Source organism: Gymnoscopelus microlampas, assembly GCF_963454915.1.
Source record: "Gymnoscopelus microlampas genome assembly, chromosome: 16".
NCBI lineage: Eukaryota > Metazoa > Chordata > Actinopteri > Myctophiformes > Myctophidae > Gymnoscopelus > Gymnoscopelus microlampas.
Genome location: NC_139953.1, coordinates 20,579,100 through 20,723,278, shown reverse-complemented (window position 1 = coordinate 20,723,278; position 144,179 = coordinate 20,579,100). Strand labels below are relative to the sequence as shown.

Here is a 144,179-nt window from a genome sequence, read left to right as displayed (position 1 = left end):
CCAACGATATCAGTGGCTAGTGTTGTCGTCGTTATAATGGTGGTGTGGACGCTGCAATCCAACATTTTTTCAAACAATATATTCATAGTTATCATAATAATTAACCACTTAAATCCTATTACTTCATTGTACGTCAAATAACAAAAGTAGTCAGTCTACAAGATTGTGGATAATCTATTTTATGCGCACCTATTATGAAATGCCCAAAATAAGCATACAAGAATTCATGTTGTTAATGCTCTTGGTGTGGATGACCTTTTGGTCCTGTGTTTTTATACATACTGTAATGTTTTGTAAAGAGAGAAAATAATGTGTGTGTGTGTGTGTGTGTGTGTGTGTTGCCACCTTGCAGAGTTGGTCATGGCAATGCAGAAGGTGTCGTCAAATGAGGTGAGTTCATAGGGCTTGAAGAACTCTGTATAGATGTCAACGCTCTCTTCATAGCGGTTCACTCTCTTCACACGTATCTTCTTCATATTTTCCTCACATGGGACTACACACGGACACGCGCACGCACGCACGCACGCACGCGCGCGCGCGCGCACGCACGCACGCACGCACACACACACACACACACACACACACACACACACACACACACACACACACACACACACACACACACACACACACACACACACACACACACACACACACACACACACACACACACACACACACACACACACACACACACACACACACACACACAATATGTTTAACCACTAGAGTCCTATTCAAAAATGTAAGTTAAATATTTTAAAAAGTACAAAAGATATGTGGACATTTTTTTTGTGTGGAGGTACGTCTGTGGCCTACTGGCACTGTGTACAATTACAAACGATTGTTTTGACACTTGAGTGTCCTTGACGCTGATCGGTCCAGCGATTTGAGAGACTTACCTTCGGTCACCCAGACAGACACACATACATGTAAATGGGTCAATGGTATCACAGTAATGCCAGGAAACAGTCATACATAACCACTGATTATCAGATTGAAAAGATACTGTACCTTCATCATAGGCCACAGGCAGGAAGGGTAGGATTGCTTCTGACCACCAAAAGGTATAGCTGGAGAGGGAAAAATGTCATGCAAATGAATGAATTAGCGCCTCAGACACATTTCCACTGAATGCAGAGTATTTAGGACACCTGAATACATAATGTTACGTAAACTTCATATGACAAATTGGCTCAGCTCTGAGCTGGATGACCTGCCTTGACAACTGAATGCAACAGCCTTTTATTCAATACAACCAATCTGAGTATACTGTATAAGGTTATGATTTGGTGTGCATGCAGGCTGTTGTACTTTGTGAGACCTTAAGAGAAAGCCCACAGTGTGTGACCATGGAATTGAACTCAATTTTCACCCACATAATGGCCGAGCCTCTTAAGCCCATTGTGGCCATATAAACTAGTAACATACAGGCAGTATTATATCAGTTATTATACAAGCTGGGTGGTGGTGATGGTCTATCTCTCACACACGTAACACATACGCAGAAATGACAGTGAACAAGGTCAAACCTTATAAAGTGTTATGAGAGCGAGTGATAGAGGGAGAATATCAAGAGTTGGCTGTAGAATTGATATGTGGCACAGCGTATTCCTCTTTCGTGTATCATCATCAGAGGTCCAGCTTAGTGTTGTGCAGCCATGCCCTTGTCTCAGGTCACTGCACGATTAGCAGCAGGCTATGCATTCATGTCATGCTGAATAAATGTGAGATTAGTTCCAGGCACACAGACAGATAGGCCCTCTTCTAGACGGCTCGCCTCGGAGAACCCATGCCGTAAAAAGGCCCTCAACTTGGGTCACAAAAACATAATAAGGGGGGGGACATCTTCCTGCCCACCATGCTCGACATGTCATTTAGATTACTGCATCCAATAGCCTGCTTGAAGTAACTCAAAACAAGGCTGGTTCTGGGTTGGCTCTGAGACAAGTATTGTAGACATGCATGCACATCTCACTTGTCTCAGCTTCAAAGAACAACTTAATTATACATTTCCATTAATGTCTTTATATTAACATAATTTATTCCTCAAATACTCATACATGTTCCACTCAAGGGACGAGACGTGGACTGATAGCTTTACCCCTACCTAAGTCCAATTCTATGCAGAAGGCTGTATTTTAGACTGTAAGTCGGTATAACGGTATAGCCTGTCAGGTTTGTGTGTGTGTGTGTGTGTGTGTGTGTGTGTGTGTGTGTGTGTGTGTGTGTGTGTGTGTGTGTGTGTGTGTGTGTGTGTACCAGCGTCTTTCTTGGGGCAGAGCCATGGAGCTCCTATGATGCAGATAAAAGTCGGTGGGCAGCTCCCACAGATGGGGCTTGGACTCTGAGGGCTGATAGACCTGGAGGAACAGGTTGATGGCATCCTGCCTGTCTGCGTCTGAAATACACAACATGGTTTCATGTAGAAATGCATTTCATGAGGAAAATGTCAATGCAGAGGAAACCTTTTTTCAGTTTTTTTTTTGTTGATTTGCGTGAGAAGGGCATTAACATGCAATCATATGACATCTGCTTTTCTGAAGGAAGCCGAACAAAAATAAGTGTTACTCTTATGTACCTGTACACAAGATGCAACAATAAAGCACAACCTTGAACCTTGAATCTGACATCGCTAGTTCCCACTGATGTTGCAAAGACTGATCCATTAAACTTATCGCAGCATACTGCCATTGATGACAATGTGATCATGAGAAGATCTTGAAAGTTCACCCTCACAACCTAGACCATCCCAAGTGTTAAAGTAGAAAAGAAAAGAGAATAATTCTAGTAGAATAGCATGAAGCAAAAACATTAAACACAGAAACACCTGAAAACAATGACAGTGTAACAATAGGTTTCACAGTGAGGCTGGGCTGTGGGAGGGCGCCGAGATCTTTATTCCTGTGTTTGTCTGTTTAATGAGTGGCACATGTTTACAAGCGTTGCCAGCCAGGTGCCAACTAATCCATCCCACAACTGTGTAGCCACGTGCAGTGCTCTAAGCAGACGTGTTGTATAATTAGACAGTAAATTGAGTCTCTCGCTTTAATTATCGCCTGCTTCCCCGCAATTTGTTAATAATGTATTCACTAAAACATGAGGTAAGGGTTGTGATGACCTCTGAAAACAACATACACGTGTCGCAACTATTGTATCAGTAAGAAAATAAATTATATTCCACAAGAACAGTATTACAAGTCGATTGCATATAATATTTGCACAAATACAGAAGATGTGCAGTAACTAATTAGGTATATTTTACGTAACGGGTCTCCAGCTGAACATGCAAGTTCAAATGTAATCACTGCTTTTCATCATATATGGCGGGCGGCCATAGCTGAATGGGTAGATAGGCTGCCTGTGAAACAGAAGGTCCCAGGTTCGAGCCCCGGCAATGTGTCGAGGTGTCCCTGAGCAAGACACTTAGCCTCTAACTGCTCTAACGCTGCACTGAAGTCTGACAAATTGGGCGGCAATCAGCTGGGTGAGGCTGAAAACTGAATTTCCCCGGCAGGATCACATAGGCCTAATCATTATTATTAATAGAGAGCAGCATGAAACACTGTTACAACAATAAACAAAGAATACAAAACAATACAAATATCACACATTACAAACAAGTGAAAGCAATAACCAGTTAAAATGCAAAGCAGGATCAATAACTAAAATGGTTACAATAAGTCAACAACTGTGGCAGTTGACAAATATAAAAGCAATCACATTTGCTAAGAGTGCAAATCTCTCTACCCTTTAAAATGACCATGTCTCTCAGGCGTTTTGTGAAGTTAATGTTATTTTGGAATCATGTGTTCACGTTAAATTAGCGCTGTATGAGACTTGAAGAGCACACACATCATACAATTACCTTTTAACAATGATAGGAATGACCAAACATTCAAGCACTAAACCCAGTGAACCAAACAGATCTGCCTTCAATAAGACATGGGCATTTACTAGCGCATAAAAACAAATGTACAGTACACCTGGAAAGCAAAATAATTAACACATTGAGTGCCAGGGGTTTTTCAAAACAGGGTACCTCCAGTGCCTGGATTTTTTTTACAATTTTTGGACCTTTTTCAAATAGTCACAAAATAGTTTCAGTGATCACCGTCCTCACGGTGATCCCCTCATTACACAAACAGGGGTCTCGTACAATCCGGGGAAAAACATTAAAAACATTTGGTAATCCGTTCCATAGTTGCAGCCAGTTGAAAATAGTCAAAAATACATACTAAAAAAGAAAAGTACACAGGAGCCGAAATACAGGCTTTTGAAGTCATAAGTTAACCAGGAAGTGGATTGGAGTCTAAATCTTCGAAAAATCATTTTTTTTTTCATATTTTTGCCCAAAAACGGTCATAACCGTTTTTGGCACACCTCGTTTGGATTATGAAAAACGGTCCGGACCGTTTTTGGCACTCAATGTGTTAACTATAATGAATGAAAATTGAGATTAGACTAATGGAAGCACAATATCAACAGAAAGAATGATCAGATTCCAAGCCGTAGCTACAATTACACAAGAAAGCAGAAGTCAAGTCCTTTTTTGAATTATTTCCCAATTAAAAATGCTATTCTTTAGAAGAAGAAAAAAGAAGGAAAAATAATCTCAAAAATACAACTGCAACTGAGTGTTCGAGTTCAAGTGGGACAGAGTTAACGAAAGGCAACTGCAATTGCTTAGAATTTAACCTGACAGTTTGGCTGAAAGGTGTTTCTGCAGTCTATTAGCTAAGCCAAGGGTTCCAAAACCTTTCAGGTTCTCCATCTCAGGTCCTAAAATCAAATCCTTGTTTCCCTCACTTGTGCCCTTTTGGGTCTCAGTTCCTCCCACGAGGTTGCATGGAGAAAACGAGGCGAGAGAAAAGGAAGAAATGTTGTTTTGAGAAGTGGGACATGAATTCTGCTCAAGCGTCTTATTAAGCGACATCCATTTCTGATAATAACAAGACAGCTGACAAGGCAAGCCCTTTGAGACTGTAACAGTGATTAAGGCATATTGCTGAGTTGAGTTGCTAATTGCCTGGTGCTGCTCAACCAGTCACTAACTAGATAACTACAGTCCCCTATTGACATAGGCTGCCTTTTAATAGAATGACTATCGTTCCAAGATGCGTGAATTCCAGTAAAGTGATTTTGCCAGCTATCCCCTAGCAATGACATTATTGCACTGAGCGCACGATGAGGAATTAATCTTACAACTCCAATCAGATGCCTAATCACAACAGCCCTAGGAGGCTGTGTGTATTATGAAAAACAGACATACAGGAGCGGGAGTGAGGGAACACAGAGAGACAGTCTCGCCGCATGAAGACCCGGTCTCACATGCGGGAGACCATCGAGAATGAGGCAGGCCTATCACCTTTTTTGCAACAATGTGTTTTATCACTACTCCTGTTCTTTCCTCTTCTCTACACCCCATGAACAACGTTTCTGCCATTCAGCAGAACCGAAAGCTGAACTGAATTCAGCTTACTGTACGTCTCCCTTGGACTTGGACAACCCCACAGAAAACTGGCACCTCTGATGGCCTCATGGAACCTTTGGCTAATCTTTCCCATAATTAGAGAGACAGGGTTTGTGATTGAGACCGTGTGAAATTCAAATGTGGGAACATTTGAATTTCACGCTGTCTCAATTACAAACCCTGTCCCTCTTTCCATCATTCATTGGGATCTATTGTCCCTCCCGGTCCAATTTCCCTGAAGAGCTGGATGCTCTTGTTACAGTAGCTCCTTCACAGGAGATGACACTCCTTCCACCTTTCTCTTTCTCCTACTCATAAAGCTGGTCATACAGCATATATTGTTCTCTAGAGCAATGGTTCTCAAACTTTTTCAACATGAACCCCAAATGAATATGTATTTGGCTAAGGACGCCCATCTGAAAATTACTTTGTGCCAGATATCCCCATACAAGATTTGTGTGGTTAAAATGTTTCTAATTATGTTTTTTTTTATTGTTGAAAATAGCAGATTCAAATAGCGGATGTATTTAGGGTTAAAGTGGTGAAACTGACTTTCAATGCTACATTAACTCAGTTTTCTGGGGGCCCCCTTGGAACACTTGGTGACAGGCTTTCATGAGGAGGTTCTGATCTGGACATACACATACTGTACATACATAGGTACATAGAGTATACATACAAATAAGGAGGAAAAACAACAACACACACATACAGCTCAACCTGGGATTTCAGGTGAGTTAATCAAACTAAATCTAGGTAGTGGCTAACCAGTTCATTTGAACTCAGTGGGAGGGAATCGGGGTGGTGGTGGTGGTGGGGGGGGGGTGGGGGGGGGGGTTGGCGAGGGGGTGAGGGATGCATTGGGGGCTTTTGTTATGCAAGAAAGGGAAGAAATAATACAGCAGATCATCTATTGCTCCGGAGACAAAGCTGCTATACTGTATACATAATTACAAATGCCCAAAGGTTTAAATCAGGATAATGATAATTTTCCAATTGAGCAACGCGCTTCCGTGGATGTACAGTACTTTATTTAGACAGGAGAATATAGAGACAGGAAGATGAAATTAGAGATAGACAGCCATGTGACAGCCACACATGGCTCAAGGTCGCGGTACAATGAGGTCCGCAACATGGCTTTCAAAAGAGGAAAATCATGCTGCCTCTAAAGACTCTGCTGCTCAACCCCACTCCCCCCTCCGACCTCCACTGGGGTGGGTCCACGCGGCCTAAAATGATGCAATAGCACGCCCCTCAGCGTTGTTGAGCCATTCAAAAATATTTGAGATGTGTTATGACGCTGATCGGCCTATTAGTTTGTAGGATTAACTGTGGACCATCACACACGCACTGCCTGGTGCAGATAATTAGGAATAAGATAGGTGATTACTATAATCAATCAAGCATCAACACATTCTAAATAATTGTTACTGGAAATGGGTTTCAAGATTATTATTTATTTTACTGAATATAATGTAGAAATGAGAGCTGGATTGAGGTCTAACCTGTTTGTTTATTATTACTAGTCCATACCCGTGGGGGGATATGCACACATGATCTGGCAACCCGGGAGGCAGTTCGTCCCATAGCTCGCGGGGCCATCCCACAGCTGGGGCCAGCCGTAACCATGGTGACTGTCTTTTACATACAAACGCTAATAACAGCTGACAGTTGGGGAAATCGAAAAACGGGCTTCGCTGTTCCGTGCACATGGTAATGGTCAATGGCTGTGTGCAAATTCAGATCAATTGCTCCTGCCACTGAGGAGAACCCGGGAAGAAGAGATTTTGGCCTCACCACCGACCACCGGGACAGAGCTTTGCAGAATTATAGGAGGATATTTTTTTCTCTGACATTTGTTCTGATGAAGATTAAAATGATTGAAAAGTCATGATTAAAGTGTAGTGATATCTGCTGCACCTGCCAAATGGCTAGACAGATTGTTTGTGTCAATAAAATACAGTAAGTCTGTATTTTGGCTTTGTGTGCAGGTTCTACTTGTCTCAAGGTTTTGTTATGAAATGTAACCATCAGGTTTTCACGTGTGCTTGCTCGAGTATGCATCCATGTTTGTGTTTTGGGTGTGTGTGTAGCATGCGTGACTGTGTGAGAGTGCGTGTGTCTATTTGTGCAAATGCTGAGTCTGCGTTTCTATGGTAACAGGGGATACACGGCCAGATTGAGTTTCACTGTGTGTGGGGTGAGTGTGAATAAATGTCTGCACTGAAGCGGGCTGTAATATGGATGAATTGGGGACAAAGGAAATTAAAGGTTATGAAGAAGAGCGAGGGTGAGCATGCTGAAAAGGATTAGCAAACTATGCTGTAATAACCACTGGTGGAGGGGTGAAATGTTCAGACGTGTGTGTGTGTGTGTGTGTGTGTGTGTGTGTGTGTGTGTGTGTGTGTGTGCGTTAAAAGGAAGGAAATAAAATCATGTTAGCAGTCAAGTAACAACGCATGCCTGGTTTTCAATGTATGCATGCGTATGCAAAAGGGTGTACTGTAGTCGGCCCAACAAAACAGGGTCTGTACAAGGAATGGGGCTCAATGGAGGTAGTGTTCAAAGTCCAGCTTGCATGTCTTCTTTCTTCCTGTGTGTGTGTGTGTGTGTGTGTGTGTGTGTGTGCGTGCGTGCGTGCGTGCGTGCCTGCGTGCGTGCGTGACAGGGTAAAACAAAATGTATACAGAAATCCTACCATGAAATGAACAAAACTCTGTCCATCCTCATTAGTTTTTCTCCTCAGTGGGTTGACTAATTGATCTACAGTTGCAGAAGGTTAAGTCAGGAATACATGCCGACCCGTTTGTGCAATACTCCTTTACTTGATATAGTCGTGGTACACGTTGTCTGACATGTTGGTGTGGAGTCCTGGGCTTATCTCACATTTTCTCACACGCCACCACACATACAAACGTGACACAAAGCTCAGGCAATCAGTGAAGCCGACAGGTTGGGTTGACCAATCAGGGAAGCCGGTGCCCACACGCCTCCCAAACACACACAATTCTGTGCGTCGTCCGCAGACCCGCGGACAGACAGATAGTCACTGTTACTGGCTGGGCACTGCACACCCCCAGGTTATATGGGACACACATGGCAAGTTTGAGGCTGTTCGGCTCGACGGCGCCCGAGTTTTTCCCGTGACTGACAGACATACACAGGTTTTGTAAATGAATAGATAGAGGATGTTGTGAAAATGGTATGATTATGTTTGCCTATATACAGTACCTATGCTGTTTGCAATCAACTCATGATGTCCACTGGTTGATTGCACTATGGTGCTTGATAAAAACGCAAGTGTGCATAGTCACAACTTCAGATTTTTAGTGTGTGTGTGTGTGCATACCAGAGAAAGCGTTGCTGTAATAGCGTGACAGTGTCTGCATGATGTCTTTGGAGTGCTGTGTCCAGGGGGCGATCTTTCGGTATGTCTTAACCCTGTGGACCAGCTGGGAGCCACCGTACTGCAGAGACAGAGTGTCTCCGTGATCCTCATACAGCTCCTCAAACAGCCTGGGAAACACAAACACACATTTTGAGAGGTACCATAATTAATTAATTGAGCGAACGTTTCAGTCCAGAAAACATCCATTATAAACCCTCCCTAATGGACCTTTAATCTGCATCTTTCCCAAGTTGAGGTGTAATTGAGTGCAATTCTTTACCTGACACAGTCAGTATCAAACTGGAGCTTGGGTTTGTCGATCATGCCCAATGCATAAAGCTGATAGGCCAGCGCACATTTCCCCACCATGAACTGGGCGGTGTTGGTCCGATCCAGGCAGTCAACACAGTTGGTCCGCAACACCCCAGTCTACAGATGCAGGAAATTATATATATTTTTAATCAAGCCAAAAGCTATTAAACCGCAAGCTATTCAAAAGAGCTTAAACAGTTCACAACAACCTTTTTCCATGTAGTTACCTCCCACAAGTAGCTGAATCACAAAACATGTACCATAAATTCCTGGCACAAAAGAGACATCTTTGGAAACAGCTTAGGCTGTTCCCAGCGGGAGATGTATTTATTTCAGAATGTAATTAGAGGATAATAGGAGATCACCATCAAGTTAAAAGCAAAACATTGTCCAAACAAAATTAGATTTCAGGATTTCCAAAGCAAAAGATAAAGATGGTAGTGTAGGGCAATGTAATTACCCTAGTTATGGAGTAATCAAATAAAATACATGCTACGTGTCATAATACATTTGAAACGCTTGAATCTTTTTTTCTTTTTTTAAAAAATATACACGGTAAACAGGTGTATATTAAAAGACGGATATATCCGCCTTTGGCAGTGAATGTGTTAAGGTCAAGGATATGATTTAGGCTGTCCTTACACAGTGGTATAACTTTGCACAGGTATGCATGGTGTTTGGCCCTTGCTTTTCGAGGCATCGGTGGTCCTGGGTTTGCTTATTTCTTTTCTAGATCCTTTGTTGTGTTAGTTTTAAGTTGTGTATGTGTTATATGTATATATATCTTGTTTTTGTTTTGTTTTTATTCGTGATGCATCTATGTATACTGGCAATATTGTATTGCTGTTGTGATATGATGAATAAAAACAATTGATAACAAAAAAAAGATTATAATGAATATGGGCTGTTCCATACACTTATTTTGTGGTTGTTAAGGCATACCATACCTGCACACGTCCACTTGATGTCATGTGACCACCTACATCTCCCCACCTGTAGATATCATCACAGAAAAAAATCAATCATCTTAAAAGCTGGAAAGATTGAAAATGTCTGTGCTTAACTCTTTTCCTGCTATTGACGAGATTTCTCGTTTTTCTCCGCATGGCTCAGCCAGCCGTCGACGAGAACATTTTTCAAAAAAATCTGCTTTTTTCTTTTTACATTTTTTGTTTATCACAAATGATTATAATTATAAGTATGCAGTATCATAACTACATCTTTGGTGTTTACAACACACCAAACCATTTGAAAATCGGATGAAAATTGAGCACGCTATGATTATTTCCATAGTACATGTACCATAGACATAATGTTATGAATGAGCGAGCTGACTGTCGCAAGATGGCCGCGGTTCAACTACGCTTGCGACGCCCCCTTGAGCCATCTAGCCTTTCTTAAATATATCTATGGAGTAGACAACCACATGCCTCCTCGATACACATGGAGTTACCAGCCACTTCTATTCACTCGAACAGCGAAGAGATTCACCAGGAGAGCGTAACTCCAGCTTAAGCTCTCACTAATTTCCCTACAGTAGTTCCCCTCCCCACTGAATAGGAGCCCGAACCAACCAGTAAACAAACAAAAAAAAAACGAATGCAAACTTCTAAACTATCATAATCTTGCAAGGAACTTTTACCGCCCAGTGAATGTGTCTGCCTTCTCTTTCTGTTTGCTTGATACCTTGCTATGAGTGGCTGAAAGCACTTCATTCCACTTCTCCCTATTCATCATGTCCTAAGGTGATCTGTAACGTCTCTAAACACATGCACTCTAGTCTGAAAAGTCTAGACAACTCGAGGGAAAGAAAGGTGGCAGAGTATAAAGACATTGGTCAACAGATGCTTAGCTATAAAGTAAATATAAACTATGGTAATGTGCACACACAGTGCAATGCTGTCCTGTGCTTTATTAGCCCTATGTGCACCGATGTGAAATTTCTGGCTGATGCCGATAACCGATATCAACATTGCTGGTCCATAACCAATATTTACTGTATATTTACTTATATTAATTGTACAAAAACAATTTGTTCAAGTTTTGTCCATTCTGATTCTTATGTAAACACTGCATTTGAAAAAGCAATGCCTCTTTATTTCAAATATAACAAATATTATAAAATAAAATATTGGCTAAACCAATTTTGATATCGGTTCGATACCGATATCATATTTTTAAGGCTGACATTGCCGATGCCGATATGATGATGCTGTTCACACAGGCAGCTACAAAGCTACAGTCAACCATACATTTTCAATGGAAGCCAGCAACATGAAGATACAGTACAAAGTGATGCTCAATGTTACAATCCAAGTTGAGTTGGATTCAACTGCAGCTACAAAACGGCCAAGTATTGTTAAACCATTTCCACTCACCTTCGCTATCCACACAATTCGTCATTGAAAAGGTTTTCTCCCATTTTCTCAGAAAACATATTATTTCCGCCCGCTAGTTCCATGTTCTTTTTAAACCCAGGCTTTATTTTCCTTTACAATTTTCTCGCTTGTCGGACACACGCTTGATGACGTCAACAAGCGTGTTGATCAACACTTCAACAGCAACTCGGTGACAGATACACGCTTTGTAGTTTCATATCTTTTGTAGTTGCAAGTGTGATGCTAATTCAAACAAACATTTCATAATGGTGCCAAGAGAGTGGGCACTGGGCAGAGTGTGTGTGGAGTGGGAGACAGTGTGCCTGCGTATACAGTACATGTAAGAAAACAAATGAGAATGAAAAAGTAGCTTGAAGAGAACAATGGAGATATCGGCTCATTGAAAGTCTTGAACCACATGATGCAAGGACACGATAATAATGAAATCTCTGGAACATTCTGTCTCACTGTTCTTGTGATGTGATAATTTGAGTAAAGGTTCAAGGTTGTAAATGCAACAGTACACAAATAAGGTGTATGTGGAACCCATACACCATTTCCAAATGTACTATAAGTGTGTGCATGTGCCTGTGTAAGTGAGAGAACACCCAGGCTAAATGTGTGCATTAAAGAGAGAATTTGGCAAGCTGCTGGCACAATATGAGGAGCACTACATATGCATTAGGACAGCTATTCTGTTATGTAATCATAATGGTAATGTTCAGTGTAAACGATTAAGACGGGAAGACATGGAGAGCTCCGTGCTCTTCATACATGGATGGCCATCTACTCAACCAGTTAGCAGGAAAATGTCCGTGGAGCAATTCCCCCCAACCTTCCATTATAATTATTTCCTGTGGGAAATTGTTGAAAGCACCGTCAATACATGTGTGAATGTGAATATGTATGACCATGAAAAGTGGATAATGTGCCACCCCCTCTGAAAGGGTTCAGAAACATGATGGGGTTGTCTGTTGCAGTGGTAAGACACACAGTTGTACAAAGGGGAACAGCAGAGTATGTAACTGTATGGCCCATTTGAACTGAGAGCAGCCTTGTCAAGAACCATTTCATACCCAACACAATATAGACCTCATACTGTATAATATTCAGTATGAGGTCGGTCTATATTGTGTTGGGTATGACACATACCCTACTGGTGGCCCTTAAGAAGATTTTGTTACTGCTCCTATAGATAGAAACTCACAAATCGCTACACATTCTCTCTGGAGACATACAGTATGATCAAGATGTATCAGTCAAAATGTACTGATTCCATTCCAATTGGCTGCGATTGGTTTCCAAAATTTACAGAAGGGGCGCGTTTTGCAAAAAAAATCCGCAAATCATGATCAAATCCCATCCAACCCAACTGCTTCCACTTCTGCCCATGGAGAGTGCCACAATCACGAAACAGTTGCATTATCAGTTGTACAAACTCTATTCCCCCCGCAGCTTATTCATGTTCTGACGACTGCACTCCACCACTGACACAGCCTTGGGTAGGCAAACCGGCCTGACAGAGAACTTTTCTAGTTAGCCTACAGTATGTATCTGTATGACAGCTAATCTCAGTCTGTTCTCTCGCTGAAGTCTCTCAATACCGCTGCAGTGTAGCATGCAGCTTTTTTGTGGGTACTTTTATAACACAATTATAACTGAACACGGGCAGGTAGCTACAATGAAAAGGTACTGTACTGCTGAAAAGTGAGTTTCTGAACTGGTTTTTGAGTGGAAAATCAAAACGCATTTGAGAAGTCAGCCAAATAGCATTATATTTTATTCTCTCATTACAACTATCTTATTATAGCCTGACTGTAAGTTGATCTTAAAAGTATTTTTTTTTATAGGGAATCTTCTTTATAAGAATCTAAATTCGTAAAGTGAAACTAACACATGAGAGAAGGTTAAAAACGAATGAAAGCAACATGCTCAAACATCCTTGTGCGTTCAAGCGTGCATAACTGGTTCAACTGGCATGAAGTCAAATTTTACCCAATCCGGCCCATTACCCAATATGTGTTATATATTGTGTTGTATATTACCCCTGCTGTGTATTGACCACACACAAATAGATGCAGAAATGTCTTGTGCCTTTTTGTGTGTGGGTGTGTTTGTGTGGATACCTGTTTATTGTTGGTGCAGCAAGTATATGTATTGATCACACATATTCAAAGGATATCATTTCATTTAATTCTGGTGTTGGTGGTTAGAGGAGGCTCACCTCTCATCTGGTCTCAGCGTATGACAGTAGAAGTCTGAACGGTTCACAAAGAAGCCTGTCCGCTTCACCACATTTTCAGCTATCATGCTAAGACGGTCCAGCACGTTGCACAACTTACTGAGAGAGAAAGAGAATGAGAAGGAGAACATATTAATTCCTGCATAATATTATGCAGGAATTCAAACATCCTCAAGACTCGATATATAACTGTGATAATGTTATACTTTATAGTCAACAGCCTACTTGAGGAAACACATACCATCTGAGGCTAATGGTATTAGACATAATAGACACCTGAATTTCCCCATGGGTATCAATAAAGGTTTATCCTATCCTATATTGAAATTAGGTAGGCCTAGGTCGACGGTGGACGCCACAAACGTAACATCTGGACTTGCAAGAGGCACCTCCGATCCGCACCAAACTCGGTACAAACACTGTTTAGGGGTCTGCCTTGAGAATAGTCCCACCAGGGGCCACATGTGGCCCTCCGGGGCCACAGGCTCACCAATGCTCCAATTCGCACCAAATTTGACACAAACACTGTTCAGGGGTCTGACATGAGAATAGTCACACCAGGGGTCACATTCAGAATGCACACGCACACACTACTCTAAAAGATGACATGTTCTTATCAAGAAGTAAAGAAAATAAGTAAAGATCTTTCTGTGTGTACCTTTTGGTGTAGCGGGCCATGTCCCAGGCAATGTAGTCGATGCAATGGGCTGGAGGGAGGAACTGGTTCAAGTTGATTACTGCGGGGTACAGCTCTTCACTCAGGATTTTCTCATGTTTCCTCTTCTCCCGTTTCTAAGGCCACAGAAGAAAACAAGAGACAACACCACAGAGGACTGTGAATAATCTGTGATGAAAATGTATGAAATCCACACACCAGTAAATGCTCCCGTTTGAAAAGACTAAAAGAGACTGAACAAGGAGTGTTCTGTGCAACTGAATATTCACCTGTATCCAAAGACACTGAAAGAGCCATAAAAAGCTGGTACATTAATGACACAGACCCTGTCAAAAAATGCTTTCCTGAGCCATGTGGGGCATAAGAGACCCATGATTGTGCAAAATTGTGCATTTTGTAGCGATCAGATGCTGCGTTCATGATTTTTGCAATTGTTTGGTAAAATAGACCCACTTAGAAAGCAATCATGGCCAATCGGAATGGAATATGAAAAATCTGAATGATTCATGTTCATCGAATGAGATAATGTGTACCAATTTGTAAGTTTTGGACAAAAACTGTGTATTGAAGAAAATTAAATAAAAAATACAATTTAAAAAATCCATGTCGATACTTTGATAAAAATAAATGAATAAAATTAAATAAATTATCAAAAGAACGTGATTCAAGATTATTTGATTAATTGAAATAATGTTTGGGATTCACCGTTTTCAGTTCAAAAGGCTACAAAGAGAGGGCATTGTCTCAAATTCTTCCTAATGTAAATACAAATAATCAAAGCCTACTGTACATAGCTTGCTGCTTATCAGAAATGTACATTCTAAAATAAAATGTAAAGATATTTTTGGAAATGACGAACAGATGACAGAGTCCTTTTTCGGCTTTCGGGAGGTGTAATTCCAGACAGTAGACTGTAGAATCTCCAAACCAGCATTTGGAGATTGTGGAATAGTTGTCTGGCTACGCGAGACTACATAAAATATAACCCGAAAACTACTGGCTGCATTCTCTGTGAAACTTCATAAACCCCAGAGGATGGCCTCAACTGATTTTGGTGACCCCATGACCTTTCATCCAGTGGCCAAACTTTCCTTGTGCACTTTCACGCAAGATTTCACACTCTCTTGTATTAGTAAAACCTTTGGAAAGCTTTGCCTCCGATAATGGATGGCTAGAGTGGGCCTTTCAGCAGTGGTGGCCACCTCTTGGTGCCAGTTAGCAGCCTCGGTAGGGCGGTAACTTAAAGCATTGAGGGAAGTGTAACCCCACACCTATGTTAGTGAGGTGCTTGCTAAGAACTGGATCAACAGCAAGAGCTTAAACGGAGTCGCTGCACACTCAAAGCTCCGATGCAAGAAGCCAATTTGTCATAGACTGACATAATGACAGCACCCTTAATGTGCACATGCACACACACATTCTTCATTTCATTACTTCTCCATCTCAAAGATGCACTGCCTTTTCATTCGCAAGAGATTGCGGAGAGCACACACAGGGTTTCGTAAGGGCATTTAGAGTAAATTCATTAAATAAATTGGACATCACATATTACAATGTATTCACAGTTAGATTTCATTCACATGCAAAGACACAATGAGTGGTGATTCATTTTGCACACCACTGTACAAATCACATTTCGAACAGACGCACAGCCGTCTGCACCAGCTGGCTGGTGCAGAAAAACCTTGACACATGCACGGCCATGTGCACGTTCACAATAATCGCTCTCTCTCTCCATCTTACATACACACATCAAACGTGCATAAGATACCATGGAAAGTCATTGTACAATCCCAGGTATGTCATCACGTCTCCCCCCCAACACAAATCACTCCCATGGAAAGGTGTGATTTTATGCCATTTTCATATCTCGCTCTCTCTTACTTTGGAATGGGAGAGACGTTGAATTACTGTATCATGGAGTCCAGTCCTCTTCCCCCTCCTTCCTAGTCCACTAATATCACATGGCTGGAACTTGTGCCGACCACTGTCGTCTGTGATTGGTCCCTCGTATTGAGGCTCATCTTGCGAATGACAACGTGAGCATGAAACCCAAGCCACACAGCGAGGGAGATCGTTGGATTGTGTGTGTGTGTACCGTATGTGGTGTGAGAGAGTAGGGTCTTGCACAGAGTACTTTAGGGACACTGGCTGAAATGAATGAATGGTTAATCCGGCGCACGCACGCAAGCGCACATGCACACGCGTGCGCGTGCGCACACACGCGCGCGTGCGCACACACACACACACACACCACACACACATGTGGAAATTGAAAGCAATATACTGTAGTTTTAGTATTTTTATGAAGATGTATTGTCAGTTCTGTTGGTTTATTACTCTCAATTGCCTTTGTTTTGATAGGACTCTGTATGGAAAGGAGTAATACCTAATAACATATCACATCAGAATATGTTGTATTTGTACAGCATGCTGATGAACAATATTTGAACACTTATTGTGTATCATTATCCATTCCCTTTAATCAAACATCATTTGCTTTCTGCCACACTGTTTACTTTAGTTTTGACTGAGAAATAAAATGTTAATAATTGTAATAGTAATAACCTAAATAATTATTGTCTCCACCAGGCCGAAGGCGTGGCCGAGACTATGTTTTCGCCCCTGTTCGTCCGTCCGTCCGTCTGTCTGTGTACAGCTAATCTCTAGCACCGTTGGCCCGATCGAAGTGAAACTGTTCACGCACACTCCCTGGAGGCCAGAGAAGATCCACTGTTCAAAAATGTTCACATCGGCCTGTTATAGCGCCACAGAGAGGCCAACTTTTTTTAAACCATTTTTTATATTACTCGATTACCCAAATCGGTACACATGTATTATCTCTATAGTCATGTGATCAAGACGGATCTGTCAGATTTTTCAGATTCCATCCTGATTGGCTTCCAAAGTTTGCAGGAGTGGCCCGTTTTGAACAAAATGCCTCAAATCATGAACGCAGTGCAGTGTCTGATTGCCGTGAAACTTTGCGACTAGGCCCAGGAAGAAATGCCACCCTACTGTACATTTTTTCATATCGGCCTCATGGCGGCGCCATAACAGGCAGATTTCTGTGAGCAGCTAATCTACAGCACCGTTGGACCAATAAAGCATTATGATTATTTATAAGCTCTTATAAATACAGTATGATTATAAAGGATTATGATCAGCATTACAATCCCTTATAAGTATGTGAATAATGCGTTATACACATGGGATGCATAGCAAGTGCTACCAAACTTTGAATGCACACTCCCTGGAGGCCAAGCAAGAACCTTTGCCCAAATCTTTCACATCGACCTGTTATAGCGCCACCAGGAGGCCGTTTTTTGTAAAAAGAAAATATTATATTACTCATAGAGATTTTGTCCAAACATCACACCAATCGTTACACATTATCTCTATAGTCATGTGATCAAGATGGATCTGTCCAATTTTTCATATTCCATCCTGATTGGCCAACATTAGTTTCCAAAGCTTGCAGGAGTGGCCCTCAAATCATGAATGCAGTGTCCAACTGCCGTGAAACATTGCCGGCCCACAATCAGCTACCTGCCCTGGCGGAGACCTGTGCTCTGAGGAGCACACATTTTTCTAGTATAACATTGTGTCTCAAGTCAATGTGGCAGTGCTTTGTGCACATGAACACCTGCTCACAGTGCAAAATGTTCATTTAACAACCCTATGTGCTCATTTTTCAATCTACACCAAATCTGTTGGCCCAAAATAACCAATCTACAAGCTCACAACGCAATGCGTTGTGAGCATGTAGATTGGTTATTTTCAGCTAATGTTCCCCCCAGAATAGGGATGCTGGGGTTCAAGTGGTTAACTTGTGTGCACAGACCTACAAGGGGGTGAGGTGATGAAATGGCTGTGTGTGTGTGTGTGCACGTGCATGCGTTTGTGCGCTGAGAGGGGTTGATGCTCAAGGTAGTATCTCACCAGCTGATAATAACCAAACACTGAGCAGTTGAATGTTGAGTGTCTCCACAGCAATATCTTACCTCCATTATCACTCAGTACCAAAGACAAATAGACAAATACAAACAATTCTATCTAATAATTGCTTGTTGAGCGATTTCACAGACCCAGCCCATTATGCCCACACGCATTACAACACGCATTACATTACTTGAGGAATGTGGCCATTCCTCAAGTACCTCCTCCAGCTATCTTCTAAATCTTTGTAATCTTCCATTATGTTGGTACTTCACATTAGTGTAGTTCCCAGAAAACCTATGGAGTCCCACAGTGGATATTGAGTGAAGATAGATTTTGAGATAGATATCGAGTCCCCTACGGCTAACGGTGTGAAATTTCACAGTATACTGTAGTAGGGTATCAACAAAACACCATGGTATACGGCAGGGGAAGGCAAGTGCCACCATTGCCACGTGGGAGGGTAATCAGTGGCACACACTGGCATAAGTGTCAGAGAGAGATTTTTTTGTGTGTTATTAATACATTTTGTTCCTCAAAATATTCAATTAATGTATGTCCCCAATTTGGATGCATCTGCATTCAGATTGCCTCCTGCTCGTAATCCTTCCTACTATTCATGCAGCCTGTCCCATTTAGTTTTGTGCAGTGTTGGGCAAGTTACTTTTAAAAAGTGACTAGTTACTTTACTAGTTACTAAATTATGTAACTAGCAACTAGTTACTTTACTAGTTACTAAATTATGTAACTAGCAACTAGTTACTTTACTTTACATTTTAAAAAAAGAAGACAAAAATCATAAAATAAAATAACAAAACATATTATTTCCTTCTTTTTTCTTTTTTTCCCCAAAAGAACCAGGGCAGGGGCCTCACACCTCCCCTCTACCCAGCCCAAGGCACCCCAATCCTTGGTACGGGGCTGGGTGGAGGGGACCCCAGTCGGCCCTCAACGCACCTGCAGGAACATTCCTAATTACACCAGTCGACCTCATGGTGGCGCTATAACAGCCCACTTTACGTTTTGGCCTTTAACTCTTGAACCGTAGGTCGTAGAATAAAAATATTTTTTTACCTAAATTTCTTGGGTCATGACGCAGCTCCCCATATAGGCCACGCCCATTTGCGTGGATAGATTTTCCGCCATTTCAGGATAGGATTACAGGATAGATTTTCCGCCATTTTGAATTTGTCAAAACACACTTTTAGCTCCTCCGAACAGAAAATTTCACAAAAGTAGGTACACATGATCTCTGGACCCTGCGATAAACATCTCCAAGCGGAATTTTGATAGTCCACACCGTTCATCCGTAAATGGCTTCCAAAGTTAGCGGGAGGGGCCTGTTTTACAAAAAAGGCCAAAAATCACAAATGAAACGTCCGGTCAATCCCAAATTTGAATCACATGTCAAGGGTGGTTTACTCAACGTTTACAAACATTATTTTGGGGGGATCAATCCTCTCAAAATGAAACGCAAGTGATCTCAGGAGTGACGTGACAATGTAATTGGCGCAGCCTCCGATGGTATTCCTCCCAGCGTATTCCTCGAGTCCCGGCGACTGCGACTCGCGTCGGCGCAACCACACTTTGCCATTTCCCAGAATTGCGAATATTCTATTTTTTAACTTCTTGTGGAAAACATGACACGTGTAAGTAATGATTGTCCATTATGGGACCTGAAAACATTTGCCTTTCTGTTGTCGCCTGTAAGCACTAAATGCAATCCACATCACACTGTACAATAAAGAATACAATACATCAAGATGAAAACATGTTTCTAACAGAGATCCTAACCCAGCAGGAACGACTGCCTTGTAGTGGGCAAAAAAAATGGATTTCAAAGAAAACAAACTGTAAGGGTACCACTCACGACTCCTGAAGGATTCATTTTCTTGTCACAGACAAATATGTCACAGACTAGTTCAAATTATAGGCCCTAAAGGTTACTACTGTTGGCAGTATCAACATTTACAATACGGCAAGGTTTAGGATTGGCTCTGAGTGCAATAAGGCAAGGTTTAGGATCGTCTCTGTGTGCATCTGTGCAATAAGGTAAGGTTTAGGACTGGCTCTGTGTGCTCTAACTCTGGTATAATGACTGTGGTTTCACTTCTGTTCATCTCTGTGTTTCAATTAAATATTTTTGTTTCAGCCGATGCAGGCTTTAGGCCTTGCAGCTGGGACATTCTTACTGCAGTTATGATTGTGCAATATCATACAACTACACACATTGAACATAAATGAAAGAGCCAACTACTCCACAACCACATAACTACCCTGATGCAGGGCAACCACTGACCAGATAAACACATACTTGTTTAGGAGTACAGCAAGTCCTGACAAAACTAGGGCAATGGATGGATGGGGAGAATTGTTTTGCAATGTTTCTAGACAGCTGTAATAGCTTATTGATTTGAGTCAAGGTGTGAATATGTGCAACTCTGTCACGGTGACCTGCCTACAAAGAACATAGGTAAAAGCCAAACACATGGAGTAAAGCAAAATAAAATCTCACAATTTAACATTTTTGGTGTTTTGCTCTCCCCCTTCATAAACAATTGCACAATATGTAGAATTATGATGTTTTGGAAAATGCAGATTGAGGCTTCTTTAACTTTTGCTTTTATCATCATATCAGAGACCATTACAGAATATTAAACACGTATTCTATTGCTAGTTTGACCACTTAAAATACTCTTAATCTTAAAATAACTAATAACCGAAAATATTTTCCGTGTGCGACATAATTCCATAGAAGACATGCTGACCATGTAAACAACTTTTCAATCTACTTATGCTCAACAAGCAGATGTGTATGTGCTAACTCAATTGATTATGGAAGGAATATTTCATCATCATAATAAATAATGCAGGACAAGGTCACCTGAGAACATATAAGCTGTCCTTGGCCGGAATAGAAGAAGCTTCACTGTAAATATATTTCCACGGCGTCAGTTGGTAGGAAAGGGTTATAAATGTCCTACCTTAACTGAGTGACAGCCAGGTAAAAATGGTTTGAGCATGAATGTTCTTAACTAGAATTATCCAAAAAATAAATGCTGCGCTCAAAGAAGCCTATTTTACTTTGAGCCATGGGCTTGGTATGATCTCCAAACTAAAGTTAAACTGCCCATCCTGATTTCACTTGGGGTCTTCAAAAGGATGGTAAAGGAGTTGCTTACTAATAGCTGCTCCTGCTCTGATGAATAATTTGAGGTAAATTGAATTGTGGCTCCATGGTCTATTAAGACTATTATTGTATTTACTTGATGTGTACAATGTGATGTTGTATACAGCTATGTTTTTTAATCCATTATGATTTTAGTGGTTACTGTAGTCAGTCTGTTTTGTTGTGTTTTGTCCTGTTCCTGCTAGTGCCAAAAGAGACTAAGAGAAATACATTGAGACTGACTCAATGTATTTTTACTGGCGAAATAAAAGTTTTTTTTCATCTTTTTTTTTCAACAGAATGGATGGAATACAATCTAAAAATGATTACAAATAGTACATTTTACCATTTTAATACATTTACAAATGTGCACCGAACGTGCACGTTTATGTGCATAAATTACCTCCAGGGTTAGGTGGGGTCGCGAGTCAATGGCCGCATTATTTTGGGGTCGCAGGCTGAAAGGTTTGGGAACCCATGATATACTGTATATGATGTCCACACAAAAAGGGTGAAGTAAGATTTGTTTAGGCAACTAGGCATGGCCACTACCTTGACAAGGTTGAGGATGATGATGGGAGAGCCAAAGCGCTGCAGCATCTGGTCAAAATGGAGAGCAGCTACATGGGCATATGGGTCTGCCTGGTCCACTGAAAGAGAGGGTCAAAGGTCACACTTTATTACTGAGCAGTATTTATTCATCACATTGCAGTTATTACTAGGGTTGTGTCATTTTGAAGCAAAATCATAAAATAAAGAGGTTATCAAAAGTTACCATGTTCAAGCAAAATGAAACCAAGCTTCTCGGCATGAGTTTATGGCAATGTAGAAAATCCTCCCTCTAAGTTTAACAAAATTAGCTTTCAATCTGCTCAGCTAGAAACTACTAATAATAATAGCTTACATTTATGTAGTGCCTTTCAAGAGACCCATTGACACTTGTGGCAATGGGTCTACCATGTCTAAAAACTTTAGACATGGCTGGGTGAAACATCTCCATCTCCTCTCCATTGATGAGCTTTTAAGCTGCAGCTTCACAACAGTCTGTGTTACTGTCGGCAACACAGCCTCGACCGCAAAGCAAGTGACGTTAAAAATGCTGGACCTTATGTCTTCTTTAAACAGTATTTTACAGTGTCGCTAAATGGGAAAAAACTTTTTGAGTCCATCTTTACACTGTAGATAGACTTGCACATCAGTATATGGGGCAGCAGTGGCTCAGGGGTAGAGTGGCCGGGTAGAGTGAACTGGAAAACCGCAAGGTTCCCAGTTCGATCCCGGGCTGGGGCGCTCCCTTAGAGTTAGTGTGGAAGTGTCCTTGAGCAAGACGCTGAACCCCTAATTGCTCCCGATGAGCAGGTTGGTGCCTTGCATGGTTTCCTCCTCGCTTCGGATAGAAGCGCTATATAAATGCACCATTTACCAGTATAAAGGAAAAGGCTGTTGTGAAAGACACTACTGTAAATCACTGAGTTAATTATGTGTCCCTTGTTTAATTAGTAATACTGGATGTACTGTGATATCTTAAAAATAAGAAGAAAATATATACCGTAGCTAAGATAAAACTAGAGGTACAGGTACTGTAGAATGGCAGGTATGATAAACCTCTTAAGGCAGGTATGGTATCTTTAGCAATTAGATGGCATTAAACGACGTGAACATAGCAACACTGTGTCAAACACAAAGGAAGTAATCACTCCATGGGGGCCTTCATTACACGGTTCAAGATAGAGATGCATTGGTTATGGTATCCATAGCAATAAGTCATCCGGCCCCCTTTTATGTGAACATAGAATGGCCTTTGACATTTACAGTATATCTATGGATGTGATTAATTCTTGAAAGTATAAAACTAAGATTTTCAGGGGGAAAGACCAGAGGTTAGACAGATTTGTAATATCACATCTGAGGTTTTTTTTTAAAAAGGGGAAAAAAGGACTGTGCCTTAAAACAAAAACAGAAATGCATGACAGACATATGAGCTGACCAACCACGCACCTCCTTAGACCAACCACGGACTTGTGCTACAGCCCAGCCAATAAGAGGCTTACTTGAGTTTTTCTCTGGCAAAACCTGGTCATGCTGACTTGTGGTTTAGTCGCTGGAATTATATGAGGTAAGATGGTGGGTCTGACCACGTGAGACTAGATAAGGACTGACTTAAAGCGAAAAGTGGTATAGGATGGCACGGTAAGTTGATCCACAAAGGGATGTTAGGGATGCGCTTTGTGTCTCCACCTCACACCGGTAAATGTCAACCAAGGATGAAATAGAGGACAGGGGGGAGAAATACCCAATCATGCATGTGTACAGGGAGGCAGGCAGACAGACACACACGACAAAACAATCTGAGGGGTCTGATCTCATCCCTCCAGCCCTGGGTTTGATGCTGAACCCTGCAGGACTCGTCACAGTTCAGATGGAAAGCCCTTACTAAGGACAGGACTCTGTTATATTTTAATGCTTTTGTGTAAGGTTAACATACAGCCGACTCTGCACCAGACTGATATCATTCACTGGGACTAGGAATGGGTACTGTGAACCAATACGGTACCAGTGCCTGAAATACCAAAAAGCTCCTGGACAAACAGTGCTCCTATCGGTATTTGACAGTCAATTCATTCAAACTAAGTGTTTAACAAACATAGCCTTTACAGCAGTGGGCCACTCTGTTACTAACAGCTATTTGAAGACACATTTTCTGAAGTTTCCATCCGAGAAAGCGATGGCATCCGTGATTGAATAACTAGTGGATGGTTTCCTATCACTCTGTCCCTCCGATCCCCATTTATTCACAGGACACACAAACAGTAGCCAAAACAGTATTACATGGAGTAATATTTTTAAATAGTCTTTACGTTCGAGAAGATCAAGAACCCATATAGTTCATTGGCATCTAAACTTGTTATGTTAACCAGACATGGATAGTAATTGATCCCATCGCCTAAGTATAGAGAGTATTGATAAGAGTATTGAAGTATCTGCATCGATCGGCAGTATCCTAACAATTTCAATCCCTAGCTGGAACATTATATGTTTTTTCCAGAGTGCCACTGTAAAGATGATCAGAATAGTGGAAGGCATTTAAAGCTAATTCCTCGGTCTGAATTACATTCAGCTTTAACACATGACTTGCATGTCTAATAACACCATGAGCGCATCCATTTTGAGCATGGGTGGTCCCGTGAGATTGCCCCTAACCCATGACCGCATGAGACCCAATGACCTACATAGCTTCCCCTTCCATTGTCTTCCCCAAATTATACAAGCTCTCTGGTAAAGATGTTTAAGATGCAGTGACGAATAAGTCATTCTGCTCTTCTGTGCAAGGGCAAGTGGTTGAAGGCAAGGTAAAAAAGGTCATCAGGTCATTGACGTAGTCAATCAATTGACCTCATAACCACCACTTGGCAAATGGTCAGATCTACACAAATCCCGCCACTTGAGAACACCACTTAACTTGTGCAAATCAGTACACATGTTCCCTGTAGTCACGTGATCAAGATGTATCTGTCAGATTTTTCAGCTTCCAATTCAATTGGAAGTTTTGCACAAATTGCCATAAATTATGAACGCAGCTTTCGACTGCTGGGTACCTTCCCCAGTAGGCAAGGAAGGACCGCCACCCAAAGTCTTTCAAATCGGCCTCATGGTGGCGCAATAACAGGTCACTTCACGTTGTGGTCTAAAACTCTTGAACCGTAAGTCGTACAATGACATTTTGTTATTCACAACACATCGTGAGCTTGCTATTATTTGAAAATCTTTGAACATATTCCAACATTTTCACCCATTACATTCTCGAAATAGGGACACCTGGTTCAAAGTGGTTTTCAGTATGAATCGAAGTAAATTATTTCCCCATCTGTCCAACTTGATAGGGTACAATCAATGAATCTATGAATAGATGGTGTAGCGGGGGACTTACATCGTATGGGGGGTTTCGGCATCATGGTGGAGATGTCCTGAGACCAGTAGAGAGGGACCGAACCCCGCACCTGGACGTAGGAGGAATAACTTCCTGTCATGAATGACATAACTGAGGCATCGTGGATGATCTGTTCTGTCTCCACCTCATTGGCTACATCCCCCTGGAAACAAAAGGAGACGATGGGCATCCATCACAGAGGGCTAAGGAACATCGAACTACTGTACCTGCTAAGGAGTGTCATTCAATCATTTTCAGCACTGCTATTGTCAGGATTTTTTTATATTAGTAACACAAAATCCGTTTTCAATAGGCTAAAATACAAACAACTAAAAATACTGACATTTCTGGAGACAGTTTATTTGCAAATACACTGTGGAGCATTTGTCAAAACTGAAATCAAACCCAATCTCAGAATATAAGTGCAAAACAAAATGGGTCAAATCTGTCAAATCTTAGAGCAACCACACACGTGTACACATGCACACACATACGCAAGGACACAGCAGCAGGTTAAATTAACCTTAAAGTGATAGACTGACTCATTCCAATCATCCTTCCACCCCTGCCTCTGTTATTATATTCTCCCTAGTTGTCGTGGTAACCCATGTACCTCGCAGTTGGCTCCTCTTTTGAGGAAGCGGGTCCCGGCAAATTTGCTGGATCGCCTGGCGATGAGGGTGACATGAACCGGTCGGCCATAGATGAGAAGTTCTTTATTTTGCGAGTAAAGGAGTAACGCTAACACAACATGTACACAGATATCATACAAACACTTACTCACAGACACACAGATCATAGTTAGGGGTGCAACAGTTAATTCGAAAACTATGATAAATCGGAAAAGTTCGCATTGTTGAAATAGAATAATCACTAAGAACATTATCGATAGTTGCAGCCCTAATAATAGATTCTGCCCTTGTCTCTCCCTGTCTGTCTCCTAATTTTCCCTCTCCTACCTTCTTTCTCCCTCCCTCCCTCTCACATCCTCTCAAATCTCCCTTTTCCTCGCAAAATGTAATGGAGGTTACAGTTGAAGTGAATAGAAAATGACTCAATTCTAACCATGCCTCAAAGACCACTGCATTATCAAATCAAACATCAGCTGACAATAATTTTAGCTGGCACAAAAAAACAAGGTATAATCACACCAAAATTTGCATCACTCCACTGGCACTGCAATTTTAAAACATTGATTACCATAAACGCACAAACAGCTCTGGCCCCAGCTACATTTCTGAACTGACTCAGTATTGCATGTACCTCTTTTGGTTGTTCCAAAGTCCAGGGTGAAGACCAAAGATAACCATGCGTTTTTTTTTTTTACTAGACTTTGTTGATTTTGTTAGATTATTTTACTGTATTGATTATCTACTGCTTGTTTTTATTTTAATTGACATTTTATTGTTGTGTCAGTCTTCTTAAAGCTGCACTATGTAACTTTTGTCTTCTAACCCGGCTTCCTGCGCAAGTGCTGAAATGTTTACCATTGAGCCTGCCTGCCTGCTTGCTCAGGGGATAAATTGAATCTTGACCATCAGGTCAAAATTCAATCCTGTGTCTAGGTGAGACATGACATTTGACACAATCTAAATCTAAATGTCTCAATAGAAGAGCAGGGAGACAAAATACAATCACCCCAATTGTATAAGTAATAAAGGTTCGGGCCGCTGCGCAACAACATGCAACATGCAAACCGAAAGCGAAGCAAAACCTTGTTGGAGACCCAGACACGCAAACAGCTTAGAGACGCAGACAGACAGCGTGTGACTCTCTATTGTATATTAGGATAATTTTATTCATATATATAGCAATAGCAAGTGACATGGTGCAGCTTTAACTTTCGAAAAGTTGCTAAATAAAGTTTATTGGTATTATGATTATTAGTATTATTACCATCGGTAATGAAAAATGCTTGCATACAGTTGTGTGTGTGTGTGTGTGTGTGTGTGTGTGTGTGTGTGTGTGTGTGTGTGTGTGTGTGTGTGTGTGTGTGTGTGTGTGTGTGTGTGTGTGTGTGTGTCAGGTCAGGTTTTCACTTGCCCTGTCTGTGGAAGACAGTGTGCATCCCGCATTGGACTATACAGTCATCAAAGGACCCACAAATTGTAGCAGAAGTCATCATCGGCCACAATGGACCAACCATAAGCAAGTAAGTGCGTGTGCGCGTGCGTGTTTGAGAGAGTATATATATATATATATATACACACACACACACACAGTCCTAACAAAAACTAAATAAAAAAAACGCAAGTGCACACATCGCAAGCTAAACATGGACAAACACTATCTTTCATCCAAACAGAGGGACTATACTCATCTGGTCAAACATGCACAAAGAGATTTTCCCCCACCTCTCAACAGATGGAGAGATTATGCAAGCGCCATTGTTTACAAGTCTGATAACCATTTCTTAATTGCCATCATCATTGTTTTTTCTAAGGCCCTGTAGATAAACAGACATTTCTTCTGCAGTGCTTCGCAGAGGAGCAGCATGGTGGCTCATAGAATAGTCCAAGTGTAGATGAAGGCCAAACAAAATTTAAAAAAGTGAGTCAGTGATAAGGCAGCTGAGTGCACGAGTGTGTGAGGGTGTGTGTGTGTGTGTGTGTGTGTGTGTGTGTGTGTGTGTGTGTGTGTGTGTGTGTGTGTGTGTGCGTGCGTGCGTGTGTGTGTCGGGGGACGCAGAATTACTTGTCTTATGCATTCTCTTGTATTCTATATAGCCTTGGTTGGAAGATTAATAATACTCCTGTCTCCCGTATCACCTTGGTTTGAAAATGTATAATAATTCAAATTAAATTGAAACCTTGACAGTATATATGTTTTGCCCAGTTGTTATAGCAAGAGAGTCTGCTATCCCCGCTAGCAGCCACTAAAGGCCATGCATCTCCTTACATCTGGGGATTTTGCTGATCATCAAAATTAGTAGGATTCATCCAGCAATCTGCTTATTAGATTATGAGATATCTTGTGCGAAAAGGTGACATTTTGGCCTCAGGGTCGTGCTAAAGGAAAGAACAAATGGGTCACTCAAATAGTGAGGGTTCTCACCCCTGGGTGTGTGAATGCACTCAGCAGGGTTGATGGCAATATGCCCATTATATTTTGAGTGTTACAGCTTCCGAGTTTTGTGCGACACTTCTCCGTGTGATTGCCCCTAAGTCTGTACCAGAATAGAGATATTCAATAGGGATAATCCATTAAGTGTCGTGTAATCTAGATTCGTTTTTGAGATATCCTGTGTGCAAGTGGACATTTTGGTCAAATGGTGGTGATAGAGGATAGGCCACTAGGTCACCAATACCAGTAGGGCTAATCCACTGTTTATTGTGAAGGTGCACAGCAAATATTATGAAATCCAAACAGTAGTTTTCAAGATAATGTTGTTTGGGGCCAACGTCGTGGAGAGACAGACAGACCAACACGGCCATCCTTGGATTCCTGCCCGTGGCTAAAAACAGCGCTACAACACAGGCAGCAAATAAGAGGAATGGAGGTCATTTGTGATACCTGGGTGTGCATATATCTTAAACATGGCCTAGGCCAGCGGTCCGGGCACCTACTGTAGGCTCTAATGTAGCCTGACGGGTTCAAGTCACGTCCCCGACGATCTTTACTCTCACCATCTCCACTTTCCACTATAAATAAAAGGCAGAAAAGCCCCCAAAAATATATTAAAAAAAAAAAACATGGCCTTCACTGTGCTCGCAAACCACATTTCATTTCTGTAACATTTTTCCAAGACATTAACAGACATTTTACAGGGGGCACTCCTCCACGTCTCCCCCAGGATTAAGCTCTGCACCATGGGGAATGCTCTGTGTGCAGCTGCTCCCTGCCTTACACATCTGTGTAACCTCAGACATTGAGCCCTTTTAAAGCCAGTTTCTACAGAATGGCATTTGCTGTAAACTGCTGAATAGCTGCATACAACTTTTACGCATAATGCTTTACATTGTTACTTTTATCAACTTAATACACTAACATTTTTTGATCCATTTCCGGTTCCGGTGGGCGGTCCGGAAACGGAAATATATGGGTTCCGGTTTTCTCGATCGTATCCGCTTCCTGTCTAGGATGCGGTTTTAAAGTCGATTATCTCGGCTGTTGTTTTTCTCCTCGCATCGCACGGTCTAACGTTCACCGCTGTAACTTCAAGATGGCGGAACGTATGGGGTCGCGGTTTTCACTGCTCGCTTCACACAGATCCCCTTTGTGTGTAGAACCAAATGAACGCGCGTTTTTACCGGATTTAGCGGGGTCTATGGCGACATGAAAAAAACAACAATAAAACCTTGGCACTGGTGAGTACATTATGAGATTAACCTCTGGTGTTCAATGTGTTAATATACGTGTAAAAGCACTAATGCTAAAATCAGGAGACAGAACTGTAACTCTTTAACATGACAAAAGGATACTGGACTGGCCACAAAAGCCGTGGATAATGTACATGAGCCAGTCACGATGCACTGTGTCCTTGACCCTTTCCAGGAGCTTCCCATTCCACACGTACTTGAAGTACGGCTCGTTCTGGAGGCCATGGACCACTGTGACGGAAGACAAGGAACAGATAACACCTCCTCATCAGTGTATCCAACCAGGATTACATAAACATGCTAAGCATACCCTTCAAATGGAAGGGAAGCTTAGTTGAGGTGACGCAGACAGTGAAGCAATAATAACTAATACTGAGCTTGTGATGCTGGATGACTGTGTTGCTGGTGTTTATAATATGTATGTATGTATGTATGTATGTATGTATGTAAGTAAACCTTCATAGGAAGTGACCGCACACTCCAGTGTGTAAAAATGCATGACGGACTGAATGCTTCAGTTTTATTGCACGTGTTCCGCCTCATACTTCTTAAGGCGCTACAGACGCGGCATGTCACTCCGCCCTTCCATGTGCAGCTCATCAGAGTCCATCAATGTTACAATCAACTCAATAAGTAGCAAGTATATTATAGCTGAAATTGAAAGTGGAAAATGATGTGGCAATCATCGTTGAGACAGTTGCAGTCATTATTCCAGCACTAAAAATACCAAGGTTCGTTTCTTTTTTAATCATCCAGAGACTGGACAGAAATACAAAATAAGGAGTTGTATTAATTCTCACACCACTCATGTTATTTTACAAGTTTGTTTCAATGCATTTGTAGGGTACTTGATTGAAACATTGATGGACATTGGTGCTGTTCATCCATGTGCTGATGAACAGCACATGGAAGCACACATCACGTCACATGGGATGTCACTATAAATGTAGAGCACTCACACCTGTGTGTATAGCACCTGATGAAGGTGAACGATGAATGCGTTGTGCAATAAAACTCGAAGGGATAATGTAAAGGTAGGGTAAGTGATTTTCTTTGGTTAAAATAAGTGTTAAATAGCTCTATATTCTGATAGTACGCATTGCTATAGAGTGTTTGTTCAGTAAAAGGAGTCTCCTTGTCTCTCCAGCTCTTTATAAAACAGAAAATGCATTTTCGTTTCAGTTTCATTTCCAATTTTATCCAATCAGGATAGAGAACTCAATCAGGATATAGATTAAACAAGTGGAATTGGAAGTGATGACACTAAGAAATGAGCAGTCAGAGCAGAATATATCAGAATATAGTGCTTTAACCTTTTAACAAAATACTTTTTGTTTTAACCAAAAATATCACTATCACCTACCTTTAAGGGATTGGTTTAATTAATGTAACACCCAAAACACACCCATGACTAATTCAGATGCTTAACTCATTCAGTGCCCAGCTTATTTATGGCAGCTTGGCTCTGAGTGCCACAGCCAAAATTAATTGTAAAAAAAAAAGTGCTTAGGAGCCGACATACAGCCTATTTAAGTAAGAAGTTAAACAAAGAGTGAATGGAGCAGAATATTTTCAAATCATGATATCTTGGGTTCTGAACATTTAAAAAAAAAAAAAGAAAAAAATATATATTATTCTTTTTTTTTTCATGACGTCTTAGACGTCACGTGGCGCTCAGGGCGCTCAGGCCACGTGACGTCTTAGACGTCATGTGGCACTGAATGAGTTAATAACCCCCGCTCACCCAGACGCACTGTCTAACTAGTAATATTGGCGTGGACACACCCACAACACAATTTGTGCCTTGCATTCTGCGCTGTGCGCCAAAGATGGTCTAAATAGGGCCCTCAGAGTAAAACTAACCCACATTGTTTAGACTTTACTTGCGGTCTTTTTCTTTTGGATTGAGTAAGTAAAAAGCTATGGAACAAACAATAGTATATGAAAAAACTGAAGATCCGGGCACTCTGAAATTTAAAAGAGGAGAACGGAATCGACCAGAATCGACCTTTAGAATCGACCTGGGGCCGATTCTAAAAAGTGTTCTGAATAACTTTCAAATATTTAGTCAAAAATTACCAACAAATGATGTTGCTATATACTGTACATAGCAACAACAACCTCAAAAGGGGTTCCCGTCTTGAAAGGTGTAGTTACAAATAGGGGTTTCCGCCCTAAATGGGTTAAGTGAGTATTATTTCAAGAGTATCCGCATCTTCAGTTTTTTTCATGTTTTGTATCCCGCTGGATCCAGGACCTACACTTTTATATCACATTTTTTCTCCTCAAGCACCTGGTCATTCTGCTTTTATCGTAAACAATGGTATCTGTGTGGGGTTCGTTAAAGGTTCAGCTGACCATGTGTGGGGAGGCCTTCATCCTCAAAGATGTCAAAGCTGTCCTGCTTGTTGTGTGTGTCATGAACCTCCTCCTCCTCTTCCTCAACCGTTGGTGTTTCCGGCGGCTCACATGGTCTCTGCAGCAGAGTCAGGTTGTACTGCAGCGAGTGGCTCAGGTCATAGCTATAGCTGTGGGAACCATGGTACATGTACAAGAGTAAAATCCTCAGTGTTCAATTAACCAAATGGACCCTATAAGCAGGGGTGCACATAACTGGTGCGCAGGTGCGCATGCGCACCCAAAATAAAAAATGAGCACCACATCAGACGACGCGAGGCGCTTTTGCGTACCAACAGCTGGGACAGGAATTTCCAAGCTTTTATTTTTTAGCAAAAATAAAAAATAAAAGCCTGGAGATCGAGGACACATGCTGCACGTGATTGTGTGAATGTCTCGCATCGCCTCGCTGCGTGCACGCAGCCAGCAGCGGCTGTTTAGAGGCACTCGTCACCGATGATGAACGCACCGTGATGGTGCAAAATATGCCGCGAACGTCCCAATCTGGCGGATAAAAGCAGTGCAGCACAGGGCACCAACCTTGGGGGCTTCACCAAACGATGTGAGAGAAAAAAAACGCCGAAAATCGGCGGAATTTGCAAGCAGAGCGTCCTCTTTTTTTTTTCTTCCCTCGCGAGTCCATTTGGTTACATCTGTATGCTCTCAAGAGTTACAAATGGGTAAATTAGCACTGAGGATTTTACTTGTGTAATGGCATTTAACGACAATGTCTAAGTTGTATTGCGTGTCTGGAGTGGGGGCGGCCATAGCTGAGTGGTTAGCGAGCCCGCCTAGGGAGCCAGAGGCCCTGGTTGCCCCAGGTTCGATTCCAGGCCATGTCAGCATATGTGTCGATGAAATGAAATTTGTCCCTGAGCAAGACTCTTAACTAATTGCTCACAGGTTCTCATTGGAAACAAGACCGCAAGGACTTTCATGAACGACCTGTTAAAAGGAATTATCCTTAAAGTGGACCCCCTGTCCGTTTCCAAATGTGCAAGTTGTCGATTATTTTTGGAAAAAGCCGGACTGAGTAATACTCAATTCACAACAATGGTTGTAATTAGCAACTAATCCTTAACAATTATCTTAAGCTGCTTGGAATACCGGCTGAATATGTTAGTAGTAATGTATAAAAGGATCTAAATGTCTCAATAGAAGAGCAGGGAGACAAAATACAACCACCCCAATTGTATAAGTTATATTGTATTAACATACTCCACCATACAGATTGGACAAAATAACATTTTATTCATTAAAAAAAAAGTTAGTCAGTGCTGCTTTAAGTTAAGTAGGATAAGTTGGTTTGATTGGAATTGAAACATTAAAATATCTATCTCAATGTTGGAGAGGTTTCTGGTTTTGGCCCTATTCTGCTTCTGAATGTCGTAAGCTTCGAAACTGCAAATTTTTAGGGCTGTGGTATTAAAATGACAATAGTTTTTTTTTTGTTGCCGTCACATCAACACCCAACCATTCTCACACTGTGATTGACGACATACAAACATGTCATAAATAACTCTTGAACCCTGTCATGAGATGATCTCTGGCTGGTTTCTATGTTAGATTGATAAATGAGGGCCTATATGTTCAATGTAAACTATCTTCTCTCTGTTAAAAATCATACAAGGTTGGACATTTTACTATAGCTTCCTTGGGTCTAGCCTGGCTTACCTGAAATAGAAGTTGCTGGACAGGTCCACATTCTGAAAGATCCGTACATATCTGTGGGAGAACCAAATAATACTCTGTCAAACACACATTTAAATTGTGACAATCACACTTATTTATTCACCCAAATAAGGACTTTGGCGTGGGAGGACATTGTTGAAATGCTGGGAAGGCCACTTCAAAAGATACAGAAATAACTGCACTAAATACAATATACAATTCAAACACACACACACACACACACACACACACACACACACACACGTACGTAATGGGTTTAATTATGTTATTGCTAATTGTTCATTTGAGTGTTGCAATTGCTCACTCACAGCCAATTACTACTCAGTATTTTAAAACCACAGACTGACTGGCTGGATGCATGTCAATGGGTTTGTAGGTCAGACAGGTTCTGTGACATGAGCGGACATGGTGTACTTAAGATTCCCTCCATAACAAAGCACTCTAGCTGCAGTACAGAAACTCTGTGACGTCATTCACAATCCGCATGTCCATAATTGTGATTGCGATTTGCACAAGGCGATATGGGCATAGTAGCTACCCGCCTGCCACAGACCCGGTAGATACAGTAAGTAGGACCCCCTTGAAAATGAGATGGTGCATCTCAAGGGTATGGGCATTGATTTAAGCCCATACAAGGGGCTATCCTTTCAATACATTCTGACAATACTCTTGAAGTGAAACTTTACTAATCAAGTAACAGGGGAGTGTTGGAAGACAGAGTGTACCTCGCCTCGTCAGGGTGTGATACTCGAACAGAGTCATTGGGGATATAGATCATGCTGGTGTCTTCAATTTTGTAGATCGAGTGGCCACCGATGTCAGCCATCTTTCGCCGCTTGGTGATCAGCACGATGTAGTACCCCTCAAGGAAACGTACAAAACCTGTCGGGGAAAAAAAGAAACAGCTAGTGTAGTTTCTAAAAACATGGAGAACATGCCAAATGTATTAGGTTAAATCAATCAATTAATTTCAAAATATTCCATCCTGATTGGCTAAAATTGACATCAAAAGTTTGCAGGAGTGGCCCGTTTTTAACAAAATGACACAAATCATGAATGCAGCGTCCGATTGCGGTGAAACTTTGCACGCACATTCGCACTATGTTGAGGAAAGAATACCACCCTTTTAACATTGCCCTATTATAGCAGCACCAGGGGGGCGATTTCTGCTAAACATTTTTTTATGTATTACTCATGTATTACAAATTTTGTCCAAACATCAAATCGGTACACATTATCTCTAGTCAAGTGATCAAGACAGATCCATTTGATTTTTCATATTCCAAACTGATTGGGGGGGGGTTTGGTTTTGTCAACGGAGGGGGGGGGGGGCGTTGTAACCCAGCAACCCTATGTAAATTACGCCACTGCTGAAAAACGTCACAGCCCAACAGTAACGTAACTAATAATTGGGCCGCGCGACCCGGGAATTACCGTAATAATCCTAAAACGGGAGCAAAACGGGCCGTCTGGCGGCCCGTAAATTGCGCGGCCGTTCTGGAATTTTCCCGAATTTCCCAGTGGCCAGCACGTCCCTGGTGTAGGCTAAATAAGACGGATGGTTTTAGCCTACACAACATGATGGGCCGAAGAACCATACTGTGTTATGTTTACAGTATGTGCGCAAACATGTCTCCGTTCTCATGATCCTGCAGGCACATTCAATTCTAAATAGATTCCCGGCATTCAAATGTCTCCGCAATCTGAGTCCCATTGTTAATTCCTTGTGTTATTTATGTTTTATCATCAGTCAATCAAAGGTTATGATTCAAACACACACACACACACACACACACACACACACACACACACACACACACACACACACACACACACACACACACACACACACACACACACACACACACACACACACACACACACACACACACACACACACACACACACACACACACACACACACACACACTAAATGTAAGGTGTGACCAATTAAAATGTTTAGGTGCACTGACTGGACAGATTTCTGGGTGCATGTGTGTGCCCAAAATGGGTGCACTCTGGAGCCCTGGGTACTGTTAGTATGGTTACGTTTAGGCATGGTTTTGGTGTGGGTAAAGTTAGGGTAAGGATGGAGATGGTGTTCAGCTTGGACATGGGGTTGAATTGGCATATAAAAACCAAGGTGCCCTCATTGAACATTTTTCAACTAAAAACTACTTTTGACTCAGTAGTTTGTACAAATATTAGTCATTTGTATTGAAAAATGTATCAATTTAATTCTTTCTGTGGCCTTACTCATTGTTTAATTTGCTGGCATTCATGCCCTGGCATTAATGCCCTCAAGAAACAGAAAGAAACACCACAAAAGGCCAAGTGGCCTTGCCCATAAAATGAAGAAATCCCAGGCCTGTGACTGTCCCACACATAATGCAAGACTAAGACACTGCCATACACATTGCTTTTATTATATAGTTTCTAAGATTCATCTAAAAGTCCATTAAGAGTCATGGGCACAATTTCCCCGGCCAACCAAGTATATAAGGTTTAAGTGGTCTTTCATCATTCCAATCTTTACAGGGAAAAGGACTAGAAAATGTAGCAAATATACACAAACTATACGCATGAACGGTATGTCAGCCAATGCTTATGAAAATCATTAAAACATCATTGCAAATGCCCCAAGGCTAAATGAAACAAACAAACATTGACTTGGAGCCAGTCTGTACAGTTTGTTTAGTAGAGAAGAGGCTCCATTTGGACTCTAGATAAGAGTCATTGAAATGAAAGTCGATATTTACTATGGTCTATATAATTTGCCTAGCTGCTTGTGCCACACAAAATAGTGTGGAATTGCGTTGCAATTTACAATGAATGTAATATCTTGATGGCTTCTTTTGTAACATTATGCAACATCTATATTTTGTTGTATTGGGATGATATTCAGTCGCCCGCCTCCAAAGAATAATGAGTGAGTTCTTGGATGTAGGGGGAGCATTGCATTCCCTTAGGCTGTGGTCGATATGCTTTTAACTATTGTTATTAAATTGATTGACCAGGGTCTCTTTTTCAATGTATAGCAAAAGAAACAAGGACATCTAACTTCAACTTTTCTTGACATTCGTTCCATATATACTGTATGAAGCATACACACTGAAGTCTGTATCTCCCAGCTTAGTACTACCGGTAGTTGTAGGCACCTTCAGCATAACCTTATCTTGAGATCTGGTACCATGACTTGATGTATTGAGTTCTAACAGTTCTGTCAAATACAGGGGTAGTTTGCCCAGTTGATGTTGCTTCCTTCTAAGAGCCAAGGCAGACCATCTTACTGAGGTGTACAATGTACAGTGATGAGTTCTTAAACTTTCTCCTGTAATAACTGTGCACTGTGATAACTTGCATCCAAGGGCTTTAAAGTACTGTCTCAGGCATGCACAAAATATCTCCATAATCAAATATTGGCATGAGTGTAGCTTGAACGACCCTATTTCTGTTTTCTTTTGAGAAGCATGATCTATTTCGGTAGAGCAAGACGATTTTAGGTTTGATTTTCTTTGCTAGATTTGCTATATGGGTTTTTAAAGAAAAGTCTGACTCCTCATCTAGCCAAACCCCTAAATACTTGATACTATGATGAGACTTTTTTTTTTGTTTGAGAACATCATATACTTTGTCTTGCCTACATTTAGAGACAGTTTAAGACCAGCTAGTGCTTGCTGAATAATGTTAAAAGCAGACTATAAATTAATTGTAACTGACAGCTAAATAAAGATAGGGTGCCACTCCATCTTTAAATAAAGGCTAATATGCAGTTTTCTAGCAGCCTCTGTTCTCCAATAACATGACTGTGTATAGGGATAAATATCTCCATTAGACACTGCTGTGATAACCAGAACCTCATCAATACAGGGATGTGTTTCCACTTGTCTTCTACATTTAACAATTTCACCTTGCATAGCATATTACTGACTCCTAAAAGATACAGTACTAGTTAACAGCACATAATTTACTTCTCACACACGCAGCAATAACATTTCAATGTCATTGATTGGTTGACTTACTCGATTGACTACTAATGTGATTGAGCCGTCGTCACGCTAATAACATAGTGTGTGCAGCCATAAATAGTGTTTATTCTATCTTTCATCCAACTACTAAAACATTTTTCCTGTATGAAAACTGCACATGGAACAGCTGTGGTTTGCCAACTGTAGGTCAGTGAGTGCCAGAAAGTTTAAGTCATTTAACATGCATTTTTCAAAAAGTAAGAGACAAATGACAGTTGAACTAGCATTATCCAAACTGTACTACTGAATTCAACTCCACCCATCTGGTTAGGCAAGAAAGTCAAAACACGTAACCATAATTTGTGAAATCGTCATTGACCCAGTCCCAGGCATTATGTTTACAGTTCATGTTTGCAGTCAATGTATGTAGGTCAGTGGTGATGCAAAGCATGTAACATTCACTATTCTCTTACACCACCGGGGTTAGTGGGGTACTATCGTGTTCAAAGGTTGCAATTGCTCTGCCCCACAGGAGAAAAAAAGATGGTAACCGTGGATTTTATACCTTTTGCATCGAAAAGCAAAAACAGCACCGTATTAGACTCGGCAGAATTGAAAGGGCAGCAGAGAGAGAGTAATAGAGAGAGAAAGAGAGAGACGGGAGAGGTCTGTATTATCAAATTTTGCCTTTTGACATTTCCTTTGTGACATCTCTCTCTGTGACCCTGAACTCACAGGCTGGCATCTCAGCCAGCGAGATCAACAAGACCCTTTTGAAAATGCCAGAAAATAGGGATCCAAAAGAATAATGATAGAAAATAGAAATGTCATTAAGAAAGCAATTAGGACAATGAAAAACTACATGTTTTGTAATGCCTTTACTGACTAGCGAGCCAAAAGGTCATGACTATTGCGGTCCTACTGATGGCTGAGATGACACAGTTCATGAAGACCACCTGTGACACCTTTAGCTTAAACAAAGTCTGTCACCACTGATGATAGCACAACAGATTATGAAAAACCTAATTATAAGATGTAACACAACAATAATTAGGTGGGTCAGACAGAGTCAAAAGCCGAGCGCTAACGGGCACATTCGCTATTCTTCAGAAGACATGGAGCTTAAATACTACATGACACTCAGCTTGCCATGCTTGTTCTTACTCACAGGAAGGAAATAGAATACCATCTCTGCAGATATTAATCAGTTAGTATTTCATCAGGACAAGATCCATCTTAATGAAGATCGAAACGTTGAGAACTGCAATAAACAATTCATTGGAGCTGAGATACCAGACTTTATTTCTATTTTTGTTTGTCCAGCACCTGGATGAAGAGATTGGACATGCACGCATCATCTCCTTTGATGTAAATTATTATGACCATACCGTATGCGACTACATGCTCTGCATGACTATACTCTACATAACTGTATACTTGATCCTATTAATATTTTAGTTCTATTAACAGAATCCCAAGCTCCTGTCTCCTCTCCTCACCATCAACGCATCCCAGTACAGTTATCTTTACTTCCTATAGCAGGGGTCTTCTACAGGGGGTCCGGGACCCTTAAGGGGTCCTCAAAGTTACTACAGGGGGGCCACCAAATCTTTGTGTGATAGGAACTTTTTTTTTTACATTAACCACTTGAACCCTAGCCTCCCTATTCTGAGGGGAACATTAGCCAAAAATAGCAGATCTGCAAGCTCACAATGCCTTGCAGCAAGAGGCGTTGTGAGCTTGTAGATGGGCTATTTTCTGTAAAGAGGTTTGGTGGTAGGGGAAAAAGAGCAGACCAAGAAGAACAAGTTTTCTAAGTATTGAGGGTAGTGGTGAACTGTCTGAAAATACACTTTGTCATGAATCCAACACAACCCTACACATTGATAGTGCTGTCAAACAAGTCTATGAAGCTTTCCATGAAATCTATGAAAAAGTTTAATCGGCAACAGAATTTTATACAATATGAAGTGGGGGGTCCCTGCTTCATCTCTCTCTCAGCTAAGGGGTCCTCGGCCTGAAAAACCTTGAAGACCCCTGTCCTATAGTGACGAAGAGGTGAACGGAGAGTGGAGGGATTCATCTTACCCACAATGCCATAGGCTGAGACAGCCCTGGACAGGCCTGATGACCCCTTCTGGCCAATCTTGGTGCGGTTGCCCAGATCAAGGCGTCCCAGCAACTCTCTGACCTCCTGCTGGCTGTATACATGCTGGATAACGGTACAGAGACAGACAGATAAGTCGATAGTCAAAGAAACACGCACAAAATAACATACAGTATATATGCAAGCAAACCAAACCAAACCAAACAGAACTAAACTAAATAAAACTAGAAAAAGTGCTCCTTGGAGCACAGGTCTCCGCCAGGTCAGGTAGGATAGTGTGGGGCAGCAATGTTCGGAATTCGCCAATCAGGCTGGAATGTGAAAAATCAGGCGGATCCGTCTTGATCAGTTGACTATAGAGATCATGTGTACCGATTTGCGTGATGTTTGGATAAAATCTGAAGGAGTAATATGAATAAATGAGTTTTATATAAGTTGGCCTCCTGCTGGCGCTATAATAGGGCAATATTGAAAACGTAGTGCAAATGTGCGTGCAAAGTTTCACCGCAATTGGACGCTGCGTTCATGATTTACATTTTGTTAAAAACGGCCCACTCCTGCAAACTTTAGATGTCAATCTTAGCCAATCAGGATGGAATATGAGAAATCTAACAGATCCGTCTTGATCACATGACTATAGAGATCATGTGTACCGATTTGCGTGAAATTTGGATAAAATGTGAAGGAGTAATATCAAAGAATGTGTTTTATATAAGTCGGCCTCCTGGTGGCGCTATAAAAGGCAGATGTGAAAAATGCAGGGCAAAGGTTTTTCCCTGATCTCTAGGGAGTGCACATACAAAGTTTTACACAGATCGGTGCAGTTATGGGTAAAAACAGTAATCGGCATGTTATAGCGCCACCATGAGGCTGATTTGAAAATGTTCATGTGGTATTTCTTCCTCAGTGGGAATGTGCGTGCAAAATTTCACGGAAATTGCAAGCTGTGTTCATGATTTCAGGCATTTTGTTCAAAACGGAGCACTCCTGCAAACTTTGGAAGCCATTTTTAGCCAATCAGGATGGAATATGAAAAATCTGAAAGACGTGTTTTGTGTAATGACTATAGAGATACTGTGTACCGATTCGCGTGACGTTTGGCCAAAATCTGTAGGAGTACTGTCAAAAAATGTGTTTCGCAAAAAGCGGCCTCCTGGTGGCGCTATAACAGGCCCATGTGAAAACTTTGGGGCAAAGGTTCTGAATTGGCATCCAGGGAGTGTGTGTGCACAGTTTCGCTGCGATTAAGCCAACGGTGCCTGTTCACAGACGGACACACACATGGACGGACGGACGGACGGACGGACGGACACACGGACGGGCAGACAGGGTGCAAAACGGGTGCAAAACATAGGGTGCAAAACATACTCTCTCGCCATGCCTTTCGGCCTGGCGGAGACAAAAACTAAAACGAATGAAGACAAAAGATTCAGTGCACATTTTTAAATAGCGGAGTTATTGCTGGTCACAGAACTTAGGGAACGCAAACATTTCAGAATTAGCCTGGAATTTGAATTGATCTTCTTCATTTAGGCAATCAACTGCTCCTCAAATCCTGCAAAATTGCAGAGCTACAGTCACATTATCATTGCTGGGCTATTACAACAACAGAGAAAAACTATTAACTGCAATTACACCAAACCAACTAAAAGAACCAGCTATACTTAATAACAAATATTGTGCGTACTGTATGTACAAAGATTTCCTTTATTGTTTTTTGTGTTTTACATAGCTGTGTTTTTGGAATAAGCTTTGGCCCAGGATTCAGTACAGTATTATAGTAATATGACACAATTTTCTTTGCACATGAACGAGGAGAAAATAAAACTATGGTATTGCTTTTTCAGCCAAAACTAATCACATCTGGCTCTTTAACACATTCTCAGGCACTGTTCATAGAAAAGCCAGTCAAATGAAAGAAATTGCATGCCCTCTCTGGGTCTATAATATTTACAGGAACAGGCTGATGGATATACTGTAATGGATACTTTATAATAACAAACCCATAATAATCATAATCACCCACAATGAGAACAACAAATCAAGTCCCGGTTCACAGATTGTGGTAATGAGCAGTGGAGAGGGAGAAAAGCACTCATCAGCTAAGCTGTCATGTACATTATATTGGGCCGGCCAGAGTGAATGATAGTACAAGTTTTCCCCAGGCGCTTGCCTACTGTATTACATAAGAGTGTACATTACACACAGTTTTACACTGTGCTGTGGCGGGAAATCAGCACGTGGGTCACTCACCTTGTCATCAATTATCACCAGGTCCTTGGGTTCGGTGCGGTCAATCTTGAGGACGCGGTGTTTGGTCTGGGCCTGATTGCTCCCCACCAGAAAATACCTCTGTAAAAGTCAACACGTTTAAAGCATGTTAGGCCTGTCACTGTCACAATTACCACATGACATCAATTCTTTGGCATAATCGTCATATCGTTTCTATTCATCTGCATGAATTCATCTGTTGATTAATAGTGTTCCAGATAGTGTGCGGGTACTTTTCTTTGATGTCATTATCAGAGATCCAGTTATGAAAAAAAAAACATTTAAAAGATGAAATATCGAGTTTTCTGCCCAACAGTGATGATATACAATGAATATACAATTATATGAAGGCGGTATTGTGTGGTTAATGGCCATTATCTTTTGGTACAAGGTAGGCTGATATGAAAGAACACCTCTGGCAAATTAGGTAAATTTAAAATGAGCTTTTCAGCCAGGTCCTACACTGCAAAACCCTCAGTGTTAATTTAACTCAGAGAGAGCACAAAAGGAACCAAATTAAACCAAATTGGTTCATTTGGTTCATACATAAAAGCTGTACTATGTAATTTTCATGTCCTAAGATTAATTTTAACATGACATTCAGTAAAAGAAAGGTTAGCACACTATACATCTTTAACACTGAGGATTTTAGGAACATCTTGTGCCTTGCCCATCTTAAGGATGTCACTTCTTGCAGGTCATTATTTTATTCCACATTGTGGTGCGAGACTTTCTATTCACCGTGTTACACTCAAGGAGAACTCCTTGTGCCGATACAGCCATTTGAATTCTTTAACCCTTTCTTGAAACTGCAAATGATGGGATCAATGATGTACGACAAGCCTTTATATAGTCCATTTGCTAGGCTGCAATCTATACAGTAGTGTGCTGTGGAAGATACATATATTTTTTAAATTTCTTTTTCTTCCAGTTTTCCAGTTTTCCATTTTCCTCACACTAGGTTTTCTATCCACCATGGAGCCACAGTGTCCAGAATGGAACATCATGTTTTGATATTGATACACTGTGTGCCATGTTGTCCTATTCCACACACTGCCGACAACTACACTTTGGCCCAGAACAATCTAGACCAGTGATTGTCAACATGAGGTCCCCCAGCTAAATGACTGATAGTTAATACTATTCACCATTATTACATGTCATGTACAGTTTTTATTTTTATCAGAGTTTAACTGTTAACTCTACTGTACAGTATAGGAATTCTGGACCAAATGACAGACAATATCGGATCAATTCCTGTCAAACTATAAAAATGTTCTTATAGGTTAGGGTGGGGTCCAAGAGATTAAAAAAAATCAGATCATTAAACGGGGGGGTCCATGAACTTGAAAGGATAACGGTTGAGAATCACTGGACACAAGGCGTGAAAGGGATCCTAGAGGAAACAGTAGTGGGGGAATGATAACCCAAGATTTGTTTTCCTCTCTCTGGTGTTCCTGTCTTTTACCACATCAACAGCAAACAGCAAAACATCAAGCTCTGTTGTACTGCCATCTAGTGTTTAAAGTCAGCCATTCAGAATTCAAGTTCTTCATAATTCTTCCTCTCAATGTACTGCTTCAAATCACATGATCACATGATGATCACAAGCATTTATTGCACTATTCGTATTTTGTATGTCATTTTGTAATGTAATGGGGAAGGAGGGGCGTTTTAAAGCATCCAGATAATGCATGCATGCCTTGCATCATGTCAAACATAATTTGCTATTCGCAACATAAAGTGTTATACAACAATTAGGAGTTGGGACTTGTGCAATGTGCAACTTTGTGCATCAAGAAACCAACAATACAAAGGCAATATGAAACTGAATCATTGTGCTTCTTAATATAATATTAAGAAGCACAATGATTCCTAATGGAGTTGTGGAGGCCAATATGCTACCATACATCACTGGTTCTCAAAGTGGGGTCCGGGGACCCCCAGGGGTCCTTGAGGGAGTTCCAGGGGGTCCCCAGCTGAATGATAGCTTAGGCACCAAATGGACCCTTATGTGTCTGTAACTCTGAGAGTGTACAAATGGAATCAAATGGACACTAACGGGTCCATTTGATTCCATTTGTACACTCAGAGTTAAATTGACATCGACTTTACAATATAAATTCATTGCGGCCCAAGTGATAGAAATGCCATTAAATGGGGGTCCGTAGCCCTAATGCATGTCAAACTGGGGGTCCTTGAAATTAAAATGGTTGAGAATCACTGCTAGAGCCGTAAAAAAAATCTTCTCTTATGGGGGGTCCCTGGCATATCTTTTCAAATGGGGGTCCGCGAGCTAATAAGTGTCGATGAAAAGTTTGAGAACCACTGCCATACATAACACCATAATGTGAATCATATGAAACAACTTACTGCTCTGGTTTCGTACAGAACCATCCTCTGCACACCGCTGATGAAACCCGCTGACTGAGGCATGCTGGCGATGTATTATTTGTTACTTATTACTTATTATTTGACCAAACCCAGTCAAAACAAAAGAGTTACAGAAGGAACAACAGAGCTTGGTGTTAGCTATAAGCTAACTATACGTTTAAGACTCTAGCCGATAACATGCATTTCTAGAGTGTCAAACCAGCTGCTACTCAAAGCTTCAGTATGGCTATTTTGGACGTTTTTCATGAGAAGCTTCACCAATGTAGGGATATAGCTAATATTATATTATTATATATTATATTATATATAAGGCAGCAGGGACGTAAGAAACATGTTACTCCATTTGTTTGTGTCAGGTGACGGACTGTCATATGAGCAAGTGTTGCCAGGATTTGTGAGAGAAACAAGCAACCAGGTATGGGAAAACAAGCCCAAAAGAAGCAAAGCTGTGTTCCGTGAGCAGAAATAATGGAGCAGAAATAAAACTTCCGGTTGACGATCTCTTCAGAATAATATATAGTACCCTCTAGAGTAAAAAGAAACCATTGAAAATCATTGAAAAACGGTTCATTTGCACATTAAAACTATAAATTAAGCATTTAAACGAAGCTATATAACACATATTATGTTTCTGTGTAACAAAAACGTTTTTTAAAACATTAAAAATCTAAATGGATAAATGCTGTTCTGCATAGCCTATACAAATTGGACACTGGACCGGAGACGGCTGGCGATGCCAGCACTTGTGACATACACACGCGTTCAGGGAGACCCCCTCTACACTGCCACACTCTCCGCTAAGCGGGAGAGGTGTAAAAAAAAAGTGTGGCGGGCCGTTCAGTGAGGTCAGAGGTCAGAAAAGTGCCCTTTTCTGCCATTTTCAGACAATAGTGGACACTGGACTGGAGACGGCTGCCGATGCCAGCACTTGTGACATACACACGCGTTCGGGGAGACCCCCACTACACTGCCACACTCTCCGCTAAGCGGGAGAGGTGTAAAAAAAAGTGTGGCGGGCCGTTCAGTGAGGTCAGAGGTCAGAAAAGTGCCCTTTTCTGCCATTTTCAGACAATAGTGGACACTGGACTGGAGACGGCTGCCGATGCCAGCACTTGTGACATACACACGCGTTCGGGGAGACCCCCACTACACTGCCACACTCTCCGCTAAGCGGGAGAGGTGTAAAAAAAAGTGTGGCGGGCCGTCCAGTGAGGTCAGAGGTCAGAAAAGTGCCCTTTTCTGCCATTTTCAGACAATAGTGGACACTGGACCGGAGACGGCTGCCGATGCCAGCACTTGTGACATACACACGCGTTCAGGGAGACCCCCTCTACAACGCCACACTCTCCGCTAAGCGGGAGAGGTGTAAAAAAAAGTGTGGCGGGCCGTCCAGTGAGGTCAGAGGTCAGAAAAGTGCCCTTTTCTGAATGTCAGAAAAGTGCCCTTTTCTGACATTTTCAGACAATAGTGGACACTGGACCGGTGACGGCTGCCGATGCCAGCACTTGTGACATACACACGCGTTCGGGGAGACCGCCTCTACAACGCCACACTCTCCGCTAAGCGTGAGAGGTGTAAAAAAAAGTGTGGCGGACCGTCCAGTGAGATCAGAGGTCAGAAAAGTGCCCTTTTCTGCCATTTTTTTCTGCCAAAGGTCAATTTTCAGTGCATAGACTTCACAAATTGGGCGCTGGACACGAGACAGCTATTTGTGGGGGCACGTGTGACATACGCACGCGTTCAGGGAGACCCCCTCTACAACGTGAGGTCTATGCACTGAAAATTGACCTTTTCTGACCCCTGACCTCACTGGACGGCCCGCCACTTTTCTGGCTTAGCGGAGAGTGTGGCGTTGTAGAGGGGGTCTCCCTGAACGCGTGCATATGTCACACGTGCCCCCGCAAATAGCTGTCTCGTGTCCAGCGCCCAATTTGTGAAGTCTATGCACTGAAAATGGACCTTTTCTGACCCCTGACCTCACTGGACGGCCCGTCACTTTTCCAAATACACCTCTCCCGCTTAGCGGAGAGTGTGGCGTTGTAGAGGGGGTCTCCCTGAACGTGTGCGTATGTCAAAAGTGCTGGCGCCAACAGCCGTCTCCTGTCCAGTGTCCAGTATTGTCTGAAAATGGCACTTTTCTTACCTCAGGCCGCACAGGGCGGCCTGCCACTTTCCTTTTTTTACAAATTATCTCTCAAATGTTCACCAACATTCTGTACTGGTCTGTATCCATTTTCTATCAAGTTTAGGGGCGCTCAGTTATGGAGAAGTACACACACACACACACACACACACACACACACACACACACACACACACACACACACACACACACACACACACACACACACACACACACACACACAAACTACAAATGTACTAATATTTCTGTCCTCTATCTTTTTTATGCTGTGTCTCTATTAGGGCGGGCCATACTTTTTTTTTTTTGAAAATCAAAAAAGAGGGGTGTTCAAATGACAGATTTTGGCATGTAGAACACAAATCTGAAGACATTTTTCAATTCTGATAAATCTAACCTACATCAATTTGCAGTTAATTATTGTACATGTTTTGATTAATATGCGATTTTCTTCTAGAAGAAAAAAATATTTTGGGAGGCTTTTATAAAGAATTCCTGTTAAAAATAACAGATGTTGGCATGTAAAACACAAATCTGAAGAAATTTTCCAATTCTGATAAACCTAACCTACATCAATTTGCAATTGATTATTGTCCATTTCTTTGATTAATTAGCGATTTTCTTCTGGAAGACAGAACTTAAGATGGGAGGCTTTTTACAAAGAATTCCTGTTCAAATAACAGATGTTTGTGTGTAAAACACAAATCTGAAGAAATGTTTCAATTCTGATAAACCTAACCTACATACATTTGCAGTTGATTATTGTATATGTTGTATTAATTTGTGATTAATTCGCTCAGGCCAACTGCAGCAATAGCAACTGCGGCTCTGATTGAATCATCACAGAAGACACCTTATGAAAAGTGATTGATAAAAACAAGGTCAAGATAGCACAGGAGAAGTTGATAAGAGAGCTGGGGGATGAATTTGAGGAGAAGTGCAGGAAGGAGGGGGGGGGGGGGGGGGCGTGTGAGTCCTGCATCCTCTTTGATGGACGGATTGACCTGACCAATGTAATGATGGAAGCTGAGGGCAGTGACCAATCTTTTCCTGCAAAGATGAGGGAAGAACATAGTGTTGTCAGTGAGCCTGGCAGCAACTATATGTTCCATTTTACCCCAGAAACAGCAACTAAAGAGGAGTCACATGCAGTGCAGATTGCTAAGGTCCTTTTTGCTTGGCTGAGAGAGAAAGGTTTTCATAAGACCTTGTGTGCCATTGGAGGAGACTCAACAAATGTCAACAGTGGTGTAAAAGTTGGAGTAATGAGGAAGCTGGAGCTGCACATGGGCAGAAACCTGGTCTGGTGAAGGTCCTACTCTGTCAACAAATGATCTGGACCAATACTAAAGCTCCTTGATTCAGCTACAGAGTTGGATATCAATCCAACATGTACCAGTATCTCTGATGGCCCTTCACTGATCAAGCTGCCTTACAAGGTCATTCAAGATCTCTTGACTGATCAACACTATGGCTATCAAATTGTTTGTGCAGTCGGAGACAGAGTGGTTCCTGCAAGGCTGCATCTGTTGGATATTGGGCCAGTAAACCACAGCCGCTGGCTCACCACAGCAAACAGACTTCTCAGGCTCTGGGTGTCAAAGCATGGACTGAGAGGAAAGAATCAGAAAAATCTGCAGTTCATTGTGGAATACATCATATGAGTGTATTATCCATGTTGGTTCAATGTGAAGGTCAAGGAATCCTGGATTGAAGGGCCTAGGCACATCCTGTTTCAGCTGGACTGCCTGAAGTCCCAGAGGAAGTAGGCACTGGACATTGTGATGCCAACTGTTAGAAGATCTGCTTGGTATGCCCATAATGAAGCCACCCTCCAAACACTGCTGAGTGCAAAGGATCAGAAGGAGAGGATTGAGGGGGTGGAGAGAATCCTGGCCATCAGGGGAGAAGAGAACTGTAAGAACTATAAGGACAACTGAGTTCAATTATGATGCTTCCAGCATTGGTGGATTGATTAGCTGGTCAAAAGGTGTGTCACAGTGTCAGAGCCACCTCTCACCTGCATACTAAACACATCGGAGATGAAGAACTTCATTGTCATCCCATGAAGGTGCCAAACTGGCCCTGCCACACTCAGAGCATTGAGAGGGTTGTCAAAATGGTGACTGAGGCTTCTTCTACATACTTCTCTAAGGAAAAGAGGGATGGAGGGATCAGGACTCAGGAGACCAGCAGGAGACTGATGTCTAAGGCAAATCGTCAAAGCAGGACTTGTACAACCTAGCAAAGTTCAGGAAGTGATAATTGATCTTCATAATTGTATCCAGTGATATACATGCACTTCCATTATGAATAAATATGTAAGTTTGATTTGGCTTTGTCAATATAAATTATTTTCCTTATGTCTTTTAATATCCTAAAATTAGGTTAAAAATGGCAAAATTAGCCATTTTGAAGTACAAAATGATGTAGGTTAGAGTTATTCCACCTAAAAAAGAATGTTACATTTGAATTCCCCATATAAAAACACATCATTTAGACACCCCACATGTTAGGATTTCCTTTGGATTTTAATATCTTATAAATGAGTTAGAACGGGTACAATTAGCGATTTAAAAATGCAAATTGATGTAGGTAAGAGTTGTCCTATGCAAAAAATAATGTCATATTTGAACTCTCCATCAAAAAACACATAAAATAGACACCCCTCTTTTTTGGATATCCTTAATATTCATTTTGGCACCTGAGTATGGCCCGCCCTAGTCTCTATGTTGTATATATGTTGTTAAATAATATAAATTTTTAATGATTTTTTTCTGATTACATTTGTATTTGTATTGTATTTTAGTTTTTAAATAGGTGAGATCAACTTTATAAACCCCAAATTCTTCTTTTTTTTATCTCACCTGCACTATCTACTATTATTATTTGTAGCATATTTTGTGGTCTCTTTTAGCATTGTTTATTTGCTTCTGCAATAAACAATATTATATCATCATCATTTTCCAAGCGTGACCTGGCCTAGAGTCCGCATTATTACAACAATGGACAAACAATACCAGTTAAAGTGCAAAACAGTGCTAAGTGCACATTTAATGGGGGTCAATAGCCAATTTCAAACTGGAACAACCTGGCACTTAGAAGTGATCTAGTATAAGCCATTTAAAAAGACATACTGTACATCATAAATTTATTTTTTAAATACAATTGTGTCTTTTTTTTTAAACTTGCCACTTAGAAGTGTGTTAGTATGAGCCATTTAAAAGGCATACATCATAAATGTATTTTTAAATTAGATTTGTGTCTTTTAAAAAACATAAAATTTACGATCTTATTTTGAAGGCAACCGGAAACCTTATTTCTGCTAGCTCGAAAACCGGAAGTCCAATTTCTGCTCACGGAACGGAGCTAAGAAGCAACTTATAAGCCACATATGATATGAGCACTTTATATGAGCAAAATATATGCAAAATAAATTAATCAGCTATTTAAAAAAAGCAGATCTACAAACTCACAACGTGGCGTGTTGAGAGCTTGTAGATCTGCTATTTAAAAAAATATATTCTTGAAATAAAATGTAGCATATTTGGAATATTATTTTGAAACATTTTAACACAAATGCTCCCTGGGCACAAAACACTTTCCTGAAAATATTTGAGAACCACTGACTTAAATATTATATATTTTTGGAAGCAAGCCTAAATAAGCAAGCACACGTTAGAAACAAGCCCAAAAAACGCAATTAACAACCCGCAAGTACCAATTTCTAAAAGCAAATCATGTACAGAAAAAGAAGCTCAATGTCGCTTATAATAAGCAGACTTGGCAACACTACTTATGCGCTCTCTTCAGCTGATACGGATACCGCGTACAGACAAAAAGGTGGGGGTGGCGGGGGCAGCGAGTCTGAGGGGGGCGGGTATTGCAAACCAGAGCTGTGTTGCCAGATGTTGTGAAAGAAATAAACCAACCATGTCTATGAAAACAAGCCCAAAAGCCACATGCACATGTCATGAGCACTTTAAACATAATATATGCATCGATCGGCTATTTGAAAATAGCCAATTTATAAGCTCACAACGTCGCGATGCAACGTGTTGTGAGCTTGTAGATCTGCTTTTTTCAAACAAATCTTGAAATAAAAAGTGAAACATTTTGAATATTTTTAAAAAAAACATTTTTAACAATACAAATCTGGTATGGGGTCCCTGGCACAACATATTATTTTTTTTACAGAAAAATAATCCTTATAATAAGCGGACATGGCAACACTGATCCAGAGCGAATGTTTGTTGCAAGTTTGATAATTCTGGTCTTTTTAAGCCTGCCAAATTGCGTCGTGTCAATATAGTATTTAAATGTCTATTTCCTACAGTTAACATGTGTATGACTCACAGTGATAGTATCTGTTGTCATGCCACGTTACTTAATTACCTAAGTGCTCCTGGGTTTTAGTTTGCTGGTTACTATAGTTACCACCTTTGTCAGTAAACTGTGAACGAGGTTTAGATCTTGGTGAGCCATTCAACGTTAAAAAGCAAGGATTTGCTGGAATTAGTCAATTTATAGAGGTGAGTAACCTTAGAGACATTGTTGTGGCCACATTTCTAGCCTTATGTTAATAACGTCAGGTTAATACCCGTGTCAAGTCAATGACAGCCCTAGCCCTAGAATGTCTGTGATCTTACATACATTTCATGTATTTGAAATACATGAAATGTATGTAAGATCACAGACATTCTCGGACTATGACAGCCCTATATGGTTGTGATATGTATTACAACATGCATTTCCATGAATACAGGATAGGGCACTTGATGTAAAATTGGCTACTTTGTCCAAAATGATGTGAAAAATGGTCTTACAGTATGTTATATAAAGTATAGGCTACATGATGTGAACATGCACAGTACATCATTATCAGACTTCATTTTATCCTTGAACTTATTGTTTATGCCCCAAAATGACTGGATATACAGGTTTTGTAGCAATTGTAGACATATTAGACCTTAATTGTTGAACGTTTAAGCATGTTTTAATCATGTAGTATACTTTACTTTACTTTACATACAAACATTTTCCAAACATATATTTTTTTACATTTTATGAAAAAAATGCCAATTTAACACCTAGGTGCCCACTCTTCCTTGGTGCCCACCTATCATGTTACCATTTCACTACATGACATGTAAATTATATCACAGCCATTCTAGGGCAGGACAGCCTGTGTTCGATCAATCCCATTTATGTTTGCTTTGAATTCTTAATTTAACTTTTGTAGAAACTGAAGAGACGCTCTATGGATACATATGTCGACAACTTAATTGAAGATGAAGCTGAGAGAGAGATTCTTCTTGCCAAACCCACCTGTTTCATCATCGTTGGGAAGCCGGTATAATACATTCATAACAACCATAACATTCACTATAATATTTACCCTAACCTCACATAACCTCAATCTATAACCTAAATGTACTAGTTACATGTTACATTGTAGATTTTGATTATTATTACAAAACATACATTAACCACTTCAGCCCTATATACATTTCGGTCATTTGAAAATAGCCGATCTACAAGCTCATAATGTGTGACACATTGTGAGCTTGTAGATCGGCTATTTTCAAAAGATTTGTATAAATGTTTTACTTTTGAAAAGTTGTTAAATGGGACAATCTGCATAATGAGTACTTTCTACTTTTGGTACTTTAAGTACATTTTGATACCAATACTTTTGTACTTTCAGTCGAGTACATTTTGAATTCCGGACTTTTACTTGTAGCAGAGTATTTCTACGTTGCAGTATTGATACTTTTACTTAAGCAAAACATGCGAGTACTTTTTTCCACCACTGACTTTCTTTATATCTTTGTAAGGCACTTGGTCTCATCACAGTGCTTGAAGTGCTTCCTCTTTCTCTAGACACACACAATATGATCATGACCTGTGCCTAAAGCACATCTAAATGTTTTGTGGCAGGGCGTTGGCAAATCCACTTTGGCCAAAAAAATTGCAGAGTCCTGGCGGTGCATCTTGATTGATGGCAAGTATATTTAATATCACGCTGGTTTCAACGTAGTGTCCATGGTATATATGGTTGTACATATGTGTACTATGTTTCTGAATCTGTTCTGTAATATTTCAGATACAGAATTGCTCAACACTCACATCAAAGAACAAACAAAGCAAGGCTTAGAGGTGAGAATTGGCTGCGTTTTGCCCTGAACAACTTTACTTGCCTGTTGTATAGCCTGTTAAAGCCTCCTCCTGTTGTCTGTCTCAGCTCTTGGATATCTTGGTTAAGGGGAGAAGTATTCCAGAAGAGACAGTGCTCCAACTGATTACTAAAAGACTCCAGTCACCAGATGTTGAGCACTATGGTAAATAATCTCACACAATTCAAGTGTACCTTAAGATAAAATATTTGTTTCAGTATACGCATGTATAATAGCAGACATACCTGAATTTTTCAAGTCCTGGCTGGGACTGACAGAAATAAGCTAGCACAGTGCATGTTTTCGGGTGTTTTTTTTCTTGTAACTGGAGTAGGCTGCTACGGCCTTGCTATTGCTTGTGTGTGATGGCACCTTGTGGCACCTTGTGGCTCCCTGCAGGCTATGTGTTGAGCAGCTTGCCCGTCATGTCAGAAGACTGTCTGAAGATACATGAGCAGATTGAGCTGATCAAAAACCTCAAGTTGACACCTGATTTCATCATAAACATTAAGGTTTTATAACACTTCTTTCCTTAGATTTTCCTCAATGTAGTGCACTGCATGATTTGCCTTGTCCTGCTTTGTAAAGAAATTGATATTCTTTCTTTACATGTCTATGCTAGAGACTCAATATTGGATACCTGACCTCAGAAATGCCTTTCCTCCTTTGCCAATAATGTTAAAGTTTTAATGTCCGCATCCAATTTCAGTGGCGTAAAGTAACTAAGTACATTTACTCAAGTACTGTACTTATGTACAACTTTGAGGTATTTTTACTTTACTGGAGTTTTTCCAATTTTCAATACTTTTACTTCTACTCCACTACATCTCAGAGGCAAATATTGTACTTTTACTCCACTACAATTATTTGAAAACCTTAGTTACAAGTTACTTTGCAGATATAAATTATTACATTATGAAACATACATTAACCACTTTAGCCCTATTTTATACCTAGGCTATTTGAAAATAGCCGATCTACAAGCTCACAACGCGTCGCATCGTGACGCGTTGTGAGCTTGTAGATCTGCTATTTTCAAACGTTTTACTCATTTTACTTTTGCTTTAAGTACATTTTTATACCAATACTACTTGTAACAGAGTGCTTCTACATTGCAGTGTTGATACTTTTACTTAAGTAAAACATTCAAGTGCTTTTTCCACCACTGTCCAATTGTAGCATGGTTGGTGATTTCAAGTCAACTTGAAAATTGGTTGATGCATGTTTGTGATTAAATCCCGCCTTCTACCAGTGTGCGGACAGGGACTTGATCCAGAGACTGTCAGGCCTGAAGCAGCATCCAGACACAGGGCAAGCCTACCTCAGAGAACAATGGAACCCTGAGGAGGTGGACTCCAATAGTGAGGGAGAGAACAAAGACGAGGATGTGGGGGAGGATGAGGATCAAGGCGATGCTGAGCAGGTATCTTTTGCCATTTGGTCTAACGTTGCCTGTCAACAGTTTAGCAACATATTCTCCATCTTGCAGTAGTAGCTGAGCTTTCAGTTGATTTCACCCATTACACCATGGGGGGCGGCAGTGGCTCAGGGGTGGCAGTGGCTCAGGGGTAGAGTGGCCGGGTAGAGTGAACTGGAAACCGTGAGGTTCCCAGTTCGATCCTGGGCTGGGGCGCTCCCCCAGAGGTAGTGTCGAAGTGTCCTTGAGCAAGACGCTGAACCCCTAATTGCTTCCGATGAGCAGGTTGGTGCCTTGCATGGTTTCCTCCGCCATCGGTGTATGAATGTGTGTGTGAATGGGTGAACGGCACAATCAATGTAAAGTGCTTTGGATAAAAGCGCTATATAAATGCACCATTTACACCATGTTTTCTGAAAAATCCATACTTATTGTATACTTGAGTTTTATGAGTCCATTTGTACAGTTAAAAAATGTACATAACAAATGTAGCTGTGTGTGTACTGCAAGAGCTTCTCTTAAATCTTAAATCTAGCATACTATTGAAACCTTTCCAATGAGTACCTCCCATTTACTGATGTATGTGTTTGTTTTGGGTGTCTGGTGGAAGCATCTCTTGAGGAACATGATTGGCCAGATGGTGCAGCTGCCAGAGAATTCCACAGAGAATGCTTTACTCAGGATCAACATGTACAAAAATACAGTGCTCAGACCACTTGAGGTACGTTCCACAGGGCAGAACCTCACAGTTAGCCTATCTGCCGTTTAAATCTATATTGGAAATCTACATTGGAAATCTACATTGGAAACTGTTAAAGTGGCTAGTGAACTGCCCCATTTCCAAAAATGAATGAATGTTCAAAAGATCATTTAGGTTACAGTAGTTTATTAGCAACAATTGGGTAAATTCCTTGACTGCTCTTCTTTTAGGACTACATGGCTTACCATAACCCCCTCTACCTTTTTGAATTGGATGGCAATCACAGCCCTGAGGAGCTGCATATGGTAAGACAAACTATACTCTATACTATATACGTTGTAAATACACTGAGCTTTGACATGGACTGAGCAATATCTAATATGTATCCATTCATTCTGCGGCGTTGATGCCAAGCTGTTTACAGCTGTTTCTGTAGTATGTTATGTCCCGTCTAGAATCCTTAGCAGTGAGGAGAGTTGCTGTTCCTGTTCGCCTGCACCAAAATGAGGAGGAAGAACTGCCAGATGAGATCGGCACGGTCTGTGATCACTCAAAATGTTGCTCTTATAACGTAATCCATGAACAAGTCATAATAGGCACATTTAAACAGTTACAGGTTTGAGACAATGTGCAATGACTGTCAGTCAGGTACTGGTAGGATTATATAGTATCTAACATACCATATCCTTGACTGCTAAAAAATCACTCTTGGTTGCCTTGAAGTGGAGTGATCCTGAGTCCATGTATTCCTTTTCCAGGAGGAGCTGCTGCGATTCATGTCCTCTACAAGGGCTGTAGCCCCTGGGTTCAGATGGAGGAGGAGCCGATGGGGTCGGACCTGCCCCATAGCTCTGAAGGAGGGCAGGACCGTCCACGGACTGCCTGAGTTCTCTGTGGGGTAAGTGATCTGTGGGTGGGAGGGTATGTGCTGGACTGTAGCTACATCAGATTAGATACTGTACATAAAATGCCACTGTATGTATATTTGATATACATTTGGTCATCATGTAGCACTGGCAAAAAGGAAAAATAAGGATTTTGGGGAACTAAGCTTAATTGCCCTGGAAAGCGTCGAGTAATTTGTGATTGTTTTATATAGATTGAATAATCCCCCTTCAACCCCTGATCAGGTTTCAGGACAAGGTCTACATCCTTTCATCTGAGGAGGCCTGTCATAAGTTTGCCATCAACCCACGGCGTTACCTGCTGCCTCCGATGCCCAGGGCCCCCTGCAGGGTGTCCATCATTGGGCCCCGGCAGGCGGGGAAGAGCACGTTGTGCGCCCTTCTCGCCCGGCACTATGGCGCGTTAGTGCTGGACGTAGAGGAGTTGATCCAGCCAATTGTAGTCAAGATACAGCAGGACAGGCTGGATCAAGTGAAAGAAGACACAACCCACCTCGCCATAGAGCAAATTAAGATGAAGATGGAGATGAAGGGCAGTCAGGATTTGGGTGAGATAAACTGTGTGTGTGTGTGTGTGTATGTGTGTGTGTGTGTGTGTGTGTGTGTGTGTGTGTGTGTGTGTGTGTGTGTGTGTGTGTGTGTGTGTGTGTGTGTGTGTGTGTGTGTGTGTGTGTGTGTGTGTGTGTGTGTGTGTGTGTGTGTGTGTGTGTGTGTGTGTGTGTTATATACATTTTTGTTGTATAAACATGAGTCTGACTCCAAATTATATCTTACAGGTACAGTATGTGTAGCATAATATACCTGTCTGTTAACCTGTTTGTGTTTCTTACAACTTTCTTTTTAAATACCTTCAGGCATACGGTATAACAATTTACAAGCAGGGTGGGAAACTAACACCATGTGTCTGTCTGGAAGTTATTGTTGAATAAGAGACCGCTGCTCAGCCTCGGTTTACATTGCTATGGAATCGGAATCTTGTTAGGCTAATAAAATAATTTAGAATTATTGATTTTGTTTAGTAAGTAGACATTTTAATAAGTGCGGTACAGTGAGCCTTTCATGGTTTGAAATGTATTTTACTATAATGACCGGCTCACTGTACATTATCTCTTACTTATCAGTGACTTTGACTGAAAACCAACTTACTTTTCCATTTTATACAAAAAAAAGGCAAAAGGCAAATGGCAAATGCTTTCTCTTGTTTTCAGTGACAGAAGATCACCCAGAGGTGAAAGCCATAGTGATTAATGCACTAAGAGAGGCCAAGCAAATTAGCACACCACCTCCCCTTGACCTGTATGCTGAGGTGTTGGAGAAGCGAATAAAAGAGGTACGACAGACGCCTGCAGCTGGTGTGTGTTTACATCATTTAGGATATCCAAATCTTCTGTTTATGAGGTTGTGCCATATACCATATATAGCATTCACAATAGCCAGCATAAGCTAAAGAAGTTAATGAAAGACTGGTCTGGTATAGCTTACAGTAAACCTTGTCATAGCAGGAGAATGTTGCTTGCCGAAAATAAAATAAAAATGTCACTACAAACGCTTATATAAATGGTGAGTGACGCCATCATACTCCAAAGTATTGTATATGTTTTGAGGCTAATTTGGTGCAGTCTCACTCTCTAATGATCCTGACATCAATCAGATTGAGGAGGCTGATGGAGACGCAGAGATGAGAACAGGTTGGGTGCTGGACAACTTTCCCAAGAACCACTCCCAGCTGGCTGCCATACAGCTGACCAACACTGGAATCATGCCAGACATCCTCTTCTGCCTCCAAGACAGTCATAGTGAGGGTAGGAGAAGCTCTGTGAGACAAAACAAAATAACCAAGAACATTCATTTGAAACTGCTTCTGGTGTTTAAGGTGCCGTAAGTAATATTTGTTTTTTGTTCAAACTTGAAATTTAAAATTATATTCTGATAGTAATCATTGCTATTGAGTAACAGGGGTCTCCCCGTCTCTCCAATTCTAATAAAGACAAAATGCATTTACAGGTGGGTTACCAATTCCATCCAATTAGAAGAGAGAACCCATTTTCAGCTTCAATTGTAGTGTTCCAATTCCAATTTTGTCTACTTATTTATCTTAATTTTTTCATCACTTTCACACATTTTCACTTGTTTATCTTGTATCCTAGTACATTGAGTTCGCTCTTCTGATCGGATGAAATTGGTATCCCGACCTGAAATTGAATTTGCTGTTCACTCTGAGAAAATGAGAGACCCTGTTACTGAACAAACACTCTTGTCTATAGCACTGATTGTTACCAGTATATAGAGCTATTTTAACACTTACAATTTAACAAAAATATTTGTTATAATCTATTATTATTATTATTATTATTATTATTATCACTTACACTACCTTTTAATTGTATTACATTTGTGGGATTCGCACGAAAATAGCAGATCTACAAGGTCACAAAGTGTCGCTTTGCCATGCATTGTGAGCTTCATGTAGATCGGCTATTATTTTTGGTGAAGAGATTTGGTGTAGAGGGGAAAAAGAGCAGTTCAACTACAGCACCAACCCCAGGCAAGTTTACTAACTATTGAGGGTTTAAGCTGGTAATTCATGCCTATATTCACAACCAACTACAGGAAGAACAGTTTTAAGGAGACTCTATGAGATGGACAAGGATTCTGTGGACATGGCAGTCAAAAGCAGGTTGCGGGAGGAAAAGTCTGAGAGGGAGATGCGAGCCTTGTTGTGAGTGGTTCTGAATGATGCATCATGATCATGATTGATGACTATTAGAGCTTAATTCATTCCGTTTTTTTTTTTTTTACATAATTATTGTTTGTGGTTACTGTATGTCACCTTGGTCTCTATTCTAGAAGTGGCAAGGAACAGCAAGCAGAGGTGACAGCCAAAACTTCAGAACCCCAGGCTAAGCTAGAGACAGTGGCAGAGGAGAATGATGGTATGTGTCTGTCTGTCTGTCTGTCTGTCTGTCTGTCTGTCTGCAAATATTCTTTTTTTTAAAAAACGTATTATAACTCTTTTCTTCTTGGCAGAAAACCTAGACATGCCTGACACAGACAGCACAGAACGTTCTGTCACTATCAAAGAAGAAGGTGGGATTTTATTCTTCATGCATTAACAAACATATTTGTTCTTAGCAGGGAAAAAAAAAGCTATGTTTGGTTTCTCTATTTCACTCTCTCTGTCTGTCACTACCCCAACACACACACACACACACACACACACACACACACACACACACACACACACACACACACACACACACACACACACACACACACACACACACACACACACACACACACACACACACACACACACACACACACACCTTCCCTGCTTCCCTTTCGGATCACTGTAGATGTCCATTTACCTGAAGAGTGGGAGTTAGGTTATCCAGACAGCCCAGTGATGAATGACTATAAGCTACAATTGAAGCAGTTCATAATGGAATGGGAGAGCATGGAATCCTCCTTAACTGCCAGCAGCTACTCAATACTGGAGATTGGCAGCAAGAGCCCTGATGACCTGGTGGGAGAGATGGTTGACCAGTTAGAGAGTGAGTGTACTCAACTGTAGCAACGCGCGTGCATGTGTCTACATGCGTGCATGTGTGCGTGCTTGTTTCCGTGTATGTGCTTGAATGTATGACTTTTCATTTATTTGCATCAGAGTCTGACAAACTGTTGATTTACCTTTCTACCTTTCAAACTGACCTCCAACCAGGCAACGAAACTTCACATATAAACTGCTTTACGTGCACGTGTTCTTCAGGGCCTTTCAAGCACGTGCCCTGGGAGCTGTCAGGTGTGGACCAAGATGAGGAAGAGGAAGATGGTCAGGCCCTGGCAGAGATGGAGAAGGCAGAGGAGGGTGATGAAGAGGATGAAGCAGAAGAGAGAGAGAATGAAGTCAGTCAAAAGAAAAACAATATTTTCCCTTCTATGACATTAAGTAAACACTTTGAAAGTTGAAACATTCTGTGCTCCGGCCAACACCCCAGCAAGGGGCCCATGACAAGCTCTTTTATTCTGTAAACAAAAACACTAGCACTCACTTAAGTCCTTTGGGCTCTCTTATTTATTTCATGACCCAAGCAGCAGTAACAACGCAGATGTTTCAGCCGGGGGCCGAGAGTGTAAGAGTGGACCCTACACAGGTTCAGAGTTAAATTAACATTCAGGATTTTGCAGTGCAGGCTCAGCCAGGAATACTTTTCTATTGTAGGATAGGATGCACTCAAGATCAATTGGGCACCGGCAGTCACTTTAGGTCATCCGGTCATAACGGTGGTTACGATATTCATGTGAGATATGGTCGGGTCAGCTTCCGTTAACAATCTGGGTTAACAAAAACCGCCAACCTTGGGATAAAAACGTACATTCCATATGATGTCACACATGCAAGCATGATGTCCAAATTGGGAACGAAAAACAGGGGTAGGCACGGGATCATCTGATCCTTTTGTACAACTATTTCAACACTGGGATGATATCTCTCCTTTCCTCCTTTTTCTCCTTTCCATGAAATGCAGGATATAACAGCCACAAGATCACTGGGGGACACCCATCACTTCTGTCCCGTGGCCTTAAAAGAACACAACGTCCTGTGGTCCTGCACAGAAGAGATCGCAGCAAAGTACCGTGAGAAGTCCTACCACTTCTCCAGCCAGGAGGCCAGGGAACACTTCCTTCAAAACCCCACAGAGTTTGTGGCACACACTGATCTGCTCAAGGTGTGCGGACAGATATGCAACAAAACATAGAACAGATTAAGACAAATCTGAAAAGATTTCTAACTCTTAACTCTTTTTTCTACCCAAGCCTCCTGCCCTGCGAGTCATTTTGCTGGGTACTAGAGGGTCGGGCAAAACCACCCACGGCGAGTGGCTTGCCCAGCAACTGGGCATCTTCTATATAGACTTTAGGGAGCAGCTCCAAGAGCTTATCCTAGCCAAGACACAGAGCCGCGTGCCCTGTGCTGATGAGCTGGAAACCCCAGAGGACCCTCCGGAGGACCTCGACGCCCTGATAAAGGAAGCCAAGGCAGAGGATGGACAGGAGACAGAGGATGCCCTGATCAATGAACCTGAGACTGAGGCAAAGGTTAATTTCGATATCCTTCACACTGTGAGCTATGACACTTGAAACTCACTCCTGTTGCCACTGGGATTTAGTGTGTGTGTGTGTGTGTGTGTGTGTGTGTGTGTGTGTGTGTGTGTGTGTGTGTGTGTGTGTGTGTGTGTGTGTGTGTGCGTGTGCGTGTGCGCGCGCGCGCGCGCATGTGTGCGTGTGGCAGGAAGTGACACTGACCCAGGAGGAGGAAGCCATCAAAGCCTACCTGTCTGATGGCGATTCATTGGCCCCTGAGATCCTGGATAAGTTACTGTCACCGTACTGGGAACAGGAGCCATACAAGTGAGTTACCCTTTCATCCTCCACCCAGCATCTTGTGCTCCTTCTTAATGAATGACCTCCCCACTCACTCCTTTCTCTCTCCTCACAGCCCCTCTACACCCTTTGTTTACTTACGTTTTTTTGCATGCATTTTGCACTTCGTACTCATGTGTTTTTGTGTGTGAAATATAGCTACAGCCACTTCTGGCTGCACGTCTCTCCCTCCCCCTTCCTTTTGACCTTGACTTGTGTATGCCCCTCCGCCACCATCAGATCCACAGGTTTTATCCTGGAGGGCTTCCCCCGGAGCGCTGACGAGGTGAGCTATATGGTCCAGCGGCAGCTCTTCCCTGACGTCGCGGTCGTCATGGCGGTGGAGGTCGATGACATTGTGAGGCGCCTGCTGCCCCCTCGCCTGCAGGCCTGGAGGGAGCGACGTGACCGCCGCAGGGCACAGCTCCAACTCCTCTGTGACCTACGAGACCAAATACGGGTGAGCGATTTCTGCTTCAACCACCTTTTAACGACGTGAACCCTAGCGTCCTTATTCTGGGCATCTCATGATAGTCGAACATCCTGTGAAAATAGCTGACCTGATATTTTCGGCTAAGAGATTTGGTGTAGAGGGTAAAAGGAGGGGGCCAAGGATAGACCCTTGGGAGATCCCAGTCCACAATGAATATAGGGTTTAATCCATCATGGTCAAAACATGTTTGTAGGAGCCAAATGGGTGAAAAATGTCAAATGGATTTATGTGACCATGGGGTGGCGCTGTTGGGTATATAAGCATCAGATTCACTGTCAGGGGTGGGAGGTTTGACTCAGAAGGGCAAATGGTTTTTGACCGCTGTTTTAATCGCTGCGGCGCAAAATGTTTGGATGAAATGTTTGATATATGTTTGGAACCAAAGGATACTGTTTTGCACCGTGGAGGTAATAAAAGACTGCATCAAGAACTGCCTGTGTGAATACGGTTCACGTGGTGAAATCTCTGCTCAAGAGATCACAAGTCTGTCCTTTTCTGTGACAGGAGGAGGCCATTGCCAAGAGGAGGGCTGAACTCATGGCCGAGCCAGCCACTAAATCATCAAAGGTAAGCAAGGTCATCCTAACTACCTTCATCATCCTCATCGTCATCTACATAGCCTTCATCTGTGTCATTTAATCTCCTACTGACTGTGCTACCACTGCCTCTACAAACTCGCAGCTGAGGGATGATCACGATGAAGATGACGAGGAGGAGGACATAGAGGGTGAAACCAAGCCGGAAGAGGTGGAGGCCATGCTGCAGTTTGAGTTCCCGCCCGAGGAAGAGGAAGACGACGAGGAGGAGAGTGAAGAGACAGAGGAAGCGGCTGTTGAGAGGCTGGAGATAGAGATAGGAGAACGCTTTGACACAGACGACAACAGTCTCAGCAGCGTGACGGTACTAAAATACACATCCACCCATACCTCATCATCATTACAGATTACAGTCATTTACAAGCACTTCACATCATAGAGGCACATGCACGTCTGAGAAACAACTGAATCGCAAGCTGGTGGAATTTACATCCTCACATCTGCGGATGATTTTAGCCTCATTCATCATGCATATACAATGCTTTCACATGCTCCAGTCTACACTATGCCTAACAGTAGCGTTACATTTATAAGTGTATTTCTACACACAACATGGGGTCCGCTCTTTTCAGGCAATACTCCTCAGACAGAATGAACAACATAGACTTAATTTATAATTGTATTCTTTTGTTCCATTATCTCCAGGAGCTCCTCAATGAACAGAACATTCCCAAAGTGTCTATCAATGCAGCACGTAAGCCAAGGATTGTACGCTACCAGCTGCTGCAGAAGGTCCAGCCCCTGCTGGCCAACAGGGAGTCACTCTTCCAGAAGTGCAAGCCTATCAGCTACAGACTGGCGCGTAAGCTGCTGTACTTCTCCTACAAGGTCCACAGTGCCTTTGGCTGCTGGGACCCCGTCATGGTGAGACATGAGTTAATAAGATAACACATACTGTACCAGACAATTAAAATGCTAGTAACATATTATGTTCGTTGTTTGCTAATCTTTACCCCAATATTATTTTTGCTGAGCACTGTATATTTACCCCATCCTCCCTCCACGTGTCTCCCACCTCTTTGTCTAGTACGCAGAAGGAGACCTGATCCAGCATTTGCGTGGGCCACTCCATATGGCACACGCATTACTCTTCCACCAGTATATTTACTTTTTTACATCCAACGAGACTCGTAACACATTCATGCAAAACCCCATTAAGTACCTCAAGCAGAGAAAGCCCAACCTGCCGCTCCCCCTCAAAGTGGCTGTCATTGGACCGCCCAAATCTGGAAAAACCACAGGTCAGACTGCCAAAACATAAAATGAAATATTGGTATTTTCTTGCAAACAACTCTCTCATTCTCTCTTTCACTGACTGCTGTCAACACTTTTTTGACACTTTTTGTCTTTCCAGTGGCACAGCAGTTTGCTCAGGAGTACGGCTTGGCACGGCTGTCCATCGGTGGCGTGATGCGCATGGTGCTGAACTCTCAGGGGCACACAGACCTGGCAGTTCAGATGAAGGAGCTCCTCTCCAAGGGCCTTGTTGTGCCTGATGAACTGGCCATTCGGTGCCTGGAGGTGGCGCTCTTGGGCTTGGTCTGCAGCACTCGCGGGTAAAACACCTAGGGGGAGGAGGAAAGGGACTGGAGTTATTGATGATAATAAAGATTCTGTACATGTTTATCCTGTCTGTTTAGTTACTCCAGAACAAGACAGTACCACTGTCTATAACCCCAATGTAGCTTATTTCCATAATGTTTTATATCTCCTTTCATTAACATTTTCTTGAGCCTCCCTTTATTATTTGTTGGTTTTATCTCTGTTTCAGTTTTTTTGTTGTGTTTTTTTTGTTGTTCATTCAGTTTTATCATTACTTGCTTTTCATTTTCACATTTACAATGCACTGTCCTGCCTTTCAATGTATAGAATGTGCTATATAAATTAAGTTTGATTGACTGGTTGGTTGGTTAATTGATCAATAGGTTGTCTATGGAAACATTCCAAAGCTGTCTCTTCTTCTTCTAGCTATGTTTTGGATGGCTTCCCTGTGACACGTACACAGGCGGAGCTGATGGAGGCACGGAGCATCATTCCCATGATAGTAGTGGAGTTGTCAATTGACACAGTGGAGGTGCTGAAGAGAGGCCTGGTCGACAAGATGAAGCCCAACAAGTCAGAGAACACACTGTAACATCTTTATCAGAACAGTTAGCAGGACTGCTTATGTGTTCCATAGAATTCACTTCTTCGGACATCATGTCAGCACCACAATTCAATTTGAAAATCATAAACATGCAATGTATACTATACAGTCTGTCTTTCCCTCCCCTCCATCGGCAGGCCTCATATGATGCATGACAGCCCTGAGATCCTCCACATCCGTAACTCCCTCTACAAGCAGGAGGCGGAGGGTGTGAGGAAATACTTCCAACAGCAGTACGATAACTGGGTCCTGCTAGACGGATTCAGGAGCAAATGGTGGGTGTGGAACCACGTTATAGAGGAGGTTCGCGTCTCTATGATGCACATCTACAGCTACCTGGAGAGAAACCGCAGTGGTAAGTTATGAAGGAGCAGAACATATTGGACCACACACACATACACTACATATACTGTAGGCTACATCTGCCTTGATGTCGGGCCCAGCGCAGCAAAGTTTAATGGTCCCACAGATAAAAGCATCTTCCTTAGCAGCTCCATTGGTCAGCATTAATGTAAAATCTGCATTCCAGAAATCTATTCCTTTCTATTGTTTGAAAATCTTTAAACATCCCCAGACTCATATCTTTCAGCTTTGTCTCTTGCTTGACTCTAAATGACTCAGTGGCAGTATGGAGAACATGACTGGAGTTTATAACATGTAATTAGTGGACAATTAGTAATACAACAACATATCCTCATGTATGTTCTACTACAAAGCTTTAAAATGGTCATGAATGAATGAACAGTTCTTTATTTTTGCCATTTTGCAGAACTTCCCTAACGTTAATTAACATTGTAATCTACATCTCAATGTCATAGCCATGTAATTGTATGTCCAAAAGTAATACCATCATTGTGTAAAAACATTTAACAATATTGACCAAAATATAAATAAGTTTATCTCTGTTTAACTAAGAACTATTAATTGCGTTCATTTTGCAGGCCAGGCGGCTTGCATTGATAGGCTGTGCATCACCCCCAAGGAGCTGCAGTCTCGACTGGGTGAGTTTGGCCACTATTGCCCAGTCTGCTTGGCTCTACACCATCACCTAGTGGATTCTACAAACGTTGCATCCCTTGCACTGGCAGCTGAGTACAAGAGACACTACTACAGGATGTGCTGCAGAGACCACTTTGAGGTGATTGTCTAGAGACCTCATTTAAAAAACACAAATTCTGTAGTGAAACTTAAATCCAAGTCAATTATTATGCGAGGGTTCTAGTTCTATGCTATTTTATATGATGTGTAATGATTGAAATAACATCAAAGCACACAGTAACTACTAGTAATATTGTCCCTAATATATTCCCCTATCAACCACAGCGGTTCATGACCACTGCAGATCACTTTGTGAGCCCAGGATGCCCACACCCACTGCCCCCACCCCACCTACTGCCCAGAAAGCTAACTGCAGTTCAGGTGAAGAATCGCTTCCCACAGCAGCTTGAAATGAAGGGTTTCTGCCCTGTTACTTACATGGATGGAAAGCAGAGGTATGCTGCAACACAGTCCACAAACCACTTCTCTTTTGATAGAAAGCACAATGAGAAAATATGATGATGCATATAAAAAATATAAAAAACAATACAGTACATATCATTCTACATACATACTCAAATAATATCACTAAACAAACCAAATCAATATTCAAACATATATTTGTGTCTATAAAGGTCTGTCCAATTAAGCCACACACACTAAGCATTATGCCTTTAATGTGCTATGTTTTATAGTGTTAATGTTAGATTTACCTCTCCTCAGATACAATGCCCTGATTCGAGGAAACATAGAATATGCTGTGGAATACAGGGAACGGATTTACGCATTTGAGACAGAGCATAAACAGGACAAGTTTCTCAGGTATGGAGTTGATTCTTACAGTAGTGCTTGGCAAGTGTTTTTCAACTTAATGAAGCCTATTCATAAGGAGCAGGTGTGACGCTTGTCTCAAGTGTAATAATTATGAAAACCACAATGACTAGCAAGCTTCAATGAAACTTAGTGTTCAATCTATACATTAAACACAGGCTGCCTGAAACCTACTGGGACCAAAAGCTACCCATTAAGCTTCCTCCCATTTGTGAGCCAGTGCAGCTTACCTCCCTCCCAATGCTGGGTTACTTGCAACAGGTGAGACTTGCACTCAATGAATACACCTAAGGAAAACAACTTCTTAATGTCATTGCTTAATTACAGTATGCTTCTGAGACATCCAGCTGAAGTGATTTGTCTCATGTTTTTTTTTATGACAGGGTGTTGCAGAAGCAATCATCAAGGCCATGACAGCTGTTGGGCGTCGCAAACCAAAGTATCCCTATATGAGTGTGCAAAGATCAGCTCTGCTCTATATAGCCTATTACCTGAAAGGTAAATGAGACCATCTCTTGGGTCCAAGTCATGTGTCATTTAACAATTTGCTTAAATGTAGTTGGTCAGCAGTGTGGTTTTCCTTAATTTGACCAATATTTCTATTTGCTCCCAAACAAGATATCTTGAAAACTACTGGTTGGGTTGCCATGAATTTGTCATGCTCCCTAGACTCTAGGGAGCATGACAAATTCATGGCAACCCAACCAGGGTCACCAAATTCTGTAGGGGTCATCCTCTAGGGCCTAGAGGATGACCCCTACTGAATTTGGTGACCCTGTGACCGTTCCTCTAGTAGTGCCTGCCACAGACTACATTTTCCACTTGGTCTGATTGGATGTTGGGAGCAGCACAGCATTTAGGTCCTGCTAGTGAGGCTTTTAGACTTTTAATGCCCAATTTGGATACAGGAACAGTGGGCACCTAAGAACTCTGGGCACCTCAATGTTGAAGGTTGCAATGTTTGCTGAATGTAGACATTAGAATATGTGTTTTAGCCATATGTAGCCTATACTCTTTAGTATGGTGCCTATTGCCTTATTATGGTGGTCCTGTTGCGCCGTGTTATGAGCATATGTCTTTAATCCACCATTATAATTGATTTCAGATCTAAAATCCAGACAACCAAATGGTCCCATATGGGTCCATTTGGTTCCCGGAGGCCAGTATTCCAGAAAATTCACACTGCTGGTGTGATTGAGCGTTAGTTCTTGGGGGGAGGTGCAGTATTAAACAGCGCATATGGCTCCGGATAAATGTTTTGAATTAGTTTGTGTTTCTCATTACTTTTCATCTGAGGTTTACAAAATAGAATTAATTCCTGTCTTGCTTGCTTCTCTAACAATCTTGCTCATCTTTGTTTTCGCTTTTATCTTTTTCTCACTTTTCTCCACAGCCTTCAACCATAAAAGCTCAGACTACGTCCATCAGAAGTACAAGAAGAAGTTAGCGTTGTTTGAAGAGAGTTGTGAGCTTATTCCCTACCTGGCCAACAACATGACCAGGACCTTCAGGCATCCTAGCGACCATCCCCTTGACTTTGAGTTTAAGTTGCACAGATTCCTCTCATTAGGTGACATGCCAGGAGCTACTGGGATGCTGTGACATTTAAATTATGATACAGTATTTTACAAGATGTAAGGACGTGGAACACTTTGATAAATACTATGTTGTAAGTAACTACTAAATACAAGTGATTAACGGGTTGACCCGTGGGTTGGATTCAGGTAAGCTTCAGGCACAATTATGTCAGGGCAATTGTGTCTTGTTGGGTTGGGGTCAGGTTGGGGTCATTGATTAACACATATTTTTAGAGTCTTGTGGGTCGGTTAGGTTTCTCATAATGGGCCGGGTGGGTCGGGTTCTAAAAAACCCTGACCCTGTGGTAACCCAGAGAAAAGAAACGGGACAGCAAATACTGTAAAATAATAGTTAACTTTATAATTGAACTCATTAAATAAATAAAGTTAAAACATGACTGGTCTTTTATGTTGGTGTTTTCTTTCTTTTTCTGGTCCAGCTCCAGACTGATGAGTTTATATTGAATGTAATTCCGGCTTTCGCCGGATGCGCCCCGTCACCACCACACATTAGGAACTTCCGACAGAATGTCACGTTTCGCAAATATTAGCTTTGCTCAGATAACAATGCATTATGCACTAATCCATCATGACGCCATTATGATACACTTTTTTTATTTGATAGTTGTGGGTCAGCTGACAGTTTTTCTGCCAACTGAACAAGCCACAATAACAGTCTCGTGCTCTCGAGGCCAACGGGAAGTAGGCTACACACATACAATTTTTTTTGCAAGTAATCAAGACACTTTATGTTTATGACTAGCTCCAATCGGAACCTCACCCTCCGCTGTATAGCTCCGAGATGAGGTTCCATATCGTTCTCTGCCGTTCGGCTGAAAAATGTCCGCACATTTGCCACTTTACATGTTTCTTACCCCTTTCTGCACATCGTATCCAAAAAGTAAAGGTATTCTGAAATGATCACAGATGTTTGAAATTTTAACTCACCATAAAATCTAACAAACGAGTTGAAAAAAGCACTTTATTCGCCTCTCTCCTCCGCCGGTTACATGTTTTTAAGACATTGCGCAAGAGTTGCGCCCATAGAGATAACATTACTGATTCCCCTACTGGTCAAATGTTGAATTGCATCTTCTAATGCATAATATTATTGAACCGGCTGAGGAGAGAGGCGAATAAAGTGCTTTTTTCAACTCGTTTGTTAGATTTTATGGTGAGTTAAAATTTCAAACATCTGTGATCATTTCAGAATACTTTCACTTTTTGGATCGGATGTGTAGAAAGGGGTAAGAAACATGTAAAGTGGCAAATGTGCGGACATTTTTCAGCCGAACGGCAGAGAACGATATAGGACCTCATCTCGGAGCTACATAGCGGAGGGAGAGGTACTATATGGGGCTAGTTTATGACATGGTTTTACATACATGATATTCGGCGGAATATTTGCCATCATGTCAGCAGTATCACAAGACATCCTTGTTCTGATCCTGCCTCCTCAGTCACGAGTTCGTCATGAAAAGGGGCCGTCGCTTCCTCTTCAGAATGAATAGAAAAACGCTCGCCCCAAAACACAGTTACCCCGGGCAATTCCGGCGACATCGGAACGGTCACCACCTGGTATTCCTAAACGTAACCTCAGTAAACTATGCCTAAACCAAACCTTATTCCGAAACGTTACCTTAGTAAAACTATGCCTAACCCCAAACGTAACCTCAGTAAACTATGCCTATTATTAAACCTTATTCCTAAACGTAACCAAAGTAAAACTATGCCTAAACCTAACCGTATTCCTAAACTTAACCTCAGTAAAAGTATGCCTAACCCTTAACTTATTTCTAACCTTATCCTCAGTCAAACAAATAAGAATACAAGAACCGCTGGGGGCGAGCGTTCCGCAAAACAAATGGGGGTGAGCGTGTTTTGGGGCGAGTCTTCCGGTTACCTTCAGGATAAATACCTGACCGAATAGTGGAACAACAACACGCTGATGCAGGGACATTAGAGAGTGCGTTATTACAACTCAGTGTGATATTCTGATAAAAGTTCGTTTTGGCTACTTTTCAGTTTGACCAGAGGTACGCAATGCCTTCGTTTGAGGAGCTCAAGCTACATTTAGACAATGCAGGTCAACCTCACGTCCTGGGATTCTGGTCCGAGCTCACTGAAGAAGAGAGGGACGCTTTTCTCAGTGAATTGTCTGTGTTAGATCTTGGTGAATTAAAAGCCCACTGTGAGGGAGCCGCGAAAGCTGTGACCGGCCCGTCCGTGAGAGTAGAGCCACACATAGAACCTCTGCCTGAGGAGTTTGTCGGCAGCATTCAGAGAAGTGAGGGAAGTGCTCTGGCAGATTGGGAAAATGAAGGTGATATTTGCCGTCTTTATTGTGCATTCATTCATAATCTATTACACATTCATAGTGATCATTAGGTGTAAAGTAACTAAGTACAATTACTCAAGTAGCCTACTGTACTTGAGTACAATTCTGAGGTATTTCTTTTTTACTTTACTGGAGTATTTCCAATTGTCAGTACTTTTACTACTCCACTACATCTCAGAGGCAAATATTGTACTTTTTACTTTGATTGAATGAATACTTCATTAACAGTTTGCAAAAAAAGAAAGAAGCAGTTCTATACATGGTCTGCTAAAGGATTAAAACATGGTGCATTCATGTCATGTACTGCTGCAGGACTTTTGCAAATCTCAGAGAATCGAGTTGCAGTTCTGCTTTTGGCTGGTGGTCAGGGGACCCGCCTCGGGGTGTCTTATCCTAAAGGGATGTACAACGTTGGTCTCCCAAGCAGCAAAACCTTGTACCAACTCCAGGCAGAGCGCATTCGCAAAATACAGGAATTGGCGACTTTAAAACATGGTACAAAATGCACCGTTCCGTGGTAAGATTTTGTGGCCTGTCTGTCTCCCCAAGTCTGTCTCCCCACGTCTGTCTCCCCAAATCTCTCTCTCTCTCTCTCTCTCTCTCTCTCTCTCTCTCTCTCTCTCTCTCTCTCTCTCTCTCTCTCTCTCTCTCTCCATATGTACAGTAGCCTACTATTGTAATGTATGTACAAATAAAACCTGTGATATAGACACAAAGGAGTGGCTTAACAGCCTTTAATTTCTGTTATTTTGTAACTTTGTGCCACCAGGTACATAATGACCAGTGAATTCACCCTGAAACCAACTGAGACTTTCTTCAAGGAAAATCACTACTTTGGTTTGGAGCCATCAAATATAATTATGTTTGAGCAAAGAATGATACCAGCAGTGACCTTTGATGGGAAGATAATCCTGCAGAGTAAAGGGAAGGTAGCCATGGCCCCAGGTAGGTGATGAAGATCTTAATGTTACTGCTGAACATTGTGACTGATATTTGTATTTATTCAAGAAACAATTATGAACACTAGAAACGATTATGATTATAATTATATATAATTTTCCGCTAGGAAGAGCGCTTTTGATATCCAAACATGAAAATAATGATAAACCAACAAGCAGGTGATGGTGTTATTAATGGCCCAATAAACATTGAATTGTATGGGGTTTATGTATTCAGGTAACTAGATGCAAATGCCATTATGTTAAATTTGGTGAGAGAGGATTGGGAAAATAATTTGAGCACCTCTCCTAACAAGATGTTTTCTTTAATCACTGTTGAGGCTGTAAATGTTGTAGGTCTACTACAACATATACAGGCTCAACAGTGAATTAAGTTTAGGTTACTGGAAGAAGGGTCCAAAATGGTCTAATTTATCTTTATGTAGAAACCTGGTTAGTGGTTACACAGTAACAAATATGTTCATTTAACTCCAAGAGTGTACAAAATGGAACCAAATGCATAATTAAATATGTAACATGGCCATATCACTCAAGACTGGTTACTTATTTCCATCATTTGAATGTGGCCATTGTATCCTGCTGCTTAAAATATCTTCAGTGTTTCTTTCATTAAACTATGATGGTTAGCTTATCCAAATATTTGTTGCACTGCAGCAAAAATAGCAATATAGCTCCAAGTGGTTGTGGGGCGTGTGCCACTGCCTGGTGGCACAGCCAGGTGCATAGATCTTATGTTCCTAGTGGACCTGAGGATCCGGTTTATAACGTAACCCCCTCTCCCCTCTCTCCTCTCTCTCTGCCATTGGTTTCCTATGTCTCTACACAGACCTACTGTATCTAAAATAAAGCATAAAATGCCAAAAATAAATTCTTTGCAAGCTGCAATTTTGTTTAGCTATTTCAGTAATTTTTGTGGGGTATTTTTAAGCCTTTATTTTTTGACAGTATTGGAGAGAGAGACTGAGAGAGTAGGGGAATGACATTCAGCAAAATGGTCCGGCAGGCCAGGAATTGTCTGAGCTCACTAATCAGGGCATTGCGCCCATATGGTATGTGCCCTAAAGTCTATCGGGTAGCCCCACTGCAATTTCAAAATAAAATCACCAGTGTCACGTTTTACCTTGGAAAGGCTGTGATGTAAAATAATCACCCTTCCATAACCACTTAAATCCCAGGGGTCTGTATTCGTCGAAGAAAATCACACAGGTTACAAGTTGTCAAGTGTATTGGTTGATGGTAGCTAGCTTACTGTTTCATGGCTATGTACGGTCATCAGTGTATCTTCTGTAGGTATCTGTCTATGGGTTTTTTTTAACTGAAAACTGTAAAAGTCTTCAGAAAAATGACTTGCATACTGTATGCAAAATCTATTGTGCCAGTCCTTGGGTGTCCTGGTAAATTTGTAGATAAAGGATGGATACTACAGTATGTGTGTTGAATTTTGTGTGAATGTGACTTACAGCATCGACTTGCCATTTATTATAATGCCTCATTTGGTCAATTATAGTCATAATATATCTATTAAGAAGCACTTGTGCACTAACGTCCTTGCTATTCCATAAAAAACAGTCTTGTTGAAAGTTGACCTTATTCACTTCTTGTCAGATGGTAACGGTGGTCTGTACCGGGCAGTCGTGGATAACAAGGTACTAGAGGATATGACAAAGAGAGGAGTGGAATATCTCCATGTCTACTGTGTGGACAACATCCTGGTCAAAATTGCCGATCCCGTCTTCATAGGATTCTGTGTCAGCAAAGGGGCAGACTGTGGAGCGAAGGTATTGCAATACCCTTTGAAAGCTATACAGACTGGAGACACAATGGAATTCTTGCAAATCCATTTTGACCTTTGTGTTTTGATGTAGCGTCTGTTGAGGGCAACAAGAATGCTGTTTGCACGCACAGAGCTGCACACAGTTTACAATTTCTGTTTATGTATAAGTTGCTCAAGATTCCTTGGCTTTAAGCTTTTCCTATTGTCAAATTCTGTTTTGCCGAACATGTGTGATCTAAATTGATCCATGTCAGGATTATAATGTTATAAGATACATATTATATACCCACTGTATACATTCATTGCAGAGTTAAATTTAAATTAGGCCCCCTGCGTCATTTCTGTCAGGTTGTGCAGAAGGCGTACCCTGAAGAGCCAGTTGGAGTGGTGTGCAGAGTGGGAGGAGTCTACCAGGTAGTTGAGTACAGTGAGATCCAGCCTGAAACGGCTGCCCTTAGAGGCCCTGGAGGGGACTTGCTCTACAGTGCTGGAAACATCTGCAACCACTTTTTTACCAGGACTTTTCTGCAAGAAGTAGCACAGTAAGGACCCTCCTCATGTTTGCTTTTATGTCATGACACATTGGAGAGATAAAAGTCATGTTTTTTAATGTCTAGATGGTAAATACTAGCCTGGTGAACCCTCCCTCCGGAAGTCTCATTTGTAATTTATTTCAGGAGTGAGTCTGGCATGATCGCCCATTCTGCAATTTTGGCTGTGGGCTGGAGTTGGGCGGGAGTAATACCGTTGACTGACAACCCCTTCAGCCAACCAGCAGTGTTCCCCTTCAGCCAGTGCATTTTTACCACCTGAAGACTAATGTGACGCAACGGGACTTTTGAGAAAATAGGTTGCCTTATTCGGATACATGCGTGTCACTGCCCGCCCCTGCCGGTTCTCTGAATTTTTATTTTTAAATAGGCCCTGTCATGATTAATTGACCACATATATGAAGTTAAACAACTAAATTCTATCCAAACGACATCTTAAAAGTAAATTCCGTGCCTCAAAAAAGAAGGGCTCACTCGAACTCGTCACCTGATTGGCCAACTTTCGCTGTCAATCACAGAACGATGAGCGACGACGCTGATAGGCTCGTCCATTTGGTGAACAGGCTAGAAACGCCCAGACAAGCCTTCAGGCCAGACTCCTTCCTGAAATCAAATGGAAATGAGATTTTCCGGAGGGAGGGGCTTTACCAGGCTAGGTAAATACTAGACTCTAACCCCAATCGAGTGGCTCTTTTCTCATGACTGAGTTGATTGTGTCAGGAGTCAAAATTGCAACTATAATTCTTATACTATGCAAATCTAAATTAGAATTTGGGAATGCTGTTAAATACTGCACCAGGCAAAACACACAATTAGAATTGTTGGCCTAGTGAACTAACAAAACCATATCAGATTGCAACTACAAAGTGAAATTTGAAGATATATGTTTTTATTTGCTTAGGACTGTTCATATTTTATGACCATAATAAGGCAGAACTTTGTCCCCCCCTACAATCAAATAGTAAATGCTGCTGCATTTAGAATTTGTTGTAAACACGCAATTGGCCAGTTTGAAAGTCTATAGTACGGCATTGTGGTAGAACCATCGGTTTGAAGTAAAGGCACAGGTTCAAACATCCCATTTAAGAATGGCAAATTCTCTTATTTGATTTTGACTCTAAAATTAAACCTCGTATTTTCTCCTGTTTTGTTTACCTAAAGAGGAAAACAAGTGACCCATTTTTATACCCCATTCTTGCAATGTTTGTCATTCTCTATGGTGACTGCTGTACGTTACCTCCAAGATTTTACATTATCGACAATATGTTTCTATATTAATGTAAATACAAAAGAAAAACATTAACATTTAGATCTGCAAGGTTAAGGACTTGCCTAGACTTCTGTAGGGGTTTTATATGATTAATCAGGTGTCCCCTTGGTCGAACCAAATTTTATCTGTACCTTCCTCCTCTAACAGGAACCTGGAGCTGATGGCTCTAAAAATCTGCACCCAAAAGATTAGATTCCCAAGATCTTGGATTATGCATCTGCGACCGGGCAGTGGTGTGGATGTTGTCAGTTTGTGGATGTGGTGTGGTTGTTGTCAACCAAAATGGTCAAATTGGAATGCGCAGAAGTTTTCCGTAGCATTATGATATAAATTATGGCTGCACTAGTTTTTGGTTAAAATTGTGGGTGAATCTTGCTGCTAATTACTGGTAACCATGTTATAAAAGCAGTAATACACTCATGGCCATGATGTATCGTATTATATCATGATGACTATGGGCTTTGTGGGCTTTTTCAACAACACCCATAGCCGTGATATAATCAAGATGTACCACAAGCTCTCTTGTTATTGTAAGTGAACTACAAAGGTTGTAGCCACTCTCTATTCTTAGTGAAACGGACCAGAATTGCAACTGTACTTGGTACATTGGTTCACTCTTCACCAAATCTCTTTGTGATCTAAAATTGTGATCTACAAGCTTGTAGATCTGCTATTTTGGGGCAAACGTTCCCCCCAGAATAGAGATGCTGGGGTTAAAGGGAAGGCTCAGAGGATTTCTCTTCTGCTGATTTGACCGTTACATGTATCACAAGGGCAAAACATCATTGACATGGTGCATCCAGTAATGATCCCCTTTCCCATGTTGTGACACTCCAGTAGTCCTAATGTTCGGATAGTAACTCATTCAAACATTCCCTACACCTCACCTGGATTCTCTACCTACAGTTGCTTTGAATAATGCTTTATGGGGGATCTTTCCTCAATGTCTTCAGTACAGTCCAATCCAATAACAAATGCAAGATTGATGCATGGACTGCTTTTTGTTTTCAACAAATTATTTTCACCATACAGGAAATTTGAAGGAGAACTAACGAAACATGCTGCAATCAAGAAAGTACCTTTTGTGGACAGCGACGGCAATCAGATTAAACCCACCAAACCCAATGGCATTAAAATGGAGAAGTTTGTGTTTGATGCCTTTCAGTTCTCAAGGTATGAATTATCCCAATACGGTATCTGCATCTGGTAATCCTGCTTGTTCTTCAGAATCAGAATCAGCTTTATTATCACATCACAGGTTTACAGAAGTAAAGAAGTGGGTGAAATTTGTTTTCATGCATAGTTCCCATCATATCGTTATTTCCATAGAAGAAAGAAAGGGAAGAAAAAGAGGGGAGGGGGCAAGGGGGGAAAGGAGATCAAACAAGAAAAAACAAATGACAAATAATCTACATATTTACACATGGTACCTGAGATAAGATATAAAGGTGTGTGAGCATAGCAGCAGATGTATACTATGCATGATATACTTGTGGACGTTAGTTAAGGTGCTAGAAAAAAACACAAAGACAAGTCAGTGCGTTGTACATGGGATTAAGGTGCAAAACGTCAGTGCCTGTCGACCGCATAATCCACATAAAGTAGAGTAGTATCCAGTAACCTTTACCTCCAATCAAAGTATACTGTATGCAGAAACTAAAAGACCTCATAGACCGTCACAGTGAGAACTCCTTTATTGATCTCTAAAACTAGTTGTAAGCCAAACTTGACATTTTGAATACTACTGAAAATGTTCAGTGTTTTCATACCATAAATTAGATTAGTCATCTAGGTGTTGACATGCAAATAATAAGAGCATTTGTGTTTTTTTTCTTCCAAGGAACTTTGTGGCCTTTGAGGTCTTGAGGGAGGAGGAGTTTTCTCCCCTAAAAAACGCAGATGGGGCAGCCTTGGATACCCCAACAACAGCCAGACACTCTTTACTAACACAGCACTGCCGCTGGGCCCAGGCTGCTGGAGCCACCTTGTTGGATGATCATGGAAATGTCCACCCCACTATGTCCAGGTTGTAGCCACACCCTGCTGTAAAATGAAAATAAATTGTCTTCACTGGGTTCCAGGAAATGTTTTAATGTGAAGGTTTAGAGGAGTTTAAATGGCATTGCAGGTCTGTTTAGGTCATGATAGACTAAATGTAATGCAAGTTTCTTTCTTATTTTGACTCTGTGTCTGTGTGTCTGTGTGACAGGGAGACAGCAGAGGACAACACTCCAGTAAAATGTGAGATCTCCCCACTGGTCTCCTATTTTGGAGAGGTGAGACCATGAAACTGCAGTTACAGGTCCATAAGGGAAAATATGACTAGATTCTGGTCTTGGTTATGGTGGGCTGTAACTGTTCTACATTTTGATAAATGTTCTTGAAGAACTAACTAATAAATTAGTTAGGTTGATCCACCCCAAACATTCTCCCGGCTCATTTTATTTGCCTCAAGTGGCTCAGAGTGGAGGAGAAAGTATCATATTAAAATGTGTATGGTACAGTACAAGGTGGTACCAAATATCAAGTCAATTACTTTTCAAAGGTTAGGGCAGTTATTCCACAAGAGGGAGCTCCAGAGACTTTGTAAGTAGCAGATTCAAAAGCTTTATGGGAAAGGTAAAGGTTCATGTTTTCTTTTTATTACACCCTTTATAGTTATAAAAAGAAAAGTAATAAAATGTGTTAGTTCTGGTACTTATCATAATTTGCAGCAGCATGAAAAAAAGAAGTAAAAGAAAGAACAGAAAAGATCAAAACAGTGGTAAAAACAATGAAAATATATCCATATACGGTATGTATAATGACATATCGTAAATAATTACATAAATATAGAATAGCTCTAAAGTGCATAGTTCAAAGTTCTTGTAACTTTGACATACAGTATATAATATATAAATGCATCAATATATATATTAAAAAAGCTCTAAAGTGCATAGTTCAAAGTTCAACCCCTCCGGCTGCCTCTAACTTCAGACAGGCAGTTAAGGTAGGGGTTTTGCATTTCCCCCATTGTTTCTTATTTATTCTGGGGAAAGTAGCTGTTAAATCTCTTGCTCTGATTTGAAGCCACCCACCCATGCACTTTCGTGTCTTTTTCAGGGCCTGGAGCAGCTGCTGAAAGGGAGGACCGTGACAACTCCCGTCATTCTGGATGAAAAGAGGGCAAAGGAACTTCTGTCTTCTGTAACACTTTCTAATTAATGATAAATGGACTAAGAAAATGCTCTATAATGTAGCCTATGCCTTGTATTCACCCATTCACAATCATATTCACTCACTGACGGTGGAGTCAGCCACGCAAGACCCTACTTGCCGTGAGCAGTAAGGGCCGGGGCTCACACTTCCAACACAATGCCAGCCAAGGAGGAGCCAGGACTTTAACCACATGAACCCTAGCGTCCAATTTTAAGAAAACAAAAGATACTTAAAAAATAAAGGGAATAAAATATAAAGGCAAAACAGCATCCTGCATCCCTTTATTGCCTTGAAGTTATTTTTTTTTTAAATTGTTATACATTTTACATGAACTTGTTTTAAAATAAAATTGATTCAATTGTATTGTTTCTGGATAAGTTATTTGTCATGTTATTGTGTAAGCCAATACAACTAAAATATTGATTACATTTAATTTGAAAAATAATTCTGGGCCCTCTGGCACACACAAAAGGTTTCTGAAAATGTAATAGATTCAGAATTATTAATTTGATTATTATTGCCAGGTATGTATGTTTACTCATACAAGGTAACAACGACAACAAGACTAGTCTCAGTGAAAGTACATTCTAGGTAATCAGACTCACTGGTTCTTGATACTCCAGTCTTGACGAATACAGAGCTCATGCATTTCATTGGTCAGTCGCTCTGAAACAGTTTTATGTCAAGGACCATATGGATACACCTATATCAAATGGGTTTCAGTGAAATTAAAAAGGTTTAGAATCACTGTTCTAGCAGTGGTTCTCAACCCCCCCCCCCCCCCCCCCCCCCCCCCCATTTTAAGGGTGGTTGAGGCGGTTCCACAGATACATATTGTGAAAACAGCCCATCTACAAGCTCATAAGAACTCACTTGCACATTAAGAAAATCACCAATAATAATAAAAACAAAAATAAGTAAACCACCCTGGGGGTCCCGACCCACAGTTTGAGAACCAATAAGCTCCATGCACAGCAACCACTGGAAAGAAATTGGGCCCCTTCTTTACTTCCTTCACAGGCGTTACCAATGATAATAATGACGGCTCTGTTCCACTTAGTGTAGCACAGTGGTTGTCAAACTTCTTAATTTCAAGGAACCCCATAACTGGGTGTACAAATGGAACCAAATGGACCCTTGACAACTATTCTACAATCTCCACACTTTTAGACCCACTGGTGTTGATTCCAGTGAGCCAACATGCACAATTTCTTTCCAATATGTTTGCAGTGCATAGAGCCCATGTAGCCTCGCGTAGCCAGACAATATCACACGACACACTAATCTGCCGAGGGCTAAAGTGCATGCAATTTTGCAAAGGCAGATTCGTCTGGAACCAGGCTAGAGCCCATGTTCACTGGCCACACGACACTCCGGTCCAGAGGGGGCGCTATTTGCCAATGCCAAAAAGAAACGGTAGTAGAACAAGTAGTATTGTGTACAAGAAGAGGAAGCAAAACAGACGCTTGTGTCTCGCGCGCGAAGTGGTCGGTGGATGTTGTTCTCTCTTCTTTACTTCTAGACAGCTGCTGTCAGGTACCTGCATTTATCAACTTATTGTCACATAAAGGCAACTTTCGTTCTGTCAATTCTGGCGGAAAAGTATTATTGACGTCCGTTTTGTTTCGTTTGTCACGGGACAGCTTCCTGGGCGCTATACAGCTGCTGCTAAACGTGAATACCAAAAGGCTCGCCCCAAAACACAGTCGCCCCGGGGCAAATCCGGCGACCTCGGAAGGGTTTTCACCTGGTATTCCTAAACGTAAACTCCGTGAACTATGTCTAAACCTGACCTTATTCCCAAACCCTAACCTCGGTAAAACGGTGCCAAAACCTAACCTTTTTCCTAAACGCAACCTCAGCAAAACTATGCCTATAACATAAACTTATTTCTAACCTTGTTATCCTCAGTAAAACAAGAACCGCTGGGAGCGAGCGGTCTGCGAAAAGAAATGGGGGCGAGCGTGTTATGGGGCGAGTCTTTTGGTAACCCTAAAGAATGGTTCCAATTTTGTTTTTGTTTTGACTCGGAACAAATTCGGTTAATAGTTGTGCTAAATTAATACAACTTCACCTTTATATGTAGAGGAAAAACCTTTTAATCCGTGTCCATGAATTTACTTGTGTATTTGTTTTGGTGGGCGGCGCCATTCTGTGTTAAACACTTGACGGGAGGATGGTGTCGCTTGGAGAAATAAATGAGCAGATTTATAAGTTCACAACGCGTAGTTTACGCGACTCCATGGGAGCTTGTAGATCTGCTATTTCCGCCGACGCACGACACTGTCGTACGGTGATGTATTTACAAACTTGATCAATCAAGCGATATTTCACCTAAAAACACGCCCCGGGTCAATTTAATGTCTACTCTGGCCAGTGGTGGAAAAAGTACTCAAATTCTTTACTTAAGTAAAAGTACCAATACTGCAATATAGAAATACTCTGTTACAAGTAAAAGTCCAGAATTCAAAATGTACTTGAGTAAAAGTACAAAAGTATTGGTATCAAAATGTACTTAAAGTATCAAAAGTAAAAGTACTAAAAGGTTTGAAAATAGCAGATCTACAAGCTCACAACGTGTCGCGACCATAGAGTTAAAAATAAGGTCGCGACGCGTTGTGAGCTTGTAGATTGGCTAAGATAGGGTTAAAGTGGTTAATGTATGTTTTATAATGTAATATAGTAAACTTTTCAAATATTTGTAGTGGAGTAAAAGTACAATATTTGCCTCTGAGATGTAGTGGAGTAGAAGTAAAAGTACTAAAAATGGGAAATACTCCAGTAAAGTAAAAAAATCCTCAAGTGTACTTAAGTACAGTACTTGAGTAAATGTACTTAGTTACTTTACACCACTGACTCTGGCTTTTGTGTAGCTACACACCCCAGATAGTTTATAAGTTGCTTGATTTAAATATTGATGTGTATTTATTTGTGGGATCAAAATAGTACTCATTATAGTACTCATGCAAAATGTTCCATTTCAAGTTTTCAAAAATGTATAAAGAATGTATAAAGAGTTTAACGTCTCTTATAAGAGACGTTAAACTCTCCAACATTGCAGCTGCATGGAAAGCTTGGATTATCCTCTTTGTATCTGCCATGTTTTTGTTTCATAAAAATCCACCACAGACATGTTATGAACTACTTTCTGTCAATAAATTCCGTGCAGGTGATTATTTTTCCAAGTGTTGGAGTTTGGAAGCGCTCGTTTTACAGTAGAGACAGACAGGAAATGGGGAGAGACATGAAGCAAAGATCGTCGAGAACGGGACTCGAACCCGCGATGTGCTGTCAGTCTACATTGGAGCCTTGGTGCCTGAACCGCTGGCCTGAAGCGCTCGTTTTTTATAACGCAACGTCCTGCTGCCTCCTGCATGCATTATGTGCAATTTAGAAACGGGTGGTTTCCAGGACTGCTGAGTGATTTTTTTCAAAGAGCCCCTCCAAAACTACAACACTTAGAAAGAGTATCACCTGCATAGAATGTATTGACAGAAAGTAGTAGCTCATAACATCTCTATGGTGGATTTTTATGAAACAAAAACTTGGCAGATACAAAGAGGATAATCCATGCTTTCCGTGCAGCTGCAATGTTTGTGAGTTAAACGTAGTTTAATACAATCAGATCAGACTTTTCTGTTTGGATGAATGGGCTGTCAAGGGTCGGTATTGCAACTCTAGATGCCAGATATTAAAGATGGCATCTAAGAGTTGCTTGTGGCTAGAAATGGAGATATTTTGACCTATCCTTTCAAAATGTTCATCTGATAAAGTGTCCATCCTATTTCAACTTCAAACTCCATGTTAGACTCTTCTAAAACATGTCCGTCCATGCATCTCTTGACACAGATATAGTCCTAATGAATGAGGAGACCGTGATATTTATGGTTATTTCATTGTACTTGTAATTAGAGTGATCAATATGTCGAAGAGGAGCCGCCGCTCTGTCTACAACTCGCCCAGAAAACAACTCAGAGCTGAGGACGAGTCAGGAGACCTCCCACCTGTTGAAGACGACGATGAAGAAGTGGAGGATGTTATTGGTCCCAGTCAGACACAGTCTAGCCTCGCTAGCCAGCCTCTGAGACAGGCTGGATCATCACAAGAGGTATTATTATTATTATCATGGTACTTCTGCTGCCAACTTAAAGATATCGTCACTGGAGGGTGGAAGCCTTTTTATATCGTGTCCAAAACCGTTACTGTTCAGGAAATGTTCAAATGTATCCAATGTTGTTATTATTTAGTGACAAGTTATTTTTATGACTTAATTGGGTAAATATTTATTAAACCCACAGGCACTTTATAAAGTAGCAAAAAAAGCTGATCCACAAGCTCACAATGTGACGCATCGCGTGTTGTGAGCTTGTAGATTGGCTACTTTTGCTATACTTTGAGACTTGTTTTGTTTCGGATTTCTTTATATTAGTTAATTAAGCATTTATTTTAACCTGCATTAGGTAAATGATCATTTGTATTGTTTCTGCAAATATTAGCGGTGTTGCAAATTTATAGTAGGAGTGTCGGGGATGGGACCAGTCCAACTGGAACTAAAGGAAACATGTCCATTGTAGTCCAGGAAGAACTGAGATTTAATTGTGACATCACAGAATTGAAAAAAAAAAAAACATTCAACATTTTTATAATCATAAGTCCTCAGCAACATAAAAATAGGATTTGTGAACAAAATCGGTGAAGTGGCCATTTAATCTGCTGATCCAATTTAAAATATTCCCCCCTCTTTAGTGTTTGACTTTTGCTCTCTAATAGAAAGTGACACAGGAGAGATGGTTGAATTGATCATGGTATGTATCTTGACGTGTAATAACGGATGTGTGATCGTCTGCAGGGTCTTCAGGTGGGCATCGTGGAGAGCATTACCTTGAAGAATTTCATGTGTCACTCACTGTTGGGACCTTTCACTTTTGGTAACAATGTCAACTTTGTTGTTGGCAACAATGGAAGTAAGTTTAATGTTTATTCTTTTCATCCCTTTAACCTGTTTTTGTTTACCTCAGTATGTACACTCACATCTGTGCTTTCTTTCTGTGCTCTGTGTCATAATGTTACAGGTGGAAAGAGTGCTGTTCTGACAGCTCTCATAGTGGCCCTAGGGGGGAATGCACAGGCCACAAACAGAGGGTCCTCCCTTAAGGGATTTGTGAAAGAAGGAGAAAGGTAAATATTGTAGATATTTACTGGTTTTATATTTCTGGCCTTTTTTGTTTTATTTAATCATCTAAAAAGAGGATAGTTAACTCATTGAGTGCCATTGACGTGTTTCACGTGTTTTACCGCTATGGCGCAACGTGTTTTTGAAAAACAAAGTTTAAAAAAGAAGAATCTCTGGCACTGGGACAACATAGTTTCCTTTCTGGTCAAAACTCAAATGTCATGATGTCATGCTGTTTGTTAGAATTTGCCTCACTTGCCACTAAATGGATCTGTTCTGCGTTTCTCTTTTCTCACAGTTCAGCTGATGTTTCAGTCACCTTGCGCAACAGAGGGAGGGATGCTTACAGGCCAGAAGTCTATGGAGCGTCCATCACAGTAGATCTGAAGATAACGCGCGAGGGGGCAAGGATCTACAAAGTGAAAAGCCAATCTGGTGAAGTCCATTAAGAGTTGTAGATTAAATACCCATTCGCTGGGTGGAGTCTAGCATGGACACCACTCTTTATTCGCTGAGCTCTGTTTGTCTATTTATTTTTCTCTTAACAAGTTATCTCCTGTCTCATAGGTCACACTATATCATCCAAAAAAGAAGAGCTCCTGGCAGTTCTGGACAATTTCAATATTCAGGTAAAAACTCTGCTCCATATGCCTACACTCCTTTTCCAGCAACTTCAGACACACACAGTCCATGTTGATATACTTAATAGCAATCTCTTGTTTAAGGTAATGTGACGTTTTGATGGTTTTCACTTGGCTCTCTGGGTTTTGATGGCCAAGGCTGCTTTGAAATAGTAGGCAAGCTAATGTACAAGAGATATTTAATCTTCATATACAAAATATTTCACTATCCTGATGCCTCTGACTTTCTGAACGTTTAGTGTAAGAGCCTAGTCTGTATCATCCACATCATTTAAGCATGTAGTTGGCTTTAAAAAAAAAGTCTTTCTTCTGAGCAATCCCCTCTATGAAGTAACTTTATTCATGACATGTCTGCATTGCAGACAAGCTTTTGGAGATTAGAAAAATGTCAGTGAACACATTGTATCAAACGCTAGCAGCTGCAATACAACATACTATGTCAAATCGCCACTGGCATCTCGTATTATTCGCAACAGGCAAACAAAGCTAACATTCCAACATACAGCTGTTAATGTTACAGAATAAAGTAAAGTTATCGCAGCGAGAAATTTGTGATAACTTCACTTTATTCTAAGTGGTCGCTACCTGCACACATTGATGTTTGGATTCTGCTCCACTGGAGGAAAGACACATTTTCAAGTGTGTCTTATAGAAATGCACGGCAGAAAAGCACTGGCAGGGCGCTCGGGTTGGCGCAGTGGTAAAGTCACTGCCCACCACCACGGAGGTTGTGGGTCCAAATTCACCGCGGTGCATCCGGCTTTGTCGAGCGTCTACACGAACACAATTGGCCCGTGTTCAAGGGGAGGGAAGCCGGGCAGGGAGGGTGATATTGGTCCTTGCACATACTCCTACAGGCTGGGGCGGCACCTGTCAAGTAGGATATGACAGCAGCAACAACACAGAAATGTGTGTGGGGAGGAATCAATTGGCATAACGACTGAATTGGGGAGAAAAAAGGGTAAAAAATGATTGGCTACTCTAATTTAAAAAAAAGCACTGTCAGCTTAAAATAATTGCTTTCTGTAGACATGGCCCTAAACCAGCATTTTGTTTTACGGTTTTCTTAAATTTCCTCCTCAACTTTTGGGACTTGATAAAACGGACTTCCTTCTAGATCGGATAAAACAGTCTTCCTTCTCAATCAGATTGACTCAAACAACTCGAGCATGCAATTTTTGTTTGTGTATGTGACTCGAGTCCTCTACTTGTCTTATTAATTCTGTATTTACTTGACCGTATTTGCAGTTCACGTCGGGAACTGCAAATTCCCGACGTGAACGGGTCCGCGATATGTCATCTGTATCTAACATTTTTTTTCCTTTTTTAGGTGAACAATCCAGTTTCAATTCTCACGCAAGAGATGAGCAAACACTTCCTACATTCCAAAGGAGAGGGTGATAAATACAGGGTGAGTTTAATGTCCCCTTAGAGCAATAAATTGATGCTATTACTTTGTGCCATATGTGATCTATATTGCCTAAATGCTTTAACTACTGCTATTTTTCTTGTGGTCACGCTGTACAGTTGGATTGCTTATTTGTATTTCCCCCTCTGCAGTTTTTTATGAAGGCCACCCAACTGGAACAGATGAAAGCGGACTTCGTTTACATCAAACAAACCAAGCAAATCACCGAGTCTAAAATAGAACAACATGGGGAAGTAAGACCTCATCTGCTCACTCAATTCAAATGTATTTGTAACCTATGTCTCTATCCTGGGGAAACATCCAGTGAAAATGTCAGATTTTGGTCACATTGCAACACGTTGTGAGCTTGTAGAGCAGCTATTTTCGGCAAAGAGCTGGGGGCCTGATGGATCACTGGCGTATTCTGGGGGCCTGATAGGTCACTGGGGGATTCTGGTCAGCTAAGTGTATATAGGATGAGATAAGTGGGTAATCACTGTTACAGTCTCAAAGGGCTTTACAGGATAGCATTTAACTCTTTTGAGAGATGTCCCGCACCTCTTCATAATGTAACTATATTGACGCTGGATTGTAAAATGTCAAATTGAAAAACATATGATTGGCTTTTCCTGTATAGGCTCAGTGTTTACTGGCCAGCTATCGCTAATATATCTGTGACTTTGCTGCAGTGTTTGGCGGACCTGAAGCGCAATTATCAAGAAAAAGAGGAGCAATATAAGAGCTTGGCATCACTGGATGAGATGAACAATAAGCTGAATGAGCTGGCGAAAAAGATGGCCTGGGCTATGGTGAGATCAGCATATCTGTGTAATTTGAATTTGTAGTACATTAATGCATGCAGTATTGTCAGGATAACACTGGCCGTTGGTTAAACATGGCAGGTGAATGAATTGGAGCAGCAGCTGCAGCCGGTGCAAGATAAGCTACAGGCCGATCAAGGTTCTACAGCAAAATATGATGAGAAGGTTCAAGAATGGAAGGTGAGGTCCAACTGCTCTACATTAACTATAAGGTTAAAATGACCATTGGCCAGTTATGATGTATGTTACCTAAGGCAAAACATTAGTCCATGTAACTCATGTCAACAGTTTTTTTTGTATTGACAGTGCTGTTTTACATACCGGGGGTGTGATGAATGAATGATACAAAGAGTATTTCACATCAAAACTATTCATATAGTTGGTGTCTCATTCATGCAGATTAATGGCTTTATTTCCGGTGAACTGTTCCACAATTTTCGAATGCTACATAGTCTGTAACTACACCTCCTGAAAGACGTGAACGGAAGCTGTAGTCTTTTCTTCCTTTCCGTTCAATAAAATAAAATGTAAAACATATTGAACTGAAATTGAACTGCCATGAATCCCTGCGTGGCCCACCTTTCCACCTTGTGCCCTTCTCAAGGCGCCCAAGAACACTGCATGACGATTGGAGTGATCCAATCGCTCACATAACCGTGGTTACCTACTGTAAGAAAGTCGACAAATTTGTCTCTGCAACACAGAGCACACTCCTGTCTCAACTCCGGAGGCTCTGCTGATGCGGGGGGAGGTGACACTCACGGCTAGTCTCCTCAATGCCACGGTGAAATGTGCACCGGGTCAGGTCTAGAGACCCGATCGGGTCTAATAAATTCAAAAGATCCTCGGCCCGCTAAGGACCGGATCCAGTTTTTCTCCGTCCTACTTTGGGCTGGGTCCAATTATCATCGGGTTTGTTTCAGACCCAGTCCAGCAATTTTGAATACAATTGCAATTATTCATGCGCTATGACCAACCAGGGAAACTCCCCCCTGTCGGGTGACAAGAAGGTCAGTTGGCTCTCATGCATTGAAGGAGGCATGAGCTCGGCCCTGGGCTCCCTAGGCTGGTGGGGGGAGTGTAGTGCCCAGGATCACTTAGAAAATTGGCACTGGGTGAAAAAAAGGGTTACGAAATCGAGGGATAAAAATTATAGGTAAAAAAAGTTCATTTTCGGGCAAATTAATGACATGAAAGATACGCCCTCGGTGTGCAAGTTTGAATAGGCATAGTGAGTCTAATTTATAGAATGTAATGGATTGAATTTGTGTTTTGTTTTAAACTTACTATTTCCCTATTGACTGTCTACCCCCTGTACAGAACAAGGTGACAGAGGCTGAGCAGAAGTTCACTCAGATCCAGGAGCAGGTGGAGGGCATCACACAGCGCTACAAGGACCTCCAGCCACAATGTACAGAGCTGAAGTCCAATGCACAGAAAAAAAATAACCTCCTCAAATCTGGCGAGGTCAGACTTCAACCACAATATCGAACAAAACCTATTACAGAACTAGAGTGTTCCTCTTAAAACCTCCTGCAAAACCTATGTGTTCACTCCTGTATCGCAAAGTCCACCCATAGTGGATTAGAGGCAGAAAAAGCATTTTGACTATAAACAATGTGTCTCTTTCAGGTCAGTGTACATAGAAACAAGGCCAACCTGAAAGTTCTGGAGAAGGACAAGGCCCAGCTCTCTAAGAGGATAGAGGAGCTCAAGTTGAGGTACGTACCACTCACTGTTCATCCATCCTCTATATGTCCCCTGTTTGTTTTAACCTGAAGATTTGTAAGGGTCATCATCAGTCATTAGAGCAATAACTAATAGATAAAGCCACATTGGAAAGAATCCACAGTAGATACCTGCAGCCTACAGTTGAGTACTAGAGTTGAAAAGGAAATCTGAAATAGAATTTGTATAATTCTTTTTGATTAAAAAAATAAAATGAATTCCAGCATTTTCAAAAGAAATGCAAAGATGGCTATTTGTATTGTTTTTAACTCACTAGAGAATACACATATGTGAATAATGTGCGAACAATTCTTAGTATGTATAAATACATTTCTGCACAAAAGGGATCTCTTTACCTGTGGCCTGCTCACTGTCATTCACATACTATTGTACAATATGGGTGGAGCATGGCATAATCAAAAACAACAATGCAGTTTGGTGAGGTGGTGTAAGTGTACCTGTAGCTATGTTGTAATTTCTGTGGCATGTGGACTTGGGTAGTTCTACACTTACCACTTTCAGGGAAGAGCTGAGGGAAAAAACGTGCCACTGCTGCACGTATTGACCATTTGTGTAGTGAAATTATTCAATCGATTACTTTTTCGATTAATTGAATATATTTGGATTAACAACGTCATTTTTGTGTTTCGGTTTCGTGCAAAAAATGAAAATGGCAGATCTACCAGATCAACGCATTGTAAGGCGAAGAGTTGTGAGCTTCTAGATTTCACTATTGAAATTTGTCACCTGTAATGACATGCCCTAAATGTGGGTTGGTTATTATAATTATTAATTATATTTTTTTATATAATTTTTGTATTAATCGATTAGTTTAACTGTTCACAGCTATTGAGTGGCTTTTTTTTGTGCATTCCTGCTTCTCTATCAATTACGCCAGTGTTTATTGAAATCAGTGCCTGAATGTTCAATCTTTTCATATTTTTTTACCTCCCTCTAGCATCAGTAAGAGCAATGAGGAGGAGAGTCAGGCGAGGGCAACGCTTATAGAGAAGCATGAGGCTCAGCTGGAGAGTTTGAGACACCAGGACTCCACACTGGGCCAGCAGATGGACCAGTACCAACAGGCCATCACCCTCACTAAGGAGGAGCTCGGAAAGATGAGGTGGGTAGTAGGGTCGGGGATCTGACTGGAAGTAAGACACTTCGTTTTGCTTTTTTTTTTTTTTTCATTTCTTGTTTAAGTAGAGGATTGGAGCTACAAGATCAGTTATCAATTGCTTATACAGATGGGGCAGGTACACGATTGATGGCATACACTACAATAATTCATTATCTGTTGAAGACTGGTCAACTGAAAATGTAAAATAATACATGGGGTGTGTGTGTGTGTGTGTGTGTGTGTGTGTGTGTGTATATAATTTAAATATTATATAACATTAAATGTGTGCCCTTGAGTTGATGCTGAGGACAAATTCCAGATGCACAAATTGCACAGCAAATACCTCAACACCGATCCTAACGGCAAGCAGTAGATGCCATTAATGTGGTGCCCAGGCAGCCTCTCTACCCTCTTGGCTACGGACACACCTTAGCTATAGAAGTTATATATCTGTTCCTCATACAATACTGTATTCTAGAAGTGCTTGGTTCCAATATGGGACATACACAGATTAGTCTAGTGAGGTAATGTTGATGTGTATCAATAGTGATGGACCTGCAATGGGGGTCTTTCCATGGGGGGGATTTTATATTGGACCAGCCTACATGTTCTAGAGCCACAATTTCTTTACAAATTAGATATTCTTTTGTCTGTGTTTGACTCTTCTCCACCCTGTCATCAGGCGAGAGCAGGACACCCTCCAGAGGTCCATAGAAATGAACAGGAGGAATCTACAGACAATGGAGGGCAGCCGGTCCAACCGTCTGCGGCGCTTTGGAGAGCACATGCCAGCATTCCTCAACACCATCCAGGAAGCCTACAAGAAGGGCCAGTTCAAGCAGAAACCCCGTGGACCACTGGGTAAATATCTCTCTATATTGGGTGGAGGGGGCAACGACTATTGAAGTACATAACTAATGAGCGTACATTTTAAATATTGTATGTTATTATTGAATTAAGTGGAGAATTGTGCTAATGCTTGTCGGTAATCTTTTATAAGCCAAAAATCTGCTAATGGCTACAACTCAAAAATACTGCATTAAGAGTGCTATTTTTATGCATTGTAACTAGGGATGGAGCTCGAAAACCGGGTCCATTATATACCCGGGCATGAATTTATCGAGACCCGGTTTTCGATAAGCTTTAGGCTTGTCGAGCCTGTTATCGAGTGTAGCGGCCCATGACGTCATGTCTAAACTATCAAAACAAGAGGCGATCAAGAAATAAATCTAATCACCCACGCTGGCACACACATGTTGGTCTAAAAGTGTATTGATAGCTGCAAGTTGTGCCAAACAGCGCTGTCCGTCCCTCAGTCTATCGTTGCCGAAAATGGCAGATCTACAAGCTCACAACGTGGTGCGAACAGACGCGGTGTGCGCCGTCGTACGATGAAGTATACATTGCGCTTTTAAAGTGACAGTACACACATTAACCGTTTCTTCAATATTATTTTCCAAAAGTAAAAAGGTCACTTGCCTTCTGTCTGTTAGAAAAGTACTGTATTTGAAGGCTCTAGTAAAATGTAGTGCAAGTGATATATTTTGGTTAAAACAAAGAAAAAAGAATAGAAAAAATAACTATGCATTTTCTGTTTATAAAAAGTTGAAGAGACATGGAGATTTTATAGTAATTATTACAGTACTATTCATAATATAAAGCCATTTGACACTTATTGCACATTATATGAATGGTTGTTTTAATGATAGGCAAAAATATTTTTTACTTTTGTCATCTTCATTTAATTTTAGATAGTGGTCAGCCACAAACTCACTGTTACAGCTGGCCAATAAAAAAAGATACCGGTTCTGTTCAGAATTTTTCGCCTCACGTCTTTTTTCTTAATAATAGAAAAAGATCGATAGTGGGCTCGATAAAAGCTCGGTTCGATAAGCAGCCTCGATAAGGTGCTCATTATCAATAAAAATTAACGAGCTCCATCCCTAATTGTAACGCAGGCGACGCATAATGACCGGTCTGATTGCATCACTACTTTGTTTGGTGCAGAGCCAGTATAAAGCATCATTGGCATTGCTGTGTTATTTAATCAACTATAAATACATGTATACACTCACATTCCATCATGACATGGTCCCATCATTTACTGTATCATTTACTAAATCATATCATCTAAAATGAGTGTGCAACAACTCCTTTATTCTTTTCATTGTTCTTCTTGGTTGTCTGTACCTCGACTGTTGTTCAGGTTTTTGAAAAGAAAAAGGGGAAAGAAAAGTTCTCTCACTTCCAGACTTGCCCGAGAGAGCATCAGTGAGACCCTATACTTGACGCGAACAGCGTATTACTCTACTGTCGAAGCAAGGGCGGGGCGAGGCGCCCCCGCCCTCTTTCTTCTACAATAGAAGAGTTAGGACGTCACAGTCTAATACAACCAAAATACCCAATTTCAGCACCGGTCTCAGTGGCGTACCTCGCTAATCACTAGACTCTCAACCCACTACCGTTGGTAGGCTGGGTTCGACTCCCGCTTGGGGTGAAACTTTTTCAGTCATCCGCGGACTTCTTTTTTTCGCCGATAAAGTATAGTTTTGGACCATGACGGAGGCGCGCCGACTCAGCAGACCTTGAGGCTGAGGAGTTGCGCCCGAGCGCCTCCAGGCGCGAGTGCCAGCAACGACCAGCCGATGGTCTGCTAGTCGACTAAGCGCCGTCCGAGTTATGTACCGATAGGGACAGAATCGTAAATATTTTTGCTGGGGTCTGCGTTTGCCCCAACTGCCACTCAAAGTGACTGCTGGCCAATCACAGTGCGTCTCAACTTCGCATACTTGACAGCAGCAGCGAATTGCCCCCATTTTTTTTTATCTGCATCTTTCTCCCTCTTGACACCCCCCCCCCCCCCCCCCCGCTTCCTTAGGTTACTGTATTGGCATAAAGGACCCAGATTTGGCCCTGGCTGTGGAGATCTGTCTGAAAGGCCAGCTGCAAGCCTTTGCCTGTGACAACTACGAGGATGAGAAGGTGCTGAAAGGCCTCATGGTCAAGACATTCCCCGGTGGCCGCAGGCCAAACATTATTACAAGCTCCTTCCTCACGAAAGTCCACAACACCAGCAGGAGGTAAGGGCTGGTATAACGGTACTGTACCTGTACTGTAACTTGCAAAATTGTCTTAAAACCCCTACACGAAAAAAAAAGAAGTTTTTGATCCTGCGTGGAGAAGATTTTTACCCCTAAATCGCCCACCCCTAATTACGTTATAACGATACAAATAACTGGAGTGAAAGAGCTGCAATTAATGCATCCTGAGATATATGTTAAACTATGGCCATAATATTTCCAATTTGTATGTAGTACCTCTTTGTACCTCTAGGGGTACACGTAACCCCATTTGAGAAGCGCACTTTATATTTGTCTCTGCCAGGCCGAAGGCATGGCCGAGACTAAAAGAAAAGTGCTTCATATGTGTTTTACTACTATACTAAATTAAAATGCAGACGGGGACAATAAATTGGCCGTACTTATCTGTTATTCTTTTGCCAATTTAAATGGTTGTCTGATCGTTTGATATTGCATATCTTGCATGCGCCAGGGGTGTCAACCATCGTGAATATCCCTCAGTGCTGCAATCTCTAGAAATTGAAGACCCGGTTGTGGCCAACTGCCTGATTGACCAGAGGGGAATAGAAAGCATTCTGCTTATCAAGGTGACAACTATCAATAATGGCTCACTGTGTTTGGGAAAAGACCTTATAACAATGCTGCTGTAGATATTCGTTACAGCAATTGACTTTTGGGTTCTGCTCATTTCTCTGAGAAAGGACAAAACAGAGGCTCGTCGAGTGATGCAGGGCAGACAGCCGCCAGATAATTGTTCCATGGCCATCACTAAGGAGGGAGACCAGATCTTCTCTAACCGTGCCTACACAGCTGAACAGAACAGAGCCAAGTACCTCAGTGGAGATGTGGAGGAGGAGATCAGGTCAGCATGGAAATGTGTCTGTGTCAATTTCTACCGTGTGATGGCCTGTACATTGAACAATGCAAAGAGTAAAAAAAATACATTGTGCGTTTTCATTTTGCACTCTCTTGTGCAATCAATTTAACTGAAAAGTTAAATACTGTGTGACATCTCTTTCCTGTCTTTGTCCGTCTTCCTTTTTTCACCTCCCGTTCTGTCCCTTCCCAGTCACTTGAGGTCAGAGCTAGAGAACCAGAAGGGCCAGGCTGCTCGTTTCCAGAATCAGATGGCGAAGGTGGATGAAGACATCAAGCAGAATGAGGCTCTGCTGAGGCGAACCCAAATAGAGCAGAGAAACACCAAAGTACGTTTCTGCTTTTCACTTTTGACGTTCTTGCCTTTTTTGTCTATCATTTGCACATTCATAGTTCATATAAAATATAATTCTATATAATTTGTTCCAGGAAAGAGCAAGGAAACTGCAGGTAGAGGTGAATGAGCTGCAGAATGTAGAGGAGCCACAATCGGAGGACCTCAAGCCCCTGGTGCGTGTCGTAAAACTGCTTGTGGTTTCCAGAAATATAAACAACCTACATTTTAATTTGTTTCTCTCCTCTATTCTAGCTGTATACTTGGTTCTTCCAGACCTTTCTTTTCTGCCGCAGTTCTTAAAGGGACACTCACGCTAAATTTTTGGTCTATAGAACGATATTTACAAAAACATCTGTGTTCCTACAATTTACATATTCATTTTGTGGGCGAGCATCAGCCTGCCATGCCGATATGGTCTGCAGACCGCCATTACATCAACCTGATTCTTAATTGCTGATGTCACAATCACTGTTTTGCCATTAAACACAGCAAGCTAGGACATGGCCAAGCCCTTCAAAACTGGTTGTAGTTTTCATCACTGGGATACATTTTACATCATGACTTTGCAGCTTTTCATTGACATACAGTAGACCTCTCTGTTTAATGGCTGGTATTGGAATTTTAGCCCTACAACAAATATTATAAAATACCATAATATTGCAATAGTGTCCCAAAGTGATGAGAAAAGGACTACTTGCAGCACACGTTCATGAAGGCACTATATATATAACGGTCGATAACGGTCTAACAGATACACAGAATGTCTCAAGGATTAGCAGCTTTTTTAATTAAAATACTGACTACTTGAATCCAGGGGAAAGTTATCACTTATAATTTGACCTACTGAGTCTAGTTAGTCCTGAAGGGGGGTTATGGGGACTTTATAACCTGAGCCCAGGTGTAGGAGCTCAACATCAGATGCACATTCATCAGATACACATTCAGAGTATGCTGAACATGTCTTAGACTCACCTCATGTCATCCACCTCCCACAGGAGGAGGACCTGGAGGAGATAATGGGTAAGATCTCCTCTACGCGTCTCGAGTTGGAGACATCGCTGGCTCAGATGGCCCAGCTCAAGACCGCCTACGAGGAGTCTGAGCAGGAGTACAATCAGCACAAGGAACAGATCAATGGCGTGTCAGAGGAAGTCGAAAATATCAAGGTACACACACTAAACATAATGGATACTAGGGATGTTCTAAAATATTGATATGCCAAAACTAGTTGCACATTATTGTATCAAGACATTTTTGAGACATTGATACATTAACCCATTGACACCTGAGGCCGATTTAAAAGCCTCCTCAATCCTACCAGTTTTCTGAAGAACGTATGTTGCTATACATGTGGCAAAATCTAAAATGACACAGATGCTGTCCCGGATTAGGTAGCGCTTTCTGCTAGTGCCCCAAATGGCTCTAGGGACTCAACGGTACCTCATCTCCTGAGTGACCAGTGCATGCGTAATTCACTCAGTTGGCAGTCTGTGAGAGTCAAGAGGACTGGGGTCGGACTTTAGGATAAGGGCACCTGCACACAGAAAAGTAAAAAAACAAAAATGTCAGAAGACCGATTATATTAACATCGCTGTAAACATGTGGGAATATACCACATAAGTGCTGAATTTGCAGGAATCAATTAAAATATGCGCAATTCTCGCAGTCCCTGTCTGGTTCATGGACCATGTTATGACCTTGTGGAATGCAGCTTTAATGTGCCACGTAGTCTTCAATGTGCATTCACACTAGATACAATAAAAATGATCGCATAGCTTAAAATCGGATAATGCATCGCTCAGTCATCACACAGGACATGACACTTACTCTTGAAGCAATATTTTCCCCACACATACACATGACCTGTGTGTTCAGTTTAGCCACATTGATAAAGGTATTCTGGCATATTTAGATCAAATCGGCTTGTCTTTCTCGTATCCTACTAATGCACAATTATACATTGCAGTGTTGGGTCCTTTTTCTCCTGTGTCCCACTGTAGGAGGAGCTAAGTGTAAGTGACCAGGAGGTCGGAAAGTGTAAGCACCACCTGAAGCATTACGAGGATAAACTCAAGGGCCATGTCAAAAGCATCCAGGCCCTCAAAGACTCACTGAACGTCAAGGAACAGGAGCTCCAGGTACTCTTGATAGGGACAAGAGAAATTAGTTATTGCTGTCCTATTGTAAGCAGGTGCACAATTAGTTGAAACAAAATGTTGACATGTGGGGTTAGTAACGTGTAGAGTTCAAGGGGTAGAACTTCAAAATTTGAGGGGTGTTGGGGCTGAAGAGCTCAGATACGTTGTGTTGCTTTAATGCAAAACATTTAGTATGAGTGAATGTTTACTTTCATATCTCCCTGTGACGTGATGCAGGAAGCTGTAGCCAAGGCCACAGAGATGTGTCCTGAGCGACTGGAGGTGAATCGGACTCTGAAGAGCCTGGACACAGAGATAAGCCGTCTCAGGCTTAAGATCACCTCCAAGCAGGACCAGCAAGGCAACCGTGAAGAGATTGTTAGGTAGGTTACTGTGACACTTCTTCCCACCTCACATCTGCTGTCAAATGTTTGCTTAAAGGTAGACGGTGCTTGGACTGGTGTAAAGCCTTGCTTATATGGGACCGTTGGTTTAATATTGAACTGTACGGTTCATCTCTAGTGCATCTCTACTTGCTTCCCACTCTAATTATCTTCTCATTTCACCTGTTCATGTGTGACTCCCCAGGCAGTACCACGAGGCCTCTCTGAACTATAAGAATGTGAGCATGCAAGTGAAGTCCCTCAACAAATTCATTCAAACCCTGGATGCAATTGTCACACAGAGACTCAAGGCTTATGACGAGCTCAGGAGGTTGGTTGGAACTAATACCTGTCAGTATCTGTTCAAAGGTGTCACAGTATTTAAAGAACGACTTATTGAATTGGGTTCAGCTTGAATAAGTCTTAAAATTGTGCATTCGAGGAACGCTCAATCGTCGATCTTGTCTCCTCCGACTCCCATTGTGTGACTTGTTTAACGATAACCAGGGAACTCTCCCACTTAAAAAGAGAGCAGCAAACAAGTGTTGTAATGATCCAGTCGAGTGTAAAGACTGTAGTGGTGTAAAAATGGACCCACGCACATTTGACCTGTCCTCCGTTTTGTTTAATACCTTCAGCAGCTTCTTGCTGCCCATTCAGATCAGCTGCCGCCAGGAGGGCCTGGTTTAAATCGAGTGCAAAGTTGAGATGGTTTCCAACCCTTTACACCAATAGGGGGCAGTATTTGTGATTTTCAACACTGGATTGCAATTAACAATTGATATCATTTTCATAATTGCCACATTTTCTCAAAATAATGGTTTGTGTTAAGTTGCTCTTTAAGTATGGCATTGAGTAGTGTAGAGATCTCCAGAACCATTGCATGTTGTGTTTTCTTTGTTTTAATCAGGACCTTTTGAATGAAATTATTGATTATAGTGAGTGTATGGCTGACTGGATGAACTCTGTTTTAATAATTGTATATAAAACATATATATTTTGTATTTGACCAGCTAAACATTTTACATCTTACCTCCTTTCCCTTTTCTATACCTAATCTGTCTCCTTGCTCTCTCCTAGCTTGATGGCGCTTCGATGTAAATACTATTTTGATAGTATGCTGGGCCAGAGAGGCTACACCGGGACTATGGCGTTTGATCACAAGAAGGAAACTCTCACAGTCTCAGTAAGAATTCTTTATCTGTAATGCAGCTTCCCTGTCAGTATTTTCCAATGAAAACCAATTATATATTCTTTTGTAGGACTGTATTATATTGAAGACACATTTCTGTATTATATTTGCATACAAACTTTTGTGACACAATTTCATTTATAATGCCTGAAAAATAGGGTAGCTGATGTGGCTGTACAAGTGAGGATGAAATGATTATTTTGCTAAATAGCATGAACACAATTATCTTAATATGTGAAGCAAATGTCTTTGTTGTGCTTCTTTGCATCGCTATACCCTTATCCAGCCTAACAGCCTGCCCTACACACCTTGGATCATAGTTACTAAACATTTGCGGTGCCGTCTTCATTTTCATGCCTAAAACCAGCCTCTGCTGATGTTTCAACCCGTGCGCAAAAGCTTTTTTGGGCGTGGAAGCCAATTTGCTAATGGGCATATGAGATTTTTGCATTGCCTGGCCCAATTAATGTATTTTGAGGCATAACCATAGGCGAGGTATTCAAATTGACAGTTTTGACCAATTTATTTAAGTGTGCATGCATGTGAGGGGTGTGTGCACTCAAGTGTATACAAATGGTAATATGTGTACACTGTCCTTTTTTTTCTATATGTATATATATATTTTTGTATATATTGAATAAACATGCACCCTCTATCAACTGACACTTTTCCCTCTATCCATTTCCCTATCTGTTTTCTCAAACCCTTGGCCCTTACTATCTTCCCCATGTGTCCCCTACTGTTCCTCCCCATCTACATTAAATCTGCCTATTGTCTATTTTCCTTCTCTTTTTATCTTGGTGTCTCCAGGTACAGCCCGGTCAGGGTGGTAAGGCTAATCTGAGCGACATGCGTTCCTTGTCAGGGGGAGAGCGTTCTTTCTCCACTGTCTGCTTCGTGCTGTCTCTGTGGGCGATCACGGAGGCCCCATTCCGCTGCCTTGACGAGTTTGATGTCTACATGGTAATAAGTTTGTTAGAATAGATTGCACGCAATTTTACAGTTCATATTATTGTAGTTGAATCTAGTATGATACTAATGTTGGCTATAGAAATGGGTAGGTACTAGATATATTTGTTGCTCTCAATCGGTTGGTTAATTTCTCAGACAATGATACAGCCTGTGTGTCTTATCTATCAGGACATGGTGAACAGGAGGATTTCCATGGACATGATGTTAAAGGTTGCCTCAAACCAGTGGAACAGGCAATTCATCTTCCTCACCCCACAGAGCATGAGGTTAGCCACCATGTATCACATCCCTGTATGAGCATATGATGATTTCGTCACCTTAAATAAAATATTGGGCCAAGTCTTCTTTTTGATAAAAATACAACATTTTTATTTAATTAAATGTAAAAAAAAAAGAAGACATGTCCCACTATTTCTTTTTTTACTTTAAAGTATGACTTATGTGCCTTTATTTAAAGAAGGTGACTATGTTGATTGAGGATTTCAACAGTCGTTGTGACTGTTGTTCTTAATTACATTCAACCTTATCTGTTGAAATCTGGGTCTGTATTCACAAAGTGTTGTAATTTACCAGTAAGATTTGCACAAAACAATCTGGCATCAGTCGGACTCTACTATGGATGACATGTTTCGTGAATGCAATTACTTACTTTGGCCACTGTGATAGTCGTCGATATACTGATCTGCTTCATGGCTGTAAGACTGTCAGCTAATTGAATTAATCATAGAAATACAAATCGGGCCAAGATGTTCAGCCTATTGTGATGCCTGACCCCACATAAAATAATGAAAAGAAAATGTGTTTAAACAGCCTATTACATTTAGTGCAGTTAGTAACCCACAACAAGCCTTACAATATATTGCTCCGTAAACGAAAACCTAACTGGAAGCAGGAGCTTTTACTTGTTTCCCAAATTGTTAATGAATGGAAGGTTATTTTTAAGGCAAATTTGGAGTTGTGAAAATAAATTATTATAAGAGTATAGAGGCCAGTCTGGAGCCGTGAAAATAAATTATTAGAGTATAGAGGCCAGTCTGGAGCCGTGTGTAACTCAGTTGCTGCATGATCAAATGCTATTTTCTTGCTGTCTATAACTAATGAGGCTTTCTGTATGTGAATTGTTGCTGGGAATTGGTTGTAGCCCTCACTAATCAAACTTTGGCAATGACAAATGCCCACGTGATCATCTATATTGCCTATCCTTTTTAGGTTATTCATAAATTATTCATATAATAGCGTAGCTTAGTCAATACCATCTAGATCCATAATTGTCGGTTCTTGTGGAGAAACGATAGTTGTATTTATTAGAACCATGTTGGCCAAGCAGTCAATTTAAATGTTTCCCAGAATTAACACATGCTATGCCAGAGCAGAGCAACCAGTCCAGTCAACCATTTAATTGCTATTACTATTTGCCTTTTTGTTTTCTCAGCTCTATCCCCTCTAACAAACTGATCCGTATACTCCGGCTCAATGACCCTGACCGTGGAACTCAGTCTCATGGACAGAGAGATGAAGAGGAGGACATGGATTAAGACCGTCCCGCATTTGTGTTTATAGTTATTGTGTTTAATTCTCTTGATTCACTTTAGTTTATTTAAAGAAAATGTAAAGCCTCGTACTTGCTTTCCCTGTTTTATCTTCCAGTTAAGCTTGATCACACATTCAGACACATTCAGTTTAGTTTATTTAAAGGTCATTTAATTTAAAAGACTAAGAGGCTTTCTTGTTTTTATACTGTATGTGTTGTGTATTTGTTTTTCAATAAAGGATTGATGAAGTTTTTAAAATGTGAAATGTCTTACTTTTCTGTTTTGCTTTTTCACCTGTTAAGCCATAAAAAACATAAATAAACTCATTTTTAGCTTAATTAAAACACAAGATGGTACCGACGTAAAGGCCATTGCATTCTACTGGGTGCTGTGCTCCTGCAGGATGTCTGGGGAAGTGTAGAAACATAATAATGCAATAATTATGCATTTGGCCGTGGACCCCCCCCCCATCTGAAAATATTTTGTGCTAGGGACCCCCATACAAGATTTACATAGTTAAAATGTTTCAATCAAATGTGTATATAGTATAGTACGGTACCTTTTAAAGAAAAAAATGATGGCTGATCTACAGGTCCTGTCTCAAAAAAAATACTAATGTCTCATACTGGAACCAATGAATATACCCTAAAGAGTTCTCATGATGGGCTGTAATCTTTAACAAAAATATTTTATTAGAGAAATGATATAGATCAGCTTAGAAGAAATTAACAATGCTCTATTTGTTGCCCCTGATTTATTTTATTTGTTTAAATAATCATTTCACACCAAGGACTCAGGCTTTCACTTCACTTAAATTATCCTGATTTGAAACATTAGTGATTAGTACATGTTTTATAGGCCTACTTGTGTATATATATATACATCATGTTTTTCACTGGCTTGTCAAGTATAGCCTACCTTTTATGCAAGTCAATATTTGACTGTTTTCAGTGGCGGAAAAGTACTCAAACGTTTTCTTAGTATCAATACTGGAATGTCGAAACACATTGCAGTATTTTACTGCAGTGGGTGTCAACCTTTTCAGGCCGACCCCCCAAAATAATCATATTTGATCTGGGGACCCCCCCAAAATAATCATATTTGAACTGGGGACCCCCCACCCTGGAGTTGAGGCAATACATCTTTTGACTCGGTTCCCCAGATAAATATTATGAAAATAGCAGAACTACAAGCTCACAATGCCTTGCAACGCGAGGCTTTTTTCCAATTTCACTATTTTTGACAATTTGGCCAATGTTTGACCAGTTTTATAGTAGGTTTGTTTATTACTCTTGATGCAGCAATGGTCCCCCCTCTACTTGAGAAAAGTAAGTATTGGTATCAAAATGTACTTTAAATACCAAAAATATTATCATTATTCAGAATGTCCCTTTTCGCATGTTTAAATGTTGATAATAGCAGATCTACAAGGCCACAATGAGTGATGCATTGTGAGCTTGTATATCGGCTATTTTCAAATGGCCGTAATGTATGCTGAAGTGGTTAATGTATGTTTTGTAATACAAATCAAAATTTACAAGGTAACTAGTAACTAAAGTTTTCAAATAATTGCAGTGTAGTAAAAGTACAACATTTGCCTCTGAGATGTAGTGGAGTAGAAGTAAAAGTACTGACAATTGGGAAATACTCCAGTAAAGTAAAAAAAAATACCTCAAAATTGTACTTAAGTACAGTATTTGAGTAAATGTACTTAGTTACTTTACACCACAGCTGCTCCTAGCCAGCCACATGCCAATCAGCCACGCCTGTCTTACACGTGTGTGCTAACAGTAGAGGACGCAGGTTTTGATTTTTAATCTGCTGTGAGCCACTGAGCGAGCCTTAAGGTACGTTTATTCATGAAATATTCTCACACACAAGCAGTTTTTGTTCTAATAATATTGACTGCAAAGTATATTATATATATATATTTGTTAAGAGTCTGTTTTGTTAGACGTTGATTGATTCCATGGTTCCCTTCCAACTTGGTTAGGTTTTGACCTAACTATTGCGTTTAGTTGAGCTAAATTAATACAAAACGCCACTTGAATGTAGAGGAATAACCTTTTTAGCCGCGTGTCCATTTGCAAGTTTGTTTTTCCCGTATCTGACGCCATTATGTGAAACACTTGACTGAGGATGCACGCATCACTTGGAGAAGAAATGGGAGATTTACAAGTTCACAATGTTGCAATCCGTTACTCCTTGGGAGCTTGTAGATCTGCTATGTCTGGTGCTACACAAGTAGTATAAAACGTTAATGTTGTACATGACACTTTAACCAACTAAATGCGGTATTTCACTCTTCAGGGGTCAATTTCACGACTAATTGGGCTTTTGTGTAGCTACATCCCAGACAGTATGCAAGTTGTTTGATTAAATATTTAGATATTTATCGATTATTTGTGGGTTTGGGCCTATTTTTAACTCTATGGTTTGGGCCGGATGGTCGATTTAAGCAGTCACACGCAAGACCCTACACCTGTTGTGCATCAAGGTAATTGCTTTAACCGGATAAACAAGTCACTCCCAGTAGCCCTGGTACCTGACTGTCAGTCATGGATGAACTTAAACTTAAACTTGTGTACCAGGTAACCACTTTGACCTATACATTGGCTATTGGAAATTGACGATCTACAAGATCACAACATTGCATCTTGAATATTTTAACACAGATCCTGTAGGCCTATAGGGGTCTTTGGCACAACATATTTTAAGGTGGGGGTCCGCGGCTAAATACATGAAAAAGTTTGAGAACCACTGTCCCAATAAATGAGGAAACATTCATTTTATTGAGTTATTTTATTACTTTACTTGTAATTAGATCATCAATACAGTATGTCGAAGAGACCCCGACCTGGCGAGGATGAGCCAGGAGACCTCCCACATGTTGAAGAGGAGGATATTATTGCCAATTTCCCCTTCTGCAGCACTGCCAGCCAGGTTTGGAATAGTCTTAACACCCCCTCCCCACAGTTTTTCTTATTTTTTTTGTTTGTACATAGTGTTATCTTTTTCAGTTTTTTTAATTGATATTTGAACTGTGGTGCCACTATATATGACTATGAATTGAATACCAAGGACCTCATTGGAAACAAGACCGCAAGGACTTTTTTTGAACAGACCTTTTAGTAAAAGTATTTTAAATGTAACTGTGCTGTTTTACATTACAGCCAGGAGACCTCCCACCTGTTGAAGACGACGATGAGGAAGTCGAGGATGTTATTGGTCCCAGTCAGACACAGTCTAGCCTCGCTAGCCAGCCTCTGAGACAGGCTGGATCATCACAAGAGGTATTATTATTATCATGGTACATCTGCTGCCAACTTACAAATATCGTTGCTGTGGGTGGAAACCTTTATATTATGCTCAAAACCGTTACTGTTCAGGAAATGTTCAAATGTATCCAATGTAGTTATTATTTTGTCACAAGCTCTTTTTATATATTTAATTAGGTAAATATTTATAAAACCCACAGGCGCTTAATCACTTTGACTTAAATGTTTTTCTAAAATAGCAAGAATATCTGTTCTACAAGCTCACAATGCGTCAGAATGTGACACTTTGAGAGCTTGTAGACAGGCTATTTTTGCTACGTTTGCGTGACACTACGAATTAGGGCATTAATTTACAAAAAGACAAATGTTGAAATATGGAGATACAAGGTTTATACCCTTCAGTGGCGATATGCAATTGATTTCTGAACCAGATTATTTGTCTTTGGTTTGCCTTGACGACCATGTAGTCCTATGCAAAGGTTAAAATGTAATTTAGATAACATGTTATTTAGACAAATGCTAGTTTCATTTTGTTTACCTTGCATCCTATAGTTTCAATATACAGATTATTATGATGCTAGGTTCTTGGTTTACTTATGATCCTAGATTAATGAGGCACTACGCTGTCTCTGCGTTTGATGTGTATGTTAACCTTGCTTACTGTAAGTCGCTCTGGATACAGAGACTGCTAAATGCCTAAATTCAACTCTCCTTGAGGTCTACTTCTGGAAGGCATGTGTTGATGCAGTGTACTGTACTCATGATAATGCAGCCATGCAGAGATGGTTAAATTGATATGATGTATCTTGGTGTCTTGACGTATCATGGCATGTATCTTGACGTGTAATAACACAGATGTGTGTTCATCTGCAGGGTGGTGAAGTGGGCATCGTGGAGAGCATTACCTTGAAGAATTTCATGTGTCACTCACTGTTGGGCCCTTTCACTTTTGGTTCCAATGTCAACTTTGTTATTGGCAACAATGGAAGTGAGTGAAACCACTTAAATGTTTATTCTTTTCATTCCTTTAACCCATTGAGGCCGATTCTAAAAACGCCTTCTAAATCCTGACTAAAGTTTTCTGAAAAATATGTTCCTATATACTGTACATGGCAACAAGAACCCCAAAAGGGGTTCCCGCCCTGAAAGGCATAGTTACAAATGGGGGTTCCCACCCAAAATGGGTTAACCTGTTTTTGTTTACCTCAGTATGTACACTCACATCTGTGCTTTCTTTCTGTGCTCTGTGTCATAATGTTACAGGTGGAAAGAGTGCTGTTCTGACAGCTCTCATAGTGGCCCTAGGGGGGAATGCACAGGCCACAAACAGAGGGTCCTCCCTTAAGGAATTTGTGAAAGATGGAGAAAGGTAAAGATTGTGCATATTTGCATATTTATACAGCACATTTCCAACGACCAGGGTCGAACCAAAGTGCAACCAAAGTGCTGCACAGGGCATATTAACACATTGCCTGCCAAGGACGTATATAATTTTCTTTTTTGAGAATTCCACAAGAGGGCGCTCTAACACAACACAAGGGAATGATCCCTTGACGCTGAGAGAAGGAATGGACGGATGTGACGTCATCCCAAAAATACCCAGCTAAATACCATATCATTTTGGGGATCCTTGACATGAAAAAGTTTGAGCACCACTGATATAGCGGCATGAATTTTTCAGAAAAAACGATCTCAGGGCTCTGGTTGGGATGTATGGCTGAAATGAGATCAGATAAATATGGAGGGGCCAGCCCATTTTGGGCTTTAAAAACGAACAATAAAACCTTTAAAAAAAAAATCAATTCTAAAACGGACGGGGATCCAGTGGAGTGAGGCGAGGACATCAGAAAAGACTAATTTCTTTTGAGGATCGTTAAGAGTGCTAGTGCTGGATATTATTTGTCATAGGTATACAGTAAAGGCTTATTCCATAATGTCCAACAAATGGGGAACGTTTGAATGAGGAATCACAACCTAGGGCAGGTTTGGGCAACTTTGATGACGGAGAGGGCCACTATATTTTCTCACTCACTCCAGAGGGCCACATTGCATATACTGTCAGGCAGGCACCCTTATCTCCGTATATAACACTTTTTCTGTAAATTAATGCCGTACTTTGTCAGTCTATGTGACACACAAGTAGCAAAAATAACAGATCTACAAGCTCAAAACGTGTCGCAGTGTGACACGTTTTGAACTTGTACAGTGTAGATCTGCTATTTTTTAATAGGAATCCTGAAAAGTAAAATTTGTATTTCATTTCAAATGCATTTAGTTATACTTATGTTAACTTTATGAACTTAAATACAAATACATTGGACATACAAAATACTATAGAATGTTAATACTAGTGATTAAGCTACTAATATAGACTGAAGTAATTAAAGCAGGTCATGTTTGCATGTTTGTAATTGTAAACAGCTGAAATCAATAATATATCAATATTCCGATATTAACCTGCGGGCCGCATTAAGGTGGGGGCTGCCCCTGGGCCATCAGTTGCCCATGTATGACCTAGGAGAAAGAACTAAAGGCACAGCTCTGTTCCCTGTTCTTCTTGGCAACTTACTACTAGACTAGTTCTTTCTTTGTAAGTGTTACCTACACAAGATGTAACGATAAAGAACAACTTTCAATTTTTTTTGTTTGATTTACCATTTGGCCTGTTGAAAATGCATGAAGTTGCACTGCTTCTTTCCCAGTAACGGTTTCCTTCCTGGTCTCAACTCAAATGTCATGCATGATGTAATGCTGTTTGATACAATTTGCCTCACTTGCCACCAAATGGATCTGTTCTGTGTTCCTCTTTTCTCACAGTTCGGCTGATGTTTCAATCACCTTACGCAACAGAGGGCAAGATGCTTATAGGCCAGAAGTCTATGGTTCGTCCATCACAGTAGATGTGAAGATAACGCGTGAGGGGGCAAGAATCTACAAAGTGAAAAGCAAATCTGGTGAAGTCCTCGAAGAGTTGTAGATTAAAGGGATATTTCACTTTCAAACATGTTTGGGGTCATTTTATCATTTACTCAGGCACAAATGAGCACCCCCGACAGTTTTTAAATTGATTCAGTATTTAAAGATTTGATATTCATTTTAACAGACACGCCCCCTTCTTATACAAACCCATTGTAACTTCAAACTCTATTTTAACCATGATAGATTCATTGAAAACACCCGTTCTGGTTACAATTAAAATTACCATAAACATGTTTGAAAGTGAAATATCCCTTTAAATACCCATTCACTAGGTGGCATGGACTACACTCTATATTCTTTATTCCCTTAGCTCTGTGTTTGTCCATTTTATTTTTCCTTACAAGTTATCTCTTGTCTCATAGGTAACACTATCTCATCCAAAAAAGAAGAGCTTCTGGCACTTCTGGACAATTTCAATATTCAGGTATAAACTCTGCTCCATATGCCTACATTGCTTTTCCAGCTATTTTAGAAATGCACAGTCCATGATCTACTTAATAGCAATATCTTGTTTAAGGTCACGTGACTCTGGGTTTTGGTGGCCAAGGCTGCTTTGAAATAGGAGACAAGCTTCAAATACAAAATATTTCACTATCTTGATGCCTCTGACTTCCTGAAGGTTTAGTGTAAGGGCCTAATCTGTATCATCCACGTCATTGGTGGTCGCTGCACACATGGGTAATATTGATGTTCAGATTTTGCTCCACCGGAGGAAAGACAAGTGATATGTATTGATATATTAACTTGTAACAGTGAGGGTACCCCAAAGTGCACAAGTACATTGAGAACAGTCATATCTGATGACTGCATGTCAAAGAATACCCTAGAAAACCCCCTGTATAGACATACATTATGCAAGGGATAATGCATGGGGAGGTAGTCATTATTGAAATTTAAAGCCCGACAGGGCGATTAACCACCGAGGCGCAGCCGAGGTGGTTAATCGCCCTGAAGGGCTTTATCCCGCTTATTACACGGCTACTTAATAAATACATAAATACATTTACCCAAAAGTAACAACAAAACGAAGTATTTCCTTGCTTACGGCAATGAAAGTATTCCATAAGTATTGGGCTGGGCGGACAAGTTCGCCTCGCAAAAACAAATGACGAAATGGAAAAAAACTCGCCCCAAAACACACTCGCCCCCCATTCTATTTACTGCCGATTTGCCTGTAATACCGCCGGATTTGCCCCGGGGCGACTGTGTTTTGGGGCGAGCGTTTTGGTATTCCCCCGTTGTTGTGCCACGATAAACAAGGAAGCGCAGTGGATCAAATAGAATGACTTCTCGGTTATTGCATCGTCTATTTCTCACTTCAAATGTTTTCAAAAACATTCTTGAGAGCAACGTTTAGTTGTAAATGACATTGTTTGTTTGTTTACATGGCTGTCATGTTGGATAAAGTATATAACCAAGCAGCACAGGTTGACATGAGCAGGTGTTCTGAGTCTCTGATTACACAGCGGTCCGTTATAGAGCTCATCGGTCATTATCCAGAAATAATGACCGATGACTGACCAATCAGAATCGAGCATTCAACCAAGCCGTGTAATAAATGAAATTAGCAGGTTCAGAAGCAGAGATATGCTCTTAATTTGTGTGACCCGAAGGCATGAAGGCCCCAAATGTCAACCACTGAACTTACCTTGCTATCCACTAAATATATAATTAACAACTTTTAATATACTATTTGGATCACCCAAAACCCTGAATGATTACTATTGCAATTTATTTTGGGTAAAACCACAGATTGACTGGACTAGGTTCCATTTCAGGGCTTGTTGGGTCATTTTTGTAGCTGGTTTTCTGAGGGTGTGGCCAACTCCACTTTCTCTTTCGGATTTGTATGTTCTTTTCCATAGGTCCACATAGCTTACTGTCTCTCTCCACCAGATGTGTAGGATTCACTGAACGAGATGCCTCTGCTCAATGATTGTGGGTGCTTGAGGCGCCCAGAGTGCTCCGTCAAACATTCTGAGAACGCTGAAACGTGATGCTTGGGCGCTAGGAAGAGGAGAGGTCCAGCATGTTTACCATAGAGCTTAAGAACCGCTTTCTGTGGTCACAGCCCCTAAATATGTCCTCCTCTTGATAAAACATTCAGTTGACTTCTCAATTAGATTTACTCAAACAACAATAAATAACTCGGCATAGCGTATTTTTGTGTGACTATGACTCGAGTCTTATTAATTCTGGGTTTACTTGACCAGCATTTGCAGTTCAAGCCACGGTTTCACCTTTTTTTTCTTTTTTAAAGGTGGACAACCCAGTTTCAATTCTCACACAAGAAATGAGCAAGCACTTCCTACATTCCAAAGGAGAGGGTGATAAATACAAGGTGAGTTTAAGCTCGTTATCCTTTTAGCTTTAATGTCTAAAGGTAACTCCACCATACAGACTACTACCGACTGGCGGTCGAATGATGTCGGGAGATCATTCGGCCAAACAAAAGTTGCTGAATGCACCCGAGAAGCCGACACTGACAGATGGCTTCTATGGTGCTAAAAATAGCCTATGGCTTAATGTTTTTTTCAACAACAAACACATGAACATGTAGCCTACATGCTTAAATCATTTGAGAAAATAAAGATAACTACTGCACTGCAGGGTAGTCTCGCGTAGCCAGACCCCACAGAAAATGAAAAACAGCGACCTCTGCTTTTCTGATATTCTGTGGAGTCTGGCAGGAGTATAATGTTAGACTAGAGCGCAGGGAAACACCGGTTTCATGTCTGCCTATAGCGCATCACTTCCGGTTGGTGCGACCATGTTTTCATTCCCACTAACAATATTTCTACACGGAACACTAACACCACTTCTCCCAGAGAACATGGATGGTTTTGGTTATAAGCCCACTTGTTTCTATGATGAAAGAGTAATTTAAAATGTGAATATCTTTCCGTGGTTTTGTCCGCTCCGAGGACGCTATTGTTAAATTAGTTTCGGCTAGTTTCGAGGGGGGGAGGGTGGATCATGGTGGATGGACACGTGAATCCCGCCCACTACATTTGATTGGGTAAAGCGCGGCCCACTTCCTGATCTGAAGGCACGCCCACTTTTAGCCAATGCGCACTGGTTAGGACGAACCGCTCCGACAGATTCCACCGCAGGTCGGAATCTGTTCTTGAGAGATTACTGCAGGGTGCTTAGGGCATGGGCACAAGGTTCTGTATTTAAACTATTTTGACAGCGCAAGAAGAAATCTTTGGTTGTAGGATACCGGCAGTTTAACCCTGCCAATTCTCAAATGATTGTTATAATTCAAAGTTCTCCATAATTTGTAAGTGTCTATGTTCATACTGTGTTCATTCGGTGTATCAATCATGTTTTTATTATCCCTCTATCAAACGATATGAAGCGAAAAAGCATGTGTCAGGAGGCGAGCGGGTGCACATGCCTGAGGCAGCCCTGAGGAAGCCCTACTCACCATCAATCCATCCAATCTGAAAGACTCATGTTCCACTCACAATTTAAGTGGCATTTCAAAGATTTATTCCTTCATTAATCCAATGAAATAAAATAACGTTTTTTACAGCCTAGAAGTGAAACAAATGGAGTGCGTTCTCTTCCTCCCTCTTAACATTCACTTATGCTGCGCAAACATATCTGATCTACAAACATATGACTCATCATGCTGTTTTTTTGCTTGGAGATCAGATATTTCTGGGCAGCAGTAGCAGCACTGAGCAAATAAACAGTCGACAGGTGTTTGAATGAGACGATCCCACGCTGTCTGCATTTTGAGCACACATGCAGCTGTAGTAATATTAACATACAATGGATATAATAAATGTACCGCATTTTAGAAAGGGTCCCTAGCAGCCAACCAGAGAGCTCTATCTCCTCTCCGCCTGCCCGCTTCTACCCGACGGTCGAAAGCCGACCTTATACAACCGAACATGCTCAGTCGGCTTTCGACGCTTCCCTACAAGTTCCAAACCGACAAGACGGTGTGCCCATTCAACACCAGATTTTCGGCAACCAACGCTTTCCAACACTTGCCACCGCGGGTGCACTGGAGAGCTATCTTTACTGTACCACATGCTGTTTTACATTTCTGACGAACAAAGTATTCAATCAATGTTTAATTTCCCCTTTGGGCAATAAATGTGTTATTTGTGACAAATGTGATCTTTATATGTGATCTTTTGCAATTGCTATTTTTCTTGAGGTCACACTGTACAGTTAGATTGCTTATTTCTATTTCCCCCCATGCAGTTTTTTATGAAGGCCACCCAACTGGAAAAGATGCAAGAAGGCTTAGTGCACATCAAACAAACCAAGGACATCACTCTGTCTAAAATAGAGCAACACAGCGAAGTAAGATCGCATCTGCTCGTTCAATTGATATTTATTTGTATTGCACATAACCAGTTAAAAGCTAGTGTCCCTATTCTGGGGCAAACATTCAGTGAAACGGCATGTCTGCAAGCTCACAACGTCACATTGTATGAGCTTGTAGATCATCTATTTTCTTTAAAGATATTAAGTCTATAGGGACAAAAGCAAATAGCCTAGTATATACCCCTGGGAGATTCTGGTCAACTAAGTGTATATAGGGTTTAAGTGGCTAATCACCGTTACTGTCTCCAAGGGCTTTACAGGACAACATTTGACTCCTTAGAGAGATGTCCCTCACCTCTTTATAATGTACTAAATTATATTGATGCTGGATTTTATTAAGACTTAATACAAAATGTAAAACTGATATGATTGGATTTTCCCGCATAGGCTCAGTGTTTACTGTCCAGCCTCAGAAAATCAAAGCTTGTTCATTCATCCTGTTGAATGATGACTATCGCTAACATATCTGTGACTTTGCTGCAGTGCTTGGCACACCTGAGACACAAGTATCGTGAAAAAGAGGAGCAATATAAGAGCTTGGCATCACTGGATGAGATGAACAATAAGCTGAATGAGCTGGCGAAAATGATGGCCTGGGCAATGGTGAGATCAGCACAACTGTGTAATTAAGTTTTCAGTATGTCACGCAGTATTGACAGGATAACATTTACCGTGGGTTAAACATGGCAGGTAAGCAACTTGAAGCAGCAGTTGCAGCCGTTGAAGGATAAGCTACAGGCCGATCAAGGTTCTACGGCAAACTATGATGAGAAGGTTCAAGACTGGAAGGTGAGTTGTCCTATATTCACTAAAAGGTTAAAATTACCATTGGCCAGTTATTCTGTATGTTACATACGGGTGAAAATGAGCCAGTGTAACTCGTTTCAACACTTAACCCAACACGAATATTTCACATCAAAACTATTCATATAGTTGGTGTCTTATTCATCTAGGTTGATGCCTTCCTTTCCGGTGATAAACGACCTCGTTCTGAATTAAAATTGCGCTATCGGCATGTAATATTCATGTTGTGTTGATGTACTCAGTGTCTCAAGCCAGAGAACTCGTCCACATTCTTCGAATGTTACAGTACGTAGTTTGTAACCACGCTCTTGTCAGTCATTTCCTTGGCAATTTCCGCGAGCGGAAATTGTACAATTTAAAAAATATTTTAGAATGTCCATTTCTGTTAAACAGCAAGCTATACTGTATATGTATATGTTTCACAGAGTGCAATTGTGTGAGCCAACACAAAACTTTGAGCAAACTGAAAACCTTCAAATTACTCAGATAAACTCCTTAGACTCAATAGACTTAGCCTTTCTATCTACTGATGACACAGTCCAGCTCTTCTCACAAGGCTTTCTTTGACAATTGGCAAAACAAAGTGGTCAATATGATAGTTATTATAAAATATAATTTTGCTTCATCAAGTCTGTAAGACTAATGTACTCTGTAAGTACACTGTACTTACAGATGTATGTACAATGTAAGTTTTAATAGGCATATAGTGAGTCAAACGCCCCCGGTGTAAGTTTTAATAGACAAAGTGAGTCTCGTTTATAGAATGGCAACATTTAAAACTTACTATTTCCCTATTGACTGTCTACCCCCTGTACAGAACAAGGTGGCAGAGGCTGAGCAGAAGTTCAAGCAGATCCAGGAGCAGGTGGAGGGCATCACACAGCGCCACAAGGATCTCCAGCCACAATGTGCGGAGCTTAAGGCCAAAGCCCAGCAAAAAAATAACCACCTCAAATCTGGCGAGGTCAGACTTCAACCGCAATATCGAACAAAACCATAAGTCGCTCCTCTATCACAAAGTCCACCCATGGTAGATTAGAGGCAGAGAAGTTTGACCCATGAACAATGTGTCTCTTTCAGGTCTGTGTGCACAGATACAAGGCCACCATGAAAGCTCTGGAGAAGGACAAGGCCCAGCTCTCTAAGAGGATAGAGGAGCTCAATTTGAGGTACCAAACACTAACTGTTAATCCATCCTCTATATATCCCCTGTTTGTTTTAACCTAAAGATTTGTATCCACAAGGGTCATGATTCACTTGACTGATAAGAGCAATAAGTAATAGATAGAGCCACTGTAGATATAATCCATAGTAGATGGAAAAATCCTGGGCACTACACTCCCCCCACCAGCCTAGGGAGGCCAGGGCCGAGCTCATGCCTCCTTAAATGCATGAGAGCCAACTGACCTTCTTGTCACCTGACAGGGGGGAGTTTGAAAGGTTTTTCCACATAACACAGACGGACAAATCTTTAAACACGAACACACAGACCTGGTCCTCCAATAATTGATGTTACAATGTATTGGATGTAGATGTGGATATGTGTGGAATGAGAATCTCCTGCATCGCGTAGCAAAAATCATTCTTTGAATATACTTAACATCTTATATAAACACAATTGACACAAGGAATTGACACTCACTTCTGCTGATTATAGGAACATTTTAATCACAGATTCATTGAGAATTAGGAGTGAGGGAAACCTCTGAATCTTGTGCACTCGGCCCGACTCGCCGAAAATGGCAATCCCACAAGCTCACAAAGTGATCTACACACAAGGTGTTGTGAGCGTGTAGATCTGCGATTTTCGGCGTCGACAGCATCATGCAGCGAATTGTGTATTTGCTGCTATTTGGGGAAATATGGTAATCTCTGTGTTCATGTCAAGGTGTGAGTTTGTCCATAATGTGTTCAAATACAATGTTTATGTACAGTATTTTGCTAGAGAATCACAGTTTACTTATCCATAATAACACTTTCCCTTAAAGGAAAATCCTGCACTATCCACATATGTTTCACACAGATTGAATTTTTGGGCTAAATAGTCAACTGTATCGAAATAATCGAATATCGTATCGCTATAAATGAACAAATAATCGTCCAAGTATCGTGATGTGTATCGTATCGCTGTTAAAGCGTATTGTTACACCCCTACTGAGCAGCATTGTTACATTTTTTGTCCATTTCTGCTTCTTGATTAATTACGCCAGTGTTCATTGATATTGATATCGGTGCCTGAATGTTACCATTTTTTTCTTTCCCTGCCTCTAGCATCAGTAACGGCAATGAGGCGGAGAGTCAGGCGAGGGCAACGCTTATAGAGCAGCATGATGCTCAGCTGGAGAGTTTGAGACACCAGGACTCCACACTGGACCAACAGATCAACCAGTACCAACAGGCCATCAACCTCACTAAGGATGAGCTCGGCCAGATGAAGTGGGTAGTAGGAAATGGGAGAACTGACTGGTTGGCTGTAGGGATGGGGATCTGACTGGAAGTAAGACACTTATGACCCAACACAGGATCTAGTGGGATGGCTGAATTGTTTTGCATTTAATTTGTTATTTCATGTGAAAGTAGAGCATCAGAGCTACAAGATTGGGTATCACTTGGCGTACTGTATACAGATGGGGGCAGGTACACAATTGACGGCATACACTACAAAATTCATTATCCGTTTAGGACTGAATCACTGAAAATGTAATTTGGTAATTTGTAGTAGCAGTATATGCCATGGTCAGCAGCCATTAATCAGGCGCCTGTGGTGCAGTTAGGGGTTACGTTTATTGTTCAGGGATACTTAGACACAGACTGGGCAAGCTGGGGGGTCAGACAGGCAACGTTCCTATTTCCAGACGGCCTCTCTACACTCTTGGCTACAGACACACCGTAGAGGGTGTGTGTGTGTGTGTTCCTCATACAATACTGTATTCTCAGTATGGGCAGTGACACAGTCACTGCCCATCCTTCGCCGCAGGCTGAAAACCCACCTCTTCAGGAAACACTACCCTTCCTCTTCGCCTTGCCAACTTGTTGTTAACTAGTTGTACAAACTCTTGTTTTATTGGATCTTGTTTATTCGATTCACTTATTTCTTTTAGCTCTTGCTCATTTAATTTTCCTATTTGTCATCTGTTTAAGAAAGTAGGTAGCTGATATATTGCACTTTTACCTTAGCGCTAGGTATACTCTTAGTTGCTTGTTTTAGAAGAGAATGCACTTAAGACTTATGGTGATTAGTAATTTCGTTCCCTACCTATGTTGAATGCACTTGTAAGTCGCTTTGGATAAAAGTGTCTGCTAAATGACTGTAATGTATTCTAGCTATTCATGCTTGGTTCTAATATGGGACATACGCAGATTTAGTGAATGGACCAGGCTTTAGGTACTTCGATGGGTTGATGTTATAGTGAACCATCCTACATGTGCCAGAGCCACACTCTTTTTGATACTCCTTTTCCGCCTTCTGACTGTTTTTGACTCTTCTCCTCCCTGTCATCAGGCGAGGACAGGACACCCTCCATAGGGCCATAGAAGTAAACGTAAAGAACCTACAGACAATGGAGGGCAGCCGGTCCAACCGCCTGCGGCGCTTTGGAGAGCGCATCCCAGCGTTCCTCAACACCATCCAGGAAGCCTACATGAAGGGCCAGTTCGTAAAGAAACCCTGTGGACCACTGGGTAAAACTCTATTATTGTTCGGAGGGGGGCAATGACTATTGAAGTACATAACTTCCCTTTTATGCCCATGGGTATGCCCCTTTTGTGCCTATAAATGGAGCTGACTAATTTGTTTGTGCCTGATGCCATGACGACACATTGAGCTTAGACAACACACGACACATTTGAGCATAGCTGGCCGTGGTTTGTTTATGGTTATGTTGTCAGAGTGACGTGGCCAAGGTCCGCCGGCCAGCCCTCCCATTAGCCAATTTTAATATTTGATTGTAGGTATGTAATTATTGAACTAAGCGGAGAATTGTCATGATTCTTGGCGGTAATCTATTAGTAAGCCAAGCCAAAAACATAAATCTGTCGTTAAAGGTAGCTCTCCGCGCTGTTGGAAAGCGTATGTTGCCGAAAAGTTGTTTCTCACTACCAGACATACCTAAACGCCAGTGAGACTACTAGTGACAGCAGCTAATAGTCCCCATTTTTCTCTCCCTTCCTTAGGTTACTGTATTGCCCTCAAGGACCCAGAGATGGCCCTGGCTGTGGAGATCTGTCTGAAAGGCCAGCTGCAAGCCTTTGCCTGTGACAACTATGACGATGAGAAGGTGCTGAAAGGCCTCATGGTCAGAGCATTCCCCGGTGGCCGCAGGCCAAACATCATCACAAGCACCTTCATCCCGCAAGTCCACAACACCAGCAGGAGGTAAGGGCTGGTATAACGGAACAATTTTATGAAGATTGTATGAATTAGTTATTTTAGTGTAAGTGCCAAAATGCAATCATCGCTTGGTTCTTTATCCAGCAATTTAAATTCTGTTGCCAAAAACTAGGTGTCTTATTCAATCCCAGACTAAACTTCGAGAATTATTTTGCAAACTTGTTCACCTAACATTGGTTTTGGTCCTTTACCGTTGGTCAACACTTCAAAAGACTTGTGTGTATTGCACCTCTTTCAAATCAGCACAATTATCATCTCAGGAATATATCCATGATCAGAAGAACTTTTAAATGCACTGAAATCGTACTTTATTTTATTTCATCACACTTCCAAGTTATACAGAACGCTGCTGCTAGACATTTAACTAAACCCAGGAGATGATAACTTAACCCTATATTAACGGTTGAGGATTGTTTTTTGGATTCGGAGAACGTTGACTGGTAACATTGATGCCCCGCCAACAAAAGCACTATTCCCACTATTCCCAGCAATCTGAGGCAGAGTAGGGGTGGGTCTTCTAAGGATGCACTCCGGAGCCCTGCAGACCCTACTTGATTACAATTGCTTAAAAATGCCATTCTGCCAGTAGATGCCAGTTAGGCTATTCCATATTGGAGTCTAGCTGCCAAGTAGTCACGTACAATTGAAGACAATTACATGAAATTGCATGTTTTGACCTCTGTGAAGAAGGAATCAATTAATCCATGCACAGTGTGGGCACCTTGATCGCATTCTGGTATAGTTTGATACGATCTGAAACTCAACTGTCAGCCTGCACAGATAAACCCCCCCCCCCCCCTATTTTCCAATGCAGTAGTCTGAACCCTGGGTCAACCTAATCATCATGCAGCACTAAAAGCACTTCATGCTTTTCTCTACTGGTCAGCACTGAGTGCGGTTCTTCTCTGATCCACTTGGGTATTACATATAACAATAAACGGACCCTTGTCCCGACCGAGCTGGACCCAATAGACTGTGCATGACTCTAGTTCCCTTTTCCAGAGGGGGCATAAACATTTAATGTTCCGGGCCAGTGTCCCATAGCTTCATTTGATTCGCTCAGCAGCAGATTTGAACTGGAAACACATCTTTTGCCATTGTTAAATGTGTACATTTAAATGGTTGTCTGATTGTCTGATTGTTTGATCTTGCATGCATATATGTATGTGCCAGGGCTGTCAACTATTGTGAATATCCCTCAGTGCTGCAATCTTTAGAAATTGAAGATCCGGTTGTGGCCAACTGCCTGATTGACCAGAGGGGAATAGAAAGCGTTCTGCTCATCAAGGTGACAACCAATAGCTCACTGTGTTTGGGAAAATACCTCAGTTAATCTATCAATGCTGCTGTAGATATTCGTTACAGAAATTGACTGAATTTTTGGGCTCTGCTCATTTCTCCGAGAAAGGACAAAACAGAGGCTCGTCGAGTGATGCAGGGCAGACAGCCGCCAGCGAATTGTTCCATGGCCATCACTAAGGAGGGAGACCAGATCTTCCCTAACCGCGCCTACACCGCTGAACAGGACAGAGCCAAGTACCTCAGTGGAGACGTGGAGGAGGAGATCAGGTCGGCATGAAAATGATTTCAAGAAAGCTATCACTCACCTGTTGATGTTGGTTTTCTTGTGTGCATTTTCTAACAGACCTGCCAACCTGTACGCATTGGTTGTACCATGAACACCTGTTCCCTCAGTACGGTGCTGTGAAACGGACGCTGCGTGTAATTGTGATCGTAAATCTCCCCAATGACGACAAGTCTATGTTGACAAGGCGATGTTGGTGTAACTAAAAGATTCGCTGACAAATCTGTTTTACATATTATCAACTACGATCATACAATATTGATGCATGATCAATGATCTACTGCATGCTTGCAGCTACCACTGAACGATATGCTACTAGTAGTGTAGATTCCATACACTGGACAGATAGCTAGTAGTGCAGTCTTCTTAATACACAGAACCTGCTCAAATCTATAACACTTGATTTGATTCTTCTTGTTCCCCCTCCTCACTCTGTCTGACTGGTTCGTCAAGTGGGAAGGTTCATTGAACTCCTTTGCAAAGGTTTATGTACATTATTTGCTAGCTAACTGATATTGCCATCAGTCATCAAGGATTAGAAGGTAATGATTGTAACTTGAATGATATACTTTTTCAGAACAATGTATGTACTGTATAGGCAAATGTTGTGAATTAAAGGGGTAACATTTACAAGAAAAGGTTAACAAAATGTCAATGCTGTCTATTCAGGTATTGAAACAAAGTCTTGGCACTGCCCTGTTCTCAGCCCATTAATATACAGTATAGTATATTTAGATAATGAAAATAAGTGCTCATGTAAGTATTAAAATGTAATACTGTGGTGGCCTACTATGGTGCTACTGATAACATCAGACCCTAAACATAAATGATGGTAGTTCCACCAAAGCCACTAGGCTGAATGAGAAAATGAAGCCACACCAATAAATCAGCATCGAATAATTGACAGCATGGTAGTCCTTAAAATTATAATGACCGGCCACAATAACACATTTAAATTGTCTCAAGCCCTGTGTGTTTGCACCTGCTCATTAACACTGGAACACAAGTCTCTGACTGTACTTCACCATCTTATCTTGTACAGGCAATAGGGATACTGTACATGTGCACGAGAGCTGCATGATGCTGAATAAAAAGCAGATTTATTGTTAAATAACGTGGTGATATTGAGGATAGAAAAGTTCAAGCAAAGTGGCGTGCCCAAAAGCGGCACGCAAAACATTTTCCCAAGGGTTGGCAGGTCTGTAACATTCATACACACTGGCCCTCATTTATCAATGGAACGTAAAAAAACAGCTTAAATTTGAGCCCAGGAATCAGCTTACGACCACGTCCACGTGTGATTTATCAGCAGGTGTACCCTGTCAATTGCAGCGTAAGATTTGTCGGCTGTTGATAAATGTGGCGTAGCCTCGCCCCACCTGTTTTTCGACATGAATATGGCCAAGAAGAGGGACTTCTCTGACCTGTGAGATTACCCCACCAATCATCTCTGTGGATTCACACACAGCTTTACAGCACACACACATCATAATATGCGTGGCATGGCACATGCTATTTGCATACTCGGGGCACAGACCCGATACCTGACACGCAAACACATCTAATAAGAAAGTATAACAAAATAAATAAAACAAGTCTTTTTTGATTCTAGCTATAAGTAAAGATATCCTAAACAACCTGAATCATGAATTGAAAAATAAATTGTCTGTTTCCTGTAGGCCTACGTTGTTGAATGACACTAATCACATCGTCATCATCGGAATAAGTTTGGGTTTTAATTTAACCCCCAAGCAGTGTGCACTGCTGTTAGTGTTATGCCAAATAAAGGAGTCCTGCATCCACCCGTGGTCCGTGGCTGTGACCCCACGTTACTGAGAGATAGCATGGGGCTGAACGTGTATGGAGTAATTGATGATTAGAATGCGTAAACATTAATGGTTGAAGGCTGGTGTGTGGTGGGCTGGTTACCTCTGATCTTTCGCTGCGGTCCCATGGCCAAAACCCACAATGAAGATCACTTGCGCTGGGCACAGCTAGGCATTCGAGCGTTGTTCGAGCACTGTTTAAATGGCTGAATGATTAAGCTTCGAACTTGTAACATTGTAAATGTTATATTGTTTGTAATTGCTCGATTTTAATTGCTTGTACACTTGGAAATATCCTACCAATTTCATATGACACATTGTCGATGTATGCCTTTACAAAAAAAAAATGTTCACGTGTATTAATTGCTTTTATAGCTAATACATTTTTGGAGTGAATACATATGTTAAGATGCCTGTCAGATGGTCAGACAATGCTGGTCCGCAGGTCTACGATGGAACAAACTGGTGTAGCCAAAGCCTACACGTCCTCAAGTCAAAGTCACGATAGAATGATAAATGCCGACAATTGTGGTTATCTCTTCGTAAATTATGCTCGTTTTTTGGTCTGCACAAGCGTGATAAATGAGGGCCACAGACTACATCTGCTCTCATAAAATCAAGTGGATGTCTCTTAATATACATGTTGAGTTGCGTGCACCTTCTACCGTGTGATGGCCTATACAGTGGACAATGCAAAGAGTAAAAAAAAACATTGTGCAATTGTATTCTACACTGTAATAATCTTGAGTGTTCAAGCCTTTTACTGTGACAACCTCCTTTCATGCATATCTATCTCTCTTTCTTCCTTGTTTTCTCTCGGTTCTGTCTCTTCCCAGACACTTGGGGAAAGAGGTAGAGAACCAGAAGGTCCAGGCTGCTCGTTTTCAGAATCAGATGGCGACGGTGGATCGAGGCATGAAGCAGAACGAGGCTCTGCTGAAGCAAGCCCTAGTGGAGCAGAAAAACGTCAAAGTAAGTTTCTGTTTTTCACCTTGACAATCTTGCCTTTCTGTCTGACATCTTCTATGAACTATGGATGTCCAATTGATATTCTTCTTATTTTGTTCCAGGAAAGGGCAAGAAAACTGCAGTTTAAGCTGAATGAGCTGCAGAATGTAGAGGAGCCACAGTCGGAAGACCTCAAGCCCCTGGTGTGTATGCCAACACTGCTTTTGGTTTCCGGAAATAATAACCCACATGTTTTTTGTTATTTTATTTCTGCTGTATAATAGTTTCGGACAGATTTTCTGTGCTGCCACAGCACTTAAAGACGCACTGAAGTGACATTTTCGGTCATTTTATTTTGAAGGTTCAGCCTGAAACGTCGGCTCAACGACTCTAAACCAATCAGAAGGTCCCATCCCTTCAGGCTATGGGACGTTGGATCTCAATCACTTCAGCCGTGCGGCACACGGCTAGTGTTTGTTTACAAGTGAGAGAGAGACGGCCAGTGAAGCACGTTTGCTACTACCTGGCTTATTTCTAACCTATAATGTTTTCAGATACATATTTTAGTGTGCAGATGAAGTTTAAAATGAGTAATACACTCATCTTCAATGAGATTCAAAACGGAGTATCTCTGTAATTAAACTCAGCTGTGTTTGAAGAACGTGCAGCTATGGGAATCAAACAGGTGCATGTAATCAAGATTCATTTATTTTCATGAAGGCTGTGTTATGTCATCACGCAGCACGTTTTCGTTTACAGGAAGTAATTAAGATTGGCTTTTTAGGGACTTTAGATGTAAAAATACACAAATGTTTTTTTTTTTCATTTTCTTTGGCATCTATTGGTAGGTATGCCCATATGATGACCACGGATATGCTCTAAAAGTGTGAAAAACATATTTTTCATTTCACTACACCTTTAAGGGATACTCAGTCACATTTTTCATGTGCATTTCAGTACATCTTTGGTTCACAGAACAATATTTACAATGCACTCTAAAGGAAATCTCAGTGTTCAATTTCCATGATTCATTTCATGAGCGAGACTGCAAGCATCAGCCTGGAATGCTGATACGGTTTATGGCCGCAATTACATCAACCAGATTTTTAATTACCATTTTGCCATTATCACAGCGAGCAAGGATAAGGCCATGCCCATCGAGGGTGGTAGGTAAAAACAGGACTGGTTGTAGTTTTCACAGACACAGATTTTACACCAGTGATGTCACTGGGGTACATTTTACAGCATGACTTTGTGGCTTTTGATTCATAATGGAATGTTACCCCTACAACAAATATTCTATAATATATATAGTAAGGGTACCGAAAATGAATCAAAATTGATTTTCGATAGTGTATGAAACTGACTCGCGACATTTCATTATGTTACTTTCACACATGCGCACGTCCAAGGGAAGCCACGAGGCGGTGTTGTTAAAAGGATAACACTAAAAAGTCCTGGGGACTTGTACCCATTGTGGTCCATTGTGGTCCTCATCTCCTTGACCCAATTAGACCTGAGGCCGATTCTAAAAATGCTTTCCAAATCCTACCTAGTTTTCTGATAAACTAAAAGAAAAAAATGTTGCTATATATCGTCTGTTGGGTGTAAACCTCATATGACCAAAACATCAGGCTTCAAATTCAAAAATGGCAGACGAGCTCAAAACCGCGTTTAGAGCTTGTAGCTCTGCTACTTTTGATACTTCTGTGTGGCGCTGTAGTATGATCAAGTATGGCATTAGCGCCCTCTAGTGTAAACCACTGAAAACACCACATAACGAATGACTCAAAGGACACCCCCAATATATAGAATACTGTGAAATTGCAATCGTGTCCCAACATGTGGAGAAAAGGACTACTTGCAGCACACATTGATAAAGGCTTCATTGTCATAACATAGAGGTCTAACAGATGCACAGAATGTCTCGAGGATTAGCAACCCCTGCTCTTTAAATGCAAGTAATGACTAGGTGAATCCACTTACTAATTTCACCTACTGAGTCTAATTAGTCATGAAGGGGGGTTAAGGGGACTTTTAGTGCCGGAGATCATGGAATGAGGGAACCCTGCCACAGGTGTAGGAGCTCGACATCAGATGCACATTCAGAGTACGCTGAACATATCTTAGACACTGCTCATCGCCTCATGTCATCCACCGCTCTCCCACAGGAGGAGGACCTGGAGGAGATTATGGGTAAGATCTGCTCTACGAATGGCGAGTTGAAGGCAGCTCTGGTTCAGATGGGCCAGCTCAAGACCTCCTACGAGGAGGCAGAGCAGGAGTACAATCAGCACAAGGAACAGATCAATGGCGTGTCAGAGGAAGTCGAAAAAATCAAGGTACATGCTACACATAAGTGGATACTAGAGATGTCCTAAATTATCTGTCAAATAATCAATTTTCACATTATTATATTGAGAATTGTTTTTAGATTACTAAATTGCAGTTAAACCGTTTTCTCCACAAAAAACTATGCATGTACACAAGGAGGGAGAGAGAATTTGTCCTCTGTTTAGCTGCTACAGCAATGATTCTCTCTGTGCCTCCTATAGCTCTAGGGACTCAACGGTACCTAGGTAATATTGAAAATAACTGCCTCCTGAGTGAACCAGTGCATGCGTAATACACTCAGTTGGAGTCTGGGGACTTTGTCTGTTGAGCCGAGCTAACTGAGGGTCAAGAGGACTGAGGTCGGACAGTTTTCTGCCCCATTTATATGTAATATATTTGGCTGTTCTTTTTTTGTACTTTTCTGATTTATATTTAGTGTTAATGTGTGTGGGAATATCCTACAGGTGCTGAATATGCAGGAATCAATTAAAAAGGGGCCTAAACCAGGCCCTGTCTGGTTCATGGACCATATTATGACCTTAAGGAATGCAGCTTTAATGTGGCTCATAGTCTTCAAGGTGCATTCACTCTGGATGCAAAAAAAATGGAGTGGATAATGCATAGTTCTCTCATCACACAGGACATGACACTATCACTGTTTGCTTCGTCGTGTTTATTTCTTTGTGTCGTGTCTTAACTTGACTTAACATTGAATCGCGTTGCTCCAAATAATTGCGTCACATCCTGTGTGTTCAGTTTAGCCACATTGATTAAAGGTATTCTGACATATTTAGATCAAATCGGCTTGTCTTTTTCGGATCCTACTGCTGCTAAGTGCTAAGGCACAAATTATACATTGTCATGTTTGTCCCCTTTTTCTCCTGTGTCCCAATGTAGGAGGAACTAAGTGTGAGTGACCAGGAGGTGGCGAAGTGTAAGCACCACCTGAAGCATTACCAGGATAAACGCAAGGGCCACATCAAAAGCATCCAGGACCTCAAAGACAGCCTGAACATCAAGGAACAGGAGCTCCAGGTACTCTTGATAGGGACAACAGAAGGTGTTTCTTAGCTGTCCTCATGTAAGTGAGAGCAGGTACACAATTAGTTGAAACTAAATGTGAGGTTAGTAACGTAATTGGCAGAACTTCAAAATCTGAGGGGTGTTGGGGCTGAAGAGCTCAGATACGTTGTGTTGCTTTAATGCAAAACATTTGGTATGAATGTTTACTTTCATATCTCCCTGTGACGTGACGCAGGAAGCCGTAGCCAAGGCCACAGAGATGTGTCCTGAGCGACTGGAGGTGAATCGGACTCTGAAGAGCCTGGACACAGAGATAAGCCGTCTCAGGCTTAAGATCACCTCCAAGCAGGACCAGCAAGGCAACCGTGAAGAGATTGTCAGGTAGGTCACCTTGACACTTCCTCCCACCTTATGTGTCACATTATTGCATAAATGTAGACATTGCTTTGACTGGTGTAAAACTTTGCTAGCTTCTAGGGTTTCCGGACGGTTCGCAATCCACAGTTCAATATGCATTGCGTCATTTTCGGTCGCAAAACACTTGTGAGCTTGTAGATCGTCTATTTTTGGCAAGGGACACCATTGGATTCAAATTAAATAAGCATATGATTAGCCTTCTACATTGACATGACGTCTGTTATCTCAACCAGTGCATCTCTACTTGCTTCCCACTTTTAATATCTTCTTATTTCACCTGTGCATGTGTGAATCCCCAGGCAGTACCATGAGGCCTCTCAGGACTATAAGACTATGAGCCAGCATGTGAAGTCCCTCAACAAATTCATCCAAACCATGGATGGAATGGTCACACTGAGAATCGAGGTTTATGACGAGCTCAGGAGGTTAGTTGGAACTAAAACGTGTCAGTATCTGTCTGTCGTATTTAAAGAGTGTTCAAATAGTGCATTCGAGGAACGCTTGACGTAATGATCCACCAGTAGGGGGCAGTATTATTTGATTGCAATTAATTAGCTAATTTTCTAACTCAAACTTGTATTCGGAACCATTGAATGTTATATTGTATTTTCCTTGTTTTAGGCAGGACCTTTTGAATAAAAAACAATTTGAGGAAGAGTACTGACTGGGTAAACCTGGTTTTAATAATTAATCTTTTTTTTGTTTTTTGTATTTGACCAACTAAACTTTTTGCATCTTACCTCCTTTCGCTTCCTTCCCTCTTCTATATCTATCTATCTCCTAGCATGATGGCGATTCGTTGTCAATGCTATTTTAATGATATGCTGGCCCAGAGAGGCTATGCATGAGCTTTGCATGAGTGAGAGTGTATGGCTGACTGGATGAACTCAGTTTTAATAATTGTATATAAAAACATATATATTTTGTATTTGACCAGCTAAACATTTTCAACTTACCTCCTTTCCCTTTTCTATACCTAATCTGTCTCCTTGCTCTCTCCTAGCGTGATGGCGCTTCGATGTAAATGCTATTTTGATAGTATGCTGGGCCAGAGAGGCTACACCGGGACTATGGCGTTTGATCACAAGAAGGAAACTCTCACAGTCTCAGTAAGAATTCTTTATCTGTAATGCAGCTTCCCTGTCAGTATTTTCCAATGAAAACCAATTATGTAATCTTTGTAGGACTGTATTATATTGAAGACACATTTTCTGTATTATATTTGCATACAAACTTTTGTGACACAATTTCATTTATAATGCCTGAAAAATAGGGTAGCTGTTGTGGCTGTACAAGTGAGGATGAAATGATTATTTTGCTAAATAGCATGAACACAATTATCTTAATATGTGAAGCAAATGTCTTTGTTGTGCTTCTTTGCATCGCTATACCCTTATCCAGCCTAACAGCCTGCCCTACACACCTTGGACCATAGTTACTAAACATTTGCGGTGCCATTAATACATCTCCATGCCTAAAACCCACCTCTGCTGATCTATCAACCCGTGCACAAAAGCCTTTTTGCACGTGGAAGCCAGTTTGCTAATGGGCATATGAGATTTTAGCATGACTATGTATTTTCAGGCACAAAAATAGGAGAGGTATTCAAACAGTTTCGACCAATTTACTGGAAAGTGTCCATTTATGTAACGGGGTGTGCACTCAAAAGTGTATAAAAATGTAATATTTGTACACTAATCTCTTACCCTTTTTTTTTTTTACATTTGCGCTGCACATTGAATAATCATGCACCCTCTATGAACTGACACTTGACTAATTCATCTCTATTCATGTCCCCATCTCTGTGTTCTCTATCTTCCCCATGTGTCCTCTACTTTTACTTACCTACTACATTCAATATACCTATTGTCTATTTTCCTTCTCTCTTTTTATCTTGGTGTCTCCAGGTACAGCCCGGTCAGGGGGACAAGGCTAATCTGAGCGACATGCGTTCCTTGTCAGGGGGAGAGCGTTCTTTCTCCACTGTCTGCTTCGTGCTGTCTCTGTGGGCAATCACGGAGGCCCCATTCCGCTGCCTTGACGAGTTTGATGTCTTCATGGTAATAAGTCTGTTGGAATAAATGGCAAGACATTTTACAGTTCATATTATTGTATTTGAATCTAGTATGATAATAATGTTGGCTATAAAAATGGGTAGATACTGTCTATATATGTGTTGCTGTCTATCTGTTGGTTAAATTCTTAGACAGTAATACTAACCGTCTTGTCTATCAGGACATGGTGAACAGGAGGATTTCCATGGACATGATGTTAAAGGTTGCCACAAGCCAGTGGAACAGGCAGTTCATTTTCCTCACCCCACAGAGCATGAGGTTAGCCACCATGTCACATCCCTGTATTAGCATAAAGTGATATACTGTATGACATTGCCACCTTCTTAACAAACAATGACAAGCGAAGGGTTTCACTCAGAATGATCGGATCAAACGTAGATGCAGTATAATCAATACCATCTCAAGTGTGTGTTTATTTGGAGAAACAATAGTTTGATATTAAAAGAAATGTGTTGGCCAAGCAGTCAATTGAATTGTGTTGGCCAAGTAATCAATTAAAATGTTTCCCAGATAAGTTACACAAGTTATGCCAGAGCAACCAATCCAGTAATCCATTTAATTGCTTTTTGTTTTCTCAGCTCTATCCCCACCAACAGACTGATCCATATACATCGGCTCAATGACCCTGACCGTGGACAACAGTCTTGCGGACCGAGAGACGAAGAGGAGGAAACGGAGAGGCCTTGAGTGAAGAGGACATTGCCTACTGCAGTTTTTGAGTTCCTGGTTTGTTGTTTTTTTTATGTTTAGCTTTAGTTTACTTATTTGCTATTTTTGGCCAGTTTTACTTTTGCTTTTTTAAGTATTAGTTTTGCCTGGGCTGCACTGGGATATTTGAGTCTTGACCATCCATCCAACCAGCATACCAACAGTAATTACTACCAAACTAGTAACTACCTCCACTCGTGATGCCATGATTCTTGATACCTGGGTGCTGCTTTTCCAGCAGATGTAGAGAACTTTTCCTTTAAGTTGTTTCCATAATTATTTTTATATAAAACAGCTGTCATAGTTTTCTACATACAGATTAGTATCTACAGTAAATATCTGAAGTTGTCCCTTAACTGTTACCCTACCTTTAAAGATTTCTTATTCTTATTCTATTTGGCCAAAGGAGATAGACGGTCACCACACTAGTTGACATGACCAATTAAACAAACTGACAACCTTTGCTTGAACCTGTTGATCTGTAAAGTGTAAAAAATAGACTAGCAGCTAGCACAAATGTTGTTGAAAATAAATCAATAGTTATTTGCTGCTATGCTGTTTTGTTTTGAACATATTGACATTAAAACTGGACTTACTGAAATTGTTTTGTTAAATAAATCCACTCAAGACTAATTCAGAAATCAAGGAAAGCGGGTACTAAAGCCAAAACAGTTTGAGAAACACTGCTGTAGATCATCCGTTTTAAATTGCTTAATTGTTCATTGATTTAACTGATTTAATAACTTTGGTACTATTTCTGAAGTTTAAGCATATTGAAATCAATTAAAAATAAACACTGCATAAGCTCCTACAACATCATATATGCAACTATTCATAAAAACATTTTCTATTTGCCATCATTGGCCTTGCCATTCTGGCCCTTATTTTACCAAGAGTACATATTTCAAAATGTTTCTATAAACAAGCTGAATATCTGAGAAGCTCAAGGCGGCAGGGAGGTAAGTGGCTTGACTTTTACCTCAAGAGTTTGTGGGGTGAAAAGGAGAGCATAGCATAGATCCTTCCTTATTCATGGCATAACATATAATGTGAAGCCTCTTATATTTTTTTCTCTTTTAATGTTCAAGACCAGTCAAGTTTATTTTAAAATAATTGTAAAAGGAGGCTTTTTTGTGTTATGTTCATGTGTTTCTATAAAAAATGTAAAGACTGTTGTACATGGGTGCTGTGCTACCGCAGTTTGGGGAAGTATAGTAATGTAGGAAAATGTCATTAACAGTGGTCTCATGAGTCACAGCCATAAAAAGGATTTCAACAAACCTTGGGTCTCATGGATGATGGGTCTTATTGACATCACCTGCCTGCTCAGCAGAAATGAATTGAGTGTCATCAATATGTCTGTACACGGACAAAATGTCTGTGGCAAGACTTTTTTGGCAAGGATTTTTGTTTGTTTTTATTTTTACATAACATGTTTTGATCATAAGACCCAATTACTAAATGTCACCCTCCAGGTTTTGTTCACAATATGTATGACACTGATTTGCTATGGCACATAAGGATTCTACTAGTACAGTGATTCTCAAAGTTACAGACCTGTAATGTTAAAAAAAATCCACCACAAGCCAGCATGGCGATGACCCCTGGTAATGTTTCAAACCGGTGTACTAGTTAAAAACTTGAAATGAAATGAAACTTAAAGGGGCTACACCATGAATTAAAAATATATATATTATATATAAATATTGCCCCCTAATACGTTTTAAACAGGTTGTAAGCCTGAAACCCATCCAGATATTTTTTCTCACAATCTGACTGTCTGTCATTCCAAGCTTTTTCAGCTGCAATACCAAAACGTCCTATTGGGCAGGGGGGAGCTACTGAGCAATTCTGTCTGGCCATCGTCAATGCAAAATCAGTGCAAGTGACATCACTTGCACAGCCATTCTGAAATGGCCTGTTCAGACACGCCCATTCAGGAAATCCATGAAATGAGCATGAATGACTGAATGTTAGAAAAAAATATTTTTTTGGGTACAAGAGACACTGGGGAGCCCAAAAAATACTAAAAACCCCCAAAAAAATGAAATTCATGGTGTAGCCCCTTTAAATGCTTTTCATGACAACCTTAAATCCTGGTGATTCATTCTCATAATATTTAACAATATTCTCCCAAAATATATTTTTATTAGAATGTCACAAACGGACCCCAGGTCTTATAGATTTTTTTCACTGAGCCGGCTATTGAGAATCGCAACATCTCCAGTTAAGACATGACATTATATCACCAGTGTATTTTTTCTGACTTGTCACATATAGACCAAATACTTTGTATGCAAGACATCTATATTTAGTTGTTTTAATAACAGGATTTTATTGTCAGTAAAAGAGTTGCACCTTTAAGGGCACTTTGCCAATTAGCCTCTTGAGCCTGTCCAATGGAATGCACGCCCACTCATGCACATAATGTATGTGGACAACATCCTCGACCCCCTTACAGAGTGGTATTGTTATTCCATTCCTGAAACTCCACCAACCCAGACATGAAGCCCAAAGCTCTTGCCTCAAGGTTGTTTGACAGAAACACAGGTAGGCCTGTCACAATTATTACATAATCGTCTAATCGCAATTATGTGAGATGATTGCAATACTTTTTTGCATAATCGTCATAATTGTTTCCATGTTGAAAATTTTGCAAATATTTAAAAAAGCAGAAATGGCTGATCTACAAGCTTACAAAGCATTGTAAGCTTGTTGTAGATAAGCTTTTTCTGCTATTTTTATAACAATAATGTCTATATATATTATTTGTCATATCTGCCCTGTGCAATTTTTAATTATGAAGCCTAAAAGGCAAACAGGAATATGTTTTTTTTATTATGTCCCAATGTTCAACAAAGCCGAACACACAGCAATTATTTGAGTGACAATTAATTATCAACTTAAATGTGTATTGGTGACAGCCCTAAATCCAGGTGCCAGGGGACAGACACCAAGCTTATGGACCAAGTATGAACGGCAGGTAGATTGCACGGATCAACAGCAGTCCACATGCCACACAGACAGTGTGCAACAGCAGAATGCCGGACAAAAAGAGAAATGCCACAGAGAAATTCATTTCGCCTTTCTGCCAGAGAAGTACAAGCCTCTGATAGAGGATGAGTCTTTAGCCAGAGAAGAGAAGAAGAAGAAAAAGAAGGAAAAATACAACAAAATGAAGAAGGTTGGTTCTCAATTAGCCTTGGATCAAGACTATCATAGTATTTTATCGAGTTTGACTTTTTTGATACAAACGTAAAAGTCAGACTCTATAAAATACATCTATGATAGTCTTTATCCAAAGCTAGTTCTCAATACAAATCCACTTTCAGCTTCAAATAATTCAAAAAATATGCAAGGCCTACTAAATTCACATTAACATGACATGTGTGTATAGGCTGTTATTTTGTATGTTCATTCAGTTGGATGGTAACAATGAAGATTAGATGCTTTCAATCAACATTCTCATCAGTCATATCTGTGACTCACTCTTCCATAGACTTTGGTGTACATTGAAGGAAATAGGTTTGGTCATTACATGAAAAAATCTTTAAGCTAATGAATCTGAGAGAATTGTGTCATCTTGGCTACTAACCACATATATACTATAAGAGATCATGCTCATGTTCTGATATTGTAGCACACATACAGAGAGAAGCCTTGCCAAAAAAACAAAAAAGAACTTAAACAATAGTATTGTCTAATACAACTCAAGGTGCATATAGCACTTAAAAGAAGCAAATTAAATGAGATGCAATTATGGCAGTTCTACTCTGTTTATTTTAAACATCAATTAAGGTCTACCAAAGCCATGGGAAAATGAGATTTATGATTTTTATTGGCCCTAAACCTTTTATGAAACCTTAGTGAAATACATTTACACTGTGTTAATAGGCTAGTTTAATTGGCTCGACTTAAAGTAAATAAGAAAATCATCTGATAGAGGTGTTGACTGGAGGTTTTGCTTGTTTTTTTGGAGTGTAATATTTTTATCTCTATTTTTCTTATGAATGTCAGGCTTCCTGCATCCGCTTCAGCTGGCTGTCCTTTCCTGTTCAAGGAACATGGAAAGCTATTGTTTGAACTGGCCTGATTATTTAAGCTAGGAGAAGGAAAACAGACCTGAGTGACTCCCTCCTGCTGTAGAAGCTATTGTCTAAAAACGGCACATGCAGTTCTTTTTTTTTTCATGGCTTCTGCCCTATGTCCTGTTTGAATTTGAATCCCTTTTCCTTGACTTAGCGTCTGTCAGAAACTTTGACAGAGCTCAAAAGTATTTTATACCTGTGTTTATGTGTGAAGGCCTACAATATGAGCATACAATAGGTTTGATGGAGATGGGTTTACTATGAGGCACATTTTGACCTTGTACAGATGGAGGTTCAAGGCCCAATTTCTGCAAGTTCAACTGTGTGACCCCACCTACCATGTACCTCCACACTGTCTAAAGGAAGTAAGAACATTTACCAAACAGGTGGACAATGAAATTGAACAAACAATTACTGTAATCACTTAATTTTATGCAGAATGATTGACGTGTGTGTGTGTGTGTGTGTGTGTGTGTGTGTGTGTGTGTGTGTGTGTGTGTGTGTGTGTGTGTGTGTGTGTGTGTGTGTGTGTGTGTGTGTGTGTGTGTGTGTGTGTGTGTGTGTGTGTGTGTGTGTGTGTGTGTTTCTGTCTGTCTTTCAGAACGTTGGCAAGGCACTTCACTCCAGCTGGAAATGTCTGATGCTCGGTCTGTACACTTTTGCCCTGGGCTACTCTGCCCCAGCTGCTACTGCTACTACTGTGCCCACTTGGTCCACATTATTTCATCAAGACGGAGCCAGGGACTGACTAAGCTATAATACATCACCTCCTTTAATATCTCAACAAAAATATTCTATCTCAGCAATCCATGGCCTTCTGACCAAAGTAGTTCTTTTCTAGTATTTTCCAAAATTGTAATGTATACATACTGTAACCTAAACATTGATTCCGAAACACGTACTGTAACTTTATGTTTTTAGTGTTGCAAAAAAGGTATTTTGATGGAATAATTGTATACCTTTGTGAAATGCATTATTTTGATAATTACTTTTTAAATCACGATGTGCGATTGCTGGTCATGAAATGCACACATGCTATGTAAATGTATACTTTTTAAGCACCGAAATACCTGCAGAATTTATAAACCTACATAAAAGACTACCTGGCTGGCTAGCACTCTGCATGTACTGTTTAGCCCTACAGTAAACCGTATTTGTCTTACACTTATTGTGCCCTCTTGAAAACAGTGTGCCTTTTACCCTTTTGTGAATTTTCATGAAACGCACACAGTGACAGTAGATTGTGTTTTTGAACAGGAAACACAGAGGGGCAAGGTGTTAACCTATTGCAGATAGCACCAGTATGTGAGGGTTTTCGTACTAGCCGGAAACCCTTTTTCCCCCTAGATTTATGTTTGGCAATTTTATGCCTTATTAGATGGGTGTGTAGAGAGACGGGTAACTAAAGGGTAGAGTGAGAGAGGTGAGGCATGCGAAACAGGACAGGGGTTTTTGATTCGAACTGTGCACTAACTCAGTGGTTCTCAAACCTTTCAGTCCGCGACCCCCCCCCCCCCCCCCCCCCCCCCCCCCCCAAATAATCATATTTGAACTGGAGACCCTCACCCTGACAAGCACTTGGAATTGTATGAGTTGAGGCATTACATTGTTTGACTCTGTTCCAGAGATACATATTTCTACAAGCTCACAATGCCTCGCAATTTCAAAATGTTTGCCTCTTTCTTAGGTAATATTTGACTATTTGGCCAATGTTTTTTTAGAGGTATTAAAAAGGTCCTAAAAGTCATCAAATTTGCTATACTTTAGAAATGTGCAGATACCCTGTACACTTATACTGTCTATGTTGGTTTGTTTACTATTGAGTGAGAAAGCAATGTTGCACATTAAGCTAATCATCTGGGGACCCCCTCCAATCATTTGGGGACCCCCTGAGGGTCCTGACCCACAGGTTGAGAACCATTGCACTAACTGAGTAACCAGGAACCCTCTAAACAGGAAACACTGAGTGAGGGGCGAGGTGTTAACCTATTGCAGATAGTAATCTTCTCAATGCCGTGTTACTGTAGTGGCAGATTAAGTGGATTTGTGGCAGGAAAGATTTGTAAGGCAGCGATCAGCAAGACATAACGGGAAAGTGGTGTAAATCAAGTTGGGAAAAGAAACATACATGACACAGCATGGAACGTCTGGGCTAATCTTACGCTCAATAATCTTACTACTGTACCTACTGATATTTCATTTTCGTTTTAGAGCTGATGCTCATCATAGTTTAATGTTTAAGTCATACTGTTTTCCAGTCAAATTGCTCGCTGTGAAAAGGGTATCTGCATGTAACATTTATAAGCCTACTGAAAACTTTGTAATAAATCGAGCACCAAATTAACATTTGTTTTGTTTGTTTGAGTTCTTAAGCCCCATCACTTTATTTATAGACCTTTTTCACAGCCATATTGATCTGAAATAGGATAATCATAGGTTACCAATAATACTAATTAAGGTTCTGTTAGCAGCACACTGATGATGAACACAACCTTCACCGTGTTCAGCTTTATGAACACTTATTTACACCACCATAAACTGGACTCAAATCTCTCATGTTAACAGACAAGTTAAGGCAATGTGAACTATAAGCTAAGGTGAGCCACAGTAGCATTGAAACCCTCTAGGAGTAGTTAACATAACAAATGACTTATTTTCTATCAATTACACACCTCATGAAGACTTGAATTCATGGATATGTTTTGTCGTATTCCTAAGCCAATAGTGTGATGACCGGCGGTAGTCTCCTATTGACCGATGACCCGGTCATCAAATTATTGTCTCAGGAATGCAACAAAAACAAAAATCTCCATGAATTCAAGGCTTCATGGGGTGTGTAATTGATAGAACATTTTGGGTGACTTTTAAAGGCTTTATCTTATTTTATTTTTTATAAGCAACACAATTTTATGCAACATGTAGTGGGGGTCCCTGCTTTGTCTCCCTCTATCTCAGCAAATTGGGGTCCTTCTTCTTTGGCCTGAAAAACATTGAAGACCCTTATGCACAGAGATCAGCACTACATTTGTTGTGCATATGCTGCCAGTAGGTCACATTTTGTGAATAGATAGATAGATAGATAGATATGAGCTAGACTGAAGTGACGTCAGAGATTCACACGGAAGCCACACCCTTATTAAATGCCTTCCTGGTTTTAATTGTGATTTAGTACATTACATTATTTATTTATTCTGCACTGGGTAACTGAATCGGTTGAACTATGTGCCATAATATCCTTTTTAGATTGTATGACAGATAGTGGCTAATCATAATAATAACAATAATAATAATAATAATAATGACGTCATTCTTGTGCGACAGTAAGCTTTCAGTGTTGCCATGTCGGCTTATTATAAGCAATATTGGGCTTGTTTTTCTGTAAAGTTGCTTGTAAATATCGGTGGTTGCGGGTTTTTTGGGCTTGTTTCTAAAGTGTAGTGTACTTGCTTATCTGGGCTTGCTTCCACATATTTCTATTATTTTAACCAGTGGTTCTCAAATACGTTCATGTCATGGACCCCCAAATTAACATGTATTTGTAAAACATGGCAACACTGACTCTGTCCTACAGCTTCCTAGTTGTTGTTTACATGTGTGAGGCGATCGAACCTCTCTGTACAGTGAATGTAGCTTTATTTGCTGAAGATGACGGATCAAAAAGCCCAGAACATCACGTCCATTCCCATCGATGGCTTCAGTCATTTAAGAATCACCTCGATATGGACGTTTCTCATGTCTGTAAGTGTGCGATTGGTCCTGGATCTGATTGAAAGAAGCTGCTTTAGCTTTAGCTAACTGTAGCCTTCCGTGGCTGGAACTTTGCTGACGACAACCTCATCTAAACGCATGTTATTATTCACTATAGATTCTATTCTGTAGAATGAATACAGTGGTGTCAAGTAACTAAGTACATTTACTCAAGTGCTGGTGTTTAAATTGTGTTAATTATGACGCGGATTTACTTTACTGGAGTATTTTCAATGTTCAGTACTTTTACTTCGACTCCATACATCAGAGACAAATTTGTTGTACTTTTTACTCCACTGTATCTCAGAGGGAAATATTGTATTTTTACTCCACTACAATTATTTGAAAATTTCAGTTACTAGTTACTTTGTAGATTTAGATTATTATCGATTTCGGCCATTTGAAAATAGTAGAGTTCAAGTTTTCATGACCATCAATTTTTTTTATACATTTGAAAACGTGTGAAATGGGACATTCTGACTACTACTTTTACTTTTACTCTTGGTACTTTAAGTACATTTTGATGCCAATACTTTTGTCCTTTTACTCAAGTACATGGGGACCCCATTTGAAACAAGCCATTAGGCTTTCATGGGCTTTTCAATCCTAGTTAGTTGAACTTGTATTTAAACTGTACTTGTGGCTTTTTTTCTGCAAATTTCTAAACAAAGTATTCAATCAAGTACATTTTGAATTCCGGACTTCTACATTGCATCAATGCACAGCAGCCATATTATCACTTCACAGGTGTTACCAATGATACTAATGAAGGCTCTGTTCCATCAATTTCCACGACCCCCATAACTCTGAGAGTGTACAAATTACGGGTCCATTTGGTTCCATTTGTACACTCTCAGAGTTACACATCCGTAAGGGCACATTTGGAAACCCCTAAGGAACCATGGACCCACATTTTAGACCCACTGTAGCAGAGTGTTTCCAGTGAGCCAACATGCACAATATCAGCACCCTGACTGTTTGACCAGAATGGAACAGAGCCTTCATCAGTATCATTGGTAACACCTGTGAATGTCTTCACAATATGGCTGCTGTGCATGGAGCCTATTGCAGTATTGATACTTTTACTTATAAGTAAAACATTTGAGTACTTTTCCCCACCACTGAATAAATCTATCCTCATGAACACTCTGGTGTATTTGGTTGTGTTTTGTCTCATGTCTACAGATCCAGTGGTCAGAGCCGTGGCTTCTTTGGCTTCTGGCGTTTCATGCCCTGTGTTTCTGCCTGACTCTTCTGACCTGTAGGTTCTACAGAGTACAGATCTGTCAGTTCCTGCTCATGGGTGAGTAGTACTGTACATGACTATTACCCAGTGATGTGAAGTAACTAAGTACATTCACTCAAGTACTGCACTTGAGTACAATGTTGAGGTATTTTTTACTTTATTGGAGTATTTCCAGTTTTCAGTACTTTTACTTACTCCACTATATCTTAGAGGGAAATATTGTATTTTTACTCCACTACAATTATTTGAAAACTTTTAGTTACTAGTTACTTTGTAGATTTTGATTATTATTACAAAACATACAGTACATTACCCACTTCAGCCCTTTATACATTTCGACCATAAAGAAGAAGTTGAAGGATAAAATTAAGTCTGATTGCGACCGTAGGTCGCACTTACTACAGAAAGCTGCTCCAGGTGTCCGTCCGTCACGTCACTCCGTCACACACGTCACACTTTTGCCCTGCTCATATCTCCGCACCCGTTGCCCCGATCCATGCCAGATTTTGCACACACACTCCTTACCTGCCAAACTACACCCTCCAAGGACCCCCGGAGCTCCAGGGACCCCCAGCTGCCTCGGGGACCCCCAAGTGTAAAAAATGAGCACATGTGGACAAATTACCAAATGACCACCCCAACGGGCCTGCTCACGGGGCATTCCCGGGGACCACCCACTCCTGGTGCTCCAGAACGGATGCAAAAGTGGTGGCGCCCCCAGTGGAGGACCCCCTGCCACTGCAGCTCGTTACAGCCCTCTTCTGTATACATGTGACCTACGGTCGCTTATCTCCCGATTAGGGAGTCTTACTGGTAATGATGTACCATGCATGTTCACATCATGTATACTTTACTAGAACATTTTATTTACATTTTGGACAAAATAGCGAATTTTACTTTGAGGTGGCCAGATGTCCCTAGTCCCCATCTATCCGGTGGGATAGGTAGTTCAATTAATGAGTAGAGAAATTATTGTGTTTTTAAGTGTCGCTGTTTTATCACCTTAATTCACCTGAAATTTTCAGGCTGAAAATAGTCTGCATTTGGCATGGAATTATTAACCAATATGCCTATATGAGTAGTACTATGCCTAACCCTAACCTCAGTAAAACTATGCCCAAACTAAACCTAACCTTATACGCACACAAAAATATATGCCTTAATCTTAACCTCAAACAGATATAAAATTTGTCTGAAAATGTTTTGGATGGGGGAAAAGTGCATTCCAGTAATACGCATGCCATACTTCAAAGTATTCCCGTTTTGGTGCCTGGATTTCCCCTAGTGCCCACTCTTCCGATGTCTGGTGCCCACTCTGTTTTGGTGCCCACATTTCTCTAGTGCCCACTCTTCCAAGGTGCCCAGTTTTCCCTGTGCTTGGAAACAAAATACAATAATTGAAAAATATTGGTGTGCATGTGAACACACTCACACGCACACCAATATTTGTCATCATTGCTCATTGTTGTTTGTTCTCTGTTCTTCAGTTGGAATGGTGTATAGTGCTGAATATCTTAATGAGCTGGCTGCAAGTAACTGGAGGTACGTCTATCCTTCAACATTTAAATACTTGTTACATGGACAATGTTTGTAGAAAATGGTGCTTTCGCAGTGTGTGTGTGTGTGTGTGTGTGTGTGTGTGTGTGTGTGTGTGTGTGTGTGTGTGTTTGTTTCCATTATTAAATTAACTTAATATTTTACAGGTTGTTTTCTAAGTTCCAGTACTTTGACTCCAAGGGCATGTTCATATCCATGGTCTTTTCCATTCCCCTTCTTTTCAACACAATTATCATCGTGGTAAGTGTTACTGTTCAAGTACTGGCTTCACCCTCATGCCAAGTCTGAGTCATAAATGTTGCTCTCCTGTGCTTGTGTGTACATGCATGTTGTATGTGTGCTTTCACAGGCAGTGTGGGTATACAGGACCTTTTCCACCATGACTGAGCTGAAGACCCTCCAGCTGAAGAGAAGGGCCCGCAGAGAGACCAGAAACAAGGCTGACTGATCTTGCTCCTCCTCCTGCTATAAACTGGATCCTTTGGAAGCTATTAAGAATCTAGCACGTCTCTCGTCTAGGGGTGCCAGTATGCAGTAGGCACTGGATGTCTATACTCTCAAGGACTTCATGGATCAGAGGCAGACTTTCTATTATACAGCTGTGCTTGGTGTGCTCTGGGCTGTCCTTTGCTTTCTTCCAACACTGTTGATAGGTGATCTTTATCTGAATTGGATATACCCGTGCTCATGTTACTGTAACAGTAGTCTGGGAGGGTTAGCGTCGGAGCTTGGACAGCAGGGGCGCGGCCACTGCGTTGTGATTCAAATCAACAGCCAACGAAGAAAAGGGGGCGGGATCCACATGCAGTGGGTGTTGCATCTAAATAAAATCGACGGGAAGCAATTTCCCCTTGAGAAATTTCGGCCGCCATTGTTGTGTACTGCTGTTTGCCTCTCGTCGGACTTTTTAGACGAGTTGCACAGCTCTCAGACCGGTAAGAGGCGTGTCCGCTCAGATTCAGAGCGTGACGTACATCCCGCCCACAAATACCAGGGCTCTGGCCCAGAAGTTCCTCGCCGCGCCGGCGAAAACTTCTGGGAGCTCAGATTACTGTAACAGATATGCGGTCATGGTATTATCAGAAACGAGGAGGAACAGTGAGCTTGTTTGTATTTCTGCTTCTTGGTCATGGTAGCTACTGGTGGATGGTGCTGTTGAACATACACAATTATGAGGACCAAAGGACACTTTAACGTCTTGTATTTAAGGAACATGTTTTAAAGTCTTATGTTGCAATAATGTACATTTTATGGTTAATAAAATATTAAGGCCTTTCTGCGATTATTACTTCATTTAATGATAGATGACTGCTACCTTTTTTAAAGTCTAGTACTGTAACACTTAAGTTCTCCTGCCTTCCATAAGAGGGCAGTATGCCCCAAATGAGCAGCTGCTCATACAGTGAAAATAATGTATGGGAGGGCTGTGACAGAAACAAGGAACTATTTAGGAGAGCCTTGAACGCGGTAGTGCTCCTTAAAGGTTGTAAATTACTATAGTAGTGGGTGTGCTAGTGATTCCCGGTATTGCCCAACATTTGAGGGTTTGGAACTTTGCTGGTATAGTGTAATTGAATATTTATGATGTGTGGGGAACAACTGTGTGGTGTAAGTTTTAGGCAGATAGAGCTAATGCATTATTTCATGCTAATGCAGTTTAATGCATTTTAGGTGGCCATGAAATTCAGATAAACACCTCAAGTGTCCAAAGATGTTTAGCTTGCTTTGGAAAAACCTCACCAAATTGTTTTATCACAGACAAGGTTTGGGTTAATCTTAACTATTTCTCAATCTGTCAGATAATTATTGGATTATTAATTATAGTTTTGTTGTGGTGTGATAACATAATGCTATTTGTATTAAAATCCAAATAGCTAAATGTCAATGATGAATCACAAACAAATCAACAGCTGCAGCACCGTCTTGATTGATTTTTAAAAAAAGCTAATCTTTCCTACTCTCACCTATGGTCATGAAATGTGGGTCATGACTAAAAGAAGATCGGCAATACAATAATACTGATTTGGACCCCACTTCTTTGAGATATTATTTGTCACTGTACATTTGCATGTATGTGAAATGTGTCCTCTGCATTTAACCCATCCTAGGTATATTTTGGGAGCAGTTTGGCGTTGTGTCTTGCTCATATCAAGGACAATTCAACACATACTGTAGCAGGGACCGGGAAGCGAACCGGGGACTTTCTGTTTCCCAGGAGGCCTCTACCCGTTCGGCTATGGCCACACATGCAAGAAGCTGAAATGGGGTTTCTCTGGAGTGTGGCTGAGTGGCTGACATCTCCCTTAGGGATGGTGTGAGAAGCTCAGTCATCCGTGAGAGACTCAGAATGGGCTCTGTGCATAACTGTAGTTCCCTTTTCAAGAAGGTGGCATACCCATTACCTGTTTCGGGTCAGTTTCTCATAGCTTCGTTTGTTTGGCTCAGCAGCAGATTTTAACCGGAAACACACATGACGGTCTTGTGTGTTTCCGGTTCAAATCTGCTGCTGAGCCGATCAAAACAAATGCAGGGCATGGCCTATCCTTCTCTATATAAGTAGGAGTTATTTACGCAAATGTACACACAAAACGGAAGTGGGTGGAGAGGTGGGACATTTATTTTCTACACATTTTCAGAACGTCCGAAATACAGACTGTTAGACGGAAGCATTTGAAAATTGTGGGAGCCTAATGTGGCCAGGGAAAGGGAACGAGAGGATTCTCTGCTGAAACTGCTACCTCCGCAACCCGACTCCGGATAAGCGGATGAAGATGGATGGGTGAAGACTAAATATTGAATGGTAGACAAATTGCATTGCCACAGTGGGCACGAATGTGTTAATACGATTTTTAAAAGTAATTGTTTGTTAGTAACATCCACTATAGTTACTCCCAGCACTGGTTAACATTCTGTCTCTATGAGTTTCTACACCTGCATGCATAAGTGATATGATGCACTCAACATCAGGCTTCTCATTATGATATATTGGAGACTTGATAGAACTGGATGGAGAGTAAGACATTAGGCAGTACCAGTAGGCAGTACTGTAGGCCTATATACTATGGATTTGCAGAGACTGATTAGGAGTGTAATACCTGCACAACAGGCTGATAATTGATAAGTATTAATGACATTTCTAAGAAATACCTGACAGTTAAAATGTTAGGCAAGGCAGTTATTTTGATTGGAAAAATTGCGTTTGATGTACCAAAGCCAATTATAAAAGCTTAAATCTCTTTTACTCTGCACTCACTCCGATTCTCACTTATTTTATCGCTGTGGAGATGGACAGGACTCTTCTGTGCTGTGTTGTGGTTTTATGTTTGTTTATATAACTTTGTTTATCCAGATGCATCTAATGTGTTGGTATGCTGTTCCTGTCTGGATCCGGCAGGTTCCAGCATCGGACATGAGTGATTGGGTCAGCCTGTTGCAGTCATAATGTGGAAGTCATCTGAGGAGGACAGGAGGGGTGTTGTGGTGTTGAGGTGTTGATGGTAGTGTATGTGGTGTACGTGTGAGGGCGGGGCGCTTTGGCAAGGCCATGTCTCCTGTGTGTAGGGCTGTTACATGCCGTCGGTTTATGTTTTTCTTGTCCATGACGGCCATGAAGTGATTCCACTGCCAAAGGAAAAAGCCCTGAATCTGATATCGTCATGGCCAACAATGTTGGCCATGGGCAGGTGCTCAGATGTGTGGACATGTGGCGTGTTACATACCTTCTGGAATACAGTATATGGCTATGGGCTAAGGCTGGGCAGTGGAAGAAATGTGAAATTCAACTACTGTAAGGCGGAATGCAGAAGTATAGTAGATGGGATGTGAGGACCATATGGAGAAACTTATCTACTGACTGACATGCATGTGAAAGGCCTAATCATATCAATGCGTTATGGTATACAGTACTGTATAAAACCTGGAGGTGAGGACGGGTTTTATACCAAATCTGCAGTAAAATAAGTTAAAAATAGGAGACAGCGGGAGTCACAGTATGGTGGAAAGATGATGGAGCAGCCACGAGGCGCATATGGATGTAATTACCTTCCAGATTTACATGCACGTTCAAAATAAATATATCAAATTCAGTTGTTCAAGCAAAATGCCAGGGGACTTATACAGAGACTTTTTTTTAGGTCAGAAATTGTTTTATTCTCCAAACCAGACTTGGAGACTTTTTTGCTGTATCTATCAGTTTTCAAACAAGCATTGGTCCGTTTCCAGCTTCACAGAGACAGGTCTGTCACTTCTGAGACAGACCTGAATTTTAATGTCAGTATAAAGGCCCAATCTGGGATTGTTTTGAATGTGTATTAAAAGATAAACAATATATTAGAAAACGTTGCATAACAATATGAATCATGATACTTTTTACATGTTAGAGAGGACTTCTCTAAAATAATAATAATAACAACAGCAACAACTAACAATAGAGCTACATGACGGACATCCCCCCTCCGTCCCTGTAACACATTTTCAGGAAATCGTGCACTCAGTCCCTATCATTCTCTTTAAGGCTGAGTGAGTCACCTTGCATTTCTTAGATTGTAGGGATTTGTGGTTTTGGCTCAGTGGACTGGCTCCTACTCTCTGTAGTCCATCAAAATCTCTTGGAGTAGCCGCCTCTCTCCTTGCCTCCAGGGTAGAGAAGGAATCGAATGGGATCATCCCAATGATCTGGCAGCACCTCCTCCTCAGACTCTCCAAATCTTGGACCAAGTGTTTGGGGAGGCCGGCCCAAACAGGTGTAGTTCAGGACTGGTCTGATAAAGGTCACGTATATTGTATATCTGAGTCAGAGGGGAGCCGTGCTCATTTTGGCGACGTTTAGATAGTGAACCCTTGGTTGAGCCTTCTTAACCCATTTAAACCTGAGGCCGACACTAAAAACCTTATACATCCTAAGAGTTTTCAGAAAAACTAAGCATGCACGGAGCTTGGTGCGTCCCATTTGAGGTCAGAGGAGAGCTGTATTCCTGAACTTGAATGTGTCCACCCTCTCTACTGGCTGGTTGTTAAAAACAATAGAAGGAGGTATTGATCTGTTGTATCAAAGCTTATATTCACTTCCCAGGGACAAACGGGAGGCTCCTGGGAAGAGTGTGGGAGGGACAGTACATCCCTCCTGATGCAAATACTACAATCCTGGAGGAAGACTACAGCTTCCAGCAATCAGCCAATCAACCTCACTGGCATATATCTGTAGGTTAAACACTCCAGTTGGAGTGAAGAGGCCTGAGACAGAGAGCAGCCAGAATCTTTCCAGTGAGGCAAGAGTCAGCGTCCCTCAGCTTTGCGAGATCTTTTGGTGAACCAAGTTATTGTGTGTATGCAAGAGAGAAAAGAAAGGGAAATAAACTGCCTAAATACTGACTTAGGTGTTTTGGACAAATGGGCTGATAGTGAACCCGAGTGAGCTGAGCTCAAATGCTGCCCATTCTGACTGACGCGTAGTTGATAAATTCCACTCAGTGGAAGAGATTACTGGAAGCATGGTTTACGCTCAAACGTACACAGAGCAATGATAAAGAAGGACTTATCCTGTTAGACCACACTGCCATTGATTCGGTTAGACCATCAATAAGCAACCTTCCCTATAGAAGACTGGACCACAATCCTCCAGCAACCATATGATTCATGTGGAAGCATATATGATTCTCTTTTCTGGTGGTCACCTGGGAGAGCCCTGGCTATTTTCTTCTGCTCCATCTACTGCTGTACCTTGTAGCTTAGCACTAGTACAGTTACCGTATAATATCTGTGAAGCACAAGCGGCCCATTGATCCCACAGCCTTATGAATGATCCAAACTTTACTTTGTAGATAGAGCAGTATTAGTCGAACATGGCCTGGCAAGAACATGAGCCAAGGAAGTTGTTAGAACTGTTCCCAAACATTACCCAAGCTGCTCAATGGATTTCAGTCCTGCATCTGCAAACCATCCACGCAGCTCACAAACCCTGGCCTATCTCCCCAGGAAGACTCTGTTGAAAGAACAAGTAACAAGAAGTGAAAGTCCCGTCTGCCAAATTTTGCTTTAAAATCCCCCCAAAACCCAGACCTAATAAAAATCAACTGTGGCCTATTGTTTATGGCGGATGTTTGATTGTGCGTGGTGTGTCTGCAAGTAGAATCAACTATTGATTTATCCATTATAAACGAGTACTGTAGGAGTGCTATCCTTTTTCATGGGGCTAACTGAGGATTTTACTGTAGTAAAAAATATAAAAGTAGCCCACATGTGTAGCTCCAATGCAACACTTTATTGAGAGACATTAAAAAGGAATATTAGAACATCTAATAGAATATAGCTGTCAACAAACAGTGATTATTACCATCACTGTCTGTTTTGATGTTGTAATGTGACCTCACTGGTGATCCCAAACCATTTTTATATTTAGAAACATGACACTTAGGAGTGACTCTCGATGAGCGCTCCCACTCTGAGTCACTGTGTAAACATAAACCTTGGACACAAAGAAATATAACGCTTTTGTAAACAGAGGAGCTATAACTTCACTTGGATCCAAAACTAACATTCGCTCAACATTTAATATATATGTTCCAGACTATATACTGTATATATATAATCCTGCGGGACCCCAGTCAACTAAGTACATAAGGTTTGAGTGGTTAAGCAACACAGCAGATTTTGACAGAATGTCAACCCAATCTAACCAGAACAAGGGTCCAGCATCAAGATGCTATAGAAGTATCACGTGACAGCATTTGAAGATGAGGATTAAGTATAAACTATTCATGTTCTTATTATATTGTTCAATATGTAAGAAATCCATGGTTGTATTAATGTTAATTTATTTAACCAATAAGCACAGTTCAAATGCAATTGTCTCATGTTTGTGAGTAAATAAGGCTACAGTGTAAACAAATTATCACCTGACATTTGTTGTTGTCCTAGTATCTAACCTCGCTTCACTTGGACTGCTATGCCCTTGGTTCAATATGATTAGGCAATGACAGTATACAGTATCCAGTATATACTGTCAAATTACTGTTGATATAATGTATATGTTTTATCTTAAGCACTGAAAGAAGTTTTTCCATTTTTTTGGGGAGCAGAACACACCTACAGTGTCAGGCCTTGGCATAACCTGCCAGAATAGCCACCATGACCTTCTGGTTGATGTGACCTCCTGTGGCTTCAGGTGATGTCAAATGACAACAGCAACATCATCTCAACCCTGGCTGAGTCATACTGTGTCTGGGTCAGTAGTCCTCTCTAT

The 144,179-nt window shown here is 41.0% G+C and overlaps 7 protein-coding genes across 9 annotated transcripts in view; 6 read left to right on the top strand and 1 right to left on the bottom strand.

Annotated features, from left to right (window-relative positions):
- Positions 1-45,004, bottom strand: part of fig4a (FIG4 phosphoinositide 5-phosphatase a) — a 78,944-nt gene extending 33,940 nt beyond the window's left edge. The window contains exons 1-18 of the mRNA XM_084081804.1: positions 44,633-45,004; positions 42,242-42,340; positions 39,970-40,093; positions 34,639-34,795; positions 33,896-33,946; positions 32,183-32,352; positions 29,927-30,055; positions 26,119-26,219; positions 25,506-25,668; positions 22,130-22,227; positions 14,452-14,585; positions 13,776-13,892; positions 10,121-10,166; positions 9,142-9,290; positions 8,823-8,989; positions 2,263-2,401; positions 1,015-1,073; positions 346-493 (exon numbers count right to left, since the gene is read on the bottom strand). Coding sequence (XP_083937930.1) covers positions 346-493; positions 1,015-1,073; positions 2,263-2,401; positions 8,823-8,989; positions 9,142-9,290; positions 10,121-10,166; positions 13,776-13,892; positions 14,452-14,585; positions 22,130-22,227; positions 25,506-25,668; positions 26,119-26,219; positions 29,927-30,055; positions 32,183-32,352; positions 33,896-33,946; positions 34,639-34,795; positions 39,970-40,093; positions 42,242-42,340; positions 44,633-44,695 — 2,114 coding nt within the window. The 5' untranslated portion in view covers positions 44,696-45,004. The remainder of the gene's footprint in view (positions 1-345; positions 494-1,014; positions 1,074-2,262; positions 2,402-8,822; positions 8,990-9,141; positions 9,291-10,120; positions 10,167-13,775; positions 13,893-14,451; positions 14,586-22,129; positions 22,228-25,505; positions 25,669-26,118; positions 26,220-29,926; positions 30,056-32,182; positions 32,353-33,895; positions 33,947-34,638; positions 34,796-39,969; positions 40,094-42,241; positions 42,341-44,632) is intronic.
- A 7,049-nt stretch (positions 45,005-52,053) lies between these two features.
- On the top strand, positions 52,054-68,121 carry ak9 (adenylate kinase 9; the record flags this gene model as incomplete). The annotated part of the gene is made up of 35 exons (XM_084082097.1): positions 52,054-52,146; positions 52,734-52,797; positions 52,900-52,952; positions 53,038-53,134; positions 53,369-53,481; positions 54,222-54,392; positions 54,997-55,107; positions 55,317-55,391; positions 55,523-55,624; positions 55,845-55,984; positions 56,217-56,539; positions 57,200-57,321; positions 57,643-57,793; positions 58,602-58,710; positions 58,839-58,924; positions 59,019-59,078; positions 59,366-59,545; positions 59,761-59,897; positions 60,521-60,721; positions 60,810-61,091; positions 61,285-61,403; positions 61,656-61,875; positions 62,413-62,475; positions 62,590-62,808; positions 63,150-63,368; positions 63,532-63,745; positions 63,859-64,060; positions 64,473-64,619; positions 64,788-65,005; positions 65,592-65,788; positions 65,974-66,143; positions 66,412-66,510; positions 66,678-66,780; positions 66,903-67,017; positions 67,913-68,121. The coding sequence occupies 35 exons, from the start codon at positions 52,054-52,056 to the stop codon at positions 68,119-68,121; spliced, it is 5,184 nt and encodes a 1,727-aa protein (XP_083938223.1).
- A 1,910-nt stretch (positions 68,122-70,031) lies between these two features.
- uap1l1 (UDP-N-acetylglucosamine pyrophosphorylase 1 like 1) lies at positions 70,032-78,547 on the top strand. Its single transcript, XM_084082463.1, has 9 exons — positions 70,032-70,419; positions 70,747-70,951; positions 71,204-71,379; positions 72,999-73,171; positions 73,516-73,709; positions 76,021-76,161; positions 76,829-77,014; positions 77,198-77,264; positions 78,091-78,547. The coding sequence occupies exons 1-9, from the start codon at positions 70,140-70,142 to the stop codon at positions 78,190-78,192; spliced, it is 1,524 nt and encodes a 507-aa protein (XP_083938589.1). The 5' UTR covers positions 70,032-70,139; the 3' UTR covers positions 78,193-78,547.
- A 1,080-nt stretch (positions 78,548-79,627) lies between these two features.
- Positions 79,628-99,843, top strand: LOC311063305 (structural maintenance of chromosomes protein 6-like). Its single transcript, XM_084082670.1, has 27 exons — positions 79,628-79,722; positions 82,099-82,294; positions 83,036-83,150; positions 83,259-83,364; positions 83,658-83,794; positions 83,927-83,988; positions 85,331-85,411; positions 85,561-85,662; positions 86,098-86,217; positions 86,311-86,409; positions 87,550-87,696; positions 87,862-87,950; positions 88,916-89,080; positions 89,760-89,938; positions 91,956-92,157; positions 92,630-92,744; positions 92,859-93,019; positions 93,227-93,362; positions 93,463-93,543; positions 94,366-94,536; positions 95,371-95,508; positions 95,746-95,891; positions 96,097-96,222; positions 96,972-97,077; positions 97,894-98,046; positions 98,224-98,321; positions 99,488-99,843. The coding sequence occupies exons 2-27, from the start codon at positions 82,109-82,111 to the stop codon at positions 99,588-99,590; spliced, it is 3,324 nt and encodes a 1,107-aa protein (XP_083938796.1). The 5' UTR covers positions 79,628-79,722; positions 82,099-82,108; the 3' UTR covers positions 99,591-99,843.
- A 2,582-nt stretch (positions 99,844-102,425) lies between these two features.
- LOC311062877 (structural maintenance of chromosomes protein 6-like) lies at positions 102,426-126,280 on the top strand (the record flags this gene model as incomplete). Its single annotated transcript, XM_084082096.1, has 27 exons — positions 102,426-102,530; positions 102,761-102,880; positions 103,739-103,853; positions 104,129-104,234; positions 105,683-105,819; positions 106,207-106,268; positions 108,105-108,185; positions 110,066-110,167; positions 110,675-110,794; positions 110,882-110,980; positions 111,813-111,959; positions 112,076-112,164; positions 113,267-113,431; positions 114,498-114,676; positions 115,169-115,370; positions 116,559-116,673; positions 116,794-116,954; positions 119,633-119,768; positions 119,867-119,947; positions 121,916-122,086; positions 122,976-123,113; positions 123,337-123,482; positions 123,818-123,943; positions 124,522-124,627; positions 125,426-125,578; positions 125,754-125,851; positions 126,172-126,280. 27 exons carry the CDS (start codon positions 102,426-102,428, stop codon positions 126,278-126,280), a joined length of 3,369 nt encoding a protein of 1,122 aa, XP_083938222.1.
- Positions 126,281-128,735: 2,455 nt separating this feature from the next.
- Positions 128,736-131,551, top strand: LOC311063398 (uncharacterized protein). 2 transcript variants are annotated; one of them, XM_084082820.1, is made up of 4 exons: positions 128,736-128,851; positions 129,226-129,485; positions 130,676-130,754; positions 130,991-131,126. In XM_084082820.1, the coding sequence occupies exons 1-3, from the start codon at positions 128,806-128,808 to the stop codon at positions 130,715-130,717; spliced, it is 348 nt and encodes a 115-aa protein (XP_083938946.1). In that variant the 5' UTR covers positions 128,736-128,805; the 3' UTR covers positions 130,718-130,754; positions 130,991-131,126. The 2 variants fall into 2 exon arrangements, with proteins under 2 accessions (XP_083938946.1, XP_083938947.1); XM_084082821.1 differs by lacking the exon at positions 130,676-130,754 and having other exon boundaries at positions 130,991-131,551.
- A 2,383-nt stretch (positions 131,552-133,934) lies between these two features.
- tmem18 (transmembrane protein 18) lies at positions 133,935-138,216 on the top strand. Of its 2 annotated transcripts, none has more exons than XM_084082967.1 (6): positions 133,935-134,127; positions 135,322-135,439; positions 136,870-136,924; positions 137,086-137,179; positions 137,289-137,628; positions 137,987-138,216. In XM_084082967.1, the coding sequence occupies exons 1-5, from the start codon at positions 134,035-134,037 to the stop codon at positions 137,385-137,387; spliced, it is 459 nt and encodes a 152-aa protein (XP_083939093.1). In that variant the 5' UTR covers positions 133,935-134,034; the 3' UTR covers positions 137,388-137,628; positions 137,987-138,216. The 2 variants fall into 2 exon arrangements, with proteins under 2 accessions (XP_083939093.1, XP_083939094.1); XM_084082968.1 differs by having other exon boundaries at positions 137,289-137,643; positions 138,000-138,216.
- The last annotated feature ends 5,963 nt before the right edge of the window (positions 138,217-144,179 follow it).

Coding starts and splice junctions, on each gene's coding strand:
- tmem18 (XM_084082967.1), top strand. CDS start 134,035: ATGACGGATCAAAAAGCCCAGAACATCACGTCCATTCCCATCGATGGC. Junction 134,128..135,321: donor TATGGACGTTTCTCATGTCT/GTAAGTGTGCGA, acceptor TCATGTCTACAG/ATCCAGTGGTCAGAGCCGTG. Junction 136,925..137,085: donor CTGGCTGCAAGTAACTGGAG/GTACGTCTATCC, acceptor AATATTTTACAG/GTTGTTTTCTAAGTTCCAGT.
- LOC311063305 (XM_084082670.1), top strand. CDS start 82,109: ATGTCGAAGAGGAGCCGCCGCTCTGTCTACAACTCGCCCAGAAAACAA. Junction 83,989..85,330: donor TGGACAATTTCAATATTCAG/GTAAAAACTCTG, acceptor TTCCTTTTTTAG/GTGAACAATCCAGTTTCAAT. Junction 98,047..98,223: donor ACGAGTTTGATGTCTACATG/GTAATAAGTTTG, acceptor CTTATCTATCAG/GACATGGTGAACAGGAGGAT.
- uap1l1 (XM_084082463.1), top strand. CDS start 70,140: ATGCCTTCGTTTGAGGAGCTCAAGCTACATTTAGACAATGCAGGTCAA. Junction 77,015..77,197: donor GTCCACCCCACTATGTCCAG/GTTGTAGCCACA, acceptor TCTGTGTGACAG/GGAGACAGCAGAGGACAACA. Junction 77,265..78,090: donor TGGTCTCCTATTTTGGAGAG/GTGAGACCATGA, acceptor TGTCTTTTTCAG/GGCCTGGAGCAGCTGCTGAA.
- LOC311063398 (XM_084082821.1), top strand. CDS start 128,806: ATGAAGCCCAAAGCTCTTGCCTCAAGGTTGTTTGACAGAAACACAG. Junction 128,852..129,225: donor GTTGTTTGACAGAAACACAG/GTAGGCCTGTCA, acceptor TATTGGTGACAG/CCCTAAATCCAGGTGCCAGG. Junction 129,486..130,990: donor AATACAACAAAATGAAGAAG/GTTGGTTCTCAA, acceptor TCTGTCTTTCAG/AACGTTGGCAAGGCACTTCA.